The following is a 144,179-nucleotide window of genomic DNA, read 5'->3' on the forward strand; positions in this document are numbered from 1 at the left end:
ACATCTGTACCTGTGTTTTCTCTCGTGCTGCATGTCGACTTAAAGTGGCTACAAGGAACTTTAAGTGTTAATGAAACAGTCTCTGATTCCACTGGTGATTATAAATGACAAACGAGACCGTCAGTGAACAGACCCCTGGCTTTATATGGTTATTATTAATGCCTGCGCTCGGTCCGATCGCATATAAAATCACATATAAAGACATTACCTCATCACCATCCATCCTGCGGTCTGTCTGCCACTCGCTTCCAAAACAAATAGACCGAGTACGTTTGAGACACTTTTTGCACAAAAACTATACACTATAAGTGATTTTTCATATGCTGTTTAATTAGTTTGTATACTAAGTTATTATTGATGAATATCATTTGTTATTTGTTTATTTTTTCCACAATCACGTTATAAACATGAGGTGCATTTTTACCATGGTACTGTCTCAACCATACCCCATAGGTGTACAGTTGAGACGGTACCATGGTACAGTTGAGACACCCATTGAAACCCATTAATAATGACTGAACATCAATTGGAAATGCAATAAACTTTTAAAAAAATGACAATTTGACAAGATATTTCAATATAAATTCATTCCTCTTTTATTGAAATTAAAAACAATGGAATATTACTGTAAACAAGCAATAACACAGAACTAAACACGCAAAAACATCATTAATTCACCCCTCACAGTGATGTTACTGTAAATAGGCTACCAGGCTGATCTCCTGTACCCTACTGAGGGCAACATGCTTGAACCCCGTTCAGCCAATGCTCTCTTCCTTCTGACATATCGGGCAAGTGAAGGAACAGGAATGCAAAATTCCTTCGCTACACTCCTAATTGACCTCCCTTCCTGCACCACTTCTGAGGCCCTCTCTAAGCCCTGTGCTGGCACTCCCCTATTTGTGGTCCTAGCTCTGAAGCGGGGCATCCTGCAATAGGTATAGCACAAGAATACAAACATAAACAAAAAGTCCATACAGGCTACACAACATAGCTAACACACACACACACACACACACACTGCATGCCTTTTTATTTCTTAACTCTGAAGTAGGCTGGGCTACACATCCCATTAAGGCTGCATCAACTGTACCCCTTCTACCACCTTGTCTATTATACCACATGCTAAATTATCCTTCTATCTTTCATGGTTAAAAAATTGTCCATTAATATAATACTGTTCAAGTATCACAAATATTACATTTTATTTCATTTTCTTTGTTTGTGGTCTTATTATGACTTATAACATGTTATCGTTACGCTGCACAACTTAACAGCATGTGATGTAATAGAACTCTACCAGTACCAGTACAGACATTGTGTCTCAACTGTACCCTGCTAACCACTTTGTGTATTTCTCTAGATTGTGCAGTGAGCTAACTTGCTAGGATAGCATGAAGTATGTGAGATTTTAGGTCACAAAATAATGTTTGCAATGATTTAAGTTATGTCTGATGGTCACAAAAGGACAATAAGCTATTCATTGTCGAAGGGACACGGTAAAGTCAAATTCTTACCTCGGTAAAAAGACTTTTGCAGATATCTTTTGATTGGAGATGCTAACATTCCTCAAATTTTCCACCACCAAAGAGGATGCTAATATGCATGTGCTGAGTAAAAATGGCAGCTCAGCCTTGCAGCATGGGCAAGATATTAAGGGTGTTTCAACTGTACACATGTCTCAACTATACTCACTCCACCCTACACGTGCCGCCGGCACACGCTAGGCAGGCACTGGTGTCGTATCGCTTTTGTCCAAAGGGGGCACAAGAATCAGAAACTGAAAGATCCTCATCGTCACTTTAACAGAACAGTTCACCCGTCATTATCTCCTCCCTCCATGCTGATGGAAAGTCAGGTGAAGTTTCGTTGTCCATAAAACATTTCTGGAGCTTCACAGCAAAACAGCGTGGCAGCATTCTCCTAACCAACTGAAGTAGATGGGAACTTGTTTTAAAATGTAAAAAACAACTGAAAAAAGCCCCACGAAAGGGCTCCATACGGCTGTTACGCATAATTCAAGTCTCCGAGATCCCAAATTGGTTTGAACAGATGTTATTTACACCCTTTTTAAGCCGAAATCTTCACTGACACAAGCTCGACCACACGTTTAGGGTATAAACATTTTGTTGGTGCAACACTGAGTTTGTGCTGATAAAAAGCAAGTATTTTTTGGAGAGTCGTGTCAACTCCAACTGTGTTTGAGGCTATAAAACTGGTTGTTTTTAAAGACTTGAAATAGAAAACATGTTGTCTCAGTCGGCTCATTTAAAGCCAATGTTCAAATATTAAAGTCAGGGCTACAGCCAGTGCTTTTTAGGGCCTTGGGTGATATTTTTATTTGGTCCTAAATTTATGAGGTCAAAGGAAGTAAACAGATTTTTATATTTATATCATATATTATATTCTATCACTTTTACCCCATGGTTGTTTTTTACACCCTTTTTAAAGCAGAACTCTTTAATTTATTTGCTAAGCTAAGAACATCTAAGTGACACAAGGGTGTAAATAAAGTGTTTCAACATTTCTAAGTGAGACATCGTGTTCGTGGCAACAAAAAGTGAATATTTTTGAGTGAGCGAGTGTTCACAGCTACATAACCGGGTATTTTTAGTTAGACGTCAGGACTTTTTCCAGCTGCGTTTGTGACAACAAAGCCAGATATTTTTTTTTGCCAAAAACTGATGTTTTCCTAACCCTAACCAAGTGGGTTTTTTGTGTCTTAATCTAACCATAAGCACAGCAGTGTCACAACATAACATTGAAATGTAACTTACAGAAGCGTAAAGTTTCATCATATCAGTGGTTTTGCAGAAATGTGCTTGGATTAGGTTGGTACATCTTAGACGGGACAGATAACAGGTGTTGTTAACATTAGTAGCAGATGCTCATTTTTCATAAAGCAACATTTAACATTTTAGGGCAATTTATTTCGATATGTAATTTAAATGTGTACATCAATAACATAATAGTAATCAGTAATAACCAGCTAGTATTTCTGGTGCCAACTAGTGAAGATAGAAATGTTTGATTGATTAGTCACGAAGCAGCTCCCATCAGAAGGAAACAAGATACCTTGTGGTATCTATACTAATTATAGGATTACTGCTAATTATAGACAAACATGTGGATCAGCTGGACACACAAAACAATCACCTGAGCCATTGTTAAGACTGTTAAAGCCTTGTGGGAGCTGTAGTCCAGTGCAGCAGCAGCAGAGACTCAGAATATGGACAAAAACCTCAAACACGACTTACAATCTGAAAAAAACCTTAGAAAGTTTAGAAAATGTGTTGCTGCTGCAGGTAAGAGAGGAGGCGGAGCTTCAGCTCTTTATAAATAAAACAAAGCTGCTGCTGCGCTCACGTGTCAGCGGCCCTCGGAGCAGCCGGCGCTGCTGCAGGCTGCTAATGTGAAGCCTGCGGTAACACTAATGCACTCATTGTTAGAGTGTCATTACTAGCCTCATTTATCACTGAGCAAACACACACACACAGAGACACCAAGCAAACAGACAGGACAGGTGGCGGCTGCAGCTCGCCATCATGTCACGCTAACAGCATGGACCAATCAGCTGAATCAAAGCAAACAACGACCTCACGTTCTGCTCCAGAGTGAACGAACCTGAAAACAGCAACTGGATTAACATGAATTCTTTAACCAGAGCATGAACGATACGAGGTACAGTAGTATACACAATTGTGTTGCGTTGTTTTGCTTTGCACTTAACACCTACTCACTGTGAAGAGACTGACCTGTAAAATTAAGTGTCACCCTGCGCTCCCATTCATGTGATTGGCATCTACAGCCACTGACGTCAAATATCGAGCCTTGTTCAGCTTTTCTGCCATACAGTACCCTGCTCCATCGCCGGACTGGCCCCATTCAGATCGCCCCTGAATATAATGATCCATCACTTGGCATTAGTCTCTTTTAAAGTAACGACAAGGTGAACTTTCCCATTGTCGCGCACCATCAGCTCATATGAACAATGAAATCCAGGTACAGTGATCCAGCCTCGTGTTGAGTATAAATCCAGCTTTACAAGTCAGTTCTGTGAGGCCGCATGTGTCGTGTTTGTTAGGCCTGAAGGAAGCAGACGGCGCATCTTATTGTGGTGAAATGAATGTGACGAAATGTGCGTGAATGAAGCGTACCACGAACAGTGAAGCTGTTTCTATTTCAAATCCTTTATGTCAGCTGAATTCAACACAATAACCCAAAATAAAAAAGGAGGCCACTTCCTTCAGGCGAAACCATCAAGAGATTTAAATCACAAAAATGTGCACTAGTAATGAGAGAGTGATAAAATATTAAATCTTCAATATGCAGAAAATGTAAATGAGTGGGATATTCTTCAAGATGACTCTAGAAAGTGAAAGAGAAAGTGAAGAAGCAGACGGCCGACAGCAGAGCGAGCCGACCTGAAGGCCATCAGCAGCTTCATCATCACGCTTACACTGATCTCACACAACGGCAACATTAAGCCTTTTAATCCAGCCAATAATCAGACCCGCCTGCATATTTCATAAAGGTTGCTCTGCGGTGGAAGTGGGCGTGTAATTCTGTGGGTAACCTCTCGCCGACCCCACAGGATGGATTCCGTGGCGAGGCGAGAGCGGGGACGTGAGCGCCATAACAAAGATTTGTATCCTGAGAGGGAAAAAATGGCTGCCGACCCCTGGAGAATATTACTGACGCTGGGCGGAACACAACCCAACCTGGAGTTTGTCTTCTTTATTACTATTTTAGCACTTTAGACTATTTGAATCTCCTCTGTGGTTTGTTAACAGCTGCAACAGCATGGACCGGTGATGTTTTCAGTTCAAAATGTGGTATGTGGTATCGTCGTCTTGCTCGGATTGTGTTTTGTTCGTCATTTTTCCTTGATTTTTGTGCTTCTATTGTGGGTGAATAGTCTACGTAATCAAATGGTTTTGTTGTTTAACGGGTGTTTATTGTTAATGTTTCCGACTTTATTGTGCTGTAGATCCTGAGTCTGTGCAGGGTGCTTTTATTTTGAAAATTGACCAGCTGCTCTGTTCTTGTGTCTGACCTCCTCTCTTGTAAGTAGTACAGTTTGTACAGCAAAGGGAAACTCTGAGACAGAATATGATGACTGAAACCAGGAGAGAAAGGAGAAAGTTTGTTGGAGGTTGTGGTTATTTACTAGACCACTGCAGACCCTGTGTGTGGACCAAACACTAAGTAGAATGACAGTCTGTAGGAACGAGCTGTGCCTTGCTTCAGAATATTTAATCAGTAATAAAATGCAGCGAAAGATTAGCTCCAGTATTCAATGAATAATGTTGTCGGGTGCAAAAAGGCGATCACGCCACAGCTGCTGCTGACGAGTTTCAGCCAAGAAGCTGACAAGACGTGTTTGGAGTTATGGGTGGAATGCAGAGCTGACTTTATCGCTCAGTCGTGACACGAAATGACTTTTATTTTTTGCATTTTCTGGCCCAGAAAAACCTCCAGATGTGAAAATGTGTTTTTATTTTCTTTACATATTATAGCTGTCATAATAGGAGTTTTTATCGTACATTATTATACACTGAATGTTATACTTGGATGAAGATGATCTCATGTTATCTCGTCTGAAACAAGCATTCTGTTTATTCCTATAAGGGAGGAAGCTGCTTCATTTCATCTCCACTCACAAGTAATCTGATAAAGTACATCCAAACACACACACACACCAACGCACACACACACACACACACACACACACAGACATACACCAAACCCAGTGGTCTGAGAAACGCAGCAGAGGAACATTGAAGTGAACATTGTACTATATGTTTTGAATTTGACACGCACGAGGCGGCTGTAGGCTGTTCCATGACAAAAACAGGCACGAGGGTGTAATTGCATTAAGCCATGTTTCCTTTAAATAGTAATGTCCTGCCAGACAAAATGCTAATTAATGTGATTTGGGTCTGTTAGTGTCCAGAGTGCGCTTGGTCTTCAGGTCTGAACAGTCCGCAGGCTGAGCCTTAAGTTACCAAGAGGATGTTGTTCTTTATGTTTCCACTGATTAAAAGAAGACATTTGTTGTTGCTGCTTCTCGACCCGAATACATCTACAGACCCAACTTCAAAACAAAGTAGAATAATAAACCTAAAAGAGGAACAAGTATACATGTTATGGCCAAATCAACATTAAAGGGGACATATTATGCAAAACTGACTTTTTCCTTGCTTTAGTATGTATATTTGCGTATCCGGAGTGCCTCCCCACCCCCTAAGCATGAGTTTTGACAACTAAGTCAATATTTTGTACCTGGCAGAGTCAGGAATTGAGTCTCTAAACGAGCCATTTGGATTTCACCCGGATTGTGACGTAACAGTCCGGGTGATTTGCATACTCTTTGCGTATCTCCTCCCACATTACGCCAGCTACCTGAACGAGGATCCGCCATTTTTTCCCCCTCGCTAACTTGTACGCGACAGCCTGACCGCTACCATGTACAACCCGAAAGCCAAGCACTGCTGCTCTGTCATCGGATGCACGGATCCTCATGTTTCGCTACATCGCCTCCCTACCAAAGAGGATATCAGAGCAAAGAGGCTACTTTTTATTTATCAGGGTCCCAGCTTCAGTGAGCAGAAGCGTTACGGTCTGTGCCAGTCACTTCACCCCGGACTGTTTCAGCAACCAGGGTCAGTACAACGCTGGACTGGCAACGAGATTGTCCCTTAAAAGATGGATCCATACCCACTGTCAGTGATGGAACTGTAAGTATTTAAAAAACAGTGTAGTTTGTGTAACTTTGGCCGTTTAGCACATGAGCTAACGCTAACCGTGGATGTAAATATGAGGCTGAGCTAACATTACATGTGAAGTCATCAACGTTGGGCTTACTGGCCGTAGGATTCACGATAATGTTAATGATACGAAGCGTTAATGTGTCATATCAGCACTCTTTTAAAACATGGCGGTGAATTGAGAAAATGAATTAGGATATTGAGATTTTATCGCTTCTAACCGGCCGGTGAACCACTGCTCGGCCATGAACATGGGGAGGAGACGGGGTGAAATGTCTCAGTTGTTCGCGGACAGTGAGCTGCTGCTCGGCGGTGAACAAACAGAGGAGACGGGGTGACATCGTCTCAGTTTTGTGTGTCAGTTGTTCGCGGACAGTGAGCTGCTGCTCCGCGGTGAACACGCAGAGGAAACGGTATGAACTGGTCTCTGTTATTCTCGGCCAGTGAGCTACGTTCATTCATTAGCATGTTGTGCTAAAGGACAGTGTGTAAGCAAACTTCTAGAAGCGTGTCTTGTCTGAATGCACTGCTGACTGTGAGACAGCCCGAGGAGCTGCTGTAGTTTGGCAGATGTCATGGCTCTGGGAGACTGTCCTCTGACTGTTTTTCTGTGTGTTGGTATACATGTAATACGTGTGTAGCGTTAGCCGTAGCATTAGCTGTAGCGTTAGCTGTAGGCTACAGCTAACGCTACAGCTAATGCTACAGCCTGTAGCGTTAGCTGCTGGCATGAGAGACCTGAGAGCACCAAAACGTTATCTGCAGTAAAGCAATCACTACTTTGTTTTGGAGCTGGAGACAGGGGCTACTGCTACATGTCTGCTGTGCTACTATCAGTTATATGCAGACACGGACACTGAAAAGCTGCGCCGCGCTGTGTATTGCTCGTTGTTGTTGTTGATGTTGTTGTTGTTGTTGTTTTTTTTCGGTTTTTTTTTCTCAACTTTATTGAAAGTTGCTGTGTGTCGCTCGTTGCCATGGTCCCGCGATGCCGTCCTCACGTCTTCCGGTCGGCAGGAAGAAGTGGGCGGCGCACGCAGTAGCTCATTAACATAATGAAAAAAAAGTCAGAATCCGGCCGCTGAGAGCAGGGCTGTGAAACTGGTGTGTAAACAACCCTGCTGTGCTCAATCCTTCGGTTTTTTCGACCAAAGCATGTTACTATCAGTCCATTTAGACATCAAGGACCCATGTCAACAAGCAGAAATGAGCATAATATGTCTCCTTTAAGATCTGATTAAAAGTGAAATCTGCTGACCTGTCTGTGATCAAACCTTTTACTGAAGGAAACAACTTTTCTTTTCAAGGTTGAATTAATTTTTAAACTTTGTAAAATAATCATAAATGTCTTTGTATCGTTAAAATATTTACTAAAAGGTTCAGAGATCCGGTCCAATTTGGGCGTTCGTCTGCCTGAAGTAGACAGTATACTGTAGCTGACTGTATATTTGAATAAAGCTGTTGCTTTAACACAAATCTACAGCTGTAAACCAAGAACATTGCAGCTTACAACCTTTTTATTCAATGCTCATGTTGTCAAATTGGATTGGGAACATTCAAGAGAAATATCAGCTCGTGTAGCTGCAGCCACTATTTGCTATAAATAAAATTACTCCAGAAGAAAATGTGATCGTGTCTCTGATGGTGACAAAGGTTTTTTTCTCTCCTCTGGCCTGGAGACCATTTTGCCTCACAGAAACACAAACAGCAGCAGCAGCAGCGTGGACCAGATGTCGCTCCAGAACACATCAAGTCGGATCACTGTGAATAATTCATACACAGATAATACTGTGTGTGTTTTCTGATGTGTTTGTGCTCCATCTGCTCACACGCAGCCCCAAAAGACACTTTATCATGTTTTCACACTACAAATTCACAGTTTCAGAGTGCTCTAAGGTTTGACCTGTGTCCTGATGTTTATGAGACATTGTCCCATGCAACAATATGTGGTTGAATAAGTCTGAGAACGAATCGTCTCCCCTTTGTGTTTTGACTCTGATTAGTGATAGCCTTTATTAGAGTAGGTTTGATTCACTGGGACCATGTTCAGTTTCACTCTGGTGGTCAGGGCTTGAGGTGAGCAGGTGAATTATCACCGGTATGCAGTACCGGCACCTCTACATTTTAGTCTTTGGCCCTGCCGCTGGTCCCCCCTTTGCACACCTGGCCTGTCCGCTGTGCCGAACTAGCCCAGAAACACTGCAGCTACGGCAGCCGAACAGGTCGGCGTGTTTACCGGGAAAAATACAGCTCACAATCCACTGCATCAGCTCTGTCGCTGTGCAAGAAAAACACTGACACAACCGATTAACATGAGACAACCACAAAGGAAATGGCACGATAGCTAGCTAATTCTTGTCCACTTTGTGGTTTGATTGAGTCGTAAATTCATCATGACCCACTGACTGAATAATGCGCCTATTGTTGGCGCCCCATTCATTCCTATGAAAGCTGCTCCATGGCGCATGAAGTCAATAAGCTTGGTTTCCCAGATCTTCCGCGTCATGGGAGGGTGTTCACTAGAGACTTCCACCAACCAAGTCGGCTAACTACCAGTTTAGCACCCGGCTAACTTGATTTTGGAATAAAATGATTTACTCGTGTGTCTCTTCTAGACTTTCCAAAAGTTACCGGACAGAATGACTCACATTATCATAGTGAAACAAATAATTTCGTGGGAGTTGTGATGCTAAAGAAAATGTAACAACTGTTTTATAGCTGCTTCTTTCACAATGTAAGCTTATGGGAAAAAAAGTCCTCCATAATAATCCATAATGTCTCAATAATGAGCTTTCACGCTTGACTTTTCAGAGGGTTAATACTTCTGATAATTGTCCTGAAAAGAGGCGGTTATTCTCTTCCCCCTAAATGTCCTTTCTTCCTTCTCTGCCTTCTTTACATACTTACCTTCCCTGTTGCTTCCTGCTATATTCTCTAACCTCCCTATAATTTCTCCCTTGTCTATCCTTATAACTTTCTAACTATCTTTCCTTCCTTCCTACAGTAACGTCCTTTTGTTCACCTCTTACTTTCGCTTAACTTCTCCTTCTATCTTTTCCTCCTTCTTTATTCTCTCATCTCTCATCCCATCCATAATTCCTTCTTTTCTTCTCCCCCCTGCTATATTTAATCACAGTCATGAAGCCGTGAAAAGTTAAACACAGTGAGGCTGTCTGGTAGATTAAATCTCAGTCCAAGAGCTTTAAAGTAGATCCAGTTTTTTCATATTTTACAAACTGCACTTAGCCACACTTGGAGAGGTGTCACTTGTCTCTCTGCTATTTACACAACAACACGTCCTGGCATTCTGTGTAATGTAGGAAATCATAAGCGAGGAAGGAAAATTAGCTCACAACACTCATTACAACCCTTCATCACAAACTAATGAAGACAAAGAAAGGAAGCAATGTAAAGACGCAGAGTGCATTAAACCTCGGTATACGCATCTGCTCCTGGACACGTTCACTAAAGCAGCTCCAATATTTGCGTTCCCTATTTTTGGTCTGTTTCCTCCTCCTCTTCCTCGGCTGTGCGGTGTAACAGCTCTGATTAGTCCATTAGTCACAGAGAGGAGTCCAGTTTATCATCGGTGAACAAGCCATCGCTCTCGCTTCACCGAACGATCCATCACTGTTGTTAAATGCTTTATTTGTTGGAAAAAGTTCAGAAGAAGAAGAGATAAGATTAATCGCTGCAGCAGCTCTTTGTCGTAACAGCGGTAAAAACAGGAGGAAGAGGACGGCTGTGGTCTGAGGAAACAACTTCCACAATTTGTTGAGCAGGAAAAAACATGATAGAGAGCCATCAGGTGAAAGTAGGGATTCCTCTTTGATCAATCTTGAATCAAGGAGGGGAGTCTGACTGATGAAAAGTTTAACAATCAAAGAAGAGAAGTGTGCAACAAGAACCACTTCACTACCTGTCAATAAGAACAGCAAGATCTTAGGTTAGTGTGATAGTATACCAACATTTACTAATTCACTATAAAACACAGCATGAGGCGGTTTTAGCGTTGCACACCGAAGTATTCAAAATATGAAAAAGTTGAGGTGACAGAGGCAAAGCTGGAGATAAATCGTCCCAGTCACCAGGAGAAAACTCTGGCATTTTACTGCAAACTATGGATATGTTAAATGTGTACATTTCATACATCTCATGCTAACATTTCTACAATGATCATGCTATGCGGGGTCGAGGTGAAGTCTGAGCAAGTGAGTCTTGAGTCTTTTGCGGAAGCTGGCGAGTGACTCTGCTGTCCTGACATTGGTCGAGAGTTCCTTCCACCACTGAGGCGCCAGAACAGAGAAGAGTCGTGACTTCGCTGAGCGACCTTTGTTTGCTCTCAGCGATGGCGGTACCAGCCGGCCAGCTGATGTAGTGGAGTGAAGTGCTCGCGCTTTTACGACCACCTCCAGTGGTCGTAGTAATTATTACAGCAGCAAAGGAGAAAGTCAGGTGAAGGAGTACAAAGAGCAACAATGTATAGGGAGGAGGACGAGGTGGATGGTCAGACTTTCATCCAGGAGACAGCTGTTCTTTTCCTGTGTGAAACCAAAAGTCAGCGATGAGTAATTTTCACCTCTTTAACGAGCTGATCAATATTATTAGGGTCCATCCGATCTGTCGAGATTTAAATCTGGACTAAAGTGGTGGACGGATCAGTGTCATCGACATCAGGATTCAACTCGTTTAAAGTGTTTTTAATCAGCTTGCTGAGAGAAAGAAATAGAAATGTAAAGTCTACTGTCCTTAAGATGGATGCTGCTCTCCACACTTTCCTCCCTCTCTCCATTATCCTCCCCTCTTTACTTTCCACAGCTCTCTCCTCTGCTCGAGTGTGAGTGTGTGTGTGTGCTCATGTGTGTGTCCTTCTTGTCTTTATCCGGAGTATTCGGCTCAGCCAGTCGAGCGTTGCGGCTGTCAGCAGTTCACTGCCTCTCCAGAAAGAAAAGTCCTGACTCCTGCACTTCCAGTTAAAGCAGTAATCTGCGTCCTCGCTGCTTATTCCCCGAGGTCAAAACCACAAATTAGAAACCTGAATGTCTTCTATTGTTGTCTGTGATAAACTCTCCGAGTCCGGTGAACCTGCAGCTGTTGCCTTTATTTATTCAGGGAGGGTTTGCTGAGCACACACACTGCTTCCTACTCAGCTATTCCAGGAGGAGAGAAAGATGACACGTGTCAAAAAAAAATACATATTTTCTTCCTGCCAGTCGTGTTATTTATCCATCTATGTTCCTAACTAATGTCTCCAACAACTGTATACTTTGAGGAAAAATAAAATATATTTTAAAGGCATCTTCTTCTCCCTTATAAAGTCTGTTAGCTGCCAGATGTTAGGTTTCATATCTCAGTGGGTTACAGATTCTTTCTCACTAAAAACTTTTATACTGCTGATGTCCCTTTATAAAAACCCAATTTTAAGTTTTCTGGTGCTCTTCTTGGCTTCAGAGAAGACAAGGAGAAGTGCAGCCATTTTAGGGCACACGTTATTCATGTGAATGTTAGAGAGAAGTTAAAGAAAAAAGGTTTTCACCGCCTGGAAAAACCTCCTGAAACTCAAACCTCTTGTCTTTGCACGTCTTTGATTCACCACAGATCCCATTTCAAAAAAATCAATCATTTTAATCTGGAGACAGCATTAACTCTCCGACCAGTAATTGTCTAACGTAACCTCGAGTGTGAAATGTAGACGAGGCCGCTCAGATCCGAGCTTCATGAGCTCTGCATCTTCAGTCATGAATGAGGTCATCGATTACCTCAGGAGCTATTTGTTAAGATAAAGAAGATGAAATTTAACAACCGGGTTTTTCTTTTTTAGATTTTATATATAAAGTAATGATCCACACAGGCATACATACAAAAGCTCAAAATATTTCTTTGGGTCTGAGGTTTTTAGGCTTCAAACCAATGTTAGCCGATGTTATTACAGCCAACAAGGCTGCTAAACGACCGACTGCAGTTCAAGTCCCACTGCTGGATTTTTTTAAAGAGACCTGCAGACATCCGCAGCCATTTTTCTGCCGACCTAAACAGACTATTTTTCATGGGAACATGAACCATCTGTGATCTCGGCGACAAAAACAGGTATTTTAAGCCAAACCATGATGTTTTCTCACCCTAAACCACCAAGTGGATTTTCTGCCTGAACCTAACCAGACCATCAGCACAGTGATATGACAAGAGAGAAATAGAAAATTCAACCTAAACCAGCGGTCAGCAACCTTTACTATCAAAAGAGACATTTTTGCCCTGTCCCTCCCAAAAAAAATCTATCTGGAGCCGCAATACATATTTGTGTCTTATAATGAAGGTAGCACAGCCTAGAAAGTATAAATTACATTTTCAAGATTATTTATAAATAAATGAGCATTAATTTATATTTTCACATGATGTGGCAACTCTGCATTGGGCTACTCAGGGTACTTGAACTATGCATTTCCATTTCAGTGATGCCATGTTTTGGTGCATTCATGAAACAAAAAAACTAGCCTACAATAAAAAGAAATAGAGTAGCAATACAGAACTATATATGCAGACCTACTTGAGTCCTCCCTGTGTTTGTGAAAATGTACAAAATAAATAATTAAATAAAAAAACACAGTACAGTTTAAAATGTATTTTAGTCCATTTCAGTGTGAGTTAATTCTTCTTTGTTTATCCTCAGCCATAACAGCAATCAACCCTCGGGCTTGAGCATAAAACACAATCATATTAACTCAAGATCATTCAATGAATCACAACTTGATAGAACAGATACAATTCTGTGTGTAGGCTGTGCATTTTTACTGTCGGAGAATGTAAGAATCACTGTAGGCCCAAAACAGTGTGGATGATATAAAAAAACATATTATTCATTTCCATGTAAAATGTCAAAGCCACAGGGAGCCACTGCAGAGGGGCGACAGAGCCGCAGGTTGCAGACCCCTGACCTCAACAAACATGAAGTTGCAACAGAAACGTTTATTTTTAACTTTTGGTTCTACAGAAATGTACTCAGCGAACATTTATTCTGGAGATTGTATTGTCTGATTTCACTCCTCAAAGATGTATCTTGACAGTCCTGATCGCCAAAAATATAAATATAAACACTAAAGTTCCTAGTCCTTTGGTATTAAATAGTCGGTTGGTGCGTTTGTGTTCGGTTTTCTCCCCTGGAGCTGAACTAAAGCACATTTAGTCACCTATCAGGAAAACAGAGTGTGAGTGAGCATCAAAGATCCTCATCTCACCAAAACTCCAGAAATCAATGAGGAAGCCTGCGGTCAATGCAGCGCCGCAATTATGCAGAATGGCCGAAGTGCCCTTTAACAGATCCAGAGACTAATTCATTTTGACTGAAGCAAATGGACGGGTGGGTCTGATTATCTCTCTGCACGCAGCTGGCCTTCCTTAACACACACACACACACACACACACACACACACAGAGGAGTAAACACACTAATACCACATCACTGATACACTCATGCAAATGCACTCGGGCAAACAGACACACACCTACACACACGTCCACGTTGTCTGAAAGCATTAGTATCTGAATGGATTGATCAGCATGCCGGAGCACATCTGAGCTCTGAAACCGAGGACGATCACCTTGGGACAAGCTGATGTTCAATGAATGGGAGTATTGATCAGTGTGAAACCTGATTTAGGCTGAAAGCTCATATCTGTTTCACTTTCCATACGTTTGAAATGTTAAGCACATTAAGGAGAAATGAATATTAAAAGGCTGTTAGATGGCAGCAGGGGTGGAAGACGTCGCCAGATTCGTCCTGCTAGCTCCTCGTCGTGTACATGCTTGACAATATTTTTAAAAAAGACAGCAGATTTAATTTATTATCCTGTCTTTGCCAGCACCACCAGCAGTAGTTAATGCTGCTCTCTATCCAAAGAGCTTTAGAGTCACATCAAACAGCAGTGATTTATAGGCTAGTGGTAAGTGGAGCGGTGAGGTTGCTCCATGTAGATCAGACCATTAAAAGGCAAATCAGATAGACCTTCCTGCTTACACAATGAGATGGCCAGATGAAGGAGACCCCGCAGGCAGATATATTTGATTTATTACACCAAGACGCTCGCTGGCAATCACATCCGTGGATATTGACCGACCTCTTCACAATGTCGGCTACAATAAACAACAGCTGGGATCAGACTGATGGGATGACATGCTCAAGGGCCATCCAGCTACATCAGGTCACGATGCTCAATTCAATAGCAGGTGCTTGACTCGACTGATTTGCATGTTGGCTCCAGCAGTGATCCCAAGGTAAAGACACATAGTATATTTTTGCGCTAACACCCACCGCCGGGCTCCCACTGCATCACGTACACCTTACAAATACAATGTTAAAGAAAAATCTAAATGTTTCTGCAAACCACAGACTCATTCACATAATGTATTTGTCAAACAAGTTATTTGGACATTTTTACAATACATGTTGTATCACGTTCACGTTAATCCTTACGACCTGACTTTCAAAGAGGTCAGGTGGAGAGAAACTAACACCGCAGTTCGCTACCGTACATTTCAACATTTGTAAGCGTGACACCAGTAGATGTTTTTCAAGGAGCCCTTAGGACAATTTCCAGCTGTGTTTGCTGCAACAAAAAACATATTTTTGACAACAAGTTAAAACCTCTTAAGCCGTATTTGCTACGATAAAACCGGGTGTTTTTAACAAGACCTCCGAACATCTACTGCCAAGTCTACAGCGAGCAAAGCAGGTATTTTAAGCCAAAACATGATCTTTTCCTAACCCAAAGCAAGTTTTTTTCTGGGCCTTAACATAACCAGACTGTAAACACAGTGATGTCAAAATGTCACATTTTCGGGGAATATTTAAGCATTAAAATCTAACTAGCAGCCGACAGAAAGAGACACTTTTTAGTCTCCTGTCCTGCCGTTTCTTCATGGTCGTATTAATAAGAAGGCAGGTTTGTCTCGACTTTGTTTAATCACTTGGAAGACTTTGATACGAGGATCAATAATGATGAGTCAGCAGAGGGCCTTCGCCCCACAGCAAGGCTTTGGAGCACTTTGTTTTCTTGGCCAGCGCAGCTCTCATGTGGGGCGCAACCAAATTAAAATTAATTAAAGGAGGGACTTGTGACATCCCTCTGAAGATTACAGGAAACCGTGAGGTGAAACATCCTGCAGCCTGCTGGTCTGAGGCTCAGAGGAAAGGGAGTAACCACCTGTCACCGGGCCGGGCCGAGGGCCTCCTGTCCGGGCTCACACTGCGATCATCTGTCACAACGAAGGAAGATGAAGTGGTCAAGAGAAAATGACTCAGACAGGCAGACACGCCCACTGTCAGGTGATGGTTGTTTAAGGTCGATGCCTTATTCTGAGATGAAGGAAAGGACGCAACAAAGAAAAACACAAGAGGAACAAAGTGAGATATTTATCTCAGTAGTTATCTTTGATGATATTGGTGCTGAAAAGTTACTATTAACTCCAGCTGTCAGATAAATGCTGCAGGGTAAAAAACACAATATTTTCACCCCAAGACAGGCAGAAAATCTCCTCTGATCAATTAGTTTTTTACCTTCCTGATTAATTGATCAGTTCTTCGGTTGATAAAATGGTGAATAATGTCAATCAGTGTTTCCTAAACCCCATGATGTAATTCTCAGATGTTGTTTTGTCCACAACCCCAAGATATTCAGTTTACTGGCATACATTTTTTAGAAGCTGGAATGAGATCATTTAGATTTACTATTTAGCATGAACTGAAACACATTTTGATCAAAACAGTTGGTGAGTAATTTGGTGATTGACAACTCATCAAGACACTCAAGACGTTATTTATACCCTTCTTAAAGCCAAAATCTTCATTGTAGCTGCCTGTCTGACTCCACGAGGATGTAAATAACGGTTTTTCATATCAACTTGAGATCTCGGGGCTTCTGGAAGCACCCAGCTGCTGTTCAGAAGAATGCTGTGAAGCTCCAGAAATGTTTTGTGACTACAAAATTTCATGTGGGTGAAGATATTCACTGAATGGGTGAATGAATCTACATTTTTGACTGCAACACACCTCCATATTCCTTCTTTTTACTCATCAGCAGGGAAAAGTTATTAGATTTTACATGAAAAACAAACTCATCGAAAAATTCTAACATGAAAAAAATGATTGAAAGAAACTAAGATTCTGTAGCTTCAGTAACTCTGCATTTCATTAGCAGTGAACTGTGTTTAATAATTAAAGAGGCCATATATGAAACTAATACATCAGTGTTGTTTGGCTCGTGTGCAGAGGCAGAAGTGGGTGTTTTCTGGGTGTGTGACTGATGGGCTGTGGGGGGTTGTGTTAGTGTACATGTTTATTTCCCTTCAGCTCCTTCTTTTATGATCCAACACAAACACATGCAGGCAGGCAGGGATGGATCAAGGTCCAGAGTTATTAAATGAGCTTCCGGCTACAGCCATAAATAGGAATGTATACATGTCATAAATATATAAACCTTACTGCTGTGAATTATTCTTTGATCATTAAAGACTCCCAAGCTTTTCACACATTTTATATCAATAAAAATTAATACACGTGATCGATATTGATATCAGGTATGTGTAATGTTTCGTTGTGTTTCATTAAATTGAATCTGAATTTATTCAGTCAAAAGCCAGACCTCATTTCCAACTCAAACATCTGAATATCCACCTCATGGATTTTCATTAAGAATTATCAAATTCAGAAATCAGAGCTCAAGACACAGAAGATTTACAAAGAGACCAATTTTAATATCAAAAACAGTGGATATTTTACATAAAAACAATATATTACAGCACTGGGAGTTGGGTTTATTCTGTGTATAGAAACGGAATGAAGTATTAAAGGAACAGCTGCACCATCTGCTGGTGGTAGAAGGTGCTGCGTCACTGGCAGCACCAGTGAGACTGGATTGTTTCCTTATGATGCTTCCTTTACCTTGCTCTCCCTTCAGGTCTGACTGATCAAAAAAATTCAAGCAGACTACTTTTACCATGAGACAACTAGTCTGATCTGTCTCAGGAGTCGTTGGGGAGGCCGAACAGTTTGACGGTGCCCGCCTCCCGGTTGTTGTCGTATTTGCCCTCCTTGTCGTCGCAGGCGTAGGCCAGCAGCGGCCGCTTCGGGTGCCAGGCGACGGTGAAAGTCGGAGAGTCGCACTGAACCTCCCACAGCTTCTCTCCTGCACATATTCAAGAGTGGAGGAAAAAAAAGATGTGTCAGATTGTTTGAAAGCAAAATCTGATTAGAGGAGTAAAGAAACCAGAAAATATTCACACTTAAGAAGCTGGAATCAAAGCATTTTGACTTTTTAAACTGATTAATAACCTGTGAACTCCTTTTAGAGATTCACAACTACCTGTTGTCTCAGATACAGCTGACAAAGATCCAGAGTCTGTCGCACTGACCTGTTTCCACCTCAGCGATGTCTATGAAGTGATCCTCGGAGGCTGACGCCAACATCTTCCCATCATGGCTGAAGCTCAGTGTCCTCACAGGCCAGTCCAGCCTACGACACATCAAGTGATGATTAACTTAAGTGCTATGAGTCATATTATCATCTCAGGATATTCACCTGTTAACCAATAGATACAAGACCCATAAAACACACACAGACTGACCTGGAGAAGCAGCGCACGCACACCAGTTCGTCCACGTCCCACAGACTGACCAGGGCGTCTGCACTTCCTGTGGCGAAGTATTTCCCCATGGGGTCGAACTTAATGCAGATGCAGTTGGACGGGTGAGCGTTGATGGACTGGATGGGCTTCAGCTCTGGATAACTGCAAACAAACACACTATTCATTTCAGTCTGAACATAACGAATACACAATTTTATACAGAGCAGACAACAGAGACTGCACAAGTTACAATCATCTAACAGGATCTGGACACCAGGGAGCATCTGACTTTATAACTTACAGGAAAAACAACTACAAATGTGTTGTATACAGGTCAACAAGTGAGTGCAAGGTTTGAGTGAACAAGACTAACTGTGGAACACCAATACACCTTGAAAGAGAAGCTGCATTTACCTGGGTGGGTTTTTTCCTTTGGGAATCACCGTGTTGAGTCGAGATGAGTCACGAATAAAAACGTGTTTCAGTTCATACTTTTTATTTGATTTGGTTCTGCAGTTTGTCAGCACTGGAGAAATGTCTGGCTGCAACTATCATCACATAGGGAAGAAAACACTGTGCCTGCTTCTTTGTGTTTCTTGAAAAAAAAAATAATAATCTGAATTGTATTGGGCAGCGCTAAAGGTAGCATGCAGCCACAGGGCTCCTGCAAAATAGGGTAGTAAAGGAAACTTGTTCTGGTGGAATATTTGCACGTTCTGAGGCAAAATAAATATCCAAAAGAAAGAAAGGTAACAACTGCTAGCATGTTTAAAGCTAGCATTTAAAAAACAGTACCCACTCCATGTGTCATCCTGATGCCAGCAATGTGAAAGTTAAATATTGGGGGAATATTTGTGGTATGAATTTGAAAGACTACAGAAAGTGTTTCATGGAGGAAAACTGCCAAAAGGTATCAGACATCACACCTTCAGCAGACATTGTCTCCACTCGGCAGCTGGCAGGTGTCAGACTGTGCAAACTGACTGACAGCTCAGCACTCAGACAGCTTTTCATGAATTTGTAGAAGTTGGTGGAAGAGACAGACATTCTGCAGAGAAATTCTGCAGGACTGTCCAGTGTTTCGCTCCGTTTGGTTCCTACCTCAGGATGTTGATGCAGCCGTTGCCGTTGGTTAGGAAGAACATGTCGTTGTCGTTGTTCCAGGAGATCTCGTTTACCTCGAACTTGAACTGCTCCTCCGCCCTGGAGCGATGAGTCTTAGCGTCGATGAAGGTCACCACATCATCTTTGTTCCCGACAGCGATGGTCTGACCATCGGGGCTCCAGCAGATGTTGATGTTCTCTCCTGCAAAAAGATATTATTAAAAATCTCTCTCAAGAACAGTTTACTAAAAATATTATTATTATGTTATTTTTTAAATTTTTCCTCCTTCGCACTTTTCCTCACCATCCACCAGCTTGAATAATCTCCCCATCAAACCCCTTCTCTAACAGATTTTGCAAATAAAATAGAATCTTTCTTTCGGCAAGGGTTTTAACTTTGCTCTGAAATCATGGTTTTAGGACTCAATGGATTTAATGACTTCCAGGTTTTACAGTATATAAATAGCCTACTACTCATCTTGTTCATGTGGACAGAGGGAAGCAGAGCAGCAGGGAAAAAGCAGCGTGTCTCGTTCGTTGTGTCAGTCGTAGGAGGTGTAGCTCAGAAGTGTTACTGTGAAAACTATCGTCTGGAGTCCTGCTGTTAAGCTTCTGGCAGCAAGTTTGCGACCGTGCTAGCTTCCAGAAGAAGTTCTCACACACTATTTCTGTTTACATTACTACTTTAATGGTGATTACAACTCACATCTTGCTCCACTCTTATCAACTTCGTCCAGTTTATAAAGAGCAAAATAGAAAGAAAACAGACAATTTCTAATCTAATTTCACTGCTTATGATGGATTTTGTCAAGTGAATTGGAACAAATAGTTGTTCTATAAGAGTTCTGATTATGATTTTATATTTGTTATTTGTGATTTTTACTTAAAAATGAAAACAACCTTATTTAGTGTATAGTTTCTTGTGGACCAAACCCCAGCCACCACATCTACTAAGGTCCCACCTTTCGTGTTGACAGTGGCGATGCACTTGGTCGTGCGGACGTCCCAGATGCGGATGGTCTTGTCTCCAGATGCAGTGACAAATAGATCTGGGTTGGTCGGATGCCAGCAGAGCTGATCCACGCTGTCGCCGTGACCTCTGTAGTTGTTCTCTTTCACCTGAGGACAGAAAAAAATCGAATTTATGATTTTAAGCAAATGCTGAATTTTCATATAAAAGAGAAGAAGCCGTAAAATCCGATAAAGACAGGTGTGTCTTATTTGTCCCATTTAGTAATACAATTCGGCATTGGTTTGGAATTACTGGGTCATGGACATGGAAGGTATTGAAAAGAAATGCTGAATTTTTACAATAAATATTCATATAAAATAGAAGAAGCCATAAAATCCAATAAAAAAAGGGGTTCTGGGAGGCGAGCTAACCCTCCTCCTGCCGCCAACACCGGGTGAAACTGAGGAAGAGACGCCGCTGGGTGTCTCCGGAGTGAATGTCTGTCCAATATGTACTTATGGTATCCTTGATAAATAGCAGCTACCATTCACAGATGAGGGCTTGAAAACGGTCTCTATTTTATTATTTTCTACTTTATCGACGGTGATATGTTGTGGTTCCTTTCGTGTGACAAATGTACTTATTGTAAATCGCTTTGGACAAAGGCTTCTGCTAAATGCCCTAAATGTAAATGTAAATGCAATGTCCAACCCAAAACTAACCTCACCGCGGTCTTACTTCTGACACACACCCATCTCAAGAAACACGAATTAAGACAACTGTTTCTATCGCTAACGTAAAAAACCCTAGTCTACCTTATATCATTTACTTATTAACGCTAGTTAGATATTCAAATATCATAGCGGACAAACACCGTAACCATGGTCAATATGTTAAAACGTCCATTCATTCACTGAATCGAGGCTAAGGCTAGCATGCTAGCAGGACCCCTCACATCGACTCACCAAACGGTCCTTCTCCAGGACAAAAACGCTGGCTGTCTTATCAAAAGAGCCAGAGGCGAGCCTCCTGCCGTCACAGCTCCACGCCACCGAGTGAACTTTAGCTGTGTGAGCTGGGAATTCTCGACTTTTGTTGTTATTTTTGAAGCTCTCCTGCATCTCCTGGTAGTACTGCGACGCCATCTTGAAACTCTACGTAATATTTCTGCGGCGGCTGGTAAACAGCGGCGCATGAACAATAGCGCCATCTTGTGTTTCGGAGTGTGTGGAGCATGAATGTATTATTATAGATCCATGGTGTGGAGCAGGCTCTTCATCTGGTCCATTAATATAATATAATATAATATAATATAATATAATATAATATAATATAATATAATATAATATAGTATAATATAATATAATTATACTTTGACTCATTATTTATAGTTTTGATGGTAGTACCAAGGAACAATACAAAAGAAAACAATGTGAACAGAAGTTATATCCTCAGATTGTGAAGTAGGTTACAGCACTACTTACCACTTTAATGGTCATCCGTCTGTATTCAGTTGTTTGTCTGTCAAATAGAACTTTATTCACTTTCAGTACCCACACTTATTTGTTGTCCGTCTTGCTCTCGTCTACGTGCATACGCACGTCTCACCCTCTAGGGGTTGTCCAATTTCGGTAGGTGGCGGTGTGGTGAAAAACTAGACTCCTAGGAATGCGGTCCTGAAAGTGCAGCCTCTGCTACTGCAGCTATACCTTTATTTCTGTTAAAATCAAATAAATGTTTGTCAATGATTGTTACGACCCCAGAGGTCGTATTCATTTGTATTGTATGTGCTTTGATTGCCTCTGTGCTTTAATGCCCCTATGTTACCTGAGTGTGTATCTGTGATTGGTTGCAGGTGTGTTTGAGTGAGTGTAGGTTGCCCAGGGAGCTGATTGGTTCCTGACTGGAAGGCAGAAGTTTAAAGGCCAGTGCTTCCCAGTCCCTGTGGGCTCTCCTCTCTCAGCATGGCTGTCTATGTTCTTAAATCAATCCTTTAAAAATGCTTTGCTGCTGGTGGTGCTTGTGGGATGGGAGGAGGGGGGTCTCATTTTCGTGTTGCGCCAGGGTTTCCCCTAGGCCCTGGTCGTAACAATTGGGGGTTTGTCCAAGATGTAAATGTCCATGAGATGAGGTACATGTGGTTCAGTTTTTGTGTCTGTATTAGTGGCCTTTAGTTAAGTGTAGTGGTCATCTCGTTTGTTTATTGTTGCTGCATGTTAAGTTGTGTTTTTGACTGAGCACCCTGACTAGATAGCTGCCGGGCAAGTTCAAGTAAGTTCATTATTTTGCCTCTTATTTTCGGTGGTAATCCTGAGTGGGGGATGCTTCAGTGTATTGCAGTTGACTACACTCCTGGTCTTCGGTGATGCACTGAATTCAGCGTTTAAAGACGCCTTGAGCTCGGCAAGCCACTGAAGACTAGCTAGGTGAGTTGGCCATCTTGGTAGGCAGGTAACGTTTGGGTGTCTCTGCAGTTTGTTTCCCTTAGTTTTATACTTTGCACAGTAACTTGGTTTTGTGTGAGATGGCTGCTTTTGTTTTGGTCACGTTGTGATGTGTAGCTGTAATACTTGTGTGCAGTAACTTGTTTGTGACCTTTGGTTGTGGTAACTGAACTCCACGTTTGTTGGGTCACTTGTGGTTGAATCTTAGGTGTAAGCTGGCAACATTTGTGTGTAGTAGTGACCACAGAGTGATGCCTTTGTCTGTGTGGTGGTTGTTGCAGTCCACTTTTGGTGTGGTCACGTAGGTGTTACTGCTTTAGTGTGTTTAATTACAGTTGGTATGTTTGGGATCGAGTCACTCCACAGATCAGGAGTGGAGTGGATCTTGAGTGGTGGGTGCAGCTTCCCAGTTTGTCCAGTCACTTTGTTTCTGGGTTACTATCTCCATTACAATAATGTGTGGTTGGAGACCACAAGGTGTCCATTTTAACCCAGTTCACTTGTGTTGGGTCTATGCGTGCTGCTGTTAGTGGATGGCAGAAATTCTGTAGTTTAACTGCTTGTGTTGTGAAACTTTCGTTTTGTGGTTGTTGCTGTGTGTGAATTTTCATCCTGTGCAATAGATGAAGTGTCGCTCTTCTGTAGACTGAGTGGTTCAGCATGACGGAGGGGGATGGACTTGTGATCGCTGAACACCCTGTTGCATCTCTGAAAATGAACATTTCTTAAGGGGAGAAATGTTTATATGACCCCAGAGGTCGTAACAATGATGAAGCCCGGTAGAATAAGTTGACTGATCCAAAACTACCCTGCAGATTAATGAACAAAATTATTAGTTGGAATTCTATAAGGCAATCAACAAGCTACAAGAGGAAAATGTTTAAACTGAATGCAAGAGTAGGCCTAATAAAAATTGAATTATAGATATATAATAGTATATATTACATTAAATTGAGTACTTTTACTTCTGATAAGTACATTTTCCCGATAATACTTTTGCACTGTCATAAGGAAGCCTGACATGTTCAGGTGTCAAACAGTTTATTATTTCCTCCATTTTCCTGTGACAGGGCTTCCGTACTTGAACTAACAGTTAACATGTACATTTTCAATGTCTACCTTCTTGTAATAGAGTATTTTAGTGTGCTATCACTACTTTTATTTAAGTAGTATACACTGTTGGTTAATAAAACAATCTACTTGAGTAAATGAGTTAAGAAGTATTAAAACTAGATATGGCTTTATCAATGTAGAGTAAGAAATTACAATATTCTTCAACTTAAAGGGTTGTTCACCCAAATTAATGTATAAATGACCAAAAATTTCATTGGCATCTGGTCTTTTGGGGTGGAGGCAGAAATTTTACAGACCTGGATAAATGAAACCAATACGGATGAATTTTCTTTAAAATTATTTGTGAAATCTAGTTGAACTGACCCTCGATAAACTCTATTTTCATAGGCTGGATGTCCTACTTTCCATCAGTGGCTTCTTCTTTAAATAAAGACAAACACTAGTTTTAGCTTGAATTGCAATTTATTTCAAGTGATGCTAAAATGAAAATCCATGTTTTAAAAAACTTTGTACCACTCCATTTATATCCCAAACACACACAATATCTATAGTCACCCAAACTCTGTCAGATACAGTAAATCCCTTTAAGTAGCCACTTGGTTAACAACTATGCAATCAGTACAAGGACCCAAAACATCACCAACTCTACAGCCGTCTGAAGGCCTGTGCAAGGCCTCGATATGCATAATATTCAGGCCTGTGGCGGCTTAACGGCTCTTATAGGCTGTTTAATGTGCAGCCTCACCGTTCATTAACTCCTTCACATCTGGTCCTTTGCATCAGAATCAAATACAGCTAATGGACAGAACAAAATGCACTTTTAAATGTGATTCTGTGTTTTTAAGAAAGAATGACAAGGTGTGAATGCATCATACAAATGTGCCTCATGTAATTGCATACTCTTCAAAATTGTTCTTAACATTGCATCACACGTGTCAGGAAAGCTATATATAGACAGTAGGCCCTACGAAATAAAAGTCAAGGAATGCACGGTGAAATGTGATGACGGTGTGGACTGAGTACAGAAACAATGAGGAGCGTCTCAGAATGTGTGCATACAGGACTCTGGACTCAGTGCTGATTCAGTGGAGGAAGGCGTGTGGAAGACATCTTATCTCCGGTGAAGGGACGATGACGGTATCTCGTTAGTTTTCACATCACAAAATGTAATTCAGGCTGTATAGGTTTGGAGGCAGGTGTCTGTGGAGAGGTAGACAAACGGCACCTCATTCTTCCGAAGATGTTTAAATCCTTTGCTCATTTAACCACAAGCTTTTTAAAAAAAATGGCTTTCTGCTTGTTTCTCCTAAACGTTTCGCTCTCAGCGCCCACAAAGATGTTTTGGTGAAATCTTGTCCCATTGGACCCTGAGAACATTTCTGTTATGGTGTGTTCGCACAGAGAGCAAAGTCTGTTTTTCAGGACGTGAATAGATGTGAAGAGACAAATATGCAAAACTGGCATCATTCGCATCATGGCCATTGATCATGGTTCACTAATGTTGAACTTGATGATGCAAATTTGCTTCCCCACCGGATGTGAATGTTTTATTTGGCCCTTTGCTCACATTGAATGTAGTTGAACAAGAGGCAGATATTGGCCCTGTCGATGTGTGGCCCTCATTAGCGTGTTTGGGTGAGTTAAAAATCTTCAACTTTGTTTCGCCAGATGTTGTGTAGGGAGGGCAGGGCATGGATCACTGCTCAGCTGCTCAGAGCAGGCCAGCTCTGGAGGGGAGAGTCAGGTGCAGAGCCAGACTTCTGGAGGAGTAAACACCCAGAGTCTAATCAGATTCTGCTCTGGTTAAGATGAAAATATGGATTTATGTTCACTCCTGTTTATCAGCCTGACTGCAGCAGCGATCCGAGGGTGACCTCCACTGTCAGGTCTTTATATTCTGTCATGTTGACTGCTGACTGGAGTCTCACAGTGAAGTGAACATCTGCACGAGTAACACAAGGTGAAAATGCTTTGTTTTCAGTGCAAACACGCCATTACATGTGATTTAGTTGGAACTGTGCTACTGTATTTGCTGTTGTTGGAGAAATCTCTGGTTCTGTTCCCCTAAACCTGAAATAATCAGTCACGTTTGTCCGATTCCCACCTCAAACCCTCACGAGCCTTACGACACACTGATAGTCGACACGCTGAAACCTGGACAGGAGCCTCAGCAGCAGAGGTGGAAGAGCCTTTCCACGTTCAGTGCTTTCTGGACAAGTCTTTTTGTTACCCTGGTTGCAAAAATTGTTCCTGGATGTTTTCACTCAGCCCCCTCTGGAAGAGGTCGGACTAAACACAGGAAGAAGTTCATGAATGAGAGTCTAAATACCTGGATACTACAGCCAGGGGTGCACAATTAGGGCTGAGGACATCAGTCAGTTAGAGCTTGAGGGTTGAGTCTTGGACACATGCTATCTATCTAGCATGTGTTTAGGATTTAGTCTGCTTTTTCTGCATAATTCGTACATATTTTTTTATCTGATTATTGATCCAAAAACTACAAAGAAAGGGCGTAAACCACAGATGAATAACTTTGAGTATTTAGACCTTTTTTCCCAGCTCTAATCATGAATATCTGCCGAGCGATCAGAGGAAAAGAGTTTCAACACTCATAAACAGAGTAAAACGTGTTTCAATATTGCCTCTGATGAAGCCAATAACCCCATATGATTCTACATAAATCAATTGTGCACCCCCGACTACAAAGAAGAAGAGTTTGGAGGAGAAGCAGAAGAAGTCGGACAGTGCATTCCTTCTGATGACACAAAGTGATACTGAACACATCCTTTGTGCATCAAGTAGAGAGAAAAAACATCAACCTAAAGCTTTGCAGTCATTGTACAAGTTGAAGTGTTTGAAGAAAACTGAGGTTCTGTGCAAAAAAGTGCAGCTTCCCTCATACAGTTCATCCTCCAGGATCCACAGGTTTGTTTTCAGAAACCTTCAGAGAAAAGAAGTGACGTACAGCAGATTGATAAATGCTCCGGTTATTGATTTATACCTCAGAATATCGGTCATTGTAGAAAGCCCCACGCTGACTGCACCGTCGCCATGTTTTTTGTTAGTGTGATGAATTATTCGGGGGAGTTTTAGCCTTCTTTAGATGCATGTTATTGAGCTGTGTTATTCAGTTGCACATAGTGGCATATTCAGTTGAGTTTAGGTTTTACTAATGCTGGATTCTTTGTTTTTAGTTGATGCAGAAGATTTTCATAAACCACAATTTTTATTGCAGTCAAACTAAATAACTTCCTGGTGAGAAAGATGACCAAATTCTAAAGGAAAAGTGGGACGAGCAAAAGTGAAGTTTATAAAAATGGATGTGGAGCTTGAAGCATTCAAATGTCAGTTATTGACATTTAATCAAATCATTTTTTTGTCCCACGTCTTTGGGTGTGACACTTCAGTTAAAGATTGATGTTTACCCTTTTCAGCTGTTTCATTTGAATAACTTTCAGACGCCTGAAGATATAATGGTATATACGAAATAAGAAAAGCAACGATAACAAAAACGTCAGAACACTACACAACTTTTTTTTTTTTACTTCCTTCCTCCAAAAAAGATTCACAACAACTTGTTATTTATCTCTCCTGTCATTTCAGCCATACCACTGAGTTAAACACTTGAATCTTTTTTTAATCTTGATGCAGGTTTTCCTTCAGTTTTTTAAGACATGCCGTCCCTGCAATAACCGACAAGCCAGACGGTTTGTTACAAAGAACCACCTGGAATGATGTTGATCGAACTGTTTGGAAAATTATTTATGCAAAGACAAAAGGCAAATCATCTTTGCATCAGATACGTATCCTTCACCTTTTCATCAGCGCTTTTACTGTATATGTAATTTTGCAGTACTTGTATTTCCATTTCACTACTTTATACTAACCTGATGTGCCGGATGGTTTGTTACAAAGAACCATCTGGCAAGGCGCTATTAGAAACAGTTTGGAAAAGGGCAGGCACTTTTCAAAAATACAGGTGATTCGATGAACCATGTGTCTATCAGCACTACCACCAGCGCAGCCAGTTAGCAGGCCGACTACAATAAACGTTTGAATATTCCTCATCCACTCATGAGCGACAGATACAGTTTGTTTAATGAGGTGGGGCTTCTACAATGACAGTGGTTAGGGTGCGTTCACAACAAGCATGTTCTGAACTGTTCATCTGCAGCATGTCCAAACTCTGGATGTGCACCTACTGTATATGGAGCTGTGTGGACATGCTGTGGAAGAGATGAAGATCTTCAGGAAATGCTTGAAACAAAACTTAAGTTCAATGAGTTAGCTACATGTTAGTCACTTTTCTTACTAGACGACTGTTAGTTTTTGTATAGTTAGTGTAAATCTGAAAAACATAAATACAAAAGGCAAACGTGATCGCACCCTAAACCTTCCAGCCAGTAAATGCACGGATCAGATAACAGAAACAAGCTCGGGATCCTCAGTCCATCCTAGCACTCGGCGTCAGTGCTGCCGTTGACCGGGCCGGGGCAGACGGCGGCGTGTGCGTCCTCACCGGGTTCAGCGTGCTTGACTCCGTTTGACTGGACGCACTTCTCCTTTTGATCATCCTCCACCACACTGAGGAGCACGACACAGAGACAGACAAGGTCAGAGATTCACAACAATCGAGTAATCAAACCAAATACTGTGTATTGTACCATCGAGGGAACACCACCTGATGATGCAGCCGTTGCTGACCGGAGACTCTGCCGTCTCCTTCTCAGACAGGGAGCTGCAGGACCTCCTCTCCTGCCAGGAGCCCACTCTGGGCTCTTTGCCCGTGTCCGAGCTCTTCCTCCTGGCCACGACGGGTCCTGGTCCTGACCCCCGTCTCTCCAAACTACTCCTGGGACCAACAGAATCAGAGAGGACGCTCAGCCCACTGGGCCCCTCTGGATCCTTGCCCGAGTCGCTGCTGGTGCGCCTCCCGTTCAGGCTGTCGGAGGAGGAGACGTGGCTCATCTGGCCGTCCCGCTCATCTGGAGAGGAGAGAGGAACATAAACAGTTCTTTCTTCACTTTTTGTTGTTGTTTTCTTGATCGTTCACAGCTGAAGTAAAGAATTAAAAGTCCTAAATAAAAAAAAAAAACCTGACTCATATCTTATCAGAAGGTAGTCTACTTTAAATATAAAAAGTTTGAGTACTCATGTATGCAGAATGGCCCATTTCAGTAATACAACAATGAACCTCTTAAACACATTCAGTATTTAATGACAGGCTTGTGCATGACGCCTTTCTAACATTTTATCAGTTTTTTATGACTTTTTCATGCATTCAACTCACTTACAACCTGTTACGATAAAACAATGTGACTAACAACCAGAACATTGAGTGTTCTCTGATTTATGACAAAAACAATATTTTCTGAGTGTGTTTGAAGGAGAAAACATCCTGCTGAGTTATCATCTATACATATTTGTTATTCTAACTTTCCATCACCTGTAATAAAAGCACAAATACAGAATCAATATTTTTCTTCCACGCCTCAGTCTTTCAGAACTTTCTCTTCGCTCGTGTAATGAATGTAAATATTTTGCAGATTTGAAAATAAGCAGTTGTGTTTCACTCTGACAGAAGAGGTCAATCAGTCATGGAAAAGCAGATAGATCCATGTCAGCAATAATCTGACCTCATTGGGTGTGTGTGTTTGAGTGTGTGTTTGTGTGTGTGTGTGTGTGTGTGTGTGTGTGTGTGTGTGTCTGTTCTGTGGTGCAGAGCTCCCTCTTCCGGACACACAGTCACAGCAGCTCACAGTGTGAAGTGTTATTAGTGTGGTCTCAGCAGGAGTCCAACCTCAGGCCTCTGCTCAGAGTTAACAGCACATGGTCTGAGAATTGACTGACTGACACAGCTGCAGGATCATTAACACCTCGACCTCATCTGAACCCTGAACAGACGCACTGAACATGTCTGAGTCCACAGTTTTACCTTGTTTACCATCTTTATTATTGTTGAATTTATTCTTCACTAAATCTGTTTGTAAATTAATTTCTAATATCTGTTTTTTATGAGCCATGGACACATTTCCTCAACAAACTAGAGAGTTTAAACGTCCCATTCACAATCAGTAAAACAGGATATCGGGTCGAGCTTCTGTCTCCCCCTTGTGGCAGATAGGTTTCTCTGCCATAAGCTCCACATACAGTAGTTGCTGTAGCATTCTGACATTTGTGACTCTGAGGAAAATGGATGGAGGACTGTGGTATTGTGCGTGCTAAACTCAGTGCTGAATCTCCTCCTCAGGTGTTTTTACCTCCAGACCCAGCTTCTCCCGCCTTGTTGCGTCGGCGTCTCAGGATCACCTCCAGCTCGCTGTCCTTCTTCCCAGGTGGGGACGGCCCCGACTCCTGAGAGCCTCGGCTGGGGCTCCTCTTCACCGTCTCCTGGAGGCAGAAACAACCATCAGTGAACTGTCACTGTGTCACAGTGATATTGGGATCTTAAAAGAGTTCCCACAGGTAGATTTGTGAGAATTTGAGCTTTCAAATAACATGAAGTTTGTCCAGATTTCACAGCAGCCCTTTTGACACACACAATAACAACATCTTTATAACAAAGCTGATAAAAGACAGATTTTACCAGGATGCCTTTCAGCTCTTCCATGGCGCTCTCCTGCGGTTTCTCCTCACAGACTGGAGGAGGCTGTAAATTAAAAACACAAATCATTTCTCTCTCTTTTTTCTTGCCATTTGAGAGGTTAAGAATGGCACTCATGCTGCATTTAAGAAACACTGAAAAGTTGGACGTTTCAGCTTTTTTCAAGCAAAAACTGATGCTGTAGCTTCCCTTAGGAGAGGAGCAATAACCCAAAGAGCACACAGTGTCCAGCCCATGAAGTTATATGAAATGGTGGCTAAAGTGATGTGTGTTTAACTGATTAAAACTGGAGGGTCTGCAGTGTGTGTGTGTGTGTGTGTGTGTGTGTGTGTGTGTGTGTGTGTGGGTGTGGGTGTGTGTGTGTGTGTGTGTGTTGGGTTAGTAGAGTCAGAGAATGAGAAACGTATTTTTTTCCCCAAGAGAGCAACAGCGACTTCCCACAACATGATTGATGCAAACATCAATATACTCACTTTTACTGCTACTCTCTGATGCAGCACAAAGGAGACGCATGGAGAGGAGAGAAGAGAAGAGAGCAATCAGCCAGAGTGCATTCACACGACATCACACACACACATCACACACACACATCAAATGTGGAGCCAATGAGCTGAAAAGCTTTACTGATCTTTCCAGCAGAAAGAAGACGAGTGAAAACACGAGAAGGCCGACAGTAAAGTGATGAAGCGGGGACATTGTTCCACCTGCATCGACGTGCTTTGCAGGTGATTTTTTGATCATTTTGAGGCGACAGGAATATTTCAGTACCTCTGCCGTCAGGAAGCTCTGACCTTTGACCTCTGTACTATTGGTGAACGCAGGGTCAAAATTAACGAGGTTTTAGGGCCAAGGGGCTTCATTTTAAAAGGTGTTTTATGTGCCCACGCTGATTTAGATATTTGAGAGTTTAAAAAACATGACATGAACGTGGCCGTTGTTGTCTTCACCTTGCTCTCCTGACTCTTAACAGGCCGCAGGACGACGCCATGTTTGATCCTTTCCATCATTTCATTCACCGCCTTCGACTTCACATCGTCCGCACCCTCAGCAGCTGGAGAGAGAATATTAATGTACATTATATATAATATAAATATACCATTTGTTTACCAGGAGACATTTTGCTGTAACATCTCTTCAGAGGTCCTTAAGATTTAAGTAGCTCTGGTTGTTTTAGTTTCAACAGTGAGTGTCTGCACCCATGTTCTGAGGAATCTTGAATCTTTGAATTTATAAAAACAAAATGTGGTTATTCTATCATTTAACTGTTAATAGATTTCCAGAAGATATCACAATATACATATGTTGTTGAAGATTGTCAGTCATTCAGGTCATCGTATATGAAAGTCCTACACAGAGTTTCTTAGATAAGATATTATACATGTTATCAGTTGGTTCATTAGTTGAAATAAGCCCCACATTTACCAGCTGCAACATATAAGCACATTAATGCATCAATAATGATAAACCAATATCACAGGAGAAGACAGTATAGTTCTAAAATGGGACAAAGTAGTTTTACTTTTGGCACAATGTCTTTTATTCTCATAATTTAGTACTTCTCAAAGATCTCAGTACTTCTTCCACTTCTTCATATACATATATAGAAGGTGTAGTGAGACTCACCTGGAGGCTGCTCTGCCTTCACTGAGGCTTTAGAGCCTTTTGAAGATTTCCTCATGATGGCGATCAGAGAGCTGAGAGACAGAGAGGAAACAACCGAGAGTCATTTATGTTCTGTAGAAGCGATTTCTGCACTGATCAGCTAAACATTTAGATTTTAAGGTCTGTAGTTGTAGTAATGTTTCTTTATTTGTTTCTGCTTCCACTGAAATCACTCGCTTGTTAGTCATTTATTACAATATAACAAACTGTCAGTAGTTTATTCTATAGATGTAGAATATTGAGCTGTCAGCAGTTTATAAAATCATCAACGTCACGGTGCATCGACACTGGCAGGTTTAGTGTCGCACAGCTATCAGAAAAGCGGTGTGCATGCAGCAGACACTCATCATCATTTCACATCATGAGAATGCACAATAAAAATGGAGACAGTAATTACAGTGCAATAAATAGTAAGTAGAGGATAATCTGATTAACTGCACACAGAAACGCTCCACTACACTGTCCTCTGGAGGTTGAGTTTATATGTTCGGTCCCCTGTGTTGTCTCTGAGGTTTGATCATTTCGTCCAGGACACTGACCACAGACGTGTGTGTGTGTGTGTCTGATGTGGATCATGTGATGTGGGACGTGTGTGTGTGGTTTGTTGTCCCTCACCTGAGGGGGTTGCATCTCGAGGGGGGAGGTGGGGGAGGGGGTGGAGGGGGAGGAGGAGGTGGAGGAGGCGGCTGTGGGGGAGGGGCAGGAGGCGGAGCAACCCCAGGTTCAGGGGGAGGGGGTGCCGTGCTGGTCGTCATGGTGATCTTTTTCTGGGTCTCCACCTGCAGCTCTTGGACTGGAGAGAGGAGGGACAACAATGGAAACAGTTCAAATTAACAACATATACTACAGTACTACTGCTACTGCTAGTAGTACTGCTACTACTGCAGATGCTTTAGGTACAGATGTATCACGTTTTTTTTCTTTCCTCCAGTCAGAGCTCTGATGAAGGAAATCCTTCCAGCCTCCACGTTTCGCTCCAGAGTGAAGACTCTCACTCATCACACTATCTCTGGTCAGCAGACCACACAAAGCGCCAGTAAAAGAGGCTTTTGTGTCCTTTTTAACGGTTTCTGGTTGAAGTCAGTTGGTGGTTTTGGCTCCGACTTCATGTGACCCATTTAAAATACACACACAGATGCCATGTTGCATGCTGGGAGAATTTCTGCCAGTTTTCCTGCAGCAGATGGGTCAATGGAGGAATAAACACAGAGGCCACAGACGAAGAGGAGGAAACCAGTGACCTTCCTCTCTACAACAGAGACAAAACACTTTCTGTTGATGATTGAGGTTTTATTTTCAGACTCTTCAGGGTGTTTATAGATATTAGACACTGAAATATAATAATGCGTTTTAAGATGATTTTTAACCAAATTTAAGACTGATTTTTGGACAGATTTTTCTTATTCAAGCATTACAGATAAGTATGTACATGCTGGTAGTCTGTGGTGAGGTAGGTTTTATGTAGGATTAGAAGTATTAGAGTACATTTACAATCTACATTTTGCTGACAGGTAAGTGAAAGTAAAGTAAAAAGTGGTAGGTTTAGAGATTTGTAATCAGAAATGTGGACTTTCATGCAGTAGAGCCAGATTACGTGATATTAAGAATATTGCAATATATATATAATATATAATGCAATTATTAAGACTTTTAAAGCCCAACATTTTAAGGACCTGCCCGTTTTATTTTTCCAACGTAGTTTATTCAACTATACAATGCGACACAAACATGACATGACATAATATATGTGGAATTCTTATATAAATAATTCATATTCCTCCTTGACAGCACTTAAAGTACAAGTTGAACACGAATTCAGTGAAATTGTTTAAATCAGTATGAGGGGACAGCACACATTTTTATTATCATTCAAAGAAATGTTAAACTTGTTTTTGTGATTTTCTGTATTTTTTTAAAAGAAAATCAACCTTGCCAATCAAAGTATGTGAAATAAAAAAATGTCTGACATACACATCTTGACAGTTTTCACATCAAATTTTGTGTTTCCACCTCGAACAGAAAGACTTTGGTGGAACTTTTCCTCTGGGTTACTTTGTGAATGCGGGTACTGAACCACATGCATGTGCCACATTCATGTAAAATTGTTTGATGTATGTTTTGCTATGTCTGACTTATTTCCTTTTAGATAATAAAACATGTCCATCACCTATATAAAAATCCCCATAGACCAACATTTGCAGATGATTTTGAGTTTCTTTGCTTTGCTTTCTAATCTAATATTTTAATATCAGATCGGAGAAGTTGAACCACAGACTCTGCAGAGTTCAGTCTGACTTTGGTGCAGCTCAATCATAGCACTCAAACTGGGTTAAACACAGTCTGCCACTTTGGGCTGTAAAAGTCTCAGTGCATGCATTAATTGTGCATGTGTCAGTAAACTGTAGGGTTCATGCTCCCAATAATCCCTGTGTATTGTTTCTTTAATAATGTACAGTTTCTTATAACTGATATATAAAATGATCAGTTATCAGTTTCTCTAGTTTTGGATCAATAATCAGCAGAAGTTAATTCTCTTAATCCTTCTCTTCAATTTCCAGCCAATCAGAAACAAGTATTTGCTGTTGCTATGCTGCGTGTTTCCTCCTGTATTCTTTGTCAGCACCCAGCTGAGGACCCTCTTAACCCCACCTGCTGTTACCACTCTGAATGTGTGTGTGTGTGTGTGTGTGTGTGTGTGTGTGTGCACCACCTCCACCCACCTCTGTTCTCCAGATCCTCGTTCTTCTTCTCTGCCTTCTCCAGTCGCGCGTCCGCCTCCTTCTTCTCCACCTCCATCAGCTCCAGCTGCCTCTGCAGAGCCTCCAGCTGCTTCTTCACACAACTCTGCTCCAGCTGAGTCTCCAGGCTCTCCACCTACACACACACACACACACACACACATGTAAATCATAGCTACACCATAAAGGGCAGTCTATTATCAGAGATTAAATTATCATGTTTAATAAATGTGTAAATGACCCAAAAATGTCAGAAATGTTCCTGGATCCAAACGGAGAAACTTCAGACTGAGGTACATTCGTGATGGCTGTCTGGCTGATGTTTACACAACCGTGGCATTCAACACAGTTGTTCATTTATGTATTAAGTCTTTTTGTCTGTTTGTTGAATGTAGCGAACTTGCTGCTCCCTGCACGACAGCTAGTGTAGGCTCATCAGCCAGGGTACGTGTGTGATTTTCGGAAATTTTGGAAATTTGGCTTGCTTCTGCTTGTTTCTACAATCGACCCCAACTTTAACTGCCGAGTTGATGAGAACAGCTATAATAATACAAGGAATGATGGCCAACACTTATCTAAAAAAGTATCTGACCATGACTCAGTATTTCACTTTGACTTCAACCTTCTGTCAGTCGAACAGCCGTCAGCTCTGCCAGGGTAAACACCACCTTCCTGACAATAAGCTCAAGCTGCTTCACTTTTCTTGTTTACCTTCTGCTGATGCTGCAGACGCTCCTCCTCCAGGGTTTTGGTGATGGCAGCGACGTCCTCCAGAGCTTTCAGCAGCTGAACGCTGGGCTCAGCATTCTGCAGCAGGAGCATACTCTGCCTGTTGGCCTCCTTCTGCTTCACCAGCATCTGCAGGGGGATGAACAGGAGGAGGAGGAGAACAGGAAGAGGAGAAAGATGATTACTATCAACACATCATCCCAGTTTGTCCATCACACACAGTCTGTTCTGATCCTGCAGGCTCTTCACTTTTCAGGTCAGTAAACAGCAGATTCAGGATGTTTCATTAATCGGGCACACACATCAATTACCAACCCAGAAATACAGGTCAGCATGTATCACTGAGGGCAACAGCAGCATCACGCAACCGATTTTAATTCATGGGAACCAATTAGTTATATCATCAGACTGGATCAATTCAGAGAGTTGAAGTAGAACAGTCGCAAAATATTTTCAGAAATGAGGAGAAACTCTGAAATGTAGTTTATGAATAACGTGACTTGGATACTTTCACATTTTGCAACCGACACCAAAGCTACAACGACAAACTGGATTGTTTTGTGCAAACAATCGATCCTGACTGAGCACATCATTCAATCCAAAACTGTAAAACTAACAAAATAAGATGTTCTGATGTTTTTTCTGCCCCCTTGTGGCAAAAAATGTATTAGTGCAGCTTTAATGTTCATACTTCACATGAACACTAGTTGTATATTTACAAACTTCCGCACACTCTCTTGTATTTTATGTGCCAGCACGGTGTCTCTCTGATCATTTCTTTACCTCATGTGCGTACGTCTCAGCTTTGACTCTGAGGCTCTGCTCCAAGTCCAGCTGCTCCTTCATCCCATCGTACTCCTGAGCCGCCATCATGGACACTGCAGAGGCAGAGAGACACAATTAATATATTTTGATTATTATTTTTCTCCACTTTTATCTCTGCATGTTCATGAATTCAAGTCATAAATCCTCGAGATGAGTGCAGATTCTTCCCTCCAGTATAGACATTTTCAACTCTCTGGACTTATCTTAACTGGAAGGTACAGAAATCACCCACACTTATATCTTTGCATTAATCATATATTCACTTAAACACCCTCAAAAATCCACTCTGCATTCAGTTTAAACACATGTTAACATGTAGCATACTATGCTAATAAAAATCATAAAACGTGAAATTAAAGGAGGGTTGTGTGTTTCAGTGACTGTTCATTCTGAAGCATTACATCACTGGTTGTGATGTTGGTTTGAACCTTTCTGCTCATGTATTGTTTATAAAACCTGAGTGTGTTTCTGTGTTGACTCACCTCTGTTGAATCTCTTGATGGTTTTACTTTGTTGTGCGACAGTTTCACGAAGCTCCTTCAACTCGGCCTGATCTTTCTCCGACTGCAAAGAGTAAAGGGATTTTTTTCATTGTTTTTTTTTTTTAACAGAACTGTAACATTAAGGACTCGCAGCGTTTTCTACACAATGGTGGAAGAAGTGCTCAGATCCTTTACTTAAAGAAGTACTTCACAGCTGGAAAGATGGCATAAAACTGGGCTGTGTATGCGACAGAAAGATGCAAATATTTTTGTTATTGGTGCTACATCATGACCAGAGAAATAGGAAAAAAGGTCTGTGGTATTCCCTTTTGCTTACATGGTATAAAAACTACCACAACCAGAATGCACTGCACCACACTGGACCAACAAACTATGCATATTCAGCAGATCATACTCTGAATATTTGTCTGACAGAGTCATAAACTTCTCCTCACCTGTGAAGTCAGCTCTTCTATCCGTCTCTGCTGTTCATGAATCTGACAGACGAAATTCTTCTTCTCCTCCAAACAAGTGTTAACTGTGTCCCTCAGCTCTGACAGACACACAGATGAACACAACACACAATGAATATAACCTGGCTATGCACTGAACAATCAACACAAGTGCATTGTGTCTACCTTTAACTGTTACCCTAAATAGGTGATGTTCATCCTCTGGGGAGCACGACTATCCAGTGAAAATGTGACGGTATTCTGACCACAGGTAGTGAGTACTTTACCTGTTATCAATACTACATGAATACTACATATTTGTACCTTTAACCTGCTGTTAGTACTACATGAATACTACATATTTTTACCTTTAATCTGCTGTTGGTACTGTGCGAAGTTGTCGGGGCTTCCGTCTGCCATGTCTGCGTCTGAGTCGGCCTCCAGTGCGATGCAGTCTGAGATGCTCGGCAGCAGCTCGTCCAAACACGGACGAGACGACATGCTCAGGTACTTCAACTTCCTGTTCTCGCTGTTCAGCTGGAGGTTAGAGTTCACAGGGGTCAATGTCATTTTAACTGTACGTAATAAAATATTCTTCATCATGGTCGAGAAAGTATTTGAATATTGAAGAGTTTACAGAATACTTATTTGGTTTTACATTTTTGTTTTGATATTGTCACAAATGTGATGTGCTCTTTATATTTCCCAGCAAAACTAAATGGTGTACCTGTTATATCTTATAAACATGATTAAATTTTAAATACAAGCACATAGTTTTTGCTGGTGAGGCTTTAACAGACAGATAATGAAGCCAAATCGTCTCTGTGCACAGTCATCCTGACTCAGCTGCTGCCAATGCCAGCTGGACCCCGATAATGCTAATCGTATTCGTATTGATTATTGAGCGTGTGTGTGTGTGTGTGTGTGTGTGTGTGTGTGTGTGTGTGTGTGTGTGTGTGCGTGTGTGCGTGCGTGCGTGTGTGTGTGTGACCTTTGTGGCCAGGGCCTCAGCATTCTCCCGGCAGGACTTCTCAATCTCCAGCTGAGTCTGCAAGACGCTCACCTCCTCTATCACCATCTGAGACACTGAGGGGAGGACACACACACACACACACACACACACACACACACAGTTTTAGGATCACACAATAAATCCTTTTAGTTTCCTTATTTGCACATCATTTTCCATGTTATCACGTTTGTTATGTTATCAGTACAATGACTGATTTCAAAATAATGCAGAATAAAAAAAAAAACAAAGATCTCAACCCAAAGTAAGCACATAAAAACAGTGACTTCTTCAGCTACGAAGGTTAATGCCCCCTGCCAAGATCTTGTCAACTTCTACAGAGGAGCAAGAGAAAGCATCCTAGCTGGAAACATCACAAACTGGACAGGGCAGGAAGGCTCTGCAGCGGGTGATTAAAACCACCCAGGACATCACCGGTACCATCTACAGAGTTTCAGTGACATCAGTTAGGTGAGATGTCTGCACAGAGCCCAAAGATACTAAAAGGCAACACCCACCCAGCCACAGCCTGTTCACCCTGCTGCCATCTGTCAACTGATACAGAAGTATCAGCTGCTGTACCAGCAGACTACAGAGCAGCTTCACTCCTCAGGCTGTGAGACTCCTGAACTCATCATTCTGAGACATAACGCATTTACTATAAACAGATTTTCTGTGTATTTTATTCCCATTACATACATTATTTCATCTGATTAACTGTTCCTCTGTATCATCATCATCAAATCCACAAAATTAAACACAAGCGCCTTGTTTTAGTAGCATCCAATGATCCCGACATTCAGCAGGTACAGCGCAGTGCAACCCTGGCTCAATGTACACTCACTGTACGTCACTGTACGTGAGTTGAGCGGTTAACGACAGGCCGCCTGTCTGTCATTTTCCACATGCAGCTGTAAGTGAAACCTTCCTGCCTGCTCTGCACTCGCTCAGGTTTCATCCAGATAACAAAAGAGTCTGAAAAACTGTCACACTGTGATCAATCCACCATGAAACAAAGACTGAGTTATTATACATGGACGTGTCTGAAGACTGACAGTGTTGTTATCAAAGAAAAACTGATGCTTTATGTTCAAAACAACCTCAGTGCTCAGTCGGTGATGTGCTTCAATATACCTATCAGTGAGGAAACAGGATGCAAAATTAGATTTGAGCCATTAAGGCTGTTTTTTTCAGCAGCAACAACAACTTAAAAAATATTATAAAAACAAAGAGGACATATATCAGAGTATAATGAGGCTCTCTGGCAGTGGTTGGAGGCAGCTACACCTTCCTCCTGCCCTCAGCCGTGTGTGTGAGCAGTATAATCAGATCTGAGGCTTGTATATCGACCAGGAAGGAGTCTGTTAATGGATCAGGGATGTTAGCAGGAGCTTCCTGCTGGCTGTAATCCAATCCAGTGAGGGCAGACTGAAGGAGTCCAGGTCACCACAACCGAACCGAGACCATCAATGAAGATGAAGAAAGAGAAGATTGTAGTTAAACTTGGCAAATGTTTTATTTAATGAGCAGATTTGATTCGATTCGATTCGATCTTTATCGTGTTCTGAGCAGAGAATTTATATGAAACAGTTTTGATTTTTTACTTTGAGCTTCTGTTTTAATTCTTATGTGAAAAGGATTTAAATGATCAGAATTATCTGCCAGTAATCACACTAATTAATGACACACAAGATTGAAGGGATGAACGATTGAGAGGAAAGATGTGGATGTTTATTTTGACGTGGTGACACGTCGAGTTTCTTCTCTCAGTCTAGATTTTACCAAAGTCTCCAGATCTGGGTCATTTTAAAATAACTAGCTGAGCTCTGGTGACACGTTCGACAGCTGCGAGCGTCTCACAACCGCAGACTCATTTTGTTTTAGGTGTTAGTGTTTTTGAGGTTTCACACTGAGGCTCACTGATCGGTGTCCTGACAAAACATCACAAAAGACACAAAAACATCCAGGTTTTATGCAAATCCAGGAACGTGTGACTTTGTGGGAAGTTTAATACAAGAGTTTTCTCTTCACATAGATGAACACAGATTACAGAACCTCTCAGCCAATGGCACCAAAACATAGTTTTAAATCTAAGCTCGGGACCAAGAAGAAGCCTGAAATTATCATCGCCAAATTTGTATTTATGGTAGAAGGCAAAATGCTGCTCAGTGAGATCAAAGAAAGGAATTAGCTTGACTTATTGTCAGTTGTCATACATTCACTCACAAATGACGAATGAATAAGTTAAGTTAAGATAAAATAAGATAAGATAAGATAAAATAAGATAAGATAAGATAGAAAGGAGGAGAGAAGCTGCTCTGTAGTCTGGTTGTACAGCATTAAAACAAACTTTATTAATCTTTCTTGCCACAATGCCTCATCACTCAAAATCCTGCAAATAGCTGTGTTTAATAAACAAAAAAAATCTTTATTTCACTTTCAAAACTCATTCCAGTTCAAGATATTTACGGCACATGGTGGTGGTGCTCATACCACATTTGTCCACAGGGGCCGCCAGAATCAACACAAAATAAAAGCTCCTTGTTGCAGCTTTAAGTTCCAATAATACTGATAATATCTTAGGTAAAGTTTTCCTTAAAGTAAAACTCTTGGGGCTTAAATTGTGATATATAATATTTATAATACCTGAATTAAAATACTTAACATCTTTCCATGAAAAGAATAAAAAAATATCAGTGAAACTCCTTTCATGGTACTTTCAACTGAAACAAGTCCAGTTGCCTACAATACAGCACTTAGATTTACATATAAAATAATAATAATAAAACAAGCAATAACTAATACCTGTATGTGTGTCAGCGAGGCCTTCAGGCTCTCTGACACTGTCACCCTGATTCGACCTCACAGGATCTCAGGTGAAGAGCTCTCTGCTCTCAGGCTACATGACTAATGTGTCTCTGTCTGCTTATGAAGCTGGACACTTAGTCCCACACACACAAAGACACACACACACACACACACCAGCACCACTATAAACCCAGCTGGTTATAACCCAGGTTTGTGTGTAGCTGGTGTGTGTGGTGTGTCGATGTATTGTGCAGGGATGCTTTTAGAGAACAGTCTCTCCAGGAGACCTGACTTAGCTCAGTTGGTAGAGCGGGTGTCCCATGTGCAGAGGCTCTGCCCTCGCTGCAGTGGCCCGGGGTTTGAGTCTGGCCTGGGCCCTTTGCTGCATCATCATCATCACCACATGCTATATGACCCTCTCAATTTGTTAATTTAGGACCAGAAAATATTAAACATTCATTCATCTAGATTTTATTCACAACAGTGTTTTCTTAAAAGAGTAGATTACATATAGCTTTGCCCTAACAGCTGTCTTTAGACATCACCTCTGTTTTAACCAATAAAGTAGAGTCCATTTAGAGAAAGCTGAAGAGCACAGGAAGAACAAAGTACTCCCTGAGGAGGTTCGGTGCCATCGCTGGACTCAAAAGCCTCCAATGTCTTCTGTGAGTGTTTCTGATTGGTGCAGGTTTGAACTGGTGGTCATATGTACTGTTTTAGAAATGTAGATGATGTTGTCCATGTTAACAATCGTACAAGTCTGTGGGAAACAAGTCAAAAATATCTAATCTTAATACATTTTTTTCACCCCAAAACTGCATTAACTGTGTATCATACCTACAGATTAGCACTCTGATATCACTCTTGCTAGCTGCATATCTTAGTGCACAACTGAACATAAATCACCATTACTTTCTAGCCAGAGCTAGCTGGTTAGCATGCTAACTTCAGTGGACATCACTGCAACACAGTACAAGGACGTCTTTTGACATCATGTCAACACTGTCCATCAATCATTGTATCTAACATTTAATTGAGGTGGACAGACGACTTACTCAGACCCTGTTTTGATGTAAAGACGGAATCAGCTCACTGAAATGTCTCAGACGTTACTGAAGGGTCAAACTGTTCGCAGATCAAGAGACCAGCTTTCCTGCAGCAGCATTAGACATTTAACCAGGTGACCTTTGAACCCCGTGATGATATCTAACTGTCAGCTCAGTGCCAGTCAGGCTCATGGTCCGGGCGAGGAAGGCGAGGATGATGTGAGAGAGAAGGAGGACAGGGAAAGCTTCCGGATCTATTTTTAATCCCCCATTCAATGTTTAATGCTTCGGGATGGGCTTTGGTGGTGTGATTCCCTCGCAGCCAGAGACTCATTTAAACCCTCAGCTCTCTCTCCGGGCTGCGATCAGTCGCTTTAACCACCGCTTCAACCCACATGCCACGGCGCATCGTCCTCTGCTTGGCTGCTCCGTGGTTCAGCTGCAGCTCTTTGGGTCAGACGTGACGGTGGAGAGCCGGACATCCTCAGATATTTACAGTTCTGTTTTTACTCTGTTTTTACAAGAGAAACCAACAGCTGGTGTCATCACGGGGGAATACTGTCTGTTAGTTAATGATGCCCAGTGTGACATCTCAGGCTTCTTCTCTTGATTTCTGCCCCTTGACAGGACAAAAACTAGTACAAGCTGTTTCTTGCTTTAATCTGCTAATTCCCTTTAGAATTTTGTAAATTACATAGGTGTATGTTTATATAATGTTATGATTGACTGTTCTCAGGACTTGTCTGCTGCATTGTTGTTCGATATGGAGCAGATGGACAAAATGTTTGGGATGACACAAAAATAAAAAGTTTTGCACTACACAATTATCGTGGCCCCCCAAAAGGCCAATAACAATATTCTTTGTGATATCTGTAGAAAATGTATAAAGCTAAAACATCTGTGCTGTGCACCAATGTCCTCTGGTGGCCTGTCACCGTCTGTCTGCTCGCCAGACCTTACAGCACCCCCTTCATCTCCGTCAGCCAGCTCCTCTGTCAGCCCTCATCATCCGAGACTCAAATGTGAAGCATGTGAGAATCGAAGGAGCTCAAGGTCAAGGTTCTGTTCGGGGCTGATGGGCTCCATTTAAGCCAGACTGGTATGTGAGTGCTCGCCGCAAACCTCACATATGGCATATGGACATGATTGACATTATCAGCTATCAGCTAAATAAGAGCATGTTAGCATTGTCCTCGTGAGCAGACGGACAAAATTATACATATTATACATGATTAGTAAGAATTAACAATAATGATAGCCTGTTATTACAATATCTATAGAAAATTTACAGAATCCAGAAATCTCTTTCAGCATTTTTTCTTAAATAATCAGCTGATTCTGATTCTGATTCTGATTCTCTGGTGTGCTACGTAAGAGCTGACACATAAAACTTCGAATCCTTAGCAGGGGATGAATTCTCTCTGCTCAACATTACAAACCGATCTTCTCCAGAGGCACGGGGACATAATTCAGAGCTGAGAGCCTCAAACTGACAGCAGGGTTTTTCCTCTCATTGAGACAGTCTGTCCTGCAGCTCTCTGTCTCCTGTCAGAAGCTGTTCTGGGTCAGTAACTCCTCTGAGTTCAGGGCTTCATGAGAGAGATGACGTGCCCTTAAAAAACCTGTAATGATCCGACAGACTAAAAACAGATTGCTGCCTTTGTTTTCCAGCAGTGGGCTGAAGCTGGTTGAAAGCCTCTTTAGTGACGATGCACGTTATTAACACACGATTTGGAGGATTAACCAACGGTAAGCACATTCATCCACAAGTAATTGTGAAATCCCACCGAGAGTCAAAACTGTGAAAAAGCTGGACGAATAATTAACAAACACACAAGTTGATGTTTCCAGTCTGAACCAGAACCAGAATATTCAAGTTTGGGCAATTTTTAATTTTTTTTTTGCTGCATCAGTGACTGAAAAAGTCACTTTCTTTCCTAGAAAGGATTTCCAACAATAACAGCGGTATTAATGCGGGCGGTGTTTAAGCTGCAACAACTAACACCGAGCTGAGCTGTGAACAATAGACAAACTAATCCTGCCTTCAAGTGCTTCGACTCCACTGACTCACAGTGGGAAATATGATCTGCTGTGTGTTTTAAAATGAACACCAGAGTAGTCAGAGAAGCCTTAGACCAGTTTTATGATATATATTACACTGTTAAAACCCAAAATGAATAAATTATATGTAATTCAGATGTCCAGGTCTGAGATATCTGTTTGTTCTCTCTCTTTGTTGGCCTACATGAGACTTATATGACTCTAAATCAGCCAATCAATCAATTAATCTTAATCTGTTAGCAGTGATCATATTACAGTTTAATTTATTTACAGAATGTAACCGTAAATATATGAGTAAAGGAATGCACCAATTTTACACATCAAAGTGTGTTTACAGGTTTTGGGAAGTGCTACTGCATATGTGAAAGAAGTAGTATGAAGTCTTGTGACTTCAGAGGAAGCTGCATGTGAGCTAATAAATTGCGTCCAGTGATGTCACTCAGTGGCTATGTTGCATTGTGGGTAATGTAGGCCAGAGATTTTAAAAAGGAAGAAGAACGTGTGGAATAAAAAGGTGATATCTCTGGTTCTGCTGTATCCAGTCTGATCGTTTATTTTTAAACCGTCCATAATGAGTCTGACAGTGTTATAGCGGTGCAATGATAGACCAGTGGACTGCTTTTCAAAACATGCTGCCTACATTACCCACAATGCAACTTAGTCAAGCTGCCTAAAATTAATCAGCAAGAGATTTTGTATTATCAATTGGCTAATTTTTCCTGACTCAAATCAAAACTCTCAGGACAGAGGATGTTGTTCAGTGGAATTTTATTTTTTATTTTATTTTTCATGAATATTTTAACGAAAAATCTGCATTTTTTATGAAAATGTATATGCTGTTTTTTTTCAGTAGCTTCCAGATCATTTGACCAATTGACTCAAAATCAATGCCTAAATGTCTTCCTATACTGGTAGAATGAGACACACCTGTTTTTCTATTGGATTTTAGTGGAATTTCTATTTTTCATGAATATTTTAAAGAAAAATCTGCATTTTTTATGAAAACATCGGCTGATTTTTTTAAACTCAAAATATTTTTTTTTGTCAATGTAATTTTTCAGTTAATAAACATTTATGTATTTAATAAATACAAGTATATAATTGTTGAAAGCAGTCAATCTCTGCATTAATTTATTTGTTGTTCTAAACTTAATCTAGATCAGTTGCTTCATGATTGATTGTTTATTAGTGATGATGCCAAACATTTGCTGGTTCCATTCCATTCTGTTTTCTCTTTTCTATATTGCTGCAAATTAAACGTAGATAGATACTCAATAGATTTAAAAGACATGGACAATAATCATTAGTCAATAAGTCCTCATGACTTCATTTATCCAAGACAAAACTGTTCTAAGCTCAAACCTGCACACATAAAGAAACATGAATTATTCACATGATTCAAAACAATAAATAATATAAGAATAAATATTGAGAAGACTTCTTGAACCCAAAAAGCTGCATCATGTCTTCTCTGTCAGGGTGGATGAGACTCTCCTGGTCTCATGTCAGCCGTGTGTTGTCCTTCATGTGCTCTCAGCGTGTAATTACAGTATTTCCGAAAGCCCTTGAATGTAACGAAAGTGCAGCCACGGGCTTTTATCTGTGTACAGTAGACTGAATAACTAGGCTGCTGAAGCTAACAGCGCTACAGGCTACAGTCCCATACAACTGAGTGGTAGCACAGTTAGCTTCCGGCTACGTGCTCAGTTACAGTAGCATCAGATGATGTAGTCTGTGCTCTGTCCTGTCTGCTGTACTTCATTTATTTTTGTCTTCTCGATTCACTTCTTCTCTTTTTTTTGGAGGCTGAAGATATTTTCAGGAATTTCCCTCAGGGGTATCTTCATCACCTGAACTTTTTTCTTTTTTTTTTTTTAAACATCTATTCCAGTTTCTTATCATGGATGTGCAGACGTAAATCACTCGTACTTGTTTCTCTCTCTGCATCTGATTTTAAAGTTTCGGCTGCTATTAAAATCCCTTCCTCTGAGGCGTGTTTGACACTCAGCTCCTTCACAAACGTCTTGTTCTGCTGTTCTGGCTCCATACAAAGCATAAATCACAGACTGAGACATCAGCTCTGCCTGCTTCCTACCAGCTGAAAGGTTCAGGAGCATGCAGCCATAGCTGCAGGGAAGAGGCAGTTTTCTACTTTGACATAGAGGAACTACAAAGTTCAAGATCTTGAGTTTCTTCCAGGCACTGACTGACATACGTCTACTTCAGCTAAAAGCTTCTGAAAGACTTTTGAGAACAGATGCACATCAGTCCCTATTGCTCCAGGATTTAGGTCTGTATTTAAAGTCGAGATGAAGTGAAAGATGCCTGTTAGACAGTCACCGCTTGCTTTTTTAAGCCATGCAGCTAACATTAGCTGTCCTATTGCTAACTAGGCCCTGGGTTGCCAGGAGCTAAACCCTGCAAGAAACCTTGCGCTCCTGTTCTTAAATGTTGGAAACTTTGGTGATTCTTGACTTTTCGACTAGCACCTAGAAGGCAGCAGCATTCCTCCTCTGATGTCCATGAACGTCTGGACCAGATTTCATAGAAAACAAACCCATATCTGTCTGCTTCTTTAAACCACTGTTGACATAAGAAAGAAAATCATCCACAACACGGTCCAGGAACCCAGATTCATTACAGATTAAACGCAGTATGATCATGATCGTGCTCGTCCATCATGGAGGTGAGTGTATTATCTAACAGTCTGGGGTCAGGTCATGTTTTCACTGTTTTATAGTCAGTTAATCTGTGCTGAACTCACTCTGTCTGGCCTTTGAGATTCAAACGAGCCTGGAATCAAGTACCTGGCGGCGAGAGAAGTCTCCCTCATTAAATTCATTAAAATGTGGCCATCAAATATGGAGTAGCAGGTAGAAAAGCCTTTTGAAGGACCACAATAGATAAAGAGCGAGGCAGGAGCGGTAACCCCCTCCCTCCCTCCCACACACACACTCATCCTTCCCCCATTTCTGCTGCTGAATTATTCATAGCAGGAGGTTTCAATAATTCATGGGAATAACATGACAAGAGCGACTGCCGTCTCCTCTGGGGAGAAGCACTGAATGAATAAATGAGTGAATGAATGAAAGACTGAACGTATGAAGTGACGGGACCTGAAATGAAAAAGGAGGATCAGTGAAGAACTGCTGACTCTGAAGAGTTCAGGTCCAGTTTTGCTGCTGCAGACAAGTTTCTGACACGTTTGTAACAACAAAGTCTGTTTAAGTCCAACTGAAGGAGCTGTCATCTGTTAATCTTACAGTTCATCATTCAATTCACTTTCAACTCTGACAGAATTACCTAAAATCTACATGTCCATCACTGCAGCCTGTGAGTGCAGAGCTGGTCATAGACATGTCTGATCAATCTGAGACCTCCAGATTTTCAGGTGTACAAAACCTCGAAATGATTCACTTTACTTTGTGTTAGTTAGTTATTAACTATTAAATTCATTTAAAAATATTTTTATATTTGATTAACTGGTTCAAGTAAGAGTAAGTAAAAGTAAAAATAATAATGTTAATTATGATTTTTTTTCTGGCTTCTTTCCTTCTAGATTAAAATAAACTGAATATCTTTGGGTTGTGGACTAAACAAGACATTTGAGGACTTCATCTTGGGGCTTCGGGAAACACTGATCGACATTCATAACCATTTACTGAAACAACTAATCAATTACTGTAGGAAATAATCAACAGATTGATCGACATTAAAAATAATGGTTATTTGCAGCCTGATTACCATTCCTCCTGAGGGAGGGGGTTGTGCTGAACCAAATGTCAAGGAAAATCAGTCTAGAAATTATGATGATGACTTAATGATGACGCTAAGAAAAGCCTTGTCATTAGGACACATCCTCTGGGGACCATGAATGTAAAGAGTTTTGTCCCAATCCCGTCAGTTAGTGAGATATTTCAGTTTGAACCAAAACGTTGACCTGACACACCAACGTCCCCAGAGCCATGCCGTTAGTATGACTAATAATAGGAAGTGGCCGCTAATACAATCGCCAGTGCTGCAACACGCCTTACTTATTTACTTTGATCAGCAGTGAGGGATTATGGGAGGTGTTGCAGAAGAAAATCTATGTGATGTCACTTCAGGCAGAAATGTTCACGAACGAGGTAATGTTTTAAATTTCATGTTGTGTTTAGTCACGTTTGACGACTTCCTTCCTCACTATCTGACGTTTCATCTGGAATATTTTAATGGTTGTTGTTGTTGTTATAGCGATAGGTGACCAAATGAAACGTACCATTACCTTGAATAAAATTACGGATTCTCTGGATTTTACCATGATTGGAAAACATTTGGGATAATGTAAGTACATAATTCAACAAAATATGAAACAAAAGGTCGAGTTGTTTTTGGACAATTTAATGTGGAAATGTTGGGCTACATGTTAACACAGCCTAACATGATTATCCAATGAGTAATTAGAAAATATCTTCAGCTGGTGATCTTATTTGTGGCTTTTATGATAAAAGTGTGTCAAGTTATTCCACTGAATACAAAAGTTAAAGTTTCCAATAAAGCATTTGGATAATGCTGTTGTTGGAAAATCCTCATCACTTGTCAAGTTGTAATTGTGGTCCTCCATCGTGAAGGTTGGACACTTGACTGATTAAGAACATATATTCCCCAGAAGAAGGGTTAAAGTCTTTGAGCCTCCACCCTCAGACATCCACAATGCATTCTGAACATGTCAGGGCCGATGTAAACTGAAACACAACACCGAGGTGAACTCCAGGTGGACACTGCTGCTTCTCCTGTTGCCTTTTCAACACACAGGTGACTGAACTCATCACTGACATCACTGACCTCTTCATTATGTTCTCCAAAGTAGCCACAAAAACATCAACCGCTTGTATTTAATTGTAATGAATATGTGTCATAATTTAGGAGAGAATAAATCATGAATACAAAGATATTATACAGCTTTTATGGCAATACTAAATGATTAAAGGACATGATTTCCTAAGTGATTTTCATTTTTCTATCAATCAACTGATAAGTCCATATCCTGCAACTTCTTTTGTTTCCTCTGTGAAACAAAACTCTGACACTACTAACGCCAACCAGTGCTGCTCCCTGATATTTGTTAATAAACCTGTAAAATGTTCTCTTACCTCTGAGAATAGTCATGGCTGAAGCTGCAGTCTCATCAGGTTCAGCTCCTCACTCAGTACAACCAGAAGTCAAACTGCCCCCAAAAACACAAAAGCTCTCCTGCTGTCAGCTAACTAACCTGACAGTCGTCATGGAAACGGGGACACCCCCCCAAACACACCCACTCAGAGGACAGGGTGTCGGTGATGTCATGTCAACAGATGTGAGGAGGAAAGGTGTGAATGGGTGGAGGAGGAGGAGGAGGAAGTGAAGGTGTCACCTGTCTGATTGTCGGTGGGATGATGTGTCGGAACATGATATCTGTGTGCTGAGGGCTCCTTCACAAGATTAATTTAACCTTTAAAAGGATTATTCCACTTTAATTTGGGTCTTGTTTTCATCGTTAGAGAGCAGCTACTGTCTTTATAGGTTACGATAACATTGTATTGACGAAAAAATTAATAGCTGAGCTCTGGGAACAATGAGACATCACTCAAATAAAAACACGGAGCAGTCAAATGGTCAGACAGGATGCAACATAGATATGGTCTGATGACAACTGCGCCAATAACGACCAGTGTTTGGGGGCTTCTGGTGTAACCAGCAGATAACTGTGCCAAGACTTCCTCTTCCATCATTGTTCCCAGTCTGTTCAGCAACTTAAGAAACAACATTTCATCTGATCTCTTTATAGAGATATCTGCGTATATATGCAGATAAATCTTTCTAAAAGCTTAACTGTCGTTAGACCATAGCTGATGGGTTCATCAGTGTGTGCTCTCCACACAGCCTTTACCTCTATACAACCACAGCCCACTCAAACAGAAATCCAAGGTTGAAAATGAGCACACCTGAAATGTCAGTAATAAACCTTCATTGCACATTAAATCACACAGTAGGTCACAACTGAAACAGGGAGTCTGTTAACACAAACAGTTGATCATAATCAGGAGGCTGTGGCTCAGGGGTAGAGTCAGTGTCTTGTTATCTGAAGGTGGCTGGTTTGACTCCCCTGGTCTGCATGTCGAAGTCTCCTTGGGTAAGACACTGAACCCCAAACTGCTCCTGATGTGCTGGTCGGCACCTTGCATGGCAGCCAGCGCCATCGATGTATGTATTAATTACTGTAAGTTGCTTTGGACTGCTAAAATGCCCTATATGTAAATAGTTTTTGTTTCCAGTCAGTCATTCATGAGACATTTCACTCTGAACTTAAAACATCAACCTTGTGTTAGGGAATTACAGAAATCATGAGGGTTTATCCTCTGGGGAATATGAATGTCATTTCATGGCAGTCCATCCAAAGGTTGTTGTTGTCAGTCTAAACCATCAAACTGGACCATCAGTGTCCAGAGGTCTGTATTTTAATTTACTGATGACAATGTGTAATTTAAAGACATCAAGCGCTGTATCCAGTCATTAAAACGCATCCAGTTCATTAGTATTTAGTTACTTAGTTGACGGGTATGGGATTGGCGGTCCACCTGTCCTTCTTCTGTATTCACTCCTTCATGTTACACGTGTTAAATAAAGTTGTGTGAGTTTACACTGTGATGACGGAGGAGCCTGAGGAGGTAACAGGAAGCTGGACTCACCTCTCTTGATGTGTTTGAGTTGTCTCTCTGCCTCGTCTCTCTCCTCCGTCAGTCTGCTGCACTGCAGGAGGAAACAGACAGACAGACAGACAGACAGACAGACAGACAGGGTCAACACATTAGATCATGTTCCACAACAGACTGAGTATACAGGTCACTGATACCAACAGAGTAGAGTTACTCACACTGTGAGTCAGACAGGACCACAGGCTACACAAGCTGTTACTCCTGCATCCCAGAACACTTTGAGTACAACTCAAAAAGACAAAATGGATCCTGAGTGTGTTAGTCAACATTCAAAAACCAACAGATGGATATCTAACATGGAGCCTCGTAGTTATGAGAGCAAAAATATCTGATGGTTTGTGCTGACAAATGTGTAATTAAAGAGCCATTAGTGCTCCCTTTCCTCAAATTAAAAATTCATAACATGATTTAATTTGTCATTGTTCCTTCTCTAATCCTCACATTAATTGTGTTAAGTTATCGTAGCGACAGAAACTGATGTGAGGGTGTTACACTGTCCCTGAACATCTGGTTTTATCAAGTCTGTCCTGCATCTCCCTCCGCCGCCTGATACAACTGAGAGCTGTGGTAAGGACTCAGCTACAGCTGCAGATCTGATGATACCAACACAAAGTTCATGATGGATCTTTGATCTGAGGGGTTCTGCTACCACGGACACTTTAAGATCAGTGGAGGAAGTTTTGAGATCTTTTACTCAAGAAAAACACTGACAAAGCAGACTATTATACCCCAAACGTCTCTAAACTACAAAGATATCGAGCCTGAATTCAAATCAAACTGTATTACTAATCATTATGCAACCATTTGTTGGGGTGGGACAGGTTGTGCAGACCTATGCTGGCTTCAAAGTCATCTTAAGAGTATTTTTTTAAAGAAACTCAGCCTGTCTGTCTCTGAAATCTTTAAAAACACCAGAGACAGAAAGCCAGAGGATTGGAAGCAGCAAACAGTCTCAGGGGAGCAGCAAAGTGCAGCACAAGACTTCCCGCTCACCATCTCCTCCATATCAACATTCATTGTGCCTGATGCCCTCCCTGCCCTTCTCCATCATCTCAAAATGTTGCCGGCCTTCATTTTAACAGCGACAGCCCATCGCCTCTGATAACAGACTGACTCTCTCTGCTCCTGCTGACATGACGGCTGCCCTAGAGAAAGGCAAAAAGGCCGTAACCACTCATTTTCACATCCAGTGGATCTGGTGTAAGTATGCCTTGTTGGGCTATATTTAGGCGGAGCAGCTGCAGAGGAGCCTGTTTGAATGTTAGAGGGATGAAACTCTTGTGACAGCAGCAGCAGCTGCAGACGTCAGTGAGGTTAACAAGAGCAAAACTGCCGTCAACACTCAAGGACAAACTGTGGGTTTCATTTTGTGTGAAAATGACACAGTTTGAATCAAACTATGGACAGTAAATTACACCCAACTCACCAACTAAAACCCTGAACATCATTTTTTCCCACATCATTTCAGTCGTCCAGAGTTTTTGAATTAAAGGTCCAATCACTGAAGACCTTGAAGTTTCCTTCTTGGAAACAGCAGCTTGACAAGAAAAAACCCCAAATTCACTGTGTTGTTTCCAAAGCTATCAACTGCATCTCATGACCTTCAAATCAAATCAATCAATCATTATTCAAATAGCCCAAAATCACAATCACATGGCCTCAGTGGGCTCTACAGTGGACGACATCCTCTGGCTTCAGACCCTCAATTTAAGTGAGGAAAAACTTGATTTATTGAGGAAAAAAAAACTGTTTTAGGGAAAAAAAATGGAAGAAACCTTCCTCAGTGTACAAAGTTTCCTTCAGTCTGCAGGTTCAGCCTCGTGAATCAGTGGACGGCTTGAGAAAAATCAAGTTGTCATCAACAACCAGTAACCCCTAGATTCCACCAGATACGTGTTCGGTCCGGCTCTGCCTGTCACAGCTCTGCCACGGTAGCGGAGCTGTTAGACTCTAGTCTATGTGTTTACTTCCACTGGCTCCGCTGTGCTGTGTATCTATTCCGTTGCAGCTCCGGCAGTCCAGATCCTTCCGTAACAGATACGCAAGGCTTCTGTTTCTGCTGGATGGCGGAGCACGACGCAGCAATTCAGCCGAATTCAGCACAGAGCAGACAGGAAGTCACACACCGAAACAACAACATAACATCTGGTTAATGTTCAGAATAAAACACTCCATGTTGACGACGGCACAAAAATCTCAAAAAAGAGACAAATCCAAGCTATTCTTCTAATGCTTTCGGATGGGAACACTTTGTGTTGTTGTTTTTAAAACACATACCTATAACTGCAGTCACTCGTAATGCTGTAATTTTTGCGGGAACTCCTCGGTCTCGCTACTCCAGTTGTCCGGCAGAGCTGCGCCGTGCCGGACTCAAAACGCAGCCGGTGGGGGTTGCCGGACGAGGGGTGACGAAGCAGAACTGTAGCGGTGCTGTTCCGCAACGCACATGCATCCAGTGGAATTCCAGAGTAAGTTGGATCTTCAAACTCTGATCACAACGATTAAAATTCTGTTGTCTGAAGCTGCCAATGACGAAACTGATAAAACCTCCAGCTGTTGACAACTGGCTCTGGATTAATGTCATGTCTGACACAACAATAACATCTAACTGGGTGATTTATCAGTTGTAAATACACAACCCAATCACCAGAGTAAATGTTGGCAGTGTTCTGCAAAACAACTTCATGTTTCTTTATGTTGCAACTTTACGTTTCTTTGGGTTTATTTTTCAGTTTTATGTCATGCTTCTGCTCTGGTTAGGTTTAGGCACAAGAAAACACTTGGTTATGGTTGGAAAACATCATGCTTTGGCTTAAAACACCCGGTTTGCTCACCACAAACATGGCTGGAGACGCCCCAACCTCTCTGTAGCAGAAGCGTTAAATGCCAACATTTTATCCTGGGCTGAAAGCAAGTATTCTTAATTTGCAGCAGGATGTGCCATATGACAATATATAACCTGTGATGATAGAAAATGATAGAAAATATGGGCATTTGCTGCGTGGACGTGCTCTGGATATGAAAAGTCTGACACTGACCAGAAAACTTTAATTTGCCAATTATCTAACAGGCATCCCATAAAACCCTCAAACACCACTAACCTCTGTCACCTACTACACATTTATTCACCTAGTTAAGGGAAAATGTGCTATATCATGATATGTATATCGGGATATGAGACTTTGGGCGTGACACACATATCATAAGCGAGTGAGGCTCGTGGGTACTGAAGTATTCAGAGACACAATTTGTCAGAATCACTGGTGAAGGGGAAATATTAAAACCGACGGCCTCAACATAAACAACAGCAGTGCTACATTCTCAAAGGCATCAAAGCACAAAATGTCCTTTTTGTGTGTGTGTGAGTAGAAAAACTGCATGGCTTTGCATTTGTTTGTTAATCCCCAGCATCCCTCGAATATACAGTCTGCCTGTGCTCAGCGTCAGAGAGGGACGTAAGATTTATTTAGTTCAGCAGGAAGCTCTAATAACTTCTATGTGGTGAATCTTCAATATCTTTTTCATCCTCTTTTCCTCTTCGCTCTAAACTCAGGTTAACGATGGAATGACATCATCTCATCATTGATCAGAGCTGGAGTTACAGCCTCTCTTCTTTATTGGACAGAGATGTACTGTCGGCCCTCTGACTGACCGCAGTCGATGGCGGAGGATCTGCAGCGCTGCTGCGTCCGCCGCACACGCTTCATTTAAAATGGTAATTGGAACTCATGGAGCATTCAGTGACCTCTGGACTATAAAGAACGGTAACAATAAACAATAGAAAAGCTCTTACTGGCTTCAAACAACCTCCAGAAGAATGAACTGACTGCATGTACAATCGATCTTAACAAACAGTATACACATTTATCTTGAACTATCTGAGTTATTCAATGTAAATAATGGCTTCTATGTTGAAAATTCATCAAAGTCGCAGTAATGGCTTCTTAAAGTTTAAAATGTTTTACGTTTTATTTGTGCCTCTTCCATCAGACCAGTGCAGTGACGTTAACTATGAAGAAACGCTGACAAAACACCCCGTCACTCTTAAGTTGTGCTCAAAATGGATTGATGGCATCCAGGACATCAAGTTAAAACGGATAACACAAGCGGTGATTAATAATTTAAAGTTACAGTGTCCTTATTAGGCCGATTAGAGTAACTCATCAGGAAGTGTTCTGTTATTCTAAATCTGGAACAGAGCGGCTGCATGTCACATCCCAGCTCTCAGTTAGATGAAGAGGGAAGACATGAGCTGTGACACAACTTCTCTCTTTTATTCTTATTTTTAGCGACAACAGAGAAGATGTACTACGAGCAAACCGAGCAAAATTTCTTTGGCTACAGTGTGGTGGACACAACCGGTGTGTCCTTTGTGGCTTTTCGTATCCCATGAGCTGTTCAGTGATGCATTCAGGCTATCTTTGTCCCCCTGGTCGAGTCAGGAAAAATCCCAGAGTGACCAAACTGTATTTAGCAGGCATGCAGGTGGTCATTAGTCACCAGTAAATACATCAGACCAAGCTGAGCAAAGAAGAAGTCACTGCTGTTTGTTCATCACAGGCTGATACACACAAACAAAAACAACATGTGAATTTAATCTACATTTAGGTGAGACTCTGCATGTTTACTGTGAACCTGTAACCTGGACAACCACCTTTAATTCATTAGTGCTCTTCATGTTCAAGGGCATTTTAGGGCAACTTGCAGGTGATATGTAGAGCTTTGGACATTATGAGTTTACATAGAGCACCTGAACGCATCATTAGTTACGGCCGTTTACACCTGGTATTAACTTGTGGTCAATATCTCGATATGGCATCTGGTCATCAACGATCAAGATCAGATCTTATGCTGCTAATAAGTTATGTGAGGTCGACGGGCTCATCACCGAACGTTCACCGAGGGAACGTTTGCTGTAGGGCTGCAACTAACGATTACTTTCATTGCCGATTAATCTGTTGATTATTTTCTCGGTTAATCGATGAGTTGTCGATCAATGTTTCATCCTCAAATGTCTTTTTTTTGTCCTCAACCCAAAGATATTCCATTTACTGTCAGAGGACAGAAAGCAGGAAATATTCACATTTAAGAAGCAGGGATCAGAGAATCTTGACTTAAAATTATTGCCAACTATTTTGACAATTGATGAATCTTTTTTTAATAGTTGACAACTCATTGACTGATTGTTGCAGCTCTAGCTTGCTGGCTACTGCCAACCTTACTCAAGCTAGCAAGAAGAGGGAAAGCCAGGTGACCTTTCAACCTGCTGGATGGATTACTTTTGTTAAGAATGAGGTCATGCTGTATGCATTGCATTAACACCTGGTTGAGATCTGATCCTCAGCGTTCTGCCTGTATTTACACCTGACGTTCACATGAGTTTTTCCTCGTCCGGACACAGACTGCATGCTAATGCCAGGTGTAACTGTGATATCTGATCCGCTTGAGAACGCTGCTTCTTGTTCTGCATCCTTTAACAGACGTATCATCACCTCCAACCCCCTGAAAATCAGATTAACACTCTGATTTAATCACGTTAAAAGCCCTTACCACAAGATGTAAGCAAACCTCACACACCCTTCGTCTGATGTTGACTAAGCATGCAGTCGTGACAGATGTTTGAAATGTATTCTGACATTTAAAGAAAATAGTGTTCGACCTGATGGGGATGTAATACTAAATGTTACTATTTGAGTCTCTGAGAGGGCGTAACTGCGACAAAACGGAGACGATATTCGCAGATAAAAGGACAAAAAGGACGTCAGCACCCAGCTCTCTCTCAGCCTCTCTCCTCCAGCAGCAGCAGGAAGCACTTGGCCCACTTTCTCCCAGCTCTACCTGCAGTCTCACACACTGTCAGCTCAGATTTCCCTGAGGAGCACAGCGAGGGCGGAGGGTTCACCGGCAGACAGCAAGGCACCGACGCTGCCGGGGTGAGCGGTTCAATTCCCCGTGCTGCTCAGCGAGTACTGGGACGCACGACAGCGCTTTATCTTTTTAAATACAAACATATAAATCCCCACACAATTAAACTGCACAGGCCGACATCTGCTGCTGAGAGGCATTTCAAACTGCAAAATCAATCAAGAATGTCAGCATGTGAGGTAACAGCGCTTCGTTAGCTGCGCTGCTCCTGTCGTTGGAAAGGAATCATCCGCAATCTTTTTGTACATTTTTTAACAAATGTATTATGGTCACGGTTCACTGATTTCAGGCTTAAAACTCTTTATATAAGGATTTTCTGCAACGTCACTGGAGTGGATGAATGGAAAATCACTTCTGGAACAAGAGCCATTCAAAAGGTGATCATCTCTTTTGAGCGATCAAGTAACAAATACTTTCAGCGCTATTGTACATCTTCTAAAACTCCAACAACTTCAAATGTGACACCAAAGAACATAAAAAATATTTTATCCAACAAGATAATCTGAACTCATAGGTCAATTTACGAGCTTTCAACTGCATTCATGGAGGTAAATCCTGCAGGCTCAGGTGTGACACAGGTGTGTGTGGAGCCTCCATCATGTGCTACATGGTCACATGATGACACACCTGAGCCAGCAGGGATAAAATATAGGTGACAGATCTGAAAGCCCACACACCACGTGGAATTATGGCACTCGGGCGATCCGTTCCTGTTTGCCAGATCTGAGCCAGAAGCAGGCCACACCACGGCCACATGTCAGCGACCCGAATAAACCAGAGTGTTGCCGGATGAACGGTTGGTGTGGGCCGCAACAATTTAACTCGTAGACTTTCGATCTCAGATTAAATTTTGTCTTTCGGGACATAATTTCCACATTCAAGATGATTTATTTGTTTAGCTTTGAACCAAACCGTATGTCAGATATGTAGCTTAGCCACAGAGGGTCGGCAACAAGGGCGTCCATTTTTTTTATATACAGGCTTCCATGGTTGGGGGTTCAATTCCCAAATATCATGGATGAAGCAAGGCACCAACACTGACTGGTGGAAGGCAATAAGAGGTTGAAGGTTCTATTCCCAATGTAATGCAAACCAAACAGTTTCCCTTTATTGTCGATGAGCAGAGCAAGGCATTAACATACTTTGAGGGTTGGGGGTTCAATTCCCAGTGACTACGCAGCAAGAACAAGATATTGACATTGGTTTAAATCTGTTGCCAGCTACACAGGTGGAGCAAAGCTGGGTTGCTAGCTCTATTCCCCCTTTGTAGGTCAATGAGTAGAGCAAGGCATTATGAAACACTGTGAGGCACCGACTGCAGGTTTAAGACTTTGGTTTTGTCCTTGTAGGTCAAAGGGTGGAGACATAGGCACTAACAAGGGTGGTGCATTCAATTCCTTGGGTGATTACGTGGACAAAGCAAGGCATTATCACTAGGAGCAGTTGTGGGTTGAATTCCCATTGTGTTAACTCCTTATATTGGGATGTCTGGGGTAAAACCATCCATCCAACAGCAGATTAGCGGCAGCTGAGGCAGTAATGAAGGTTTATTGAGAGGACACGTCTCTGCTAAATATCAGATGAAACCTGAGGCGAGGCTTTTTCTGTCTGTGTGTGTGAGAGGATGAATTAACACTGTCAGCACATTTCTCTCTACAAAAGGATAAAATCCATTTTTAAAAAATCATCAAACTTCATTATCAAACCAACACAATCTAGCACTGATGTAAATATAAAGTGTAATTTCTGCTCTCCTCTCATTAATGGCGAGAGGAGCGACACATTTAGGGAGGGGTCCGGCTCTTTCATGTCTACAATAACCTCCTGGAGAAGCCGGCCGGCGAATCTTACCGGCTCATAATCAGCCTGCAGAAATCCCATTTGAGCCGGAGAGCCTAAACGCATCCTTTAGCACACCTTTACAGAGATTTACATGCAGAATAAATCGGATTAGATGCAAATATGTGAGCTGTTTTACGCTTTTTATCGGTTTACCTCTGTTTGCATGTGCGCGTCCCTCTCCCCCTCACATCCCTCCATCTGCGCGGATGATGAGCAGGGGAGCATTTTTTCAGGAAAAAGAGTGATAAAATAGTCCCACTTCTGTCTTCTTCTACGGTTATTTAACAGAAACTACACAGAGGTTGTGTTCTAGCAGCACATGTCTGGATCCGAGCCCATTTTCTCTTCTTCTTCTTCCAGGCACATGGGATGATGGAGAGGAGCTCAGTGCGCTGCTGCTGCTGCTGCTGCTGCCGGCGGACAGGATCCTCCTCCTCCTCCTCCTCCTTTCACCGACAGCATCATCTGGCTCCCCCTGAACCCCTCCTCCCTCCTCTTCCTCCTGCCTCCTCTTCCTCCTGCCTCAGCGCTGCGGACAGTCGGACTGAACCATTGTTGCACATGTTCTCCCAGACTTTAAATAATTTATCGTCTTCTTTAATCTAATTTGGCTCCAAAGCTCCAACTGAGCAACAGTATCATTATTAGACTCACACCGGAGACATTTTTTTCTCACTTTCAGACCCCCAGCAGAGGAGTCGGGGTGCGTTCATGTGCTGATGGGAGAGTCCGACATGTGGCAACCGGTGTTGCATTCAATTTCAGCGAGTGACGATAGGGAATAACGTCTCAGTCATGAATCTATTTTTAAAATAGTTCTATTGTGTTTTTATTGTCTTTTTATCGTATTTATTTTATGTGCGACTGATTGTTATCCTACCTTATTATTATTATTATTATTATTATTATTATTATTATTATTATTAACCTCTCAGTGTGATTGTTTGATGTTACAAGTGTATTTAAATGTAGATTCAGTTAAAAACAAACATTTTGTTTAGTTTCTTCCTGCAGAGATCTCAGATCAGCTGCAAAGGTCAGTGTTTGACACTGAGCTCTGTGGACACTGTGTGTGTGTGTGTGTGTGTGTGTGTGTCTCTCTCTCTGTGTGTGTGTGTGTGTGTGTGTGTGTGTGTGTGTGTGTGTGTGTGTGTCAAAATAGCTGTACTACAGCGACATCTAGTGGCATTAATTTGTAAATACAGATGATTCTCAACCATTTCAAAATGATGTGGCTATTTTTAAAGTAGGGTAATCATAGAATTGTATTAATATAGCCCAAAATCATAATCGCATTGCCTCAGTGGGCTTTACAATCTGTACAGTGAACGACATCCTCTGTCCTCAGACCCTCGATTCAAGTGAGGAAAAACGTGATATATTGAGACAAAAACCTTTTTAACAGGGATAAAAAAAGATGGAAGAAATCTCAGAAGAGCCACAGAGGAGGATCCCTCTCCCAGGACGGACAGACTGCAGTAGATGTCGCATGTACAGAACAGAACAACAAAATCACAGTTTACATGTTGCACTGACAGAATATCAGACACAAATGATATAATATATATAAAGTGTGTGGATCCAGGAGACGTCTGAGCAGGCCAAGGCATCGCCAAGTGGTGCCCGAGCCACACGACCTCCTCTCCACCGTGGTGATGAAATTAAAAGGATACAGTACTCGTCCTCTATGTTTCATTGCACAAATAAATGAGATAAAATCAAATAAAAACAAATTAAATAATTTTAAATGTATTGAAATAAAGGTAGTTAAAAAGCTCATCAAGGCGGATTTGATTTTTAACCTCTACTGGTTAGAGTAGACAGTGCAAAATAAGATAAACAGGGAGATTATTCCAGTCAGGGTTGAATGATAAAAGCCTGAATAAATACTCCAATGTTCCTCTGTTCTGTATAGTTAGATAAAGTGTGTTAGGAGGGGGGAAATAATCTGTCCCCAGTGATTAAAATATAAAGATAAAAAGATATTTTTGGCAGGTATATGGAAAAAGAAAGCTTGTGTTACGGCTATTTATTTTGTAACACTGGGTGGATATTTGGATTGTAAATAAACTGGGATTGTTATTTATTTATTTAATTGGCTTGTAGTTGTTTGTATATAAGTTGCAAATAAATTGGAGAATTTGTTGAAATGATATAAGAGGTAAACCTCAGAGGCATAATTGGGTCAAAAAAGATCTGGTGAGGTCATTTTCTTGCATTATCTTCACGATGAAAAGTTGTTATCATTCCATATTCAACTTATTCCAGCAAAAACATGTTTTCTGATGTCATGCTATTTCCATTTTGACTTGTCTTTTATACATTTTGAGAAATTTCAGTTTTTGTATTAAGCTTGCATAAGTGACCTGAATACATTTCCTGTGGACTCTCAAGAACCTTTGATTCTTATCAACTGTGGCTTTCAGGAATATATTTATTGTGGACCACAGACTTTACATGTAAGTATTATCTTCATCTTTTACTTTGGAAAATATTTGATATGTTTCAACAACATACTTGCACATTCATGTGTGGGTGTGTTTTATCCGCATTGTGTAGAAGAATAACGTTATGTGCTATTATCATGTCAGTAGGCCTATCAACAAATAAGTTTATTTTACTTTATAGTTAGCTAACACTAGCTAGTTACCTAAGCTAGCAAACATTACTGAACTTTGTGTGTGCATGTGTGTGTCATTCATAACTAGTGTGTGGAAGAGTGTGTTATTATCATCTATCAACACATTTTATAGTAAGCTAACACTAACTAGTTATGACCGGCCAGTCATAATAAGAAGAACTCAAAAATGAAATCATTCTGGTGTGAACCAAAATACAAAACAAAATATAATAACATAACTGACAAAAATGGCATAACATCTGTAATACTGGTCATATCACTCATGCAGCTAAGGGTTAAAGAAGACAAGTGAGAAAGGTGTAGTTATATTTAAGTTTTATTTCTACTCCTTTCCAGACACTGTTACTTTTGTTTTGTTTGTTTTTTATCTTGTTTTAATTTTTGGTTCAAAATAAAGTCCTTCATTCATTCATGCATTCATTCATGTATTCACTCTGCACCCATGATCACACTAAAAACCAACTCAACTTTAATTCGCAGACAGAAACTGTGGAAACGCTGAGGCCCAAGTCACGTGACGTGGCCGCTACGTCACGTGACAGTGTGGGTCATTGCGGAAGTAAACACGGAAGTGACTCCAGCAGCGGACAAACTAAAGGCTGCCGCTTCAGTTTTCTCTCAGTTTAAAGGCTCAGAGTCTCCACAGCGGCTCGTGTCTCCTCCGGGTTGTGTTCTAATCTTCACTCAGAGACAGAACGATGGATAAGCTAACAGCTGTGACGGTAACTGTGAGCCTGGTGGCACTTTTAACTCAGGTGAGCTGCAGCAGCTCGTCCGGACTGAAGAGAGTCACTAAGGTTCAGGTGAGTCCGTCACTGCTGATGTTACTTACTAATATAATAACACTACTGTACTGCTCTGTTCATATGTCCTTTAAACTGGAACTTTAACCTGAAGTGACTGATTCAAAATAACAACATCACTGATCAGTTATCTAATTTAAGTTAATCTCATCTCAAAGTCCTTCAGTGACTTTAAGATAAGATTAACTCAATTTAAATACAGATGTCTGATTCAAACTTTGAATGAACTTGAGTGGATTTATTTAAGTCGAACTGTTAGAGGTTTGTCTTGAACTGAAAAGTTTGACAAACAAAATAAGAGAGAAGTTGAGATCTCATGGTGACTTTCTCTGGTGCTTTGGATTCTGTTTTTATTTCATGTATTTCTTTGTTGTTGTTTTTTTTCAAAGATAATTGAGTCATTTATGATCAAAGCTGTCAAATGTTTGTTGAGAAATGTGAGAATTCACTGCTTGTTTTTGTTTGTGTCGTTTCTCACATTGAACATTTTGTGACACACTATACATGTTCAGAGGAAAAAGATCCATCTCAGTATAATACTACTAACTTTTATTCATATAACATTTACATACACATAAAAACAAAGAGAAATATTTGACGTAAAAGAGAAAATTATTTTATTTGCATAAGCCACATGTTCACTGTGTTCACTCAGGTTTAAAGTCTGTGCAGGTTGATTTTCATACTCACCAAACTCAGCCAGGAAGGTTTGTAAAACAAATTCAAATATGTAAAATACAGTGACAGGACTTGGACAGGAGTTGGCACATTAATGTAAAATATCTAGTATTTGTAGTAAATAGCCAAAAAAGTGTGAAAATGCTGCTTTGTGTTGTCAGATTCTGCATGTTTATTCATCTATTTGTTTGTTTTTTGTTTGTGTGTTTGACGGAAACAGTTTGTGGCTTCTGAGCTGTGCCAGAGCTCGCTATCAGCTAATTTACATCCTGTCTCTGTGCAGGAGACAGAGAAAACATCTCTGTTAGACAAAAACACTATGACATAAAAAACACTGTTACAAAACAACATATATTCACTATACGACAATGCAACAACAAGATTTTACAAGATTCATCAAACTTAAAAGGCTCTTTAAAAATGAGATATGAGATGGACTTGTGCGAGTTATGAGTTCAAATCTGACTGATTTGCTTGTGGATTGTTTGAATGTTTTGCTCTTATTTCGGCCGAATCTGTTGTTGTTTACTGAGACGGGTACCATGGAAACTGATTGGCATAGTTTAGCTTTCTGTTTTCAATAACAAAGCCTGATGATAAAGTATAAACACAGACACGTGGAGGTTGGACTAATTTTTTTAACTTCTTCTTTCTCCTTTTCAAACATGGAATGCCTTATTTGAATAATTTGCTGGAACTTTATCATTTTATTTTATTTTAAACTAGTTAAAAAAGTGCTGACCCTGTTGTTTGTGTCGTGGACAGATTTTTGGTTTTGACTGGAAGAACTGCGGGCAGCCAGATGCTCCAGCTGTGCTGAAGACTCTGACCGTGTCTCCAGATCCCATCGCCATCCCAGGAGACCTGACGGCCTCGGCCTCTGGATCCACTTCTGTCGAGCTCAGCGCTCCCCTGTCTGTGAGTACATATACAGTACAAACATCTCCACCGAGTCGCCTGACTGTATTACGTTACGAAATACTGTTGTTAAGTCAGGGGCCTCAGGCTCTGGGTAAAGTGAGATTAAAAGGCAGAAATGTCTGCAACTGCTGTAGTAATCATTAACTCGCTGGTATTTCTCCATTGCAGATAAGTGTGTCTGAGCCAAACAGAGTTTTAATCAACAGTAGTTTAAATGCCTTGTCTGCGTGGAGTGAGCAGCTTGTTGTTGTGTGAGGCAGAAAGAGGTGTGTCTGGATCTGCTGCAGATCCTATGAGCTTCATGTGAGCAGATCAGACTCTGTACCACACACAGAGCTGAGATCAGTTCAAGATGAAGAGGATTTTAACTGTTGAGGTTGTGCTATCAGATTTTTTTATCAAAGGAAGCTGACAAGCAGAAAACCTATTCAGAATTCCATAAGAAAAAGCACAAATTAAAGATTAAATAAAAATACTGTCTCTTTATGTCCCTAAAATGCCTTGTTTGAACTGATTACAGTTAATGAAGTGCTTTATGCGTTTGATTTAATTTCAGAAATCAGCTCAATCTTATGGGGTTTTTTTGTTTTTTTTTGGCCCCTTTTGGTTTAAACCTGCTTGAAAACTGTCGTCTAATTAGTCAAAGTATTTCTGTCGTTCTCTTATTAATTATGACCCATTCCATTCATTTAATATTCCACTTAAATCTGACAATAAAACGTTTTCATAAGGGCCCTTATTGTTTCCAGAGCTGAGAATTCCCCCTTCTTTTCCCTCAGCGATGACCTCGGATCATGTTGTCTATCTCAGGACTGAGCAGGAGGAGGTTATGAGCCGGGTTAGACTCTTGAGGTCTTGCTCATCACTAACTCACTTGTAGTTTGACACTTATTAACCCTCACAGGTTCTACTAGTGAATGAGGAATGAGAAACACTTGGAGTTACTTGTACTTGTAGTTTTGTTACATTAGAATAGACCATATTTATTCAGGCCTGGTCACCTTTAGCAGGTCCCTGCTGCAGGATCTCAAACGGCGATCAGGATCATTCTGTAGGAAGTTAGCAAATCACAAATATAGGCTTTAAAGACAAGCAGTAAAATCTCCTGTCAGCAGGCTTTGAATCAACTGCAAGAAGAGACTTGTTGGAAAAGAGAAGAGAGAAATAATGTAATGAATTAAAAGTCCAAGTTTTACGATATTACTGAGCACAGAATGAGCAGTAAACATGTTAATTTGCTTTAGAGTTGAACTAAGTGAGTTAGGGTTAAAAAATCTCCTTATATAATGAGCTGGACTGAAGATTACAGCTGTGATCGTAGCAGAGTAAACAAACAGCTCTGTGTGTCTGAATGATGTCAGATCTGATCTGATCAGATGGACTCAGAACTGTCTGATATGATCTGATAATACACTGCAGTGAGTCATCGTGTGTGTTTACAGACTCTTGAACAGATTTAGAATATGTTTATTTAATTATCTTCATTAACTCTGATTAGAAACAACACTCATGGTATTTAAAGTATTTGGATGCTACTCACTTCTTTTTTTTTGCAGCGGAAGCTAAAAGACAAAATAATGGAGTATTGTACAGCGTCTTAACCAGTGGTTTTCCTTTCCCATTTTTTTAAAATCTCTTTTTTTTTTATTAATTTGACCCAAGGTTGAAATAATTTGGATAAGGATCTCAGTAGAGCTATCAAAGAACTTCAAACTTTGTTGCCCCCTCTTCCTCTTTCACTGCTCCTCAGCTGAACGTGACCCTGGAGAAGGAAGTGGCAGGTTTCTGGGTGAAGATTCCCTGTCTGGACGAGCTGGGCAGCTGTCACTATAAAGACGCCTGTGATGTCCTGAACCAGCTGATCCCTCCGGGTCAGGACTGTCCTGAACCGCTGCACACCTACGGCTTGCCCTGTCGCTGCCCCTTCAAAGCTGTGAGTCTTAAAAGTCTGCACTTTTTCAGATAGATGAACCTCTGTTTTCTTGCTTCTTACCAGTGATTACAGGAACTGTGTTTCATCAGAGCACCTCTGATCTTTGAGATCTCCTGTGTGTCTCCTCAGGGCTCGTACTCTCTGCCTAAGTCCGACTTCTACGTGCCTGACATGGATCTGCCCTACTGGCTGACTAACGGGAACTACCGTGTGCAGGGCGTCCTGGGCAGCCAGGACAAAGAGCTGGGCTGCCTCAAATTGGCTCTGTCTCTTCACTCCAACTGAACCAACAACTGAAACTGTCGGGGTTCAGGTTTTTATTTACTTGCACTTAAAAACAACTGAAAATTGGGAAACGAAAGCAGAAGTTGCACAAAGTTCAGAGTCTAACAAACCTCACAGCGGTTTATAAGAGGTTGTGATGAGAAGGAGAAAAACAAGATGGAAAATATTTGACATTTTATGACTCTTTATGACTCTTCAGACTATTACAGCTAGTTTGCATGAAAGTGAAGCCTTTCCTTTTTCCTCCAGATCCACCTGAGCCACCAGGCAGCATTCTTTAAAGTCTTTAAGTATTCTTATGCTTCACTTCACCTGCTGCAGCCAAACATGGTGCCATGTAATAAGTGAACGACATGACATGAGTGACAGACATGTTTCATAAGCTGAGATTTTATCGAAACTGAAGAAAAATGATAAGAATTTCACATTCACATATTTCTGAGAAAAGCTATCAACATTTTTGTATCAGACATTTGATCTCAAAAAAGTTTTTTGCAGGAAGTCATACGCATTTATAAACCACAGTATGACCAACAGTTGTGGAAGGTTTCTGTAGATATGATCAGGCTGTGTGACTTTGAGCTGAGGTGTCTCTCTCGCAAGGAAATGTTGCAATTTCTTGTCAACACTTTAGGAAACGGCGAGAAAATCAAAAACCTCAGATCTGCTCTCACTACAGCTCTACAACCTTTATTCGTCCTGTAAAAACAGCTGCTTTTACTGTCATCTGTCAGCATTGGGGGTTAGCCTTGCCCAGTGGCACCTTGGCAGTAGAGAGTTTATTAGATTTTAACCAACAACTTTACATTCAGGAACATCTTTCTGTTTTCTGTAAAGAACGAGAAGAAAGACACAGAACGGCTGACAGTCAGGGCAGTCGGGAGCCTGCTAATGCCAAATAGATGAATCATTACATACTGCTAAAACTAGAACCGAACAAGTTACAAGCTACAAGTTACTGAAATAAAATCTGATTCAAGTCCTGTAGCTCAGAAAACTAAAAAAAATAATTAATGTAAATGATTAATAGAATAAACATTTCATAGAATAATATTTTTATTTTGTCAATTCAACTGCAAGCGCTAAGAGCCAAAAGGAACAGATGACTGAGGACTTTTCAGAGTTGCAACATGATAAATGAATTAATGTTAAATATTGACATATTCAAAATAGATATTTTTAGTTTGGGGTGAATTCACAATTATGGAAAACAGGAAGTGAAAAGGTTATACTTTAATTTCTTTAACATATAAATAGACGTTTAATTCGACGTATATTAGAATATAAACTGTTATGTTTCCAGGGCTCTAAGATTAGTGAACAAAACATAGACAAAAAAGTAAATCCATGGAAAACGTATACAATTATTAATTAATATATTTGGCCTCTAATGGATTTGAATCAAAAACACATTATGCCTTTTGAAAAATCATACATAATAAATATATAATAAATCATTTTATAATTGTTTTCTTTGTAGAGATCGTCATAGACACGTCTCATCTCTGCAGTGGTTGAAACTAAAAGTCAGATTGTACATTTGCGCCACTCTTATGTGGAATGATCAAAGTTGCAGTAGGACCAGAAGACGGGAGAGATTTTAATGGCAAAAAAACAGACTGTGTTCATCTCATCACACAAACCTCCACGTCTCGCTGCTGAATCACACTCGGGACCATCCTGCTGATGTTTCAGATCACTGGAACGTTTGTTTTTGTTGGAAGTGAAAGTGATGATTTGGTTATAAGAACAATCTGCTGACACTTCTTTCTGATGACATGCTGTTTTTTAACACGTTTTTTACAGTAATAATGCTCGTTGTGCTTTCTGTGCGAGGAGATTTGTTTTTAAAAAGTGCTTTTGGTTCTTTGCCTCGATCAGTGTTTGATTTTTTTCTTTAAAAAACGCAAAGTTTGAAAAAGGGTTTGCTGGGAATTAAGCTCATCGAGTTCATTTATGATAACTGATAGTAGCCGATGTATAAGAGATGTTATTTTTTTTATAATTTGATTGTTGGTTTTTACCAAGTGCCTGATTTGATCTTTAGGATGAAGAACTTTATCTGCAGGTTACAATAAAATGAATAGGAGTTGAAAAGAAATGATTTAAACACACAAAGAGATAACTGGTAACTGATTGTATTAGATCATTCTGATTTTAATTTGCCAAAAAATTGCCAGATGTTTGTTTTCTACAGTGTTGATGACACACGATGGGATCAGTGTCCACACAGTGTACAGTTTTTATTAATAAACATTTTCCCATGAATTGTGTTTTTTTTTCATGTTTAAAGTTACTTTAATGTTCATGATTTAAAGCTAATTGTTCTGACATGAACTGAAAGAAAAGTCTTCCGTGTAAGGTTTACTGTTTCTGGTTTAAGTTTACCCAGTGATTAATTGCAGTGTAATAAGGGAGATGAAGTTACAGGCATGACAAGTGGAAACAGGGTCAGGCTGTCAATGTGTTTGAGGGTGTTTTCACTTATTGTGTTTGATTATTAACTTTTTATCCACAGGGTCACAATGTTACAACAAAACAGCAGGACGATGATCCTAAGTCAGCAGTAACACGTCTTACTGATCATAAAAAATAATTCCCCTCATGTATCTAGGACAAGCAGTGTTGATCACAATGAATCAGCAGCTCCACGTTTCACCACAAGGTGGCAGCATTTCCTCTGAAAAAATCTGGTGACTACACACTAAATTATTTTCTGAGACACTTAACAGTACAAATACTGTTATTTCTGCACCTTCCGCCACTGGACGTATTACTGCTAAACTATATGCAACCATGAAAACAGCACTAGCCCAGAGTAAACAAACTTTAGAAACAACATAACACTTCCAATCCCTTGTGATTGATCAAGTGTCCCTCTGCAGCAAACGCAAACTAAATGTAAAATACACAACTTAAAAAAATCATAATAATACACAATGTCCTGGTTTCTTTATTACGAGAAAGACATTTGAATGTAAAATCAGTTCTCAGGTCGCTGCAGCAGTGAATGTTAACAGGAAGCAGCCAAGAAAACAGAAAACAAAAGGAGGAAAGTGAGGAATCACACATCCAGGACGTGAAGTCAAGCAGCTGGATGTGACTGAAGAGCTGTGTGAACTAGTTTCTTCAACAGTGATGCATGAGGCAGTTCTCCTTAATGCTCACTGAAGAGGTTAAACAGTGTGCAGGAATATAAAAATGAATTAGAGAATCAGGATCACATGTGTTTTCAGCCTCGTGTGGATCCTTTGAACCTGCTGATGAAAATCAGCTGCCGGCGTCTGCTAACGTTCATTAACTGTTTCTTTTGTGGTTCCACCAGAGATGAAAGACCGACTGAACCTCCGGAGAAGAAACAAACCACAACAGCCAATCAGCTTTTTTCTTCATAAGAATGCTTTCACCTCTGACCCCTGCTCATTAGAGTATTTGTAAAGAACAGAACTTAAACAGTAATGCTGTGACCTTCCTGTTAGCATCAATACTTGAACTAAAACCAAAAAACTACAAAAGGCTGCTCTGAACCAGCAGCTGCACAGCATGTGGCTTTTATTTTGGAGGACACATCCTGATATATCTACTGTACACACCATGTGTTATTTATCCAAATTTAAATTTCTCTCTTTGTGTTTCAGGTATTTCTCAAAGGAGAACTCAGAACAAGTGATTAACAGATAGATAAGCATGCAGTTTGATTACAGTGGTGCAGCTGCAGGCCACTTGTTCCTCTTAATCTCAGACAGGAAGTACACCGCTGTGGCAGCTGCAGCGTTTTAACCAGAGAGACGTTAATGTGAAACCACAGCATATGGACACCAGACATACATACATACATACATGCACATTAATAATACACTTGGTTTATGTCATTTCTTATACCTGCATTGTGTGATTGAGGCCACTAGAGGGCAGAAATATTTACACTGCTCTACACCTGAGCAAAACAAATTGCAGAGACAGTCAGCAAAGTCAAAGGATGAAGAGCTGTATCACCAGATATAATTGAAATCATGAATTAGACCTGGATACGACAGCACCGCTCAGCCTTGCTTCCATTTTTGGACACTTGACGACTTTCTATTATGGATTTTTGATCTATGGTGGTTTTAGAAAAAAGGAGAGGAGCACCATCTAGTGGGGTTTGCAGGATAGAGGCCTAGGAACACAGGTTTGGGATGTTTAAAGTGAGGCAGGTGCACAGCTCAGAACTTTGGCATGCAGGGAAGATGCCGAGGCCAGACACAACTGAGCTGCTTCCCAGCGGGGGTGAAGGTGAAGGGAAGTAGATCGATGTGACTGAGCATCAGTGGTGCGTTAGCTGCTCTTGCCGTGGGATTATTCTGTTGTTAACCTTTTGTTTTTTCTGGTCTTTCTATGTCGCCTCTGCCCTGGCAAGTGAGCTGGTAGCTGGATTTTTAATGGTTGGCTGTGAAAACAATCACGTGTGTGTTGACTCACTAAGTGTGTAAGACTTATTGATCACAGCGTGCTCTGGTGTGTTCGTGGAATTTAGCCTCTTCTCTGTTAGTGATAGCTGGGAAGCCAACTGCGAGGAGATCAACGTGGGCAGCATGAATTTAACAGCTGAACTTCTGTAATAAAAACACTTTAACATCCACCTCCCTGATTTCTCATTTCTTATGCTTTTGCAATGGCTGTATCATTAAAAAAAAACTTTCCTTAATGGTAAACCTTGGAGCTAGAAAACATTTTTTAGTTTATGCACAAGCTGAGCAGTTCTCTTTGGACTGAATGGGCGCCATCTTTGCATTTGGTATCTAGTCGTTCTGATAAATCTATGATAACATTTTTAAAAAAAAATCAGTTTCAGCTACTAAATCAGCAGCACCAACCGAACAACAGCTCAGTGGCCAAACTGAACACTGGTTCTTGAGGTTGATATTCAGGTGAGTGTTCAGGTGATCATTCAGAGAGGGGTGCGGCACACCTGAAACACAAACTGCATTTACATGGAGCCTAATATTCTGATTATAATCGGTTTAAAAGCCCAAACAGAATGAAAATGCTCCATATAGACACCTCAACCAGAATAACATACCCAAACTGAACAAGATTTGCTGAGGGGTAGTTTAAACCTTTTCATAAACATAAACACAAATCAAAGTAAAAATTGCCCCATGTCAACAATACAAATCCTTTGGGTTGAATGATATTTAGCATCATTGGAATCTGAACCAGTTCTTCTGAAACTGAAGCACACGTTTCTCATATGACTATCTGACTATCAGCACTGAGATACTTTGAACACTCCCTGGTCTGAGAGATTCTTTTGTAAATCTAATAACAACACAATAATTCTGATCATGAGATGAAAATTTGAAGTGTATCAAATGTTATTTCCCCTGTTAATATCACGTATTAGAAACATCACAGCGTCTGCATTAAAGTTGTGTTCTCAGATGTGTTAAAGTGACTTCAGATTGAAATTGAATGAAAGTCCATTTTTATTTATGTCTTTTTTAGCTCCACGTCAAATTTTGAATTGCAAAATTGGATTAGAGTTGAATGTGTTGAGTTCACTAACATCGTCAGAGCGTGACCGACTTTAAACTGGTTTTATCTGGATGCTTCTGTCTCAGCTCTGTGTGCAATTGATTAAGATACAGAAGAACTAAATTCTGACAGAGACTCAGAGGTGAAACCAAACTGAAAGATGAACCTGTCACATGATAACTGGCAGTTAGTCCAACATGTTTCACTGATTGATTTTGAACTGCAGTAGTACCCTTTAGTAGTTTCAGTTCCGTACACAAACAAAATCCATAAATCTGCTTAGAAATAATAGAAGAAAAGGAGCTCCTTCTATCTCTAGGACTTCCTTAAGAATCATCGTGTTTTTAAGGTTTCTTCAGTCTCACAGTAATCAGATGACAGCTGTCTGTGCACTCATGGGTATATTGCAAACAAGAATGGCTAATGGTTAATTCGGCACTACTCTCAAAGCATTATGGGAACTGTAGTTCCGAAATTTAAAGCAGGGTTATCTACCACATAAAAGCAAAAGAAACAATAAAAATAGGATAGGAGTCATAGTTTTTTCTGCCTGTTTCACCATTTCATGAAGAGAGCTAAATCAACGTAAAAGTCTGCTGATCAACAATTCCTGTTAAAAGCACACACACACACACACACACACACACACACACACAACTGCCTCATCTTCAGTCTGATAAACCTTCATTGACAACATCTGTTTAAAAACTGGATGATATTCAACTGTTTCTGACTAAATGTGGATGTAATAATGACTGTGACGCTCTGTTTTCATTCAGTCGACCTGTCAATGTTTACTTCAGGTTGGTCAAGTTTAACCACAAGCACCACTTGAAACTGTTTGGAAAAGGGCAGGCACTTCGAAAGAAATACTTGGCAGGTGATTGGACGAACCATTCCTTTATCACAAGCTAACTTCAACAAATCAGATCAACAGTAATAGAGCGCGAACGGGACATTTGGTAAATTAAACTCTTACAGGCGTCAGTCAAGAGCGGAGAGTAAACGTCTTTTCCATGTACTTCTTTCAATGAAATAAATGCTCCAGTTGTGATAGAACTGATGCAATAGCAGCTACGCTAACCTCTTGAGTAGCCGCCATTGTTGTTTTTTAAACAAATCATTGCTTCTCTTGCTAGTCTTTACGTCAGAACCACGTCCACACTGATTGGTTGAACCACTTTGAGTCTGCCACGAGCTTGGAGCCTGGCAAGATGGATTTGCAAGATCACATGAAAAACTCTGGAGGATCTTCAATGAACATCACATCCCAGTTGGCTTCAAACCTAGCAACACACTGAGATGGGAACTTGTCCATCCTAAGAACAAAACACCCGGGCATAAGCAGAGTAAGCTAATATCTCAAGGCACACCTGTATTCATATCACTGCATAATAGCCTCTATAATGTGTTATCTAATCACTCTGTACTTATTTATTTTTATCTGCTAATGCCAAATAAAAGTTCACAAAGGGTTCCCTGGAAGGTTTTTAAAGGATTTTATAGGGTCTAGAATTTGACTCTGTATTGGTAAATGAATGTGCACAAAGTTCTGATATACTAAATTAAAAGCTCATTTGTTACTTGTTGTACAGTTGTTGTTGTTCTCTTGATGTAGGCCTACTGCTGCAGTTAGTATGACAGCAGAGAGCTCTCTTTTAAAAGGACCCATCATGTTGGGAAACATTTCATTCCACTCTCATCACTTCCTGGACCCTGAATATAGCCTTTAAATCTGACCGTGACCCATTTTGACTCAAGCTGTTTCCATTCCCTGCTCATCCCATTGTTTTGCAAGCACTCATTCATGTTTTATAACTACCTACTTATTTCCATGTGCTTCTTTTATATTAAGCATTGTGTAAGGTTTTTTTTTTCAGCCTGTATAAATTCCTGCGTACTTCATTAAACTTGCTGAACCGGGCCCTGCTTCATGCCGTCTTGTGCCCCGAGCACTTGCTGCTTCCAGAACCCTGATTCCAAAAAGAAGAGCCAGTAACTGATCAAGTTATCCACCATAACAAGCCATAAAATCAACAATTGCCCCACCTGACAAATGACTTTCACATACTGCCCCCCACCAGCCGCCGCTGCATCTGAATGGCTCTAACCTCCTGCTGACCTGAGGTTTGCAATAGCAGAAGGTTTTGGTTAAAAAAATCCAGGGAAATACCAGTATCTTGATCCTGTGTGTGTGTGTGTGTGTGTGTGTGTGTGTGTGTGTGTGTGTGCTCTGAGGAGGTCAGTAGGTCTGGGTGAGAAGGAGGAAGATCCACAATCACAGGAAGAAACTATTAATCCTGCAGACATACACACAAAAATGTTAAGATGCTGCTGTTTCCTCCGTCTGCAGCTCAGCGTGTCGCCTTTATGTAACCAGTTCAATAACACGAGTGTTAATTGATATAACGGTATTGTACAGATTTATTTTTCAAATTTGATGATTTGATGATGTGAAAACAGTAAACGTCTCATTTCTTCGAGTGTTTGTTCCTGTGTCGGTTCTGCATCCAGTTGTGTTCGTTCCAAACAAACAGGAAGTGTAAAACGCATCATCGCTTCTTCTGCAGAGCAACAAGCTGTTGATGTTATTTCATGTAAACACAACACACAATATATGAGACAGTGGATCAGGATGAGGATGTGGAACGTCGAGGAAGGAAGACGCCACAGAGATCATTGTCAGAGAGTGTGTGTAATAAATAGAATGATTAAATAATACATGTTGAAAACTAACACATCAACACACAACCTCAGACGTGACCCAGAGTCTGTTAGAAATCTGTCAAAGCTCTCAAGGACATGTCCGACCCTCTTATGTCCAATGATACTGGAGCAAAGTACTTTTCTTCCAAACTCCTCCAAACACTTTGCTAGCATTCATTTAAAAAAAAGCTTTTCTTCAGGTGTAGCGCTGCCCATGTTGATATGTCCCAATGTCTGATTTAGTGGCTGAAATAATGAGGAGGAATAATGGAGGAAATATTATTTGATGATTCCTTTTTTTTGTCCTTTCCTTTCCTTTCCTCTTCTCTTCTGTCTCTGTTTCATCGCCTTGTTCAATCTCTTGTTTCATCTGCTCTCTTTATTTCATCAACTCTTCGTTGCCTCTTTTCTCATCGTCTGTCCTTTTTTTTCTCTCTTTTCCTCGCCTCATTTCATCTCCTTGTTTCCATCTCTACTCATCTGTCCTTCTTTCCTTTCCTTTCCTTTCCTTTCCTTTCCTTTTACTTTCCTCTCCTTGTTTAATCTCCTTTGCCCCTCTCCTCTTCCATCTCCTAGTCTCCTCTCCTCTCCTCTCCTTGTTTATTGTCCTCTTCTCTTCTCACCACACTTTAGTTTATCCTCTTGATGCCTCTCCTGTTTCCTCCTGGCCTCTCCTCTCTCCTGTCCTTATTTTATCTCCACTATCGTCTCCTCCTCTGCTCCTCACTTGTTTCCTCCTCTCCTCTCCTCTCCTCTCCTCTCCTCTCCTCTCCTCTCCTCTCCTCTCCTCTCCTCTCTTGTTTCCTCTCCTCTCCTGTCTCCTCTCCTCTCCTCTCCTCTCTTGTTTCCTCTCCTCTCCTGTCTCCTCTCCTCTCCTGTCTCCTGTCTCCTCTCCTCTCCTCTCCTCTCCTCTCCTGTTTCCTCTCCTCTCCTCTCCTCTCCTCTCCTCTCCTCTCCTCTCCTCTCTTGTTTCCTCTCCTCTCCTGTCTCCTCTCCTCTCCTCTCCTCTCCTCTCGTTTCCTCTCCTCTCCTGTCTCCTCTCCTCTCCTGTCTCCTGTCTCCTCTCCTCTCCTCTCCTCTCCTCTCTTGTTTCCCCTCCTCTCCTCTCCTCTCCTCTCCTCTCCTCTCCTCTCCTCTCCTCTCCTCTCCTCTCTTGTTTCCTCTCCTCTCCTGTCTCCTCTCCTCTCCTCTCCTCTCCTCCCTGCAGGACATCCTGTTTCTGACCTCCACCATCAGGCTGTTTCCTGCGACAGGAAACTTGTCCACAGATGCAGGGGAGGAGAAGAGGTGAGGGAGGAGGAGGCAGGATGGAGAGGAGGAGGAGAGAAGGAGGAGGAACGCCTGCAGAAATGTTTAAGGAGGAGAAAGAAGGGTGGAGGAGGTGATGAAGAGGAGAAGGAGGAGGAGTTCAGAGGTCAACATGTAAACAAATCAGCGGTTCAGTCAAACAATAGAACTGGAGGTGAACGGGTTCAGCTTGATCACTGATTGGGTGTGAACAAACTGGTGTCATCACCTGTTGTCAGGCAGGATCCACCAATCAGACGAAGGTTCAGACAGAAAGTACTGAAGGTCGAGTTGGGGTGAGGGAGAGTCTTTCATAGTTATAGGTTTTAAATGTATATCTCTGCTTTTTCTCATTGTGAGTGTCACTTCAACTGTATAAAAGTGATTAGTAGAAATGATTGATTAAATGATTGGTTGGTTTATTTAAGTGTCCTGCACCTTTACAAGACACCAGACAACAAGAACCACAACAGTCACAAATCAAATATAAAGTTCCATAAATTAACAAAAAAATACCATTTCATTTCAGACATTTTGTCAAAATATCGGACGAACAAACAATAAAAATCAGGATTATTTTCTTCTCACAGTGCAATGAAATCCTCAACAACACAGAGGCCACAGAAAACACAGACGCAGCTCTTCAGGAATACCAGAAACCACCAGACTGTGAAAGCAGCTTATTACCAACCATATTTACGTTTCTTGTAAGGCGGTGACCTCTGGTGGCCGTAGTGATTATAACGGCAGCAGAAGAGGAAGTCAGGATTAGTTTGATACAAGAAAGTCCAAACAGGGAGGAGGACGAGGTGGGTCAAACAAGTACAGGACTTTTATCAAGGAGGTCGCTGTTTAAGTCCTGTGTGAAACCAAATGTCAATGGAGAGTTATTTTAACCAAAACACAATGTTTTCTTAAACCTGACCAACTGTGATTGTAAGAGGAAGGTCCAGTATGGCAGTTGCCGTTATGCTGCTGCGGTCAGGTTGTTGCAGATTTTGTTTGGGTCTGAGGATGTGTTGCCCTAAAAAACAGAAGTTAGAGGAACGTTTCTAGTCGAAGTCGATTCAACAACCTTCTGGCTACAAAGATAATCCTAAAAATATTCTGTAATTTATTTCTCTTATTGCCAACAAATCCTGTGACAAGAGCCAAACAAACAATGTGTTATTCTGTTTCTAAGAACTTTCTGACTTCTCTCCCCTGTCCTTGGCCTCAGCCCCGAGCCCATCGGTTCCTACTGAAGACACACGAATAGTGCATTTATTGAAGACTATTTTCAGCGGTAGATCAGTGTGGCCCGCTGATGTGTCTTTACTAGTTTTTGGACAACGAGAGCTCCAAAGATTTTTTTTTTTTATCAGGACACAATCAGCTTATATGAAAATGAATGGAGTTGGACACACACACACACACACACACACACACACACACACACACACACACACACAGTGTATCCTCTCACAGGAGAGTGTGGTATTTGTCTTCTTCCACTCTGATCCTTATCTGGCAACATGTGGGTCAGCAGATCAGCTACATCCTGCCTTTAACACACACACACACACACACACACACACACACACACACACACACACACACAGGCTAAACAAAAGGTGAATGTACTGTTGAATGCAGCACTAATGGCTGCTAATGGGGTCACACACAAACATAAACACACTAACACACACACACACACACACACACACACACACACACACACACACACACACACACACACACACACACACTCAGGGTGAAGCTCTTAATCTGCTGCCACTTTTCCACACAGCTATTAAAGCCACAATAAGATGTCTTCAACAGGACAGGAGGCTGGTGGTGAGAGGTGTTGCTCACCTTGATGACCTGATGACATCCAGGGCCAACACTGAACAGATTCTGACACTGAGCTTCCAGTTTATTTCACCAATGACTGGTGATTTCTCCGTTTTGTTCTCCATGTACACAACATGGTTTGTTTTGAAACCCTTCATACAAAATAACATGTATTTGTTAAGAGGACTTTCTAAAACCTAAAAGCATGAAAGATCCCAGACCCACCAAACCGACATGGAAGAACTAGCTGTGAGGAATGCCAACTGTCACGTCGCCTGTGTCTCGGCCAAAAAGCTGCACCTGAACACACCGCAAAGACTACAGCTCAGAGATAATCAAGTCATATGTTCCATATGCCAGAATGGGAGAAACCGTGCTAGATGGTTGAAATCATGGATACTACGGCTCAAAGGTCTTTCTCTTTATTTTTCAGTTTCTCTTCAAATGCTGATTGTACCCATTGTTCTGATTAAAAGACAAAAAAGCTGAATATTAGTGGGTTTGGGGTGTGAAAGGGGTACAAGTGTGATCTAAACGCTGTTTTACAGTGGCTGACAAGGGCAAACGCTACAACTTAAGAAAACACATGAAATAATAATAATAATAACTTTATTTGTAGAGCACCTTTAAAAACAGAGTTGACAGTGCTCTGACAACAAAAGCAGGACACTCAGGAAGATAATATAACAGTCAAGCCAGACTAGTTAAAGTTAAAACAAGAAGGCAAAAAAAAAGAAAAGAAAGCACAAATACATACATACACAGACCTGCATACATACATAAATACATACATACATCAGCCACAGCATCAAAACCACCATCTGCTGCTGTTAGACTCTACAGCCAGCACTGCTCCCAGTAGACCTCACATGTGCACTATGCCATAAAAAACTTCCACACATATCCCATATACATTTTGGTTTGCACTAAATGGACAATTTTTAAATACCCATATTTATTATTATTTGTAAATAAAAATAACACACCGTTTAAAATTACACTGTTCATATTGTAAATATTATGTATATACAATTTCAATTCTATTTCTTATCTTCTTATTATATTGTTTATTTTTTACTTGTATTACTGTTATTGTAATTACTGTCCTTTGGCTGCTGTGACAAAGAAATTTCCCCATCTGTGGGACAAATAAAGGAATTCTGATTCTGATTCTGATTCTGAACACCGGCCACCCCGCCACAGTGCAGGTGCAAATACACACAACACATCCAAATACAAGAACACACTACAACGGCCCAAAAAGCCTCCGATTAGTAAAAACCACCAAACCTCAAAACACATGCAATAGGAAAATGCTGCATGCGCTCTCCACAAATTTATGTTCCTCTTATCATTGAGATCACAGATCTGAAACAGATAAGCTGCCAAGTCTTTCCAAAAGTGATGCAAAACGGTCAAAATACACTTGCAAAACTTGCATATTATGTACAGTATATAATCTACAGTATCTTGTATCATAACTATAGCATAGCTGCCATAAGCAGGTTTGTAAAAAGTGAGAATTTAAAAAAATATTGGCATTAGGTGTTAAAAAATGAACCTAAAGTGAGGTTTTTGTAGAATCATATGGAAGTTCTCGTCTTGCAGTAGTCATCTTACAGCTCACTGTGGCTGCCTCTTCTTGTATGACACATTATATTAAACTGAACTGGTCACAAAAAAAGTCCAGTAAAGTTTCAGTATCTTGAAGAATGTGTCGGATGTTTCCTCAGAGCACTTTGTTAAATGTCGTTTGTCGAACAGTTCAGGGAGTTTTTCTCTCACTTAACACGCACATGTCTGTGTGATACGCCAGCATGCTGTGATCTGTTATCGGCCATGTAGGAGGAGGGAGGGATCAGCAATACTTGCAGATAACACCGTAAAAAAGGTTCACCTTAATCACATACTTGTCCCAAATCCCTGCAGCTGTTGCAGACGTTCTTCATTTGGTTTTCATTACAGTTTTTCCTCATGTCTCATTCAGACATTTCCAGCAGCTAAAGAACACAAGAAACATTATATATCAACTTCAAATGACAAATGAATGAAAGCAAATGATGCAACACTGAAAGAGTTAATGTTGAACAGCTTCATCTGAGCGTCTTGAAGTGAAGAAAGTTGAAGATTGATGGCCTGCTATGTTCTGACCACAAACCTTCATCCAGGTGGTGGATTAATTAGAAACAGACGTGTTCCTGTGTGTGTCTGCAAAAGCACTCACTTCCTGTAACTGGGAATGTACTCTCTCTCTCTCTAACACACACACACACACACACACACACACACACACACACACACACACACACACACACACTGAGCCAGTTGATTGGCTGCAGACAGGAGGTTCATGGTGTTTGTTTTGCTGATAATCTAATCTGATTGGCTGACCTCTGCTCTGCCTGGATGTCTCAGGTTTGGATCTCCTCAACAGGCGACTGCAGACTTCACAGAAAGTTAGAGGTCGTTTTAAATATTTCTGGTTCTGTTTAGGATTTAAGATTGTTTTGTAAATTGAGGTATATACATTCAGTAGCCTTTATAAGTGGATTTGTTTTGCCTAAACTTAAAGGGATGGTTCAACCTAAATTAAAGGTACATATTTCCTCTTACCTGCAGTTACTTTATCCATCTTGAATGTTTTAGTGTGAGTTGCAGAGTTTTGGAGTTGTCTGCCTTCTCTCCAGTAAAATGGTACTAGATGGCATTCAGCTTGTGGTGCTCAAAGCGCCAAAATAATGCTTGAGAGCAACGTCCAACCCCATCAGTATACCCTCAGTCATCCATCTCTCCGTGCATTAGAAGATGACAGTGCTGATGTCTTTATGATTTAAACAGTCCCCTCCCTCCAAGCCGAGAGGAAAGTGATACTCTTGAACCCTCCTCGGCCTGACTCTCTGTCAGCCCGCAGGACCGAATGAAAAATAAGCGCTGAGCATGTTGGGAAGACATTCAGCTCAGTGGATCTGCAGCTGTTGAGCTCAGACTGGTTTTAATGGTTTTAACTTGGTGTCTGCAGGTTTTTTAATCCAACCAGAGCCAGAAGAGACAGAAATATCTACATCTGAAGTACTGTCTCATAGGTTTTCTACATGGTCTTTGTAAAGACTGTGTCAGGACTGTATTTCCTCAAGTCTGCAAACTTCCACTGAGACGTCTTCTGAGTTATAACTTGTAATGTTATGGATATAGAATAAGGAAAGAACCTACACTAGATTGGTTCCCTGTAAACCTCGCTATCACTGTACAATTTTGTCTTCCACAGGGCATGAAATCACCTGAAAAGAGCTAAATGACTAGATGAATGAATAAACTCATGTTTTGTCCTGTGTTTTAGTCCACTGACCGAGCTGCCGTATTTGACAAGTTGGAAGTGACTTTGAAAAAGAATATGAAACTTTTTCTTAAAGTCTTGAATCGTCCATTTTGAGCAAATCTTTAATGCGAGCGCATTCTGCATCGAGTCGAAGGCAACATGCACACAACCCTCCCTGTCTCTTTTTGTGGTGCAGATAATCAAATCATCTAAAAGATCTAATTCCAGAATGAAATAGTAAACTCCCTTTTATGCATTGATTTGATTTACTAATAAAGGTCTTGCTCACAAAGGCATTTCTCAAGATATCACCAACATCATGATCATCAAAAGTCTTTGTGACCCAAATTTCGACTTGAATTTTAATGAATCAAATCAATGCAGAGGTGAAAAGTGTGTGCAGGAATTTAATCTTTTTTGCTGGAAACAAACTTTAATTGATCAGCTGCTTTTAGAATACATCTTCTGTGCATGGCTTCTCCATCATTCCTTCACTGAGGCAGGAATTTATGATAATTTCACGTGATAGAAAGGACTCTCTTCACTAACAAACAAACCTTTAACTGCAAAGGAATGACTGGGATGAGCTCCTGCCCCTGATTTGCTGGAAATGCCTGGATGTGGTTGGAGATGAACACTCTGACTCCTCATAATTATATATTGGAAAAAGCTGGAATGTGAGTTGTGTCACATTAAGGACAGGCGTCTGAATTTTCAGCATTCACTTCATAGCTGGATGAGTCTTCAAGGATCCCCCCGAATTGAAACAACCATATCATCTTGTTCATTTCCAAGGACACACATCAAAAACAAGTGTCAAAGAAGAGAAAGCTGTCCTGGATTGTGGACACATTAAAGTTTGGATTTAAAGAATACACAATAATAATTTACTCTTTATACTCTGAGGGGGGAAAAAAGCCTGTCTGCTTTCACAAAGAAGATTACTAATGACTGACAGCTGTGAAACTGTCGCCGTATTTATGATGATGTCCTTTTGTATATGTATTTCTTTCTGAATCATACGTCACTGCGATGGAGTGTAAATATACGTTCTGCTCCCTCTGGGATTTGAAGTAACACAAATTTTCCAAATGATTTTAAGTGCTCAGATGGCAGGTTGTGATGACTTTATGCAGACAGAAAGGGGGATAGAAGGCGGTGTCATGTTTCTTTAAAAGCACTCCAGAGTTGTGAGTCTCCTCAGGGCAGGAGGGCTTTTCTCTTTGTGTTGAGTCTGGATACATTTGCATATGACCCTCCTCCTCATTTGGATTGGCCGAGGCTCCGCTAGCATGGGGAAACCCACATCCAAACTTTCTCAGTTGGAGCAAAACTTTCCTGAGGTGAGGATGAAGTGAGAGGCAGGACGCCAGCAGCTGTGTGAGTGAGTAATAACAGCAGGCAGAGAGAGGCTGGAGGTTTTATGAACAGAGAGGATGATATCTTAATTTTAGGTTTCTAAAGTTGCCTCCTGTCTGGAGGTTTTTTTTTTCTTTTCTAGGTATTTGTTTTACAAAACCAACAGTTTTCTTCACTGGTTTTGGTTGAGGTTGTTTGTTTTGTGAGAGGAAATTGTAGATTATTTTGAAGAAAAATTGGATGTGATCATCTTTTTGTATCATGTTTCTTGCAGATACGTAGGTGGAATATATTTCACTTAACTAATATTTTTAACTTTCAAAAGAACATAGTTTTAAAGTTATTTAAATTTTTTGTGTCTTTTTCTTTTATAGTGACTTTTAGAAATGTCTGTTTAGCCACTAGTCAGGAGATTACTTCACATCATTATGCTGCTGGCTCTGCTTCTGCTCCTGAGTCTTTGCTCTGACGCTCGCTCCTCTGAGCCATCATCAGTAACCATCCAGTATCGGGTTTGGGAGGAGCAGCCTGCGGGCACCCGGGTCGGGCGTCTGGTGGATGACCTCCGCCAGAGAGATGAAGGTGGTCCTTTCGAGGATTTCCAGGTGGTGGAGCACGAAAAAGCCCTTCCCTTCTCCGTCAGCACTCGAGATGGGATCGTGTCCACCCAGGGCCGGCTGGACAGGGAGGAGCTGTGCCGGGGGTCGGACCTGTGCGAGCTGGCCTTCAGCGTCCTCTACAGGAAGAGCGGTGCCATGAACTGTCTGCGGGTTCGGGTGGAGGTGATGGACCAGAATGATCACAGTCCCAGCTTCCCCAGCGCAGTGCAGGAAGTGGAGATATCAGAAACAGCTGGCCTCAGGATGCGAATCCCTTTGGACCGGGCCGTGGATCCTGATGCAGGACCTAATGGCCTCCAGACCTACTCGCTGTCTGTCAACCAACACTTCGCTCTGGATGTGACCGTCGCTCCAGGTGGGACAAAACAGGCAGAGCTGGTGGTGATCAAAGAACTGGACCGGGAGGTTCAGGCCTCATTTGATCTCACCCTGGTGGCATGGGATAAAGGGAACCCCCCCAGATCTGGCAGCACATTAGTTCGTGTTAATATTCAAGACTCTAATGATAACAGCCCCACGTTTGAGGACAGCACCCCCACTGTGGAGCTACCTGAGGACACAGCCCGTGGGACAACCATCATCAACCTCAAGGCCACTGACCCCGACCAAGGTGCGAATGGGGAGGTGGAGTATTCGCTCAGTAAGCACACACGTCCGGAGGTTCAGAGGCTATTCTTTGTGGATCCAAAAACTGGAGCTGTAAGTCTCTCAGCCCCTCTGGACTACGAGGTCCAGACCTCTTATGAAGTGATCATACAGGCCCGTGATCGTGGGCCCAATGCGATCCCCACGCACTGCAAACTGCACGTCAAGCTTAGAGATGTAAACGATAATGCACCGAGGATACACATGACCTGGACTCCACCCAACTCACCTGTGGCAACTGTGCTGGAAGGAGCCCAAGAAGACACCTTCCTCGCTCTGGTGATGGTCTCTGATGCAGATTCAGGAAACAATGGCAAAGTTAGAGCACAAATTCAGCAAGGATCAGGCCCTTTCCGCCTTAAACGTATCCACGGTGACAATTACATGATTGTCACCAATGGCAGCCTGGATCGAGAGAAGGTGATGCATTATAACATCACGCTCCTCGCCCAGGATTATGGAGATCCCCGGCTGTCTTGTATTAAACACCTGCCTGTTCATGTTCTGGATGAGAATGACAACGCCCCTGTGTTCTCCACCTCCATCTATAAGGCATCCTTCAGTGAGAACAACATGGCAGGCTACCAGGCTCTCAAAGTCGAAGCCACCGATGTCGACTTGGAGCTCAGCGGAAGAGTGTCCTACTTCATACGCAATGGCAATGAAGTGGAGCCTGACACAGAGTCTTTCTCCATCCACCCAACGAGTGGCATCATAAGCGTCAAGCGTCCACTGGACTATGAAGAATCCCATGCCCACTCTTTCATTGTAGAGGCCGTCGACCAGGGTCATCCGCCTCTCACCAGCACGGCCACAGTGCAAATCGACATTGAGGATGTCAACGACAACTACCCAGTCATCAAGGAGCCCAAACCCAGAAAGGGTGTGGCTTCTCTAAGTGTTCCTGTCAATGCAGACAGGGGGGAGATTGTGACCGAGCTTGGGAATGACATGGAAGAGGCATCCACCAGTTTGCCGATCAATCACTTAGTCAGAGAGATTGGATTCCTTGCATCCACCATAAAAGCAGAAGACCCCGACTCGGGGCTGAGTGGACAACTCAGCTACCTCATCACTGATGGGAACCCTTATGGATTGTTCTGGTTGGACGAAGCTACAGGGCAGCTGTTTGTTAACACCACCAACGCTACTGAGCTAATTGGGAAGACCTTTAAGGTGGACATTGCTGTTTCTGACATGGGCAGTCCCAGCCTGGCCACTAAGGCAACTCTGGAGGTGACTTTCATCAATCTCAAGGACCACCTGAAGAACTCGTCACCAGGTAACCGCGGACAGCTCAGCTTCACCATGATGATGGCGATCTGCCTGGGTGCCACCTGCCTGCTGCTTCTGCTGGCCGTCGCTTTGGTGACAACGTTCTGTCGCCCAGAGAAACGGGACAACCGGGCTTACAACTGCAGACAGGCGGAATCGACATACACCCGCCACCCGCGGCGCCCTCAGAAGAACATCAGGAAGTCAGATATCCAGCTAATTCCCGTCATCAGAGGGCGAAAAGAGGATCCTCCTGAAGATGATAGTGAAGCCCAGCCTCTTTCTCCGACTCCAATGATGTCAGAGGATCTACAAACTGAGCGACAGTATACCTTAACACCATCAGTCATGAACACAAGCTTCCATTCCCAAGGCTACCCAGAAGGGGACGCCACTCAGTCTCAACCCCACCACAGCAGAACGCTTCGGAAACCTGGAAACATTGAACTTGATGGCACTTTGCCTCTGACACCTGCCACATCCTACCGGACTCTTCGGACATCCAGGAACCCTTCATCATCTTCTTCAGTGTCACATTCGAGCACCTTGAAGCGCCAGACTCGCGCTGAAGGGGAAAAGGAGCAGTGTTCAGCATCTCAGGCGACTCTCAGGAGGCCAAAGACCTCGGAGGGACGAGGGGGGCATGATGCAGAACATCGGCAGATGCTTCGAAACCTGGTTCGCCTGTCCATGGCTGCGTTTGGAGACTCCATAGAGCTTTCATCTGCTTCTCCAGAAGTGCAGGTGAGTTTGGTATCTTATCTACTTTGTTTCATTTTGTTTAACCCTTTCATGCATGGCCTCCATCACAGTATACAGATATTTGAAAGCCTTGGTCCTATCACCAGGTATTAGATCCCCAAAACCTTGTCCACAATTCCATCTGATTATTATCCTTGAATGTCTTCATCATTTTGAGAAGGCATCATACATTTGAAATGGCAGAGGGAAGATGAGATGCACTTAGTATGGCTGGATTAACTATTAATTCCTTTTATTCTCAGAAAACCAGACAGGTAAAAAATATTCTTCAACCAAAAAGCGGGTTTGAAATACTTTAACTAGATTGTTTTTTCATTTTTTGATACTCTTTATACTCTTTGTCTCATTGTCACTTTGTGATTTAATAACTTTTGCGTGAAAGGGCTAAAGTTTGTTAGCATTAATTTGGGTGTGGATGATATGGTTGTTTGCCAAGTTAACTATGTTAGCCATATGTATTTCTACTCAGATTTGCATTCCTTATTAGATTTATTTCTGCAGAAGAAAAAAGGTGCAGGGTTTAGTTATTTTAATAGTTTTTATTGTGAAATGGTTTTGGTCAGCAAGACAATCCTATATGTTTCATCATATGCATAAAAAGACAAAAATAAGGAGTTTACTTAAATACAGTGCATAATTGGAACCATGCTAACAAGCTTGGGATGTCTTTTACAACAAATATTATTTATTCTGGGGTAATTTATTGAATTTAATTGATGTAATTCACTGAAAATTTCCAGCTACAGGATATAAATCCACCACACCAGACTCTACAACTCAAAATAAACAAACCATAGGGCTTTAAAGGGGGAAAATCCCAATACTCATATTTAAAATCATATTACTTTCACAAATAAAGCTTCATAATTATACAAAATCTCAAAAACGCTTTTGTGACAATAGTTTAATAATAATTGAATATTTGAATTTTAAGGACTTTCAGAGAATTCCCTCTTAACTATAACCTATTTCTCAGGTTGCTTAATTCTATATCATATTCTTTAGCCCATGGTAACAAGCTTTGAAGTTGTTTTCCAGGCAGTAACTAACTTCACTGCAAGTTGATGTGCATTGCAGTAAGGATTTCACTAATGTCTAATGTGTGTTTGATTAATGTCTCCTGATTTACATTCTCCTCTGTATCTTAAACATTAAGGCTAATGCACGGCTGCTGGCTCATATTCATTTCAACATGTGCTTACAGTTAGAGTTGGACTAATTAAGTATCCCCCCTGCAGGCTTTGAGATTAATCTGAAGTGAAGTCCATTAGAGAGTAGAGACCCCAAACACACACACACACACGCACACATGCACACGCACATAGACCAGCATTCCTTACACTTTCCCAGCAGCCTCTCTGCTTTTTCAGCCTCCTGTATGATGACTTACTCAGACAGCCTGAAGGCCGGAGTCGGGTGGAGGTGTGTGTGTGTGTGTGTGTGTGTGTGTGTGTGTGTGTGTCGGGGGGTATAACTAGCTGACGGATGACTGTGAAGAGAAAAAGCAGTGAGTTTATTCAGGTGCTCATGTGTCACAGACAGTAATCCCCCTCGAGAAACTCTGACAGGCCTTTTTACTGAATATCACATATCAGATTCATATTGAAACCAGGAGGAGGAGGTGAAGTAGGAGGTGGAGGAGGAGGAGGAGGGGGACTCCACTCAGGCTCTGAGGAGGGTAAGGACGGGACAGCTAAAGTAAGCTGTGATGTGTTTGTAGTGTAAACTAACACCACTCTGACACGCTGCTCTGTCACTTACAAATGACCCAAAAAATCACTTTTACCAAGCTGCTGCACCCGGAGGAAAGCAAAACAGCTCAGGCTAAAAACAGCAGCTCAGAGAGCAGAGCAGGATACTGAAGCGGAGCACCGCCTGTCAGCTGCAGATACTGAATGTACACAGATTTAACCATCAGAGCGCGACGGCACTGTGACTGCAAACACAACACAGTGTTGTTAATCAAGTAGCGGTTAAATTTGTGGTCAGCTGTGTTTTAAAGATGTTTTAAAGATGTGTGATACTGGTGAGCACGATGGAAAGTTCCATTGCAGCATTCTCCTAAACAACTGAAGTTGCTGGCGACAATACAACCAAAAAAACCTGAAGTGTCCGGCATAATCCAAGTCTCCAGAGGCCCCAAGATCCCAAATTAATTTGAAAAGATGTTGTTTACACTCTTTTTAATCTGAAATCCTCACTGTTACGTCTGAAGTGGGTGCACGAGCTTGACCACACATTGAGGGTGTAAATAATGTTTTTTAAATCAATTTGGGATCTCGATCTTCCAGAAACTTGGATTAGTAGTTTTTTGTTGTTGTTGTTGTTTTTGTTGTTTTTTTTTGCATTTTAATCAAGTCTCCAGCTACTTCAGTTGTTGAGGAGAATGCCGCAACTCTGTTTTGCTGTGAAGCTCTAGAAATGTTTTGTGGACCACGAAACTTCACCTGACTTTGGCTGCAGTACCCATTTTTGGGTGAACTGTTTCTTTAATGTGGATGCACTGATTACTGAACTAATGGTATCTTCTGCTTTCATGGATCAGGGCAGCTTACTGAACCATAACCATAATTGATTGGCTGTGCACTCTATTAAAGCATGAATATCTGACCCAAACCATCGGGGCCAAATGGAACCAGACAGGCTGAGCCATATTCGTACAAAAATTAGAAATAATATCCAGGTTTGTTTTGGGTTTACTACCTAAGGGGGTGTAAGTCTGCAAAACACATTTTGCCAAAATTTTACATGACATGTGTGGTATCTTTAGAAAGCTTTGGACCTCCGCTACAATCAAATATTAAGTTTTGACCAAAACATAGATGGAGCCACTGTCAGTGCTGTTTAAAGGAGAAGTAAACCCATTTCAAACTTTTCAGTTATACTTAATAAATCATCCAGAAACATTCAGACAGATGTTAACGATCAGAGAGTCATCAGAACCAACAGTTCGAACTGTAGAAAAGCTGCCCTGGTTAAAACACAGACCTGCGTCAATGAGGGCAAAAGTTGCTGCCAACGCCCAGCAGACACAGAACAAAGAGCTCGGCCAGGTCCGACATCCTCACGTGAATCACATTAGAGACAGGAAGAGGCCTTTTTCTTTTTACCCAGAATCCCCCTCTCTTCCTCCTCTACCCTCCTAGCTGGCCCAGTTGGCACTCATCGGCCTTCAGACGGTTCTCTCCTCCCTCGAGGTCGCAGAGGAAGAGGCCTGCTGGACGCCTGCAAGGAGGGGGATTTACAGTTCACCTCCACCTCAACACCTCCACACCCACACACACACACACACACACACACACACACACACAGAGCTACTCCACTCGTCCATATTTCGCAGCCCATCCTAGAAGGAAACGGGCCAGAGAAGAATAGGGTTTTACGTAGAGGCCATTTCCTGTCGCTGCAGCAGCATGCACGTGCAAAAACACGCAAATGTCATGGCTAAAACAAAGTCATATATTAGCAATGCCAACACACACACACACACACACACACACACACACACACACACACACACACACACACACACACACTTACCTTCACCAATGTGTGTGTGTGTGTGTGTGTGTGTGTGTGTGTGTGTGTTTGTGTGTGTTTCCTCCCTGGTGTGCAGTGTGTATCCGCTGTATAACAGAGCTGTCAGCAGAAAGCTGTGAGCAGTGAGACGGTTGAGCCGCTCGGTTCTCACACTGTAGAACCAAGAAAAAAAAATAGAAAATGTTTACTTACTCTCTACCTGAGCTGAGCTGAAATCAGCAGCATGCTACTGTCAGCAGTTAAAACAACACAAGGACACACTCACTGGTCGAGTGGTCACCATCAGCTGGAGTATCTTACATGAGAAGACTCATCAGTTAACCAAGCGACCGGAATAAATGGTGGAAAATCAGTGGTGTCTGCAAAACACTGATATGTTGAATCTTAACATTTCTTTATGTTGCAGCTTAACGTTGTTTAGGTTCAATTTTCAATTGTATTTTGTCACAAAGCTGTGCTGATGGTCAAGTTAAAATACCTGGTTTTGTTGCCAAAAATTCTACTAAAAATTGTCCTGAGGTCTCCTTAAAAATACCCAGTAGTTTCACGCTTACAAGTCTTTATATTTTGGGGATTTTCATGGTTTCAGATCAGCTGATGATGAAAAGAACGAGTATTGAATTAAAGTCTTTATACGATGTGTAAAATCATTCTTCCTCTTCTCTCTCTTTCACCTTCCTCCCTGCAGCAGATCTCCCAGCTCCTCTCCCTCCTCCGGCAGGGTCAGCTGCAGCCGAGGCCAAACTTCAGGGGGAACAAATACTCTCATCGCAGGTCAGTCCGACTCCCCTCATCCTCAGTGTATCCCTCTATCCTCCCACTCCTTCCTCCATCTTTCTCCCCTGAAGCACAGACACAACAAACCCACAACAAAGTTAAACCAAAACGCTCCTCCTCCTCCTGTGGACAGTAAAAGATTATTTGATGCAAAGCCTTCAGATTTTCATTTGGTTTCATGTCACAACTATTTTCATTAACTCACCCCAAAACTGACATTACAGCAGTTTCCAACATAATTTAAAACATACCAATAAATTTCTGCATGATGTCATAGAAACGCCAGTAGTTTTTAATGCTGTATGTGAAAAGTTATACTAAACAGCATATGGACTGAGGCAGGTCCTTCAGTTGTTAATGCATGGTTTTCATCTGGTATAAATAAACCAGAGTTGTGTCGTGTTCGATGTTTAGATGAAGTTAACAGCAGGACAGAAAAACTGGGAATTTTCTAGATTACGTGTCATTTACTATACAGTAAAAAGTCATCTCATTTGACTGTAACTTCATGTGTAATGTGGTGACAGGGACCTCACACTGTCTGTCTCTCGTGTGGTTTTCAGTCTGAGGTTTTCAAAATGAAAACACAACAGACACACTGGGTTTATCTTGTGGCTGTTTGTGTTTTTTTCTGTTTTCACCACCAACACATGATTTTGTTTTTTTAGTAGATGTGACGTCACAGTGACTGTTCGAACAGATACAACTCAAAATGCAATATTTGTATCCCCAAAGTGCAACACTAAATCTTCAAGGTGGTAATAATGAGGCCGTTAACACAGGCCACTACACCTGACCTCAGTCTCATCTGTTGACCTCGCTGCTTGACTTCACAACAGAACATCTTGATGTCGGTCATATCTTTCCTCCTCTTTTCCATCACTCTTCATCAGCAGTGGTTTGTTTTGAAGCCAGCTGGCTGACTGTGATCACTGCTGCGCTCTCTGATCAAACCAGGCTGCCTCTGATAGCAGGACAGACAGACATTAAAGGGGAATGCCGCCTATTTTAAGAAGTCACAGATGTTTTGGCTCTGCACGACAGTTTGTTTTTGTAAAATCAGACACGTCTGCACAAATTATTGGTTTATGTGCAACCAGTCTGATCTATGCAGACGTGTGTGTGGTCATATTGTAGCAGCCTCGTGTCATTTGCATGTGATTCTATCACTCAGCAGCCGGTTGCACATAACGTTACTGTGCTGTGGTGCCACGCTCCAAACTGGAGGCTGCAGATTTAAACAGATCTGAGACTCTTTGAGATGCAACATCTAATTTCCAGTATGGTCCTGACAAGTCATTACATTATTTATCATACGTCCACTGCCTTTATATAGCTGTGACAGACAAAGTTTAAGTACATGGAGCATGTTTTATTATTATTATTATTATTTGTGACAGAACCACCAAATTACCAGCAGAGTGACTCAGTGTTGGTTCTGCCACGGCTATTAAAGGAAAAGTTCAAATTTAAATTGAAATTCAATCATCATCTCCTCCCTCCATGCTGATGGAAAGTCAGATGAAGTTTCGTTGTCCACAGAACACTTCTTCACAGCAAAACAGTGTCGCAGCATTCTCCAAAAAAAGTAGTTGGGGACTTGTTTTAAAACGGAAAAAAACAACTGACAAAATATAAAACATGGCTCCATACAGCTCCTCTGGTGTGATCCAAGTCTCCAGAAGTCCCGTGATCCCGAAGTGATTTTTAAATACTTTATTTCCACCCTTGACTTGTGGTTGAGCTCGTGCACCCACTTCTGAGCTTTTAGCTTAGCAGCTACAGTTTTACAAGATTCAGCTTTAAAAAGGGTGTAAATAACATAAAAAACTTTTCAAATTAGTTTGGATATTGGGGCTTCCAGAGACTTTGATTACACCGGACAAGATGCATGGAGCCATTTTATGTTTTATTGAGTTGTTTTTCATGTTTTAGTTCACTAGTTCTACTTCAGTTGTGTAGGAGAATGCTGCGATGCTGTTTTACTCCAGAAATGTTTTGTGGAGTACGACATCACCTGACTTTCCATCAGCAGGGGGTGAGGAGATAATGACTGAATTTGAATTCACAGTCAGGATAGCAGCAGTCGGTCGAAGCAGTAGAAAGATAGAGCCCAGGGTCCACTTTGGTAAAATGTCCTGACATCTTTCTTTTTCAGGATACAAACAGAGATCAAGTCAGAGTAAAGCTGCTGTTGACTTTTGCTTTTTCGTTGATGTGGTGAAAGTCAGAAGTTGTAGCTGATAAACGTCTTCCTCCATGTTTCTGACCGACTGACCTGCTGTGACTGAAATAACAGCAACAGACAAACAGGACACAAAAGTCCGAAGCTCAGTGTCACAGGAAGAGTGTCTCATAACCCCTGAAGTATTCAAGTGTGTGTGCGTGTGTCTGTGTGTGTTTATGTGTGTGTGCAGGCAGGTTATAGCAGCTCTGTCTGAATGATTCAGAGTCTCTTGACAGGAAGCAGCTACCTCAGCGGCACCGTGGCGATGAGATTAGATCTGACATCACCTTGATACACACAGGGCACTGTTTCAACGCAAAGCACACACAGACACAAACACACACACACACGTTTTTCCAGTTAATATGGACGTCTGATTAGAAAAGGCTCCTTTGTGTTTGAAAGTTAATGATAAAGGCGATATTTAATCACTTGTTTTGTTCATGATTACGATTGTTTTTAAGTCCTAATCATTATTTGAACACTGGCGTGATTATTGAAAGTTGTCATGAAGTGAAAACAAGTGGACTCATCTCCTCACCTCACACTCAGATAAGATTTTAATCTTCAGTACCGGAATAAAGTGAGTTTGTATGTTGCTTCGGAGTGACTAACTTGTCTGTGAGCTCACCGTTATCTGACTGGCACTTCCTGTCTGAGCCCGCCTGCAGCTACGCACTCTGATACTGCAGCTCTACAGGTTCAGAGGTGTGTGTGTGCTGGGGTTGGGGGTGTTATCAATGGATTTGCCACCTAATACCTCAGGCATTTTATCACCATCTTATCTCGTGACAGACCTCTGGTCTGATCTGGAGATCTGGCACTGGAGTTCTGACTGTTTTCATATTTTTATCAGGATTTATGTTCTGTGTTTCTCTTTAGGAGAGAGAAAAATCTGGCACTCAGGGTTGTAGGAATTCACCTGCAATTTATAAAAAGGTTCAAATTTTCAGGTGACATTTCTTTTTCTGTCAAAACCCGGCTCGAAGCTGGACTAAGGAGGGGAGAACGCACATGAGTTGGAACTAAAATAAGTGTATTTTACATTGTGCTGATGCTCTGGTTAGGTTTAGGCACAAAACCACTTTGGTTAGGGTTAGGAAAAGATCATGTATTGGCTTAAAATACACGGCACAAGATGTTCGGACCTCCCATCAAAAATATCAGGTTTTTGTCGCTACAAGCACGGCTGGATATTGTCCCGATGTCTCTTTTAAACATTTGTTTTTTGCTGCCACAAATGCAGCTGGAGATGTTCTGACATCTTGTTGAAAACACCCAGTTTAGTCGCCCAAAAAACGTCTGACTTCCCGTCAGAAATATCCAGTTTTTGTTGCCTCAAACACAGCTGGAGATGTCTCAACTTCCCATCATAAATTTCAATTTATTGTCATCACAAACAAGGCTGGAAAATCAAGCATCCAAGGAAAAAGGGTGTCCGAGAGAAATTTGTGATTTGGGGCTTTACAAAATTCATTTTGTAGTCCGTCAATTTGTGACTTTTCTACTGAATTTGTTTTAAACCACACTGATGAAGGGAACTAAACGTGCCTATTCAGGTGGGTGTAAACACTTGACAGTGTCATCTCTGATGTTACCTGACAGTTGTGCGTTCTGTGCAGGTATGGAGGTCAGGACTGCTCTGATTGGCAGAGCACCAAAGACAGCGGACACGGTGAGAGCGAGGCTGGAGATGTGGACTGGGAACCAGGAAGAGAGTCGCCCATAGACCCACAGCTGGAGGAGGGGCTTCACAACCTGCTCAACAACGCAGGTACGCACACACAAAAACACACTGTAACACACACTGTAACACGCTGATCGAGGCTCAACAATATCATCTGTTGCTAAACAATAATTCTTAGGATATGGAGAATGAGATCCTCCAGTCAGTAGTGAATCAAATTTCGGGGACGTTTTAAATTCTGGTATTGTCTGACTCTACAGTGTTGGTCTTACTGTCTTTATTTGATTGTTTAAAGTCCCCTGGTGTCACTGAGTTTAACAGCGACCTCCTGGTGAAACTCTTTGATTCATGGGGACAAAAGCAGCTGAACCTCAGCCCCTGCAGAACGTACAGACCGGTCACTCACAATGGACACATACTGACAAATGTAGAAAACAGGAAGACAGCAGGAAATAACACAGTGGCAGGTTTTACATCCACATCCACCCACACGCTCCATTCATCTGGGTCTCTTACTACAACTCAGACTGTTGATGGATATGTTTTCTTTTTTTGTCTTCAAGTGTGATGTTTTCATGCTTAAGATTCCCCAAAACTCAAACTACTGAGACCATAAAATGTCTCATTAGAATCAGTTTAGTTTTCTCATAAACAAGTGTAGTTTCAGTAGCGACTTTATAAAAACAATGCTGAATATTATTGAGTCCAACAGAGATATCTTGTTGTGTTAATGGAATTAGCATGTAAGTGTTAGTTAGCTCTCATTAGCGTGATCGTTTCATGATAACTAATATTAGCATGTTATGGTTGTTGGCATGATAATGCGGATACAGGAGTGTGCAGGAGTTATTAGTTTATTTACAACAACATTGTTATTAGCTTTTAGGGGTTATGAACAGATAGTGTTACTACCTTGTTAGTGTCATTAGCAGAGAGTGTTTTCAGCATTTTAGTGATAGCTTGATCACCTCGTGTTGTTAGCTTTTTATTGTTAGTATTATGAGAGAAAAAAAAAGTCTGCTACATTAGCAGCTAAGTGTTAGCATGTTAGCGTTGGCATATTGGTGTTTGCATGTTAGGGTTATTAGCAGATAGTATTATTTTTTTTTTAGCATAAGGGCTAGGCTGTATGGTAGGGTCGTTAGGATGTTAGTGATATTATGATAATGTTATTAGTGTGTCAGTGCTATGAGCATGCTAGTTTGATTAGTTTTATGAGGATGACATTGTTATTATGTTATCATGTTAGGGTGATAGTCCTAGCATACTAGCATGTTAGCATTGGTAAAGGATGGTGTTTCTAGCAAGTACGTGTTAGCATATTGAATTGTCAGCATGATTGGTTATTGGCATGTAGCATTAGCATGTTGTTCAATAGTATTTTATATTAGCGATATTATAATCAACATGAACATGTTATAATGTTGATATTGACACATTAACTGACTTTTGTGTCATTATATTGTACAGCAGCTTTGCAAGACAGTTTTGACACTGGTCGGGCTGTGAGGTACGAGTCATTTTAACTATTCAACCTTGACTTTCATTTTTTCAAAGTCTAACTAAGAAGTTTTAGCTGCCAAACATCAAACATACTGGAGGCTTATTGTTTAGCTGGGAATTCCACAGTGTAAAGACCAGCTCGGTTTGTGCTACATTGTCCGTGAGTATCAGTGTGTGTATGGATGTTTGTGTGTGTGTGTGTGTGTGTGTTAAACAGTTTCTTCCTGGTATTGTAGTGGACAGAGCCTTGGGGCGTAAAGAGGGGTTTACCGCCTGATGATGGTAGAGCGAGAATCACTTTATGAGAGGAGAGAGAGGAACAAAAAGAGTGAGTGGGAGTGTGTTGTGGTGTGTGTGTGATGCTTGACTCACCTCCGGCCTGCAGGGCTGTATTATCAGTGTAACTCACACCAGAGTCCTGTGACAGCTCAGCTTTGATGAGGCCGTCGCAGCAACACATTCCTCTCTTTCTTTCTTGCTCTTTCTTTCTGACTGTAACTGCTTCACCTTGAAGGCCGTCACCATGAATCATACAAACACAAACCTGCTCCTTTGTTCAGGTGTGAAGGTGATGTTACAGCTGTTGAGAGAAGAGTTTATGGCTCTGTGTATGAGAATGTGGATGTGTGTTTTCTTCTTACGCTGTCGGGACTGTTGTGTTCATGATGGTGGTATTTTACCACATTAATGTGTAAAACATATTCTCTTGATTCACAATAATATTACAATCTAGTCTGAAGGGTTTGAGGTGTTTTTTTAAAGCAGCTGTCTGTGATTTAAAGTTACCTATCAAGCTCTAATCCTCATCATATTGCTTGCAAAAGGTCAATAATGCACCGGCCTGGAAAAAAAAGTGTTCAAATTGGATTTTCCAGATAAGAAAAAGGGTAAAAGGAGGTTTAACTTACAGGTTAAACACAGGGAAAGACATTAACGCAGCAGACTTTTTATCTGTGAAGGATCAGCTGAAACTCGATGCGTTCAGTAAATTTCAGGAGCATTTAGCATTGGGAGGATCTGTGGTGAAAATGTGCCAAAACAAAAGGAGGAAAGAGGGGGAGGGGGCTCAACTCCAGGGGCGGTCTGTGCCACACGGGGTGTATAATATATGTATGTGTGTGTATGTGTGTGTGTGTGTTAAGCCTATGTGTGTGCTAGTAAGTTAACTCTCTGCATCTGGTCGTGGTTAGATGAAGGAGACCGCAGCTCTTCAGCGGGCTGAGTGGAGAGACCCACAGTGTTGAACTTTGACTCCATTTCATTAATCTGATGGTTGGAGTTGATGGTTACTGGTACTTTCATATTTGACATTCAACATTTAATAAATCTGGTTTTAAATGAGCTCTGAATTTTTCCCTTTGACACCGAGAACCTAAAGTTAACGGTGGGCCACAGGCCAAACACAAACACCTTTTTGTATTTTATTTTTAAGACACACAATGGTGATAAAAAGTTCCCTTAAGCAACTCACTCCCTGTGCAAAGTGACACTCTGCCCACTAATAATTAGTATTAAGGAATCCTACATATTTAAAGAGCATTTTTACACGAACGGCAACTTATGTTTTTATTTTTATATTTTTTTTAGCTGGTACATCTTGCAGGCCACATCAAACCTTATGCAGGCTAAAAGAGCGTCAGTGTATTTATTATTATTATTATTATTATTATTATTACTATTATGTTGATCCTTCATCAATCTGTTCATCCTGTCATCAATAATGTAACACCAAACTTTTCATTCTTCGCAATTAAAGAGAATATAAACCTGCTGTATTGGCGTCTGTGCTCGTCTTTCTCCTTTGAATGTCTTTCCATTCATGACAAGTTGTGTTTTCTCTCCTCTCACCTTCCGTAAGTAATCCCCCACATGCATGAGCTGATTCCAGCTCCATGCTGGGAGAGGATCAGAGAGGCTCTTTCATGTTTTTTTAGATTAAATTAGATCAGATGAAACTTAAATAGCTCTAACATGTTGTGTGAGCAGATAAACCAGACACAACCAGGAAGAGCAGGACATAAACAGGAAGTGATGAGGATAAGATCAGACAAAATGCGAGTGTTAAAGCCCAAAACGTCCAGCAGACATCATGTTTTACAGTAAATGAATAAATGCAAAGAGACGTATAATCATGTAATCATCTTGGATGTGTTTGTTTGTGACTCAGAGACTCGGTTTGTGTGCTTTCACCCGGACACACCCGGTGTTTACGCCTCTGACACTGACAGGAATGTCAGACTGGAGGCAGCGATCAGGCCGAGGGGGGGTTTTTATGTCGGTGAGGACGTGATGTTTGGCCGCACGTTGGGAGCGCGTCAGGACGCCATGGATGGCAGGAAAAGCCTGTTGTCAGCTGCCAGATAAAACCCCTGTGTTGTTTCCTTCTTCTCTTCCTGCCTCATTCTCATCCAGCATTCAGAGAGAAGCTAAAAGAAGAGATTACTTTTAATCTGTCCTGCAGACAGTATATCAGTCACAGGAGTGTCTGAGGATTTTATAAATGAGTCTCTTCAGATTTCAGTTTACAAAATGAGAAACCAATCTGGAACAAAGACTTTTGGCCTGAATGAATACTCATCATAAAATGATAGAGGCCTCTGTTGTTTTAAAGACTTTAAGATCAAGGCTCATCCTTTACTTGCTTGTTGTTGACCAAGTGCATTTGTAGCTGGATGATTGTAAAGCATATCATTTGGGGGCAGATCAGAGCTGAATCTTCTCTGGCCGACACCACAGTATCTTCCTTGAGAAGTGATTTTGCACAAGCTGAACATGACTTGGCAATGCTATGACTACATACATACAGCGAAGAAAGCTTAACTATAATTACTCTGCAAAGTTTTCTTACATTATTGTTTTATTTTGTTTGGACCTTACCATCCTGATTCTGAGCACACAACCAATGGTCTTATATAAGAAACCACCTAACTCCTGTTCATGCCACTATTTGAAAGTAAAACACCATAAAACTGCAAAACAGACTTACCTAAGATGACTGCCAACCTCTGACCTATTGATTTACACCTCATTTGACCAGTTAGGAGCTTCTATGCCCGCCCTGTGGCCTGAAACAGCCAATGACTGACTTCTTAGACAGGAGACCCACTCCTTGTTCTATCAGCTCTCTCGTGAGCCAATTACACGTCATAACTTATAAGTTATTTGCTAACGTTAAGTTACGATATATATGTGACAAAAGTTATCTATGTCCATGATGTAGGAATGGGGCTCAAAATGTAAAGTTTATTCTGATAGTGAGGAAATGTCAAATAAAAAATTACCCAATCTGGTTTGTTGAGGACCCTGATTTCAGCAACAGTTGTGGGATAAAGTTCAGAGAAAAGCAGTAACTCCTCATATTTGATAAGGTGGAAACAAAGAATGTTTGACATTTTTGCATGATCAATGCAACAATTTTTATAATCTCTTAATTGTTTACTCCCTGTGACTTCACTCATTGATCTGCAGCAGGACTTGAATCCAGCACTGAAATGAACTGTAGATTAATCAAACATCTCATGTGGATCTCTCTCTATGCAGATGATGTCTTCTCAGAGATCAACGATCCAGCCTGGATGGCCAGACTCTCTCTGCCCCTCGCTGCTGATTACCACGACAATGTTTTTGTCCCCAATGGGCCTCCGTCCACCGACAGCGAGCTGCTTCCCCGGGACGCCCTGGACTCCTCGTCCTTCTCCACCTTTGGTAAAACACAAACAACTGTTTACTGCCATTTGTTGATCTCTAAAAAGTAAAAAATCAAGAGCAATTAAATCTACTTAACTACTTTATTCAAATATAGCTTTTTCATCTCTTTATCTCACCACTTTTACTTTTGAACAAACAGCCTCATGCATTTCTCAAAAAATATTTTTTTTCCAGATCACAAAGGTGTTAAGTGTGTTATCAGTGAAGAATGAGAAAAGCAACAATAAATAACATTTTAGAAGCTGTCACCAGTGAATTTTGGATAACTCTGCTTCAAAATTTACTTATTTGATGATTGATTCATTAAATGCTGTATTTCAAGTAGAACTTCTGTAAATGACACCTCCCCTCTCCTCCTCTTCCTGTCAGGTAAAACTCCAGAGAAGGACGGCCCACTGGGCGGGGCCCTCTTGTCTGAGGTCAGCACGCTGTTCGAGATGCTGATGACGCAGAAAGCAGACGCCCACCCCGGCCCGCGGCCAGACGTCCTGTACCGACTCTCTGCAGCATACCGCCGCTCGCTTGGCCTGGACGGCACCGCCATGACTGTCACAGGCAACGCGCCGAGGAACTCTGGGAACGCAGAGAAGAGGTCGGGTGTGGCTCCAACCTCAGGACTTTATCAATAAGTTTGTTCAGTGAACACTGGAAAAGACTGAGAGCTGACGAAAGCAGCTCAGATCAGGAAAATGTTTCCTACGCCTCTGTGTTTGAGGAGTATGTTGGGATTTTAGAGGCATTACATGATCAAATATCATATCATTAAATATGATGAGTGCAGCTGTAAATAATGCCATGATTAATTGTTTTTTTGTAGAATTAGAGGTTAAATATAAAAGGATGTGTCGCTTCCAAAGAGGACTGCGGGTGAACATGAAGCTGATGTCTGGCTCATTATCTTCACACTAATCTGCCTGTTTGGGTGCTTTTGTAGTTCTCGTCCTGTTCACACATACAGGCCCAAAGACTGGAGAGGAGGCGTGATGCCGTTTGGGAATTGAGGTTTATAAATATTCTGGCACTGATGTCTAGACCAGATCATGTTTTGCCTTAAATATCAGGTTTGTTGCCACCAACACAACTGGAAAATGTCCCAATATGTCATGAAAAATATCCAGTGGTTGACGCTTACAAAAGTTGAGACACAGTCTTGAACAGTGGTCTTTGGCTTGGAAGCCATCTTGCCTCGCTATACTGTAGCTCCACCACCGTCCGCTTTACCTCCCAACATAATGGTCTGCTCATAATCATTAAACTCGAACGTTATACGACACGCATTGTTGAGATATTGATGATACTATGACATGTACAAATAAGAACATATCCAAGGTTTGCGGTAAAATGCCAACATTTTATTCTAGTGACTGGGATGTGTGTTGAAAATGACAGATCCTGTTAAAATGGTGCTACAGTACAGTACTTGTCGCATTTTTAGCATCAATAACTTTAATGCAGGTTTAATTAACAGTAAATGGGAGGAATTGAGTGTGGTGGAAGGAACAGAAAGACAAAGTTTGTTCTAACAGAGAAACTGGAAGGAAGACTGAAACAGATTTAGTTTGAGAATATTTACACAGAAAGTCAAGTGAGTTGGAGAAAAACAGACATATGAAGGAAAACAGGAAGTGATGGGAGATCTTCAAACAGCAGGAGAAATTAATATTAATGGTGAATCTGAAAGTTGAAAAGCTGTCCGGTTTCCTTGTTGTCTCGCACTTGGAACAGTGAAACTTAGTCTTAACTCAGGACGGATGTGTCAGGACATAATAACTGAGGGGGTAGTTTTTTGTTCTTTGGCTGGCAGAAAGCGAGCCGGAGACAAGAAGGAAATGTCTCTTTGTCTTTTTTGTTTTTCCTCAAGACTAAACAGATACAAGCTGAATGCAGGGAAGAAAAAGTGTTTGTTGACAGTAGAGCAGCTCAGTCTGAGCCGCCCCTGGTCGCCACCTCCTCTGAGTAAACTTTAAGGTTACTGTCGCTTTTTTCAAGATGATTTTGGAATTTCAACTGAAATGATTTTAGGTTGCAGTAACTCCTTGTTGTCTCTTAAATTATTGGTGTAACTTCTATCCAAAGTTGTCTTAGTCTTTACGCGTAGCATTTTTATTTACTGTATTTTACAAACCAGATGAACAGCACTTTGTAAATAGTCTCTTGTAAAACTTTTTGTATCTAGAAAACTTTTGTAAAACTTTTTGTATCAAGAAAATGTGTGTAAAACTTTTTGTATTGAGGAAATATGTGAAACTATTTGTGTCAAGAAAACTTTTGTGAAACATTTTCATGTTTTGTAACATTTTCAATAAAAAGTGTTTATCATGTTTAAACTGGATCTATAAGAGGTCATCGTGTTTTCAAGTGTAGAAATCTAAACTCTAAAAAGCATTCAGAACTTAATTGGAAAAACATCAGATTTTATTCAACAGCATTCAGAACTTAATTGGAAAAACAGCTGATTTTATTTAACAGCATTCAGAACTTCATTGGAAAAACAGCAGATTTTATTCAACAGCATTCAGAACTTAATTGGAAAAACAGCAGATTTTATTCAACAGCATTGAACTTCACTGGAAAAACAGATTTTATTGAACAGCATTCAGAACTTCACTGGAAAAACAGATTTTATTCAACAGCATTCAGAACTTAATTGGAAAAACAGCAGATTTTATTCAACAGCATTCAGAACTTCACTGGAAAAACAGATTTTATTCAACAGCATTCAGAACTTCACTGGAAAAAAGCAGATTTTATTTATAGCATTCAGAACTTCACTGGAAAAACAGCAGATTTTATTTATAGCATTCTGAACTTCATTTTATGTAACAGCATTCAGAACTTCATTGGAAAAACAGCAGATTTTACGATTCATACATATAATATGAGTGTGTATCCTCCTTTTCTGCTGTGTGATGGAGGTTCGGTTGGTTTGTGCGTGTGTGTGTGTCTGTGTGTGTGTGTGACTCCACAAACATCTGCTCACATTATGGTTCCTCGCCTTCTTTCTGTGGGATCAAACAAACATTTGGTCTCCTCAAAGTCAGCCGCTTATTTTGGGATGATGATTATTTTTCAGTGAAGGTTAGAATGACGGATGGTTGAAACTGAACCTCAACACAATAAACTGTAAGGCAGTACAGGATTCTCACAAGTGTGAAAGGTAGGTGAATAATAACTGCTCACGTTTCCCTTGTGCAAAGCGCCATCTGGTGTTTCAGGGACACATTACACTCATACTTCACCTAAAACATGAACAACAGCACGACCTGGTGGCAGCTTCAGGAACAACCAGCAAATTGTTATTGTTATTGTTATTATTGTTATTTAGCAAAAACAGACCGAAAATCCATTCTTAAACAAAAAAAAATTATTTACCTTGAGTGCACAATAAAAAAATGATTAGGAAATAAATAATACTGCAGTTTTATATTGTGGTGTTAACTCTTATGTAACTAATGAATTACAATGCAAAGAAAGGCGAAGAACAACTACTCTCAGTCTGAAGACAGTCTGAAGAATGAAGCTGAATGAAACTGTGGAGATTTCCTCCTGTAAAGTTTTCAACCTGAAGGGTATTGAACTCTCAGTTTTTGTCTTACGTACCATATTGACATTTCTACAATGCGTGTTGTATAAAATTCACATTAAAACTGTAAATATTAACTAACTTTAATGTTGTGAAGTGGAGGGAATGGTAGTGGAGTTACGGCTTAAGGATGCCAGGCCTGGGCCCGCAGTTCCAGACTGCAGTTCAGGATTTTTAACGGTGCAAACCACTGGATATTTTAATGAGACGCCTGGCCATGTTTGGTATGAACCAGGTATTTTGAGCCAAAACAGTGTTTTTTTGTTCCTAAACCTAACTAGAGCTTAAGCACAGAGCTGTAACAACATGAAATTGAAAATTGAACCTAAATTGCCAACATTTGTTCTGGTGCTTGAGTTGGACTTTCAACATGCGAATGGCATGTGAGTATTGTGTAAAGATATACTTAAAATCCTTCAGTGTGATATTGTTATTTTAGGTGATATTCTTGTCTTTATACTTTTCAGACAGACATTCTCTCTTTATATCAGTTTTGTTCTGCTTTAAGTTTTGATTATTTTGCATGTCAACACAAAAACCACACAAATACAGGCTTATTTTACACACAAGAGTAACTGCACACAAGAAAACCAAATGCAACCAAACCAACCGGGATGTAAGTATGACTGCCACCAGCTTGTATTGTTACGAGAGGGTCAAGTCCAGGTTAGTCTGATTATCTCTGACGACCATCACCTGCCTCTGTGATGACCTAGCTTGGATGGGTTCCTAGATATTTGGATTATTTTATATACTGTTTAATAAGAAGCTCTGTAGGCTACATACATTTTCTAAAGAATTAATAATATTGTTTTTGTGCCTGTTTTCATTTGTAGACTTTGTAAATATTACATTTTCAGTAGGCTATGGCTAATTCTAGATTAGATAGAATTCATTTTACTGATTGATCATTTCTGTCCTTTGCTTTCCTTGCATTGCTTCTTGCATCACCCTTTCAGTACTTTCTATTTTAGCTTCCAGGTGTATTGTGTGGACCTTGAGATTCATTCATCAACCTCTTTCTGTTTCTTTTCCCCAGTAAACTTAGTTCAGAGAGTCTGCAGGAGTCCACTACTTTCATTAGTGAGTTAAAGTCTAACTTTTCTCGGGACACTTCCGATGAGCGCTGAGCATTTATAACAATCCCAGTCTGTAGAGAAAAATATTAATTTATAAGACGAACTGGTCCGGTTTAGATTTACCGAGGAGTGAAAAAGAGCAAAACAAACACTTTCCTTCCTCCACAGATGGAGAGTAAACAGGTAGGTGTGGGAGCAGCGGCCCTGAGGCAGGAAATAGATCTGGAAGCTGCTAATGCACAGTCTGCTATTAAATGTGCCACCTGTGAGTTACAGAATGTGAGAGAAACTCCAAAATCCAATAAAAACTCGATTAAAACAACACTAGTATTTTATTTGTAAGGCCTAATAATACGAGCCGAGTATAAACTCATTTCTGGCACAAATGTGAGGACGTTTGGGCCGGAGAGCGAATCCCAGGAGGAGCAGAAGTAGATTCACCTGCTGCAGAATAAAACACAGCCGGCCGGGCCTCCGTGGAAATATGTAAAGGAACGATAAATAAAAGCAGACGCACGGAAACAGAGTTGGAACAACAGGTGTTTAATTTTGCTCCAGTCATGTCGGATGATGAAAGAGCTGGAATATAATTTCAGGCCGAGGAAATAAACTGTTGTTTGTATTAAAGAAGAGAGCAGGAGGAAAAGAAAAGGACTTGGTTTGTGATTAATTTACACTGAAAACATGTTTTCTTTTTTTATTGATTTGGGATTTCTGATCTCTGCTGATGTTATTAGTTATACTATAATAAGGAGGGTCGGTTTAAGAAGTGCAGAGAAACATCGCAGCACGATGAAGTCATCGGCTCTTTATCCTTCAGTTAGTTTCACAGAGAAACTGAGACTGAAACATAGTTTAAGTCCACTGAAACACTTCCTGTCTCATGATCAGGCTCGACTATGTTTAACTCTGTCTTTTATTATGAAAATGACTATAAATTATTGTAGATTTAATGATTTCCATCCCCCAAACTCAACCGTTTAAGTGGCAATAGACAACGTATTTGCTTTAACTTATGACTGAAGTGAATACTGATGTCTCGGTGTCCTCGCTGCAGAAAAATGACACCATCCGTGTACAGATTGGTTCCCTATAAACCTTTCTTTCACTCTGCTTTTCAATCTGCCACCAGGTGGGATTTTTCATGAAAAAATGAAGGTCGAATTACTGCACAAAAGGAAGCACAACTGCCACTGAGCCACCAGAACAGGAAGAGTAGAGGTGTGAAGTAACGGAGGACAAATACTCAAGTAGATGTTTCAGGTATCTGTACTTTACCTGAGTATTTCTTTGACCTTCCCTCCATACATCTGAACAGAAATGTCTGAACTTTCTCCTCCTCACCTTTTTAAAAACAGGCTCGTTACTTTAGTTGTTGCATTTGAGGGGAATTATGGATTTTATTTCAGACGCAGCGAGACGAAACAAAGACGTAAGAAGACGTAAACAGACAGAGAGGGAGACTGCAATGGGGAGAATTGGCGTGTTAGTGTCTCGTATCTTTGTTGCTGCTCGGGACGCTTTAACAACCCAAAATGTGGCTATTTGACGTCCTGGGAATGAGACTCAACAATCAACTATCTTTATGGTGCGTTCAGGAACAGCTGGGACAAATCCGACTGATTCTACCTTTAACTTTAATAGTCTTTGAATTATATTAATATGACGTGAGCTTCAGTCCTAACCCTAACCTGAGGTAAAACAAGTGTGAACAGACGGACATTCACTGGATGGAGAGTGCTCCGGTGTTGTGTCAAAGTCTGTTCCCCCGTTGATGTGTGTTTCCTCTTAACACTGGGACTTGAGACGCTTCAAAACCGCCATTTTTTCTACTAAACCTGCCGACTTATTAATACAACCGGCTGTTTTACTCTGACTGATCAGAGTTTCCAGGTCAAACTGGGATTCTTACAGTTGTTTTTTGCTTTGGGCAGTCAGTCAGTCAGTCAGTCAGTCAGTCAGGCTGTTCTCTCTGCTGTTACATCTACAGTTACACATGATGAGACCTATAAAATATACAGAAGGTGCTCATCATTTTCATCAATCCATCCATTCCTTCTTTCTTATATAAAACACCAGTGGGCATATATAACACTGTGAACGTATCTGGTAATGTGTAAGTACTGTATAACTTTCAGAGCGTTAAACTGCTGGTGGGTTTTGGCCTCCAGGCTTGCCGTAGGCTGCTTCTTTGAGCTGTGTTTTGCTTTTTAGACTCCACACATGTCCTCTGAAACGCTGGTAGTTTGCTTCGGCTCAGGCTGCAGTTATTGATTGTTTTGACCAAATTCCTGCCAAGTGGTGGACGAAAAGAGACCAATTAAAAAGGCTCTCTTTGGGAGGTTTTCCCCCTGCGGTCGGACTTCACCTGGAGTCTACAGCCTCCGCTTCTGACCGCAGCTGCAGGAAAGAGCATTTTTTATTTTTTATTTACTTGTTTTCCCTCATATCTTTTCTTACCTATTATCAAAAAGGGGCACAGAACGACTTAAAGGTCGTAAACTTTGTAAGCAAAAGTAAACCACCAATTTATACAAGCAGAAAGTCGATATATCACATACAGGTGACCTCTGTATGTAGAGAACAATTTGAACTCTCGCTGGAAGAGCAAAACTTTTAATGTGGTGCAACAACCAACACCAGCAGGTAGTTTGGTGTTCTTCTGACCTTGGACTTCTCTTCGCCCACCTGTGTGGTATTTTGGTTCCCAGTGCAGGTGGGATGTTCATTCACATGATTCAATACAAAGTGAGTTGGTGGTATTGTGGTAGAAAATGGGCCTCGGACTTCGTGTCGAGAAAAGATGTCTCAACAAAAGTGCGAGAATTAATGTTGGCAATGTACCTTTCTGCAAAACCTCAGAACGCTTGAAGCTTTACATTTCTTTAGGCTCATTTTTTTTCACTGTGTTTGTGCTCAGGTTAGGTTTAGGCACAGAAACCACTTGGTAAGGGTTAGGAAAACATGTTTTGGCTTAAGATTCCTGTTTTGATCGCTACAAACACAACTAGAAATTGTCCTTAGCTCTTGTTAAAAATATCCTGTGGTTTCACACTTTCAAATGTCGAACTGCCGTCACTGGCTTGACAGCCTTATCGCCTGTAACTCCACCGCCATCCCCTTCATCTGCAGACGTGGAGGTCAGGTCCTAAACATGTAATTTAAATATACATAGCCTACGACTGGTACAAATGTGAACGGATCAGTGGTTTGCAGAAACATTAACCGCCAACATTTTATCCTGCAACTGGGCTGGAATAAGGTCGAGTACTGGCACTTAAATAACCACACACTCCTCCTTTACCTGAATGAATGTAATACTCATCAGTCCTGTGCATCACAGCCTGCTTTACAGCTTTTAAAATAGGGGTTCAAGTGGAATCCTTGAAATGTATTACGATGCAGATGCTGCTCTTTCACCTTTTAAAATGTAAACATCTATTGTATATGTAAAAAACAGTATGAATGTGACTTATAAGTTCACCTCACTCCACATTATCTGCCACTGGCTGCAGATGGTGAGGTGTTTTTTGTGCGGTAAGGTTAACACACCAAACAACAGCAGTGTTTCCTGAGTTTGATTCCTTTGTTGATGTGTTGTTGACGACTCGATGGACACCATGACCGACCGTCAGAGCAGCAGAGATGTTGTTCAGTGTGATGCTGCAGCTGCAGGAAACACTGGAGGGCAGCAGCAGCCTGCGGATGAACAACTGCAGCCTCAAAAGCTGGGACTCAAATCAGGATGAGTCAGGGCAAGTGTTTTATCCCCAGCGTCTCCTTCCACAACCTCACTGATGGATTTCACATCTAACAAGCCTTTTTTTAAATCAATAACCGATCAATAATCAATCACACAACAAATGATGCATCCAAAACATACCAGTTTAGGATGGGGAAACATTTGTAACACCACAAACTTTGCAGTCATCACAGCAGCTGCAGCGCTGTCGTTATTAAAACACCAACTGCTACAGCTCTGCACCAAACTCTGTTCAAATAAATGATATTTTTAATAACAAGATGTTCTCAGATGTTACTGTCAGCTCCCTGCTGAGGACGGCGAGCAGGACAGGACTGTTTACTGCCGTTACTGTGGCAACGGCATGTGTATGGGACAAATCGACATGTGGCCTTGAATGTTTGGTGAGGCGGTGGTTGGCTACAGGAAGAAAAAAAAGTTTTTTTTCATGTGTTGATGGGAAACATTTTAGCTCCAAGTTTGCTCATTTCTGACCAGGAAATGGAAATATTTTTCTGTCCGATCAAAAAGTACACGAGGACATAATGACCTCCAGTTAATCCAGGTCATAATGACCTGCATTTGTTCACATTATTTGAAGGATCCTGAATTCTTTGTTCTTTTCTGTTTTTGGCAACAATTATCATAAAATCAAAACGAGCCACGTGCTGGATCATCCTGCCCACTGATGACACAAACACCTCACACAGATGATTTCTTTAAAGGCTCAGTAATCTCCCTTAAACAGCTGGGCCCAAACACTCATAAACAGGAGTCAAATGTTCATTTTCAGTGGAGGATGGGAATGTCATCAACTAACAAAGTGAGACACATCCATGGAAATACCACGAATATACCAATATACAAAAAATGTGAGTGACGAGTGTGGCTGACATTGATGCGGCTGGACAGAACGCTGCACGTCAACTTACAAGAAATGACTTTTAAACCAACATTTTCAGGAAAATCATTTCCATAGCATCAAACTCTGCAGCTAATAGCTAGTTAGCTATGCTACACCTAGAAGTTCTGTCCTTTAAGTTTTATCATCGGAGTTTTTACATTCAAATAAAATGAAATTCTGTATTTTAACTTGTATTGTTAAACTTGTATATAGCTTGAGTGTATAAAGAATTCCCTGTGGAGTCTGTGACCTGTCGTAGCACTATTGAGCTGTTTTTCTATGAGTGGGTCCCTGTCTTATTTGTCCCACATGCACACAGGTAATTTCAGACTATTACACTGATCTACAGGCAGTGATAACACCCTGAGATATGTAGCAACGGGCCAACAAGGAGCAGGAAAGAACAAAATCAGCATTTTAAAGGTTTAATGAGGAAGGAAATGCATTCAACACCTTTGTGAGACCTTCAGGACACGCAATGTGTTTTGGTGAGTAATGCTGAATGTAGATTATCCCTAAAAATATTTAGCATGTTCCAATACGAAGTATGTGAAATGCTTCTATGGGGACAACACAGCTCGTCTTTGACTCTCTCTCCTCTGGGAAAACATTTTGGGAAACACTTTTTTATTGAAAACAGTTAGAAAAGAGAAAATCACTCGTGTATGTTTGCAAAATATGAAGCTAGTGCTGGCAGGCAGTTAGCCATCTATATCTATATCCATCTGTCATGGCTGGTATGCTGATTAACAGGTGTTGAACCCAAAGGCAGATGAAGGAAGAGGCAGCAGGATAACTTCAGTGATTCATTGTAGAAGCTTACATGCGGAGCAGCAGGCAGGTACACAGGTAAGTGGACAGACTGGCAGCTTTACAAGAAAACGGGTCCAGATAACAGAACTCAAAAACAAGGTAAAACAACAACCCAACATGGCTGCTAGGATGAACTGGCAGAGTGTGAGTGAGAATGGGCTGGCTCGGTACCTGCATGGCTGACGAGGGACAGAGGAGACAGGTGTGAGAGTGGGCGGAGTAGGACGGGTTACTGCAGCGCTGATGAGGAGCGGGAACAGGTGTGTAACTGGACTCACCTGTACAGTGACTGGACAGTACACGACTCTGGTAAAGATTTTTACCGTCAGTCCAGTGTTGTTTTGTCCGCCATGTTTCAGCGCCACAAGACGTCGACTTTCCAAGTGTTGTTCCGACTTGAGAGGGCATTCGCATGAATTTTCCCAGTCGGAGAAACATGTTTCCATTAACTCCAGCCGCACATGAACGCACAGTGTGGTCACATGATCCTTCGTTTCCACGCTCCTCATTCATTGTCGAAGGAAGGCGCGCAATGCATTCTGGTAGCGTCATGTTGTGTTGAGAGATGGGGCGTCACGTTGCTACGGCCTCATTTGCATAACGTTGACTTCTGGCTACCTTAAACAAATCAGGGGCGTCCGGTGTGAAGCCAGGGCAGAAAACACACAAAGACACACAGAGGAAGTGTAAAACCAAACATGGCACATGAGGATAAAACAGGAAATAACTGAAGTAAAAGCCAGGACCATGACAAGTCTACCATTTAGGGAAATTATTCACTTTTTTATTATGAGAGCGAGATGAGAAGATGCCACCCTCAGATCTGAAGCACAGAGCATGAGCCAGGACACAATTAGCCTGGCTTAGAATGAAGACTGAAAGCAGTGGAAACAGTTCCAGAGTTCAAAAATATACAACTCACAGTGCCTCTAAAGCTCGCTAATTAACTTGTATCGCCATTGTTTTAATCCACACAGACGTAGACTTGTGCACGGATGAATATAAACATAGATAGACAACCGCCTGCCAGCTCGAGTCTCATATTTAGCACACAGACATGATACTTGGCGACGAAAAATAAGCGTATTTCCCAAAACGGTGAACTATTCCTTTAAATGTCACAATCCCAGAGGTGAGTAGGAAGTCCAGCTGTGTTGTCAAACATGGTTCAAAGTTCCAGGAGACGTCCCAACACTTCTAAAAATAACATGTCAGGCTGATTTTTGGTGTTAAACGGTGTTCATCAGTGATTTTTAGAAAGCCCCGGGTTTAAACAGCTTCCAGAAAGAGTTAGATCAGGTAAGTAAAGAGTATACAATGCTGTCAATGTGGGGGTCAAGAGGTTATTAAAACACACAGCTCACAGAACATTATGACATATTTGAACCAAAGACATAATAAGTTGTTCAGAGATGGATGGAGGGAGAAGTGTCAGCAGCGTCTCTCCGTCCAGCCGATCTCTCTCTCAGTTTTCACAGGAGTTAACAGCAGATCTGTGGAGCGTTGCAGCCGTTAGCGTCCACGCTGTTCCAGGCAGCGAGCCGTTTACATCTGTCGCTGCAGTTGGACATCCTCCTCGGCTCTGGGTGTGTGTTTGGCTGTCTGTTTGTTTGTCTGTCTGTTCTGTCTCGCAGCCACCTGTCACACGCAGTGATTTTACCTGGCGGTGAACGTCGCCGCTGGCCGAACCAACACCAGTCCCTGCCTCGTCCTTTTTCCTCGCCGCTGAAGGTCACCTACTCCTTTTTTTTGGTGCTGTTGTTGCTACCAAACTAAATTTGCCAATAAGGTGGTGGTCACTTTTTTATGGCGGTGTTTTATGAAGTGTAAAATGTGAAAGTCTTTCTAGATTTTTGTACTGCTATAGTTTTGGAGCTATAATGCCGGCCAGTTCTGAAAAATCACACTTTTCAACCTTGAAAATATTGTAAATTTTACATTGAACACACCCCAAAAACATTCGTATTGTTCTGTTTGTTGAGGTTCTCTTGTTGTGCGTCAACTGAAGTGTTCCTTTTCCACCTTCCCGGGCCTTTATGTGCCGCATGGAGCCAGACGTCTGCAGGTTTTTCTCGCTGCCAAATCCTCCACCAGATGATTTCTCTGATAAACACAGTCAGCCTCAGAGGAGGAAACAGTCTGACTTACTTTTGTCTGAAATACTCCTTTCAGTCGACACAGAAAGCCAGCTTTGTGCACGCTTCAGGACTCTGTTGTGGTCACACACAAACAAGTAAGGCTGCAGATCGGGCTTCAAAACAGCTCTTTTTATCTGTTTGAGAGCGGACGCAGACACAGAATTATGTAGAATTTAATGTAATAACAGTCAACCGAAGTCCTGATGGAATAACAGCAGCAGGATTTGGAAATCCTGTTCAGAACATGGTGTCGAGCTCGTAGAATTAACATGTTTTTCTCCTTCATTCCTGCGTCCACGGAGCAGATAAATGTTTATTTGCTCTCCAGGCCTCAGCAGTGGAGAGTGTGTGAGAGGCCCAGATGGGGTTTTTTTTCTCAGATGTGAGTTCAGAGGCTGTAAAGCTCAGTGACAGAGCAGACTGTGGTCAAACACCAGCGGCTAGCAGGCAATTTACTCCACACCAAACATTTATTAGAGTCTAAGCTGCTGCTGCTGATGGAGGTTTATCTTCCAGGTTCACTTCTCTCTCTCTGATCCTCCGAACAGTCCTCTTTCCTTTTCTTTGTCTCTCTTCATCCCCCTGTGTTTATTTCAGACAACACTGACTTTATTTTCTCCGCAGTGTTGAACTGTATCAGACATGTCGGATATTTTTGGTTATTTTGTTTCCTCATTTTTGGGCGTCTACTACTTTACACTGTCTGATTATCAGACGAAAATTGCCGTTTAATTTGCATTTCATTACTCAGTCAGACAAATTCATCCTGTCAACATCTCTTTTTGCTGTGGTTGGTAGGAGAAGTTAACATTTGCCATGTTGATTGAAGAATTATGGTCAATTATGTTTGTTTTTCTGCAGCTAGTCCTCTTTAGAAAAATGGCCATATAGGTTGTTTTTGTTGTTTGGAATACGTAATATTTACACACGTCCGATTCAACTTGTTTCTGTGGGGCTACGATGTGCAAGCCATGCTTTCTGCTAGTTATAGGCTCGGACAATTCAAAATGAATCTGATGATTTCTGATTACTTATTTAAGATTCTTTGTTTGTCACATTATGTGTTCTGTCTCCAGACTCCAGTATGTTTTGGTCCAATTTAGTTTTGGTTTAAAAGATTTAAGAATATTTTGATGGCAATCAGGAAAATGAATGAATCGCAATTGTGTTGAACGGACTAAACGTGACATGAAATTTTCATATCGTCCCAGATACAGATAGAGGTGGGAAGTAACAACGTTTTCAGGTGTCTGTACTTTACTTGAGTATCTCTGACTTTCCCTCTCTACATCTGAGCACAAACATCTGAACTTTCTCCTCCTCACATTTTCAAAACAGGCTCGTTACTTCAGTTTGATGCATTTGAGGTGAATTATGGATTATTTTTATTTGGCGTCATCGCACGCCACCTTCCCAACATCACAAGACTGATTTCAACCTATCAGAGCGCATCACGCACGGGAGACACAGCGAGACGGAACAAAGACAGAGAGGGAGACTGGAATGGGGAGAAAAGGCGTGTTAGTGTCTCGTATCGGCAGAGATTTTCTAATTTCTCACTTTGTTGCTGCTCGGGACGCTTTACCAACCCAAAATGTGGCTATGTGACGTCCTGGGAATGAGACTCAACAATCAACTATCTTTGTGGTGCGTTCAGGAACAGCTGGGACAAATCCTACTGACTCTACCTTTAACTTTAATAGTCTTTGAATTATATTAATATGACGTGAGCTTCAGTTAGCTTTGACCACAAATGTCCTTCAGAGGGAGACGTTTTACTCTAATACTCTGAGTACTTTTCAGAGCCTATACTCTATTACTTTTACTGGAGTAAAGAAGTTGAATCGGTCTTTTTTACACAAGTATCTGTACTTTTGCCACCTCTGGGTACAAACCACAAGTAAAAATGGGGTCGATTGTTGATCCACATTTCCAAGTTTTCCTGGGACTTCGGAGGCTGTGCTGAGTTTTACTCCTGGACCATCTTCTGCAGTCATGAACACATAAAGAGACAGAATATCAGACTGAAGGCGAAGAAGAAAGTCTACCGACTGTCAGCCTTCGGTTCACTTTTCTGCTGATTTCAACATTCTCAAACAACAGCAGGGAAGCATCCTCTGGCCAAGTAAGAAACAGTAACCAGAGGTCAAAGGTCAGGATCTGCAGCAGGTAGGGATTCAGTCTGAAGCTGCTTTCAAAATGTTTTGTGCATTCTGTACATAAAGTTTCACTTTAGAAACAGTTCAGTTTTTCACACACACACACACACACACACACACACACACACACACACACACACACACAGGTTTAATCCCACACCTCATATAGCTTTATGAGCAGCTCGGCATCACCTGGGGAAGAACCAGAAGCTCAGTGGCTGCAGATTTGTGTGTGTATGTGAGAGTGTGTGAATGCGTATTAGTAAGATTGTGTGTGTGCATGTGTGCATGTGTGCATGTGTCCAAAACCCCATTAATACAACAGTATAACCTGAGGGAGGCATGGAGACGGCCGACCAATGAAACTAAAGAAACCCCCAAACTCCCAAAGTTGAACTAGTATGCACTTATTTTGAAAATCTTTTCCCAAATGAAAAAGCATATTGGTAATGTTATAAGAGAAAAGAAAACCTGTATCAACACATTACAGTTGCAGAGGTAGTAGGTGACCAGATTCTCTGCCTTCTTTATCAGTGTAACTTGCTTTTCCGTCTCATATGGCAGAAAGAGGAAACAGTTGGACTTTAAGGCTGTTTTTGGAAAAATATTTGGATTTGACTCCTCGGTTTGGATCAGTCACTTCCTGTGTGTGGGAGCAGATTTCCCACCAGTGACCAGACTGACACCACAATTTAATTTGGACAAACTGGGAGCCTAAATGAAAATGCCCAGCGGCGGCGCCAGAAAGATGGAGAGAACAGTTGGTGGAGGAAATTGGTCCAAAGTAAGTGGTGGTACGCTACGTCGCCAAAGGAATGGGAACACAAGAACATTATGTCCATATGTGATAGCCGAGCACGTCTTTCCAAAACCGTGTTCATTATTGTGCTGTTAGAACAGCCTCCACTCTTCTGCTCTCACAATGTCCACCACATGTTCAGACACAGGAGCATCAGTGATGTCCGACAAACTGATGTTGGTAATCAGGACCGACTCACAGTCCGTGTTCCAGTTCATCCGATCGTGTAGGATGGGTTTGCAGGCCAGCCAACCTGACATCAGAGTATGCTGGTATGTTTTGTCACTACAAAGTACGCAAAGAACTGGCAACTCCTTGTTCATTTGACTAATCGTGCTCATGTCTGATAGTAGGAGGCAGCAGCAATACAGCAACAAGCACGTAGCCAAAACCATACAACGAAGAAGAGAAGTTAGACCAGTCACAGTGCTGCATTCATTCCCCTCGCCTTTGTTGACCAAAGCTTCGTGTGGGGATAATTGTCAAAATGCGTGACGTAATCTTTAGAGACTAGCTTGGATCCAGAAACAGCAACACTCTTGACTGTGATTTTATCCCTCCTCACTCATGTTTCCACAAGTTAAGACTGTTCTCCTTTTGCATAGGTAAACAGACTGAGGTGTATGTGGAAAGAACAATTAACGCCTTGGCCACGCGACACAACTTTCTGTCTTGTAATCAGGAATCTTGCGGTCTCACACACACGAGACAAGACATGGGAGAGACGCAGTCCAAGTTGTTTGTGTGCTGATTTTCAGCGAAAAAACAAGAAAGAAAAGGAAATATAGGAAGTCAGGATGCATTAGGATGCGTAGAAATCTGTCTGCTCGTTCTTGGGGTTCAGCACGGCATCACACAAACAAATACTGAACAGCTTTTGTGCCTGTAGTCTGATAGAAACTACATTATTGCCGGCATCTCAAACAGATATTTAGCCTGCTAGATATCAAGCAAATGTTGGCGACACTCTGGCGAGCTGTCCCTGAACTCCCGGATCACATCTATAATCATTTCTTACCGCTTGTGTGCCAATCTGCCTCTGATCTGGACTTTTTGTCTGCAAGCTTTAAAAATAGTTGGTGAGTGGAAGATCGGGGCAAAAAGCCTGTAGTGTGAACTTTGCATAAGTTAACGTGGGGATAGGCACAAAAACATGGTGAATAATGGGCCTGCGACTAAATTAAAGCTAAACTACTAAAGACTGTAACGTTCGTATTCACGTTAGCTGCTCTTATGTCGTTACTTTCAATATTGCATGGGCTGATGTTCCCGACGCAGACGTTGCCATCTCCATCAAGGAGAACAGAGACCCTTAAAAGCCAGTACTTTATCTATACACCTGTTCAAGAATAAGAATAAATATGTAGAGAAGCGATATTTCAATCTGCTCCATTCACACAACACGCCAGCAAATTGTCACAAACAAGCCCAAAACAGAAGCTGTCTGTATGCAGGCAGTGAATCACCTGAGCAGGAGGACAGAGGACAGGAGGGATGACTGATGCTGACTGATGTCTGCTCTTCATTCACTCTTGTGATGTCAGGAAAAATATTTATTTAACTGAGTACTGAGATATTGAGTGTATAAAGGGGCTTTTCTGTTGTAAACATTACTGTTGCCACTCCAGAAATAACACGTGGTTATATTTGGTTGTATGTTCTGAATCTATTCTTTTAAAGTAATGTATGTAATTAATGAAAAAGAACTGATTAGATATATGACTGTTGGCCACACACACAAATACGTGACCTGAACGTTTTTTCGGCATTAGGTTTCTTTCTTTCACCGAGGCTGGCAGGTCTGGCACCTTTGACTTTTATCCAAAAAAAGAGACATTTTCTAACCATCCATCTTTTTAACTGATGATTCAAGTTCTCTAACTGTTACTCACCTAATTTCCAAACTTTACCTGAAAACGGTGACTTTTTATTGTAACGCGTAATGAAAAATGCATCAACAAGGGGCCGCTAAGTGCTAGTCTTACTATACTTGAGTCTTATCTTTTCCCACTTGATTGATTTGATATTGGATCCGATGAAGGAAAGATGTAGAAGATGATTTGTGCTTTGATGAGAGGCTTTAGATTTTTTCTGCCAATAAAACACCTTTGAATTGAAAATCAAATAAGGGAGCGAGGCCGCGAGCGATGTGCAGATATAATCGCCTCCCTGTTTTTATTAGCAGATGGATTTGCCATCGGGCCGCACCATTGGTTTAACCTCCTAATCAGGTATCGCCTCACTCGCCCTGCTGCTACTGCTTCAATTAAGGCTGAGAGGCTGAGAGAGACGGAGAGAAAGAGAAATAATGAAAGATGGTGGAGGAGATGCAGGAAAATGAAAGTGGCTGACAGAGACAGATAGATGGAGAGATTCACACGTATATGAAAGAGCTCAGAGAAGATAAAAAGGCCTGGAGGATGAGATTATTGTTTATATTTTTCATTTATTCCTTTGTCTCAGTGCGCTTTTTTGTTTATATTCTGGCTGTTTTCATACTTTCCATCCTTATACCTTCATTTTATTTCATCTCTGTCTGTGTGATACTGTGCTGAAGTTATTTGTGCTGGAATTCTTCCATTATTTAGCCAATTTCACACAACTATATTTACACTCATTAGAGTTGTTGTGAGTATTTTTCAGTATCTAATTTAACAACAGCAATTTTATGATTATAGGGGAAGTTGTGTTTTTCGAAATTTCTATTAATGTGTGGATTAAACAACATTGATCCCGTCATGTAAATGAGACAGGTGTTGTCTTTACGGGTGTTGGTTTGCATAATTTTATTTTGAACAGAGCTAGATGTTAGCATGCTATTATTGACTCTGTGTGTGTGTGTATGTGTGTGTGTGTGTGTGTCCAATACAGTTCTGACTTGAACAGAAGTCACCAGCTCTCTCTCCTTTCGTCTTGTCTCTGTAGATTTATGAAGTGGAGAAAGCTACATTTGCCTTTACTGATAAACAGTTAAACGGTAAACAGTTTCCTGGTGAGTTCAAGGTCTCAATCTCTAGTTTCAAGTCTTCTTCAACACAGCATGATGTTCATTCTGTAAATTATGGTCCCATGTAGTGTAAAACAGACGATAAAGCAGGATACGCTTCAGGGCGTGGCTACCTTTTGATTCACAAGTCGTCAATTATCCTCCCCAGCTCCGCCCTCTTCTCCGATTATGGTACCTTTTGTGTCCAAAAAGCAAAAACTAAATGGCGACGCCTATGATGCCAAACTTGAGGCTTCAAAACGTGAGTCGAAAAATCCTTGAGTGACGTCTCGGAGGGTTTACACTTACTTTGGCTTTACACTCCCTCAAACGCAGCATCTTCAAGATGCCTTGCTGTAAATCAAAGGTGCAAATCTGCACAAGGTTCACCAAAACTGACCTCAAAGCAAAACATTGGAGCATATTTACTTTGTCAACTTAGTCAAACAATCTGCTGATCGAGGCAGTTCTAATGAAATTAGAGAGATTTTTGCAAAAAAATCTGTCGTTTTAAATGCTTTTTGGGATTTTTTTGGGCTTTGGATTAGCAGTTGTATGTTCATCTGTCATTTGTCAAGGCACACTCAACATCTCAACATGTCAGTATCACAACGATCTGCAAACAGACAACAAACAGAATGAAGAATGTGGATATCAGAGTCCAGACTTTAAGAACTCATCCTGTGGAAACCTGTCATCTTCCTGTGCAGCTTTTCAGCAGCTCTCCTGTAAACTGCAGCAGTGACCCGGCTGTGGAAATCACTGTGTTCCCTCTCTAATTACGTCGCTGTAATGGATCCACCTGAGCGACTTCAGTGCTGGCTGCGCATTGCTGCAGGCAGGAGACTCCATCTTGGTTTAATGGGGACTTTGTCATTCAGGCCTGCAGCTCCCTGATGCAAACAGCCAGTACTTAACTGGTTTGCTTTACTTTCCTCCTTCAGTCCACCTTTCTTTATTTCCCTCGCTCATTTCGCCTTCCTCTCCGACTCTACCTGGATTAGCCTCCCCTCATTATTTACCTGTGCCTCATTCTCCACCTTCCTCACCTGCTTTTGTTCATTTTCAATTATTACTTCTCTCCACCTGTCTTTCTTGTATTCTTATTCCTCTCTCTCCCTCAGCTCCTGTCTTCCTCGGTTTAATTGAGCGTTTTTTGGCGTACTTTTTTTTCTCCCAGCACTCTGTTAACGAGGTTTGCTTTATGCTGCTAAACAGTCAGCATCCAAACCGGGCAGATCCCTGGAGACCATCAGTCGATGCCCTAGCTGTTGTCAGTCAATGGAGGACATTTTGAACATTTGTCAAAGTGCTAAACCTTTGGGAGAGAGTATAAACTGAGGAGGAATAGATGGTGTGCGGTGCGATGTAGCCTACAGCTGTGGGTCTATTACTGCTGTGTTTCACACTGTGATAAATGACAGACACAGCTAGAGACTGGCTGCACTGTATGGTGGTGAAAAGCAAAATTTGGAGGATGTTGAAAGTTTGGATGAAAGACCAGGTTTGAATGAACAGAAGGGATAAAAAGTGGATAAAGTTTAGAGGGAAGCAAAGGTTAAGATAAAGTTTGGAGTCTGATTTTTGGAATAATTGGACTCAAATATCAAGGTGAAGATAACATGACAAAGAAACAAAGATTTAAGTGAAAATTTGGAAGGAGTTTAAATTAAAGTGTAAAGCACGATTTCATAGAGATGCAGTTCAAAGAGAAGATTTAACAATAAGGTGAAGGCTTGAGGATTGGATGTGAGTGCTGCCTGGAAGAAAGGGTTTAAAGTTGAAGGATTGTGAGGTAGTTTGGATGCATTGAGCGCGCCTTCATAGTTAATCAAATTTTCATGAAGGTAAACACTTGAACAAACTGAAGTTTTGATGGAGATTAAGAAGTAAAAGTTTGGAGGATTTGGACGACATTAGATGGATAGCAGTGAAAATCTAATCTTAACATTCAGATGCAATTTACTGACTGGTTAATGTTTAAAGTTTGGGGTTAGGGATTGGAAGAAGCCTTGAAAAAAAAGTGGAGGTTTAGATAAAGGTTGTACTTTGGACTGAGTTGAAAACAAAAACAACGCAGGCTTGAATACAAACTAAACTAACAAGGGGATGAGGTGCAGGTGGAGAGACACTGGGAACAGTCCAGTGCTAACATGCCGGTGTGAGACAGGTGTCGAGGGACACTCAGACTGGGGAGAAGCACAGGAACAGGGGAACGTAACTCTGCAACACAGGTGAGCAGGAAGTAGAAAGTCACAACAAGACACAAGAGGATATAATTACAAAATAAAACAGGAAATGGCAATCCAAAAAATCCAAACCATAACATAAAGTTGGACAAATATTTTAAAGGGTAAGTCAAGGTTTGGATGAAGGTGAAGATTTTTGAGAAAAAGTTGAAAGTTTAATTTAAATGCTGGGATTAATGTTTGTACATCATGGATAAAAAAAAAATCTGGATACAGATTAAAGTTTGGGCAAAGATTATTGCGACAGTTTTAGAGGATGGGTTTGGATGATTTGGGTAAGGTTTTTATAATGTTGCCGCTTAGGAAGAATATTTTGATTCAATAGAAGTTCGAGAAGAAGATTTTAATAAAAGCAAAGGTTTGGATAAGCTTTCAGATGAAGGGTTAGATCAAAGTTGGAATGATGGGGTTGAGAGGATTTTGATAAAGGCAGAGGTTTGGAAGAAGGAAGTGACTATACTGAAAGAAAATCTGAATAAAAGTTTTGTATGAGCTTTGAGACAGACTTGGAGAGGTGTTTAAAGGTTAGAGTGTAGAAGACGATGTAAATGAATAATGCGCAGGTGAAGGTCTGAAAAGGTGTTTGTGCTAGTTTATTTTTATCCATTCAACAGACCAGACAGAGATACAAGGTGTTTTATTAACTGCAGCCAAACAGCCCCAAGCTGCTCTGACTTCTTCTATCAGAGGTGTTGTTTTTTTTTCTCTCCGCAAATGTATACAAGTCCATTTAATCTGCCCAGCAACCACAAATGACATTTTGAAGTCTGTGCTCATTTTCCTGCCTGAGAGTAGAAGAAACAGCCAGAGGCCCCCCCTGCTGTTTACCAACTTTACATTGATGCTATCCCGCTCGGCTCGAACCGCTGTAATAGGACTCAATACTTCAAGCCCCTGGCCACTCAACCAATACACCAAATCACTGAGTGGGTGCGGTGTGATAATAACAGCCAAAGGTAATGTGCATGCAAGTGTAAATGTTAGAGAGTGTGTGTGTTTGTGTTTGGGGTGAAATCTATATTTCTGTTTGGCTGGTCGAGCTGCCAACTGCAGCAGATTGATGCCAGAAATCGTCGGATCGTCGGCCGCATCTGGACTCAAAACAAACCCGCAGCAGAGCTGCATGTTAACGAGGCGGCCCTCGGTATTAGTGATCGGAAAAGACCCGATTATACATCTGTGTGTGCTTGTGTGTTTGTTTGTTTACTGGATTAAGAAAAGTAGAAATAGATCCAAAGATCCATCTAAAAGTCTAAAATCAGCCTCTCATCAGCCTTCTTTGTTGTAATGTTAACTGCTCTCACCTTAACAAGCTCGTTTCACTCTCTATATCTTTGTTAACTGGCTCACTAATTTAAATGTAGGCCTTCTGCAGCCTAAGTGTACATTGTGCATTGTCGCCAAAAACTACTGAGGAACCTCTTCATGTCAACTCACCCTGAATTCAGAACTTTCCCTAGTTCATGGCAGAGATAATCCGAATAACATTTATGTAATTCAGGTCATACGTGCAAGTTGAAAATGTTGAACTCAACCGAAGATTTCGCGTGACGCTGTGTCGTGAAAAGCCTATTGGCGTAGTCATTCACACTGACGTCATGAACAACAATGGAGGAGAGGATCATAATCACTTATCACAACTGTTTGCAGACACCTGGAGCTGTACGATAACACATCTACTCGCACAGAGACAGGACAAAAAGGAAGTCGGACTACCTGGTAAGTCATGGAAATATGGCTCAGCACAGCATAGCCTGATCTCCATTCCGGGAACAAGCATTTTAAAAGTTGTTTGCTTGTCGTCTAGTCAACAGACCTGATGAAGCATGAATTCAGGCTTCTTAAAAGGCAGCATTATGATGTTTTTTCCGTGTCCCTTTGATTCATTTATTGCAGTCAGATCACAGCATAATCTCTTTGTTTTGGGTTCATACCGATGTGGTAATACAAATTAATTCAGTCTATGTCTACTTTGTTGGTTATTATTTATTGATTTTAACACAGCTATTAAGAATCTGCCACTCACCGGAGTCAGATGGACAGGCGCTCCACAGCGGAGAATTACAAGGCACACAAATAAATGTTTCCATAAATCCTCAATAAAACCAGTTGCAAATAGAGCGAGAAAGAAGTTACACTGACTGCTCCTTTAAGCTGCAGAACAAACAGACCTCCATTCTACTTTATGTCAGGATTCCAACATTGTCCAAATATGGTAAGTTATACTGTACCAGAAAGCCGCAGCTAAACTAGCATTAGCATGAGCAAGCCTTATGGTGAGTAGTTTAGCTCAGCATCAGTAAAACAGACTTAAAGGGTAACTCCGCCAAGTTTCCACATTAAAGTGAGTTTACAGGTCTTAGGGAGTGCAACTGCATATGCGAAAGAAATAGTATAAAGTCTTTTTTTGGCTCCAGATGTGTTTTGCTCACTTGGCCACAACAGGCCACTTATACAACAATAACACAGCCGGTCATTGTTTGCAGTGGTGCATCCACGGAAGTTTACATGACTATCTTTATCATTAACACTTCACCTGACTCAGTCACAAAACGTCTGTAAAACCAACTTAGCAATATATTTCTAAGCCTCAAGGTCAGCCAACCCTCTTATACAGGACACCATAAAGTGAACAGGGAGTGAAGTCAGTGTTGATTAACCTTTGAGATCCATGGTAACCATACAGTCTAGACTGTGTAGGTATGGATGTATAGCATCTCTGTACTCAAGGAGCCAACATAACTGAGGCTTTTCTTTGTCAAGTTAAGACACGACTGTTTTGTCGCTTGTTATAATCCAGGCTGTGTCACAGGTCTGGATATCCATCTCTCTGAGAGTCAGGCATTTCAGTCACTCAGCAGTTTATGAAACTTATTGTGGGGAGAGTGTTGAGAATGTTACACCACAAAACAAGAACATGGCATCAGATAACAAAACATTCACTCCAACCAAGAAAGTTACCCTATATTTAAATCAATACCAGCCGTGTAAGTAAATCCATAAATGAGATTACCGTTACACCGTTAGCGTAGCTGTTGCATAGTTTTTTTCTGAGCAGTCAGTGTGTGCATCCCATTTCTCTTAATTGCATCCACATTTCCCTCTCTTGTGTCTTTTTTCCTTGCTTTTAAGTCCCTCCCACCGAGGATTCGTGGAGAGGAAGCGAGGAAATATGTTTAAAGAGAAATGAGACGTCCTTTCCTCTGCAGCGCCACGTGAAGCGACATCCGTTGTTGATGATTTTGGATCAGCTGTCAGATAACTAAGGGGGGCGTGTCGGCCGGTACAAAGACTTGCTCTCGTGTGTCCTTGCTCATCACTCCTTAGAGATCACACAAATAAGAAGTTTGCAAGATGGCGGACAGGAACGACAAGCTAGGAGCGAGGAAACGACAAACAAGATACATTAGATGTACCCATTGAGAGAGGAAGAAACCCTGCACCATCTTTTATTTTTATAACAATTGTAACTTTTTTTTTCAGACAAAAGAATTTGATGAGCGGCAGCACTACTCAAATAAACAGATTCAGGTTTCTGGCAGATGTTCATCCACAACTTTGATTCACATAATTAAATAAAAAGGTACTTCAATTACAATTCAATGATACTTGTACAAAGGCACAGACTGACTCTAAGAGCCCTGTTCATTCAAGGTTTTCCTGGTTTGTGGTACAAGTCCTCCAAACTAAACAACACATAAGTGGGCTCAAGTGTTAAAGTCTTCTCCCTCTACTTAGTCTGACTCGGTGGATGTTTACTGTAAGTGTACGCCTGCTATTAGCCAACTATTTCAGTTAGCATTCTCCTCCCTTCCACTGTCTGTGTGTTACAGTTTTTAAAATCCCCATCTCTACGGAAAACCAACAAGCTCCGAGCTGGAGACCTACACACTGGAAGTACCTGAAAGTTACCCTAATCTTAACCTGGTAGCCAACAGTATGAACATAAGCAGGTTAGCAGCTGTTATCTTTTAGCCATTTTAATGCCAGCCAGCACCCCGGACGGCCTGAAACCTCTCATGACTCAGAACCACTGCTCTACTGGACTGTGTGGCTCTCTCTTAGCTTTCTTTTACTACAAGCCAAGAAAAGCAGATAACAGGTCTATTTTTCACACTTCTCACATTACTTTACGCTTCATAAACAAGCTAAACTTTTATGACTTATTTACGTAGAATACCTTCTGCTTCCCGCGGTCTGTCGAGACTGTTAAACCAAACTACATTCTTAAAGCAGATGTTTTATGATTGGCCATATTTTTTTCACAATAAAAAAAGTGTAGCTAGATCATCACAAAAACTCTTCTCTGATTCCAATTGGAATCGTTAATCAGTTACTTATTAACATTATTAAATAACCTGTGATGAAGTGTTTGCCTCAGACGGAAAGGTTTTTTGACAGGTCTGGTCCCGCATTTTACCAATTAAGTCAGTCTGTGGATGGCCTGAAGCCACAGGTCTCTTTTATAGCTGTCCTGTGTTCTTTGGGGAGGTAAAGAAACTTGGAAACTGTTGTGTTTTTAATTGCCTGATGCCTAAAATGCAGCACAGTGGCTCTGTGCTGCGTGGTCTGACTAGCTATTTCAGTCCGGCGTCGGAACTTTCACAGTGCTGGTTTTTTACCCAAAAGGGGGTGTGGTTGTTCTGGTGACAGGAAAGGGACTTATGGCTGGTTTAATCTATGCTGTCTATGCTTATTCTTGGAAATATCTGCAATAATACTGCAGATAAAACAGGAGCATCAGTAATTTCAGCAAATGCACCAAAATTAAACGTTTTGTCGTTAAGACCTTTAGTAGTCCAAGTAATTATGAAGATTTTCTTTCGGGGACAAAGGGGGGAGTAGTGTGACGTTACAGAGAAATAATCCATGGATTGGCTATATAGATCCCACACTATGCTCTTTCCGAACTAACTGTTCAGCAATTTATACAGCAAACAGCAATGTCATCCTGTCAGACAACATTTCACTCTTGAAGGCGTCGAGCTCTCTCATTTTGCCGTTTTAATTAGTAGAACTTGTTGATAAGTCTTGAATCTAAATAAAAATGAAGTGATTAACAACTTGCGGCAGGCTGCAGGATGTTTGATTCGATGTTGTTTTTCACACCTAGAGTGAGTTGTTTCCCACGCGCGCGCACAAACACACACACACACACACACACACACTCATATTGTAGTGTTGTCAGCTGACCCAATAACAGGGTATAAATATGAAGCTATACACGTGGACGGATGAGCAGCTTCGTTTCACATTGTGACTGACAGCGTCGCCGTCGGCCCTCTTCCCTGTTAGCGGGGATGCCCTCTGCTTCTGACGGCGTTTGAAAATCTTCTCCTCAGTTCGGCAGGAAGATGAAGGAGAGGCGGTCCGCCTGCAGAGCCTCGCCGCCTCAGGCGTCATGTCGGAGAATTTGTTTTGTTTTTTCCACCTCGCTCCTCTTCTCTCTTACTCTGCGAGTCCTCCGCTGCTTCCCGCCTGCAGAAATAGATACAAGCTCAGTGGGGTTTGGTGGAGCAGAAAAACACCAGAATATCAAAACCATCAAGGATGAGTGGGTTTTTGTGGTTTAGTAAGCTCCTGTTGCTGCTGTCTGTGTGCATTCTTGTAACATAAAAGGAGGAAATCTTAAAAAACCAGATGGACTCAAGTAATCTGCACAAGATAGTTATTAGTCCATTAAGGCTGCATTTATCAGCTGTTAACCATCGGAAAACAACAAAACCAGCTGACAGCGGATTACTTCCACATCCACCAGAGACACAGCAACATGATTAATAATTAGAATGATGTTTAAGTTCAACTGATGAATGGACTTCCTCACCCTTAAAGGTATAGTTGGTAATGTTGGAGAGCTAGCAAGATTTGAAAGTGGCACCTTGTCTAAGCTCCACCCCCCTTCTCCCTTTGCTCCGTCCAAAGCCCCGCCCCCACAAACTTGAACGCGCATCAGACAGTCCGTCAGCAGGGCAGAGGAGAGCTGTTAGCATTGGGCTAATACAAGCTACAAAAGTAGCTAAGTTGGCTAACGTTACATATTTCATGAAAATAACAAATCCCCCCCCTGTCCAACAGAAAGACAGCAACCTCTGCATCACTTCTGGAAGTGCTACTTTAGCTGCATTTTCTCTGCCATTGTTCTCTCCTGCTAACTGTGCTAACTCTTCTTCTTCTGTTGTTTTATGGCTGTTGGCAAACAACTGTTAGGTGTGCATTACCGCCACCTTCTGACCTGGAGTGTGTATCTCCTGCTAACTCCATATGGAGTGTGCTGAATATATCCGGCAACGGTGACACGTGACGAGTGCGCGCAGGGAGGAGGGGGGGCAAAGGGGGGTGCAGGCAGGACGAGACATGAAGGCATCTGATTGGTTCCTTCAACTTGGACCGAGAGGGAGGGATTGGTCAGAGTTTTTACAGGCCTGCAGCTGCCACAGAGGTCTGATTTACTTTGTTCCTTTTTCTGAACACATTATGTATGGACTACTCTCAGGGTGGGAAGACCATTTCACGCAGTATAACAAGAAGTGTTTCTGAACAGGATTACCAACTACACCTTTAATTGGCACTTAATTTAAACGTAGGGCCGTCACCCAACCAAGAAAAACATCCACGACCAAGACTATGTGAAGAGGACTGTATACAGACTATTGGTTTCAACACGTGAGACTTCAAAAAACAGCTATAAGAAATCATACAAATTGATTTATCACCTGGTTAAAGTGCTCTGGAGTCTAAATGACACCAGACATCAGAAGCAAGATGATTTAATATATCTGTGTACTTGCTTATCTCCTTGATCTGTGAATGTATTTTTCCCGTCAAAATTAATGTTTGTTCAAGTAAAGCCCATAAAACATTTCTGTTTTTCCCCCCCTTTTCCCACATTTCCTTACTCCTTCCTTCCTTATATTGTATGCCACCTGACTCTTATCTTAAAATAAGAAAATATTATTATAGTAGCAGAATCCAGGTAGGCAAATGTGAAAAAAGAGTTTTAATGAAAAGCTGATATAAATACAGGCAGGCGACTAAGAAAAAACTAAGAAAACAGGTAGAAGGGAAAAAAACAAGAAAATACAAAACTTTAAAAACTTTAAAGTACAAAAAGAATAAAGCACGAATAAAGCACATTATGACACATTAGGTTGATTCCTACAAAATAAAACAGGAAACAATAAAACTGAATCCCAACATCATGACAAAAATAAAGCCGGTCGTAGGTATACTTTAGCACATTAAACTATTGTTTACAGTCACATCCTTTGGATTGTTGCAGAAAATCTGAGTCCTTCAGAAAGAAATCCACAGTCCAGCAGCATTAAACAACTTCACCACATCGTCCACAGGCTTGTGTAGACAACTGAGAGAGAGAGAGACCTTACAATCCGCTCACGTATTGCCAATAAAAAAGTGATTAACACATGCAAATTGCTACAAAGTGTTCGAAGAGCCCCTTTAAAAAAGTTAAGTTAATGAAAAAGCTACTTAGTTAAAGTTATAAGAGCACTTGTTGAATGATCTCTCACCCCGGGATGATTTTTTTAATATCCAGCTGTAACCTGCTTCTGTCCCATCGGTCATTTTGTCATTCAGGAAGTCTCATTTCTGATTTAATCCCCTCCGACTCAGACTGTACCTGATCTTCCTCTCTCCTGATGCTAATGCTATCAGAGACGGACAGCATCGGAAAAATCGCTCGGCGGACCTTCCACCTCTTGGCATTCTTCTCCTCGCTCGGTCGTTCGCAGACTATTAGAGCGTTTACGCCGCAGGTAGAGAGGGAGCCGTTGAACTCATTTCATGGGTTAATTAGAACAAAAGGATCAGCCTTTCGCCGGGCGAGAGGCTTTCGATTATTGAAAGGTTGTGGCTCGCTCTCCTCCCCGCGGGCCTCCGGTGAGAGGACAGAGTATATTGGGCTCCATCATGGCTAAATGCCACCTATCAATCACCCGATCACGCCCCGCCGCCGTCATTAGCGTCCTGTGATTGAGAGGTAAGCTTTGTAATCATCCTGAGGCAAATGCAGAGTGAGAATATTAATATGCTGAGTGTCTGCGGGGCATGAAATGACAAGTTGGGTCAACTTTTCTAAACGAGAGTGACCGGGCAGATCGGAGGAGTTGATGGTTGCACAAACTGACACAGAGATCCAACAACAGTCAGTATAAATACAAGGCTCAGACGCCTCTTGATTGCAACACAAGCAAGTAATTCAGAAATGTTGCATGTTGTTTTGTCTCTCAAGTATCTATTTGAGTGTGTCTGAATAGAAGTCAGCCAATATTAACATACAGTATCAACCTGATTGAATGGTATCTTTGTGGAATATGGAGTGCATAGTTTCTGTAGTCAAGGTTGTGCCTTAATGTCTTTATCAGAGTGATAAGAAGCTGTGGTGGTGGAGACACATAATAAAAACATGTGGTAGATAAAGAATTATCTATTTTTGCAATGGATGTGAACATGACTTAAGGTTCTTGGTTTGAATTTCCGACTCATGTTCTGCAGCTCTTATCTGAAGTATCACTGAGTTCTTCCAAAGGTCACAGCACCAACACGAGTGCTGCCACCATTGATTCAATGTTTGATTTGCATGTCTTCTTCATTGTCAGTGAAATGGTATCACATTAAAATAATCCCCTGATTAGATTAATGAAATGACCGGTCAAACACTTCTTAACCAGGACTCAAGAACTCCCGAAACAATCTACATGCAAGTTGAAACGCTACTTGCTTATTAAGGAACTTCCAGCCGGGACTCTCTAATCACCAAACCATTGTTGTAACGCTTATTTCAGGATGTATTTATGTTACTAGTGTAACTATCTGGTTAACAACAAGATGTGTGTAGGTTGTGCGAGACTTATCGTACTTATCGCTTTTTACCCTCACCTCTGATTCATCCACATGAACACATCAATCACTACCAGAGTGAAATCATCCATATATGAAACCACAACCAAACCAAATAAGTTTCAGTCATGAACTCAAGTTCTTAAACACAACAGTTCACCACGTTACCTCATCAGTGTCAGATCGCAACTTAAACTTTCAACAGTTCAATTCGTAATCATCTTTAATTAACATCCAGGATTTTAACTTTATCAAATTTCAAATTGTTTGCTTTGACAAAAAAAGTAACAATCTACTGTCAGCCTATCACAGGGAGTAAGAGTTCAACAAAAGAACTTGTGTTGTGTACAAAATACAACCCAGTTTTATTAAAGTTTTACAGCTTTTTATTTTTTGGTCTTCAATTCAGGAAAATACAAAAGTCAAAAAAGGAAAAAAGTCAAAGAGGTCAAAGACAGAACCGTCTAATTTAATTCCTCCACAAATCTGAAGCCCCCCAAAAACCACAAACTTTCCTCTCCATCCAGCTTTTTATACTTCATTCACAAAAAAAAGAGGGTAGAAGTTAATTTCCATGTGTCACAGACAAGTTCATAAGACAGAACATGCATGCATCTATGTCTCGAACAGGTGTTAAAAGCGCAAAATACATTAAAAACCACAACAGTTTTTGCTCAGCTCACTCGGTTTTGGACAAGACGCCTTTTCACAACCTCCTTTGTAAGGATGTGGTCACAGCAGTGTAGAACAACAATTGACCTGAAGTTATATTACATTAAAAGTTCAGATGTTAGGATTTAGAGAGTAGTTTTTGGTGTTGGTTTTCTTTTGCCACAGTTATCAGATTACTTAACCATGGAAACGCATCGGTAACCATGATAACATGTCTGTAACCATGGAAATGTGTCCGTAGCCATGGAAATGTGTCCGTAACCATGGAAACACTTCCGTAAACATTGAAACACTTCTGCAACCATGGAAACTTGTTGCTAACCATGGAAACATGTCAGTAACCATGGAGACACGTCGGTAACCATGGAAACCTGTCGTAACCATGGAGACGCATGGTTACAAGCGTAACAGGCATTGCAGGCAAGACAAGAAACTTTCAGCTCATTATTTATTATTATTTAGGTTTCAAAGCCACAACTTTTCTATTTTGATTCACTCATATTGGGTTAGGGTTAGGGTTAGGGAGCTCTGGTAAACACTCAGCACCAGCACCAAACTACTGGGCAGATTGAGTCAAAAGCCCTTTTTACGCAGAAATCACACAATACAGCCGCAGACTCCTCTATATACTGCCTCTAGATGGGCTGTTTACTGGGGTTCTTCATGGAGCTGAACCATCTTTAAAGAAACTTGTTTCACCTGTGATATTCCTGTTGAGGGAAATCAAAATGTCTGCTGTGAAAAAACTGTTGACATATTTGGCATGTCAACTTTATGTATTCCTGTGACAGGATGTAATTGTTGTGTTCACAGTTTGTTGCACTTACCCCCCAAGTGGCCAAGAAAAATCAATTATGCAGCAATTTAAACCATCAGAGTTCGACTGAGTCGAGCAGGAACATCAGTGACAGAACACCGTACGTGTGATAATTTTCTGAAGAACCTCCACTCGCCTGCCGCCTTAATGGCCACTTGTGAACTGAATGCATTGACTGTAAATACATCACATAAGTAGGTACTTGACTACTTGCAAAAAGCCTCAAGTGTGACAGACCACAAATGTGAACAGACAGAGAAGATGACTGGCCAGATGGAAACGTTTTGAGTTAGCACGTAAAGACTGTTTGTTGATTGTGAGTGATTAACACAGTTCAAACATCAGGCAAGCACAGCTTTGTGGAATCACATTTTTCATTTGCCTACTTTAACTGTTTTCTCAACAGCTTGTTTTTTTCCTAACTCAGGCCTTTTTGTGACGTTTAGAGAAGATTTACTTTAGAAAAAAATCTCTTTTCAAGGAAACTATCGAATGTGCGGTGATGACCCGCGTGCCCTCTCATAGCTTCCTAACACACCATGACTCCAGCTGAACCTCTGAAAGGTAATGCTTTATATTCCAGACATTTAACAGCCTGAAACAACACAAAAACACATCCCAGAATGAATGTATATTTGGTCCGAATCCATAAACCATCAGGCACCCGACTCTGATCCATACCATGTGACCATTTGACCATTCTCAGAAGCTTTCCATCGATCGGCTTCAGCCAGCTAAAGGTCGGGAGTTCACTGAGCTCAGGCCGACTCACCCTCGCTTCCACCTCTCCTTTCTCTAAGCAGAAAAACCAGAAGGTCTCCTGTCAGCATAGCAGATTCTTTCAAAATCGAGTAGGAAGGAGAACGGAGAATGTGACCCTGATTCACACCTCCAGACTCCGCTGAATCGCAGCGATACATAGCAACATCTGCTCCCTCTCAGGGCTTTTTAAAAGCTTTCTTCGCATTCACAGGAGGTCTTTTCATTAGCTTTCTGTATTTTTGTTCTGGCCCTCTTTAGCTCTGAAATGATGAGAATCAAGGAAAAACATTTAGAAGTCAAAGGCAGATAAGTGATTCAGGTCTGCGTCTCTGTTGGCCTTTGGAGAGGAGCGAGAATGATTAAATTCAGCGGAGGAAACAAATCCTCATATGCAGCGCGTTTACTCACACAGAACATACAAAACTGATGCAGAAAAACATATTATGAGGGCACCAGAATCAAACTTTTAATAAATAGAAATATATTTAGTGTTGACATGTATATTACTGTAGGTGAATTTCTTTGTAAAGAAAGTTAAAGTCCTGAAGAAGTCTGATGATATTCCATCTTAAATTTTCCATTAAAAGACCAAAACCAACAAGGAATGTGTGTGTATCACAGCCTGATATATATTTTTTCCAAATAAAAAAGGAAAATTAAGTTTAGTCTTGACCTTGGAAACATTTAATGTCCTCTAAGAACATCTACAGTTCATTTCACATGCTCTTCATCGCTCCGTTGTTGTCATGGAACTGTAGATGTCAAAATGTACATTTCTTCCGAGCACATAAAGGACTTCTCATCCGCGTTGATGTTGACCTTCATCTGCTGATGAAGATCGTATGATATGATCAACAGCTGCAGAAAGGTTAAATGGCTTTTTTTTTACCTGATGCCTTCAGCAAATCTTATAATAAAAATAATGTGCAGTGGTAGACACACCCATGTCGACATGCTGAATAACCCAAATTAATCCAAACATGCCTGTCTTAATTAACTCATAGTTGAGTTGAGTTTTGTTAAATTTCCTCTGAAGGAAATGAAAAGGTCTCTGAGTCTCACAGAGGACGAGACCCCAATTTGTTATAACTTGACAACTTGACTAAAAGAGGAGTCAGACATCAGTAAAGGTTCAAAATGAGATGGACTGTGATAACTAATCTGCTGAATGTGTTAGAGATTCTGGGTCATGGTGATAAATCACATTCAAGACCAACAACGTGTCTTACTCCTCTGCTTCAGTAATCCTTAATGTTAATATGCATCATTATACTCACATGTTAGCATCAGAGCTCTTGAAAATGGCTGCCAGCAACACAAAGTCATTTAGCTGAGCTCGAGATGGAAAGAAACAAGGAACATTATACTCAAGTAGATGTTTCAGGTATCTGCACTTTGACTTCTTTGACTTCTCCTCCCTACATCTGAACACAAATGCCTGAACTTTCTCCCCTCACATTTTTTTAACAGGCTTGTTACTTTAGTTTGATGCATTTGGGAGAAATTAAGGATTTTTTTTTTTTCCCACCATCACAAGACTGATTTCAGTCTATCAGTGCGCATCATGCACGGCAGACGCAGCGAGACGAAACAAAGACGTAAAAAGACGTACGCAGACAGAAGGGAGACTGGAATGGGGAGAAAAGGCGTGTTAGTGTCTCGTATCTGCAGAGATTTTCTTATTTTCTCATTTTGTTCCTGCTCGGGACGCTTTACCAACCCAAAATGTGGCTATGTGACATCCTGGGAATGAGACGCAACAATCAGTTGCCATGGTAACCCAGACGTGAGAGGACACTGGCATGAATATCGCCGCTTCTCAATCCGTAGCAAAAGTGCTTTTTCTGTTGAAAAAAGAAAGCCAAGTTGTCTCTACAAGCTCTGGGACTGTGCTACAAACTTTGAAGGCTGCACACCTGAACAATTGGCTCCGTGGACTCACCTTTCTCCGCTGATCAGCTGTTAGCCCCGCCGATCAGCTGTTAGCCTAGCAACGCTAACTTTCAAACCAGCGTACTCAAAACTGGGCTATCCAACATTACTCCGCTGGTCCTCCCTCCACCACAACCTCAGGATTATTCACCGCCTGGCTCCTGTATCGCCCTCCTCTGCTACTGTGGTCTCCTCCGGCTCGCGGCGATGTTGGATGGTCGCTGCTCCGCCGCTACTGGCAGGATCTTCAAATACTCAGCGCAGGAGCCCCTGGACCTCTGCTGTCACTTCACCCCAAACTCCATCGCTGAGATTAAATCTCTTGGTCTCCTTCGTCGCCCCCGCTATGTGCACAGGGCCTCCAGACGCAAGTTTGTTTATACGGACAATGCTATTCCCTCCGTGCTGGCTGACAGGTGCTCCATCGCACCGGCACAACGTCATCAAAACCAACCACAGGGGCGCACACTGAGCAATCTGAGACCCTTGGCTTGTGTGAATGGCGCTGTTTCCTCCACATCCCCTGCATCAGCATCTGTGAACAACACTGCAGCTTTCATGCTGCTGAATCCTCGCTCACTAAACAACAAAGCACTACTCATCCAAGACGTCATCACAGACAGGAAAATTGACTTTCTTTGCCTAACTGACACATGGCAGCATCAGCAAGACTTCTTAACTCTAAATCAAGCCACTCCCCCAGGCTATGTTTACATACAGAAGCCCCGCTCCAAGGGCTGTGGTGGTGGGCTGGCAGTCATACATTGAGCCGACATCTCCCGCCCTCCAAAAGCCTCCACCACCTTCCTGTCTGAGTTGTCTGAGCTTCTCACCTCCATCTGCTCCATGTCTGCATCTACACTCCTGCTTGGTGATTTCAACATCCATGTGGACTCCACCAGCTGCCCCTTTGCCTCTGAATTCCTGTCACTCCTGGACTGCTTCAACATCAAATCAAATCAAATCAAATCAAATTTTATTTGTATAGCCCAAATTCACAAATCACAGTTTGCCTCAGAGGGCTTTACAATCTGTACAGAGACGACACCCTCTGTCCTTCGACCCTCGATTCGAGTGAGGAAAAACTTGCCCCCCAAAAAAAGCCCTTTTAACAGGGAAAAAATGCGGAAGAAACCTCAGGAAGAGCCACAGAGGAGGGATCCCTCTCCCAGGACGGACAGACGTGCAATAGATGTCGTGCAGTGCCTGGACCTCACTGTTTCAGACCACCATGCCATCCTCTTCACTGTTCCTATCCAAACAGCCTCAGAGGGACAGCGCATAAGTTGTACCATCACATACAGGACAACAACATCCTGGCAACCCACCTGGCCTCTGATCCCCTTGACACCTCACTGGATGGGCTGGTGGCCGACTATAATGCTGCTATCTCCTGGAGTCTTGACTCCCTTGCCCCTCTTAAAACCCGGACTGTCTCCTTTACCCATCCTGCCCCATGGTTCACCATTGAACTCCGTACCCTAAAAACCACTGGTTGCTGCCTGGAGAGGCTCTATAAAAGATCTGGCCTCACCGTCCACCATGAAGCCTACAAAGACCACGTGAGGTCTTATAAAGAAGCTCTCTCCAAGGCCAAAACAGACTACTACACCACCCTCATTGGAGACCAGCAAAATAACCCCAGAGTGTTAGCCCTCTCGATGTCCCCCACCTTTCTGGTGCCCCTGACCTCTGCTTCAAGTTCCTGGACTTCTTCCAGGAAAAGGTGGCTACCATTCACCAGCATGTCCTGGCGTCTGCCACCCCCCTACCACATGCACCTCTGACACAGATAGCTGATCCTCCCACTGTTTGCCTGCCCCAGTGCTCTCTCTTCTCCTTCTCTCCTGTGGACTCTATTTCCATTGCTAAGTTGGTCTCCCAGGCCAAAGCCTCCACCTGCTCTCTGGACCCCATGCCAACAACTCTGGTGAAGTCTTGCCTGCTTGCCCTTTGCCCCCTCATAGTGGACATTATCAACTCGTCCCTAGAATCTGGCATGGTACCGTCCATCTTCAAAACGGCTTCAGTCACCCCCATCCTCAAGAAGCCAGGTCTGGACCCAGATGACTTACATAGCTAACGGCCTATCTCCAACCTCCCTTTCCTAAGCAAAATCCTGGAAAGAGCAGTTGCTGCCCAACTCCATAAGCACATGTCCAACCTTGAGCTCTATGAACCCCTTAAGTCTGGTTTCAGGGCACGCCATAGCACAGAAACTCATCGCTGCCGATTGTGGCCACATCAGTATTTTGATCCTCCTGGACCTCTCTGCAGCCTTCCACACAATCTCCCACACCATCCTCCTCATCCGCCTATCTGACTACCTTGGCCTCACCGGTACAGCACTCTCTTGGTTCCAGTCTTATCTAACAAACAGAAAACAGTTTGTCACCATTGGAGACTCCAGTTCCACCCCAGCTCCAGTCAACCAAGGTGTGCCTCAAGGCTCTTTGCTTGGACCCCTCCTCTTCACCATCTACATGCTCCTCCTTGGTCAGATAATTCGCAAACACGGTCTCAACTTCCACTCCTATGCTGATGACACTCAATTATATCTCTGCACCAAACCATCCACCCAGCTACCCCCACAGTCACTCAACTGCCTGCATGATATAAAACTCTGGATGACATCAAATCAACTCAAACTAAACACCAATAAAACAGAGCTCTATCTCCCCATCCACGTCAGCAGTCAGTAACGTGTGTGTCATCCTCGATTCCACGCTATCCTTTCAAGCACACATAAAATCCATCACCAAATCAGTTTTTTATCACCTTAAAAACATCTCCAGACTCCGGCCCTCCCTCTCCGAACCTGTGTAATGGAGTCCTGTCTGGGCTCCCTTCCAAAACCCTGGACAGGGTCCAGTATGTGCAGAACTCCGCTGCCAGGGTCCTCACCCGCACCAAGCCCTGGCAACACATCACCCCCACTCTCATCTGCCTTCACTGGCTCCCAGTCAAATCACGCATCACTTACAAAATTCTCCTCCTAACCTATAAATCTCTCCATTCCCTCGCCCCCCAATACCTGTCTGACCTCCTCCACCCCTATACCCAGTCTCAGAAGCTGCACTCATCAGGCACACACCAGCTCTCCATCCCTCACACCAATCTGCAAACCCTCGGCAACAGAGCCTTCTGTGTGACAGCCCCTACTCTCTGTAACCCTCTCCCAGCTAAAATCTGCAAACAGACTTCTCTGGAGAACTTCAAAAAAGACTTAAAAACCTATCTCTTTAATAAGGCCTATCAGCTCTAGGTCCAGCCCCAACAATCAACTTTTCTAGTTCTTTATCTTATATGTATTTTTGTTTATCCATTTATTCTTTGTTTTGTATGTTCCACTTTGTTAAGCATCCTTGGGTACCCTGAAAGGCGCTATATAAATTAAATGTATCCGATTCCACTGACATAGCAGCAAATAGGATGGCTTCCAATGAGGAAAAATTACATACCTAAAGCATGTTGGTGTAAATATTGTGATTGAAACAATGAAAATGTGCTATGGACTTTTAAGTTAGTCAAAGTGAATTTGCATTTTGTTGATTTGTACCAGATACCATTATTGTACTAGAAGAACAATGACAGACCCTAATGATCATTTTAATTTGAATATTGTGCTCTTATTACTAGTTTACTGCTGACATGTAAGCTATGACTAGGTTAAAAATAATGTTATCATGTTGTTTAGAGCCTCATATTACAATGCTTTACCTGATCTTCAGAGCAGGTCTCTGTGTGTCCTCTCCCTCCATCATGCCTGTGACTGTCCCTCTCTCTGTCTCTCTATGCTGCCTGCATTGTGACCAGATACCATTATTGTACTAGAACAATGACTGACCCTAATGATCATTTTAATTTGATACATTGAATATTCTGCTTTTATTGCTGCTAGTGTTATTTGCTTTAACCTTACCAAGCCTGTTTAAGTGCCAATTGAGTTTTAAAACCATCAATCACACACACACACACACACACACACACACACACACACACGACACACAGGGGGGAGATGGAGAAAAAAGAACAGCACACACGGATTATACAGAGTTCAAATGGACCCCTTTTAAAAGTTTTTCCCCCACCAGAATTTAGCCTAATTTGGAGCATTATTCAGCCCATTTTCTGACAAGCTATCATGCCATGGTTGGTACCAATGGATGCCGTATATTCTAGTTTCATATATCTGTATCTTCATTCTAGCTTCAATACTGAGCCATTTAAAGGTCCCATATTATGAAAAACACGTTTTCTCTGGTCTCCACATATATAAACTGGTCCTCCCTGAGCCTTCCAACTCCCAGGATGAGGAAAGCAAACGAGTCCTGCATCTCTCTGCAGCCCGCCCACTGGTAAAACGGGGCTCCTACAGGCTGTTCAGATTTCGTTACGTAACGAAAGGAGTGATTCTCATAGGCCGGGCTCCTCAGCGCAAAAACACTCCCCCCTCTCCCCGGAGATATCCGAGAGGGGGGCGTTCATCCCCGAGGTGAAGTTCGGTGTGTCCAGCGGTAAGCTAGCAGTGTTTCACAATGTCATCACTCAGAGCTAGACACGCAAATTACTCTGTTGTTGGCTGTAAATATCAACATAAGTGCCTATATTCTGTCCCAGCTACAGAAGAACAGAAGAGACAGTTGTTGTGTTTCATTTTTAACGACAACGTGCCGGCTACGGTTCCTGTAAGTCTGTTTGTGTGTGCTAACCACTTCACATCAGACTGCTTCAGTAACAAGGGTCAGTACAAAGCTGGCTTTGCCTCGACACTGACCCTCATAAAAGGATCAGTCCCAACCATACGGGACCCAGCAACTGCACCCGAGCCACAGGTAAGTGTCGCCACTTTTGATAGTATTTACAGTTGCCTACGAGTATGGTGAAGTCAGCTTGAAATTGACTAACTAGTTGGCGCCACTTCGGTCTGCTATGCAACGGCGTTTGAAGCGAGTTTAATGTTAATAATATAACGGGGAGCTTGGTTGTCACAGTAAAAAGTCTGGAAACGTGCAGACTGGAGACAGAGACTATGTGAACAGTGTCCAAGAGTTTGGAGACTGTGTTGGAGACAAACACAGCTTTCGCTAGCTGTTTTTAGATGTTACCTGTTGCAGGTCAGTGGGGGATGGGAGCCGGGTGGTTGTGTTGGGGAGTCCTGCTGCAGCCGCAGAGTCTGTATTTTTCTGAGCCTCTCCTTCTGGGTTCGATTCTGGGTCAAACTGGTGTGGCTGAACAACAGCATCTCGGCGAGCCATAGCGATACATCCATGTAAACATTAGCGCATGCTACCACTAGCGTAAGCAGCATCCTCTCCCTGAGAGGGGCATGTAGCAGGCAAGGCAGGCGCTGACAGACGGAGCTCATTAGCATTAAAGGTGCAGGCACAGAAACAGCTGCTCTCAGTAGAGCTCACTTGAGCTTCTTTTAGACAGCTGAAATTCAGGACCACGGATGGGTTTGGGGCAATACATTTCGAATACAGTGTTGTTGGACCTCTGACAGCTGTGTGAAATTGATGAAAAACAGCATAATATGGGACCTTTAAACGCGATAATTGTTTCACATTCATTCAATTAGCGCGCTCATTTTGACCATAGCACTACTTTTTAGGTGTCTAGTTGCTTACCATCTGAAAAAAAGGCGAATGTCCGCCTGTTGGTCCTGCTTTTTCCGCTTTGGTGCTACTCCCTTTGTTCATATGCCAGTGACCACCAGTGGCAGTTGGACTGAGCGTTTTTTCAAACGAAGCCGGCATTTACAGGCGTGAACAATCGGGAGGGGGGTGGTCACACAGTTTTGCTTTTCTTGTTTTTCCTAAATTGAAAATAAATTGGAAGTAACAAGAGACGGGTCCACTTACAGCCAGGGTTCATTAAAGGAGGACATATCATATGTCACATATTTAATATATATTATTGAGGGAGACAGACCACTATATACTACGTCCCCCCCAAAGTATATATACTATAAGATAAACTAAACAAAGGAGCAGGCCACATGAGGTCAGTTGGTACTAGCTCCTGAACCAGACAATCAACACACTCCTCTCTTGTCAATGTAAAGCCATATTGCAAAGATTTGTCATGGAAGAGGAGCAACTGTACAAGTCAATGCCTGAATTCTCCCCTGCAGGAACCGGACCTGAAAATTATGTTAATTTCCGAGTCGGATGACTATTGGTGTGTCACAGTCTCTTCCAGGTGTCTGTGGTTGGATTCACTCCGTCACGTCCCGCAGGTCTGTCATCGATTTACCGGAAAATAAGGGGGAAGAATTTCCAACCAAACAGCCAGCGAGGAGAAATCCCTTTGCTGCGGATCAGTGCGACATGTTCTGCTTGACTGGTGAAATGTTTTCTCAGAGATATTACACAGCCTCTGAACTTCCCATCAGTCACAGCAGGATGAAGTTTTCAGCCTGAGAGACGGAGTGCGAGCTGGTGAGTGAAGGGCAGCAGTCACTGCCTGACCGTCTGCTGTGTGATGTCCTGAGAGTCCTGCAGGCCCGAAAACACACCGCCCAACTGCACATGTGCAGCCTGGATATAAATAGGTGTCGTTTTTTTTCGGTGATACAGCACCAAAGTCTCACTGCTGCAGCTGTGTGTGACTGAGGCTCTCGCTACAGAGACTGGGAGCACAATTAGCAGTGACGGTGGTGTTGATGTGGGAACAGATGTGACGGTGCTGGAAGGAGAATAAACACCCTGCAGTCTGTCTGTATTCTTACATGAAGCTGGATGTTTCAGATCTTTTGAAAACCTTTAAACTTGTGACTTCTTGAACTGTCGGACCATAATGATCCACCTTCTTTGGCTCCTGGAAAAACAGTCTAAACTAACGCAGTATCATCACCAGTTGTACTCAGCTGCAGGTTTATTCAGGGCCTCCAGCTCAGACAAATGCAGTCTGATTCAACAGTCCTGCAATAAATCCTGCAATTGTCAGTTAAAATATCTCATCGTTGACTTTGGTTTCAAACGGGACTTACAGCCCTCTCCTGGGTGAAAGTCCTGTGCTCATTTAACTAATCCATCCATCCCTAACCTCCGCCTTTACCTGACTTCCTCCTTTGTTAGATGGTAATTTATTGTAATATTGGTTGTACAGAGTTTTTCTTCATGATTTTATGTCTGAGGAAAATGTTGATATTCCCAGCAGCTTCATCTTTTTTTATACTTTTACATTTCTTGCATCGTGTTACCTTCTCGCTAGCTTGCTTAACTGTTGGTCTCGGTGGCTTCTAGAACCCGTAGCTCATAACACAATCACCAATGTACGTTTCTGCAAAACTGCTGATGGGTTCAAACTTTACATTTCTTTATGTTGCAATTTTGTGTTTTTTGGGGCTCAATTTTCAGTGCTTATGGTCTGGTTATGATTAGGAGAAGATCATGTTTTGCTTAAAATACCTGTTTTGAAGTTGCCACAAACACAACTGGACATGTCCCGACACCCCATTAAAAAATCTAAAAAACTTAAAGATGTTGAAACACTGTCTCGAACTGCAGTCAATTCTCGCTTTCTGCAGTAAGGTATCGTGGCTAGGGTTAGGAAAAAAGCTAATGTTAATCGCAGGTCATGGGACATGAACTTCTCGCTCTACGTGTCAGTCCACCAGTCAAACCACCACAACCCTTTCTCCCATATTACTACATATTAGCGTGCACTACTTCCTGCACTGACACTGGACTGACATTTTCCAATGTGAATGTAAATCCTAAAGATACTGAACCATTTCCACTGAGAGATGTTTTTACTGTATATATATATATATGTATATATACTTTTTATATGAATGAGGGTAGACTAAATAATACATTTAAACACACTTGCATATATGTGCACACATGTAAGTTATATAATGTTACAATACGTAATAACCTTTATTATGCAAGTCTGACTCACAGTGATAACAATGAAACTTCCTGCTCCAATCCTTCACAATAAAAGTGTCATCAAAAGGAATGTTAATTGCTCTCATCCCGACGCTGAAATAAAATGTTTAGAACTACGGAGAGAACATTTTGTCACCCTCTGCAGGACTTGCAACACTCGTAAAAACTTTATTTGTTCTGGTGTAATAGTAATTCACACGGTTAAGTAGCAGTAACAGCTCGAAGCTTTGTGGAATAGCATAAAAAAATAGAGAGGGACTGTTAGAAAATTAAAAAAATCATGCAACAAAGACGAAAAACTAAAACCATCTTCTGTGGTCTGACTGTGTGCAACATACTAATTTGCAAATGCTATTTAAAGACTTTTTATTCTAAAATCTGATGAATTGTGAGTGTATTTGTAGAATTACAGGGTCTCAGCTGATTCACAGTCACGGTTGTATTTCTGATCAGTAAAAAGGGAAAGAATGTTGTATTTTAAAATAATCATCGAAGCTGAAAATGGGGAGAAATCATCGTCCGGTGCAGCTGGATTTTCTCATAAACTCATTCCTCATAAACTGTGACTGGATTATCCTGTAAATATCTGAAGTGTCCTCTCTGTGTCTGTGACATTTTGCTGTTGTGAGCGTTTCTGTGAGTGTTTGAGGCGCCTGTAATTTAAATGCTGCTATTTGTTTTTCTTTAAAGCAGCAGCAGCAGCAGAGTTACAGGGCAGTGAACTAGAAAATGACATTTTAAAGTCATCTGTAGCTTCTGCAGAGTGTTGTGCCCTTTCCTCACTGGGGTAAATATTAACACCGTCAATGCCACCGCCTTCCTCTCCTCTGAGGAGACGACACATCAGTAAACTGAAGGAAGCTGCGGTGAAAGAGGCCGATGTCTTTTACTGCCTGTAACACTGATAAATGCAAAGTTTTGCCTTTTAAAATATATTTAGCATCATACCATTATGATTAATGTTAACAAGGTGTTTGCGTTTGCCGTAAATCTAAATTCTAAATTCGTGTGACAAAATGCAGCCCAGTCGTTGATGATAATATGTTGACAGTGTTGAATGTTTCTGCAGAACACTGATACGTTCAAATGCACATGTCGAGGCTGCCAAGCCAGTGAGAAGTATGACACAACATTTGATGCGACAAAAACAGATATTTTTGATGGGAAGTTAGGATATCTCAACACAACCAGGTTGTCTTAAGACCTCGGTGTTTGTGGCGACAAAAGACATTGCGGGACATCTCAAGGTATGTTTGTGGCGAGCTGAACAGGCATTTCAAGCTAAAATACGATATTCCTAATGTAAGGAGTGGGGAGTGTAAACAATAATGAAAGGAGGTAATTATTGAATAGGTGCAGGTTCTGAGTAATATCAGGGGAGAGCACGCTGTCGGTGATGTTTACAAACAGAGGGCAAAAGCAACAGATGCCGGTGCATACAATGATTTATTCAAAGTTGTTTTTTACGGGAGTCAACAATACAATGATGAAACTCTCTAAATGAGGGTTAAAAATAACTACGTTAATGTCCATTAAAAGAGAAGTCTCTGTTCCTTAAAAGAAAAAGTCTTAAAAGATTGTCAGACCGGGACAGTTCCGTCACATGGAGGTCCAGAGGAGGAGACTTGCTGCGGCGTCAGGTTTCTCCGGTGCCTCGGCTGTTCCAGCGTCCTGGAAGCCACCTGCAGACACAAAATCACTGCCAGTACAAACGTCCAGTAAAGCACAATGCCCTAACATAGGATGCATACACCAGAGTGTTACTAATGGCCCGAAGGGATACTCACACGCCAGGCAGAGCATTAAGCTCTGCAGCTGCGATTGTGACGCATCGTAACACTCTGGATTTTCCGTCGCCGTGTCGAACTCTGCCATGTTTCTTCCCGGTCTCTCCGTCTTCTCTGGACACGCCATTTTGCCACTCTTCCTCTACGCTTTTGTCCGTTTCTCTTTTCCGGTTCAAACCCGTTCCTCCGCCGTCAATTGGTTCCTGTTGTGGACAAGGGCAGAACCTCCAGGTGCAGTGCATTTGTCATTTTATGGTGTGTTCACATAAAACTAAAATAAAACACATAAAACTCTAAACCCAGTCCCAACTGCCACTACACTACACTAACCAAGAGGTTTTTTGTGCCTAAACCTAACCAGAGAATAAGCACAGTGTTGTCACAAGATAATACTGAAATCTGAATCTAAATAAACATAAAGTTGCAACATGTAGAAATGGCAAACTAAACAGACGAGTCGACAAGACGAGACGAGAGTTCTTCGTCAACTCGTCTGTTTAGTTTGCCTCATAATAATGACTTGACTTAATTACAAATTAAACTAACGAGGGGGTGAGACCCCAAGTAGTGCTTGCTGCAGAACCACGAAGGTGGAGCTGCACCAGAGTCGGCCCCGCCCACCAGAGTCAGTCCCGCCCACTTTCCACCAGAGTCAGCCACGCCCACTTCTTTTTTTTTCTTTTTTTTAACTTTATTGCAAACGAATGAATTTACAAGCAAATCGCGCAAATAATCATTTTCTTTAATGTTTGATTTTTATTGAAAATACTTTTAATGGTTAAAAAAAATACAAAAAAAACAAGCACAACACAAACAACCCTTTGTTTCACATACAAAACAAGCTTACTAATCAATATGCATTTCACATATTCTACGCCGGGGGGGCTTAGTTTACACTAGTGAATTTAACTGTTCACAATATTAAACAGTTTGGTAAAGATGTTGATATATGAAGCAGATAATTAGTTTTCGTTACCCTCCCCTCGAGTTTTGTGGATTTCATTAGACAACCATAATCCGAAATAGATATGATAGCATAGTAGGTACGTCTGCGAGTCAACGGAGCGGGTGACCAGGGTTCAAGTCCAAGTCTGCCTTTTGCATTTTCCATTTACTATCTATAAACACACTAGGACAGATGGACAAAGAGATTTCATAGACAAATAAGCCTTAGAATATTTATCCTAAAAGAATAACTTAATATTCGTATCAGCATCAACAGCAAAAAAATTAATGCCCCTGTCTCCTCCCTGATGGATATCTACGATGTCCTCGCAGGTTGCAGGTTATGATCTTTCCTGCCACATGCCATCACACTGTACAATAACAACTATGGTCATTACAGTCACTCCGCACTTGAAACATTTTAAACACTTAATAATTATGTTTATGTTACGTTGGCTTACTTACAGCCATTAAGTTGAAGTCCAATCACTTGCTCACAACTCTTCAATCCAGCGACTACTACCACTTGCCTCCACTTGGGGCAGGCTGGCTGTGGAAGTCTATCAACGGGCGGGCCTGCACCGACTAGGGGCGGGACTGACTCTGGTGCAGCTCCACCTTTGTGGTTCCGCAGCGAGCACCCTCTCGGGTGAGATGCAGGTGGAGAGAGGCGGAGAAACACAGGTGAGGGGAAACAAGAGAGCAGGGAAGGAGCGGATAGGCTAGGGTGAACACTGGGAACAGGGCGGGGCTAATTAGGCTGACGTCAGGAAATCAGACAAAGACAGGAAGTGAAAAGTAAAACATGATACATGAGGAGGGAACCTACAAAATACAACAGGAAACAAGTGAATTAAAAACCCAAACCTTATATTAAATAGTTTAGCTACAGTAACAGAGAGAAGAGATTAATTCAACCATGTACAGATATTTATGATCTCCAGAAGATGAATCGTGACTTTATTTTTTATTGTAGCGCCATCTTGAGGTCATAATCATCACTTCATATTACAACAGAGTGTCTCTGTATGAACTCATGATAAAAATAACGACTGAATCCTTGTCAGCATCAGCCGTTCTGCATCTTTACTCCTTCAGATCAGTTGCATAAAAGACCACACGGACGATTCAACTTGGCTTGAGATGAAATTG

General features: G+C 41.6%; 4 protein-coding genes across 7 annotated transcripts; 2 read left to right on the top strand and 2 right to left on the bottom strand.

The window, feature by feature from the left end:
- Positions 1-17,495: 17,495 nt before the first annotated feature.
- On the bottom strand, positions 17,496-21,605 carry thoc3 (THO complex 3). Its single transcript, XM_084352390.1, has 6 exons — positions 21,408-21,605; positions 20,453-20,609; positions 19,488-19,692; positions 18,387-18,548; positions 18,174-18,274; positions 17,496-17,947 (listed from the first exon to the last, which is right to left on the bottom strand). The coding sequence occupies exons 1-6, from the start codon at positions 21,585-21,587 to the stop codon at positions 17,784-17,786; spliced, it is 969 nt and encodes a 322-aa protein (XP_084208516.1). The 5' UTR covers positions 21,588-21,605; the 3' UTR covers positions 17,496-17,783.
- Positions 21,606-27,341: 5,736 nt separating this feature from the next.
- On the bottom strand, positions 27,342-59,284 carry shtn3 (shootin 3). The gene is made up of 17 exons (XM_084353250.1): positions 59,031-59,284; positions 51,084-51,144; positions 38,444-38,538; positions 37,821-37,989; positions 37,456-37,553; positions 37,001-37,082; positions 36,477-36,571; positions 35,676-35,822; positions 34,947-35,100; positions 32,842-33,019; positions 32,188-32,258; positions 31,512-31,615; positions 31,038-31,052; positions 30,547-30,609; positions 30,221-30,350; positions 28,642-28,945; positions 27,342-28,544 (listed from the first exon to the last, which is right to left on the bottom strand). The coding sequence occupies exons 1-17, from the start codon at positions 59,100-59,102 to the stop codon at positions 28,415-28,417; spliced, it is 1,968 nt and encodes a 655-aa protein (XP_084209376.1). The 5' UTR covers positions 59,103-59,284; the 3' UTR covers positions 27,342-28,414.
- Positions 59,285-62,077: 2,793 nt separating this feature from the next.
- On the top strand, positions 62,078-68,406 carry gm2a (ganglioside GM2 activator). The gene is made up of 4 exons (XM_084353574.1): positions 62,078-62,321; positions 63,765-63,917; positions 65,671-65,853; positions 65,983-68,406. The coding sequence occupies exons 1-4, from the start codon at positions 62,217-62,219 to the stop codon at positions 66,136-66,138; spliced, it is 597 nt and encodes a 198-aa protein (XP_084209700.1). The 5' UTR covers positions 62,078-62,216; the 3' UTR covers positions 66,139-68,406.
- A 13,733-nt stretch (positions 68,407-82,139) lies between these two features.
- Positions 82,140-101,232, top strand: pcdh12 (protocadherin 12). 4 transcript variants are annotated; one of them, XM_084352285.1, is made up of 6 exons: positions 82,160-82,177; positions 82,531-85,440; positions 89,687-89,772; positions 93,625-93,776; positions 98,733-98,897; positions 99,270-101,232. In XM_084352285.1, exons 2-6 carry the CDS (start codon positions 82,585-82,587, stop codon positions 99,527-99,529), a joined length of 3,519 nt encoding a protein of 1,172 aa, XP_084208411.1. In that variant the 5' UTR covers positions 82,160-82,177; positions 82,531-82,584; the 3' UTR covers positions 99,530-101,232. The 4 variants fall into 4 exon arrangements, with proteins under 4 accessions (XP_084208409.1, XP_084208412.1, XP_084208411.1 ...); XM_084352284.1 differs by having other exon boundaries at positions 82,162-82,181; XM_084352283.1 differs by having other exon boundaries at positions 82,140-85,440.
- The last annotated feature ends 42,947 nt before the right edge of the window (positions 101,233-144,179 follow it).

This window comes from Pagrus pagrus (genome assembly GCF_965226575.1).
Source record: "Pagrus pagrus genome assembly, chromosome: 5".
Taxonomy (NCBI): domain Eukaryota; kingdom Metazoa; phylum Chordata; class Actinopteri; order Spariformes; family Sparidae; genus Pagrus; species Pagrus pagrus.

Excerpts from the sequence above, each read along its gene's own strand:
- thoc3 (XM_084352390.1), bottom strand. The coding sequence starts at position 21,587 with ATGGCGTCGCAGTACTACCAGGAGATGCAGGAGAGCTTCAAAAATAAC. Across the intron at positions 20,610-21,407 it reads TCCTGGAGAAGGACCGTTTG|GTGAAAGAGAACAACTACAG; the intron begins GTGAGTCGATGT and ends TTCTGTCCTCAG. Across the intron at positions 19,693-20,452 it reads CGCCACTGTCAACACGAAAG|GAGAGAACATCAACATCTGC; the intron begins GTGGGACCTTAG and ends ATCTTTTTGCAG.
- shtn3 (XM_084353250.1), bottom strand. The coding sequence starts at position 59,102 with ATGCTCCCCTGCTCATCATCCGCGCAGATGGAGGGATGTGAGGGGGAG. Across the intron at positions 37,990-38,443 it reads CTGAGGCCCTGGCCACAAAG|CTGAACAGCGAGAACAGGAA; the intron begins GTCACACACACA and ends TCTAACCTCCAG. Across the intron at positions 35,823-36,476 it reads CTGAGACGTACGCACATGAG|ATGCTGGTGAAGCAGAAGGA; the intron begins GTAAAGAAATGA and ends ATCCCCCTGCAG.
- gm2a (XM_084353574.1), top strand. The coding sequence starts at position 62,217 with ATGGATAAGCTAACAGCTGTGACGGTAACTGTGAGCCTGGTGGCACTT. Across the intron at positions 62,322-63,764 it reads AGAGAGTCACTAAGGTTCAG|ATTTTTGGTTTTGACTGGAA; the intron begins GTGAGTCCGTCA and ends TGTCGTGGACAG. Across the intron at positions 63,918-65,670 it reads AGCTCAGCGCTCCCCTGTCT|CTGAACGTGACCCTGGAGAA; the intron begins GTGAGTACATAT and ends ACTGCTCCTCAG.
- pcdh12 (XM_084352283.1), top strand. The coding sequence starts at position 82,585 with ATGCTGCTGGCTCTGCTTCTGCTCCTGAGTCTTTGCTCTGACGCTCGC. Across the intron at positions 89,773-93,624 it reads AACAAATACTCTCATCGCAG|GTATGGAGGTCAGGACTGCT; the intron begins GTCAGTCCGACT and ends CGTTCTGTGCAG. Across the intron at positions 93,777-98,732 it reads CAACCTGCTCAACAACGCAG|ATGATGTCTTCTCAGAGATC; the intron begins GTACGCACACAC and ends CTCTCTATGCAG.